This window comes from Barbus barbus, assembly GCF_936440315.1.
Source record: "Barbus barbus genome assembly, chromosome: 3".
Classification (NCBI taxonomy): Eukaryota; Metazoa; Chordata; class Actinopteri; order Cypriniformes; family Cyprinidae; genus Barbus; species Barbus barbus.
In genome coordinates, this window is record NC_136731.1 from 37,833,874 (window position 1) to 37,957,840 (window position 123,967).

At 38.1% G+C, this 123,967-nt stretch overlaps 4 protein-coding genes across 7 annotated transcripts; 3 read left to right on the plus strand and 1 right to left on the minus strand.

The window, feature by feature from the left end:
* Positions 1-1,434: 1,434 nt before the first annotated feature.
* LOC306853419 (integrin beta-3-like) lies at positions 1,435-11,470 on the plus strand. The gene is made up of 15 exons (XM_079390812.1): positions 1,435-1,670; positions 2,539-2,624; positions 2,737-2,938; positions 3,433-3,685; positions 3,787-3,949; positions 4,171-4,332; positions 4,671-4,766; positions 4,881-4,970; positions 5,153-5,287; positions 6,722-7,151; positions 8,428-8,650; positions 8,812-8,909; positions 9,557-9,676; positions 9,898-10,064; positions 10,392-11,470. The coding sequence occupies exons 1-15, from the start codon at positions 1,511-1,513 to the stop codon at positions 10,455-10,457; spliced, it is 2,451 nt and encodes an 816-aa protein (XP_079246938.1). The 5' UTR covers positions 1,435-1,510; the 3' UTR covers positions 10,458-11,470.
* A 3,915-nt stretch (positions 11,471-15,385) lies between these two features.
* Positions 15,386-39,171, plus strand: LOC306857915 (serine/threonine-protein kinase tousled-like 2). Of its 3 annotated transcripts, XM_079398189.1 has the most exons (28): positions 15,386-15,559; positions 16,126-16,214; positions 16,551-16,777; positions 17,143-17,192; positions 17,280-17,340; positions 17,443-17,582; positions 20,303-20,409; positions 20,992-21,057; positions 23,791-23,873; positions 26,356-26,427; positions 27,558-27,624; positions 27,781-27,824; positions 27,954-28,052; positions 29,698-29,805; positions 29,901-29,993; positions 30,402-30,512; positions 30,687-30,823; positions 32,385-32,537; positions 32,622-32,688; positions 32,776-32,873; positions 33,005-33,086; positions 33,359-33,450; positions 33,945-34,034; positions 34,256-34,425; positions 34,541-34,676; positions 34,836-34,947; positions 35,049-35,156; positions 37,679-39,167. In XM_079398189.1, the coding sequence occupies exons 1-28, from the start codon at positions 15,399-15,401 to the stop codon at positions 37,850-37,852; spliced, it is 2,997 nt and encodes a 998-aa protein (XP_079254315.1). In that variant the 5' UTR covers positions 15,386-15,398; the 3' UTR covers positions 37,853-39,167. The 3 variants fall into 3 exon arrangements, with proteins under 3 accessions (XP_079254315.1, XP_079254314.1, XP_079254313.1); XM_079398188.1 differs by lacking the exons at positions 15,386-15,559; positions 16,126-16,214; positions 16,551-16,777; ... (3 more) ...; positions 20,303-20,409; positions 20,992-21,057 and adding exons at positions 22,131-22,269; positions 22,468-22,907; XM_079398187.1 differs by lacking the exons at positions 15,386-15,559; positions 16,126-16,214; positions 16,551-16,777; ... (3 more) ...; positions 20,303-20,409; positions 20,992-21,057 and adding an exon at positions 22,301-22,907 and having other exon boundaries at positions 37,679-39,171.
* A 4,095-nt stretch (positions 39,172-43,266) lies between these two features.
* LOC306853532 (C-type mannose receptor 2-like) lies at positions 43,267-83,960 on the plus strand. 2 transcript variants are annotated; one of them, XM_079391022.1, is made up of 28 exons: positions 43,267-43,513; positions 56,280-56,714; positions 60,215-60,388; positions 60,548-60,712; positions 60,873-60,986; positions 62,242-62,385; positions 62,674-62,865; positions 63,129-63,283; positions 64,286-64,390; positions 66,984-67,099; positions 67,202-67,350; positions 67,496-67,710; positions 69,467-69,609; positions 69,828-69,915; positions 72,495-72,657; positions 72,771-72,934; positions 73,736-73,904; positions 74,097-74,239; positions 74,854-74,968; positions 75,231-75,388; positions 79,305-79,413; positions 79,508-79,746; positions 79,824-79,989; positions 80,411-80,560; positions 80,652-80,771; positions 80,879-81,058; positions 81,765-81,794; positions 81,914-83,960. In XM_079391022.1, exons 1-28 carry the CDS (start codon positions 43,393-43,395, stop codon positions 82,132-82,134), a joined length of 4,443 nt encoding a protein of 1,480 aa, XP_079247148.1. In that variant the 5' UTR covers positions 43,267-43,392; the 3' UTR covers positions 82,135-83,960. The 2 variants fall into 2 exon arrangements, with proteins under 2 accessions (XP_079247148.1, XP_079247149.1); XM_079391023.1 differs by having other exon boundaries at positions 81,768-81,794.
* A 19,150-nt stretch (positions 83,961-103,110) lies between these two features.
* On the minus strand, positions 103,111-117,702 carry LOC306845675 (rho-related GTP-binding protein RhoN-like). Its single transcript, XM_079378605.1, has 5 exons — positions 117,403-117,702; positions 116,211-116,298; positions 108,010-108,119; positions 104,734-104,868; positions 103,111-103,662 (listed from the first exon to the last, which is right to left on the minus strand). Exons 1-5 carry the CDS (start codon positions 117,505-117,507, stop codon positions 103,393-103,395), a joined length of 708 nt encoding a protein of 235 aa, XP_079234731.1. The 5' UTR covers positions 117,508-117,702; the 3' UTR covers positions 103,111-103,392.
* Between the last annotated feature and the right edge of the window lie 6,265 nt (positions 117,703-123,967).

Genomic DNA, 123,967 nt, shown 5'->3' on the forward strand with positions numbered 1-123,967 from the left:
TTGTGTAGTGATAATTTTACACATTTCCATTTTAAAGATTAGTCTGGTAACACTTTAGAATAGGGAACACTTATTAACTATTAACTATGACTTTTCACTCAATAAACTCCTAATTTGCTTCTTATTTTATAGTAAAATAATTATTTTATAGTATTGCTGCTTATTAATAGTAAGGTAGTTGTTAAGGTATTCGGTAGGATTAGGGATGTAGAATTAGGCATTAATATGTGCTTAATTACAACTAATAAATGGCTAATATTCTATTAATATGTATGCTAATTAGCAACTAAGAGACCCTAAAATAAAGTGTTACCATTAGTCTTAACTGCTCTCTTATTCATTTGGCTTAATATACACACACAGATACAGGTGAGGGCCACATAACGATTGATACACAACGTTACACATTGTAAATATAAAGCAATGTCTACAACTGTTTAACAAGGAAAGGTGAAGGATGGAAAACAGGAAGGGGGAAATGTGAGAAAGGCATATAGCATTATATTTCTGTAGAGGATATCTGAGTATGGTCTCAGACTTCTGTCTCCTGCTCAGCTCTGAGATGTGATTTTTACTGCCCTCTTATCCTTTCCTCCATTTCAACTTCTTTTAATGGACTGTAAAAATGGAGATAAGTAGAGAGATGGAAAGAGAGAGATGATTAGAGGGAGATTCACAGAGCTAACCTGTTTCATAAAATTGTACAAGCAGTGAATCAGCTTTGCAGTGTCAGCCCTGGATGCTTATTAAAAAAATTCAGGAGCATGCGCACATGAATTAGTGCACAAATTGAAAACATCTGTATGATTATTTTTTTGACTCTTTCTTTTACATATATTTTTGTCATTTTTGAAGTGTGAATTAGATTTTTGCACTGTGGCTTTATTTTTAAACACAGTATGCAGCTCTTTTACATATTTTATTATTTTTTTAATGCCTCCATTTACTGTTTTATTGGACAAGTTATGAGCTAAAATTATGCAAGGACTTGATTTTCAGTAAAATATTCATCTCATGCAGGAGTAAAATACAAAAAAATTGCTGCAGTAAGCATATACTTGATGGAGGTGAAATGCTTTTGCATTAATATGACCACTAGATGGTACCAAACACCTGGTTCAACTTCAATATAAATATAAGCTTAATAAATGGTTGAATAAATAAAACGAACAAATGGAATACACAGGGGAAAATAAACTATATGGCCTAAATAATAGTAAATACCCAATATTTAATAGGCCGTTTTGCTAAAAATTGTGATTTTTTCTGATGATTCTCTGTAAGACAGTGACTTGTGTGAAAACAGTGGAAGCTGTTGAATAAAAGAACTTATTGAATACAATACTGCGCCTTTATCTGCACGCGCACGTAAAATGTAGGCGCCCAAAGCTGTCATTCGGTGTTCATTTGTTGAGTTTTAACTTGCCCGTGGTTACACATTTCCTTGTGTCTTGATGAAACAGATTGCGCTTGCAAAAAAGGTGAAACACGTTAGGTGATCTGTCCTTACATGTCCCAGAATGGCAGTTTCCACTCCCAGTTTGTGCATCAGAGAATCAGAGTCAAAACAGAGCTTCTAAGGCAGGGGGCTACTGTTGGATCTATTAAAATGGGACTGAATTTGATAGAAGTTTGGGTGCCAGTTTTACTTCTAGTTTCCATAGCTGCAGGTAAGTTTGCCTTTTATTATTGTTTGTTTAGTTAATGACTCAAAAATGAGAAGAATGTGTGTCTGCTGCTGTTGCAAACATTTTTTTATTTCCTGCATTTGATCACTCTGTAGCTTGATTCAACACACTTGAGAGGCTGTAAAAATAGAACCTTAAAGAAATTTAGGTGTACTTAACTACTATGTACTTACATTTAAATTAATCATTTGATACAATGCACTTATTGTGTACTTACATTGTACTTAAATTTTGAAAAATCTGTTGACCTTATCCCACCTCAACAGCAGCAGGAGTGTTATGCAATACAATATGATTACAATAAGTACATTGTATTTATTTTTTGATGTAAGTACATCATAGTTAAAGCCACCTAATATGTGACCCTGGGCCACAAAACCAGTCTTGAGTCGCTGGGGTATATTTGTAGCAATAGCCATAAATGCATTGTATGGGTCAAAATTATCCATTTATCTTTTATGCCAAAAAATAGGATATTAAGTAAAGATCATGTTCCATTAAGATATTTTGTAAATTTCTTACCGTAAATATATGAAAATTTAATTTTTGATTAGTAATATGCATTGCTAAGAACTTCATTTGGACAACTTTAAAGGCGATTTTCTCAATATTTGGATTTTTTTGCACCCTCAGATTCCAGATTTTCAAATAGTTGTATCTCAGCCAAATATAGTCCGATCCTAACAAACCATACATCAATGGAAAGCTTATTTATGCATTTATTAACTCTCAATTTGGAAAATTGACACATAAGACTGGTTTTGTGGTCCAGGGTCACATATAAAGTGGGACCGAAATTTCTAGAGTAGAAAGAAACCACTTCTGAATTTAACGATGGTCTTGTTTCTAGGCTCTAACATTTGCACTTCCAGAGGAGTGAGTACCTGTAAAGAATGTTTGTCGATACATCCGACCTGTGCCTGGTGCTCTCAGGAGGTAAAAAACAAAATTACATCCACATATATGACTAAACATTCCTGCACAGACGCCCAAATGGCTGCTTGAAATGCTTCCCTCTGATTGTTATCAATGTATGTGTATCTGTCAGATCTTTGGAAAGGGAGGCTCGAGTTTGTCCCGTTGTGATCTCAGAGACAGTCTCATTCAGTCTGGTTGTGGCGTGAAGTTTATTGAGTTTCCATTAAGCAGCATGAGGATACTAGAGGACATACCCTTGAGCGACAAGGCAGGGGGTTCAGATGATATCACTCAGATCCAACCACAAAAAATCCACCTGACCCTCAGGCCAGGTATGTTATTAAAACAAACCATTATATTTCACAAACTATATTTACCAGTGCAATCCAATTACATATTTCTCATTGCACAGTTTAGGAAATATTCAATTTCTTTTCTTTTCTTTTCATTAATATATAATATATATTATATATTAACGAAAAGAAAAGAAAAAAAGGGGAAAATTTCTAGAGGTGAAATAATATTATATTAATATATAATATTATTTCACCTCTTCAAATTTTTCTCTTTTTTTGCAGCATGTTATTACTTGTTTCAAATCCCAAGGTCTGCTTATAAACTGTTTATGAACACATAAGAGTAGGAAAAGTCATGAAGTTTTAAACCTGAAGTTGAAATGTTAAGTGTTGCTTGAGCTAGTAAGTCTCTGACAGATCTTGTTCTCAAAAATCCCATGTTAATTTCTGCCAAAAGAAATCAAAAAGCTGAGTTTTGTCTTCAAATTTAAAAAGTTCTAACCCTTTCTTCTGTCACATTTCTCTTCAAGACGATTCAAAGAAATTCACTGTCACTGTGAAGCAAGTAGCTGATTACCCAGTTGATCTGTACTACCTGATGGACATGACCAATACCATGAAGGACGACCTGCAGAAGCTTTATACACTGGGCAATGGACTGGCCAGTGCTTTACGGGGCGTCACCAGCAATCTGCGCATGGGATTTGGAGCTTTTGTAGACAAACCACTCTCACCTTACATGTACATTTACTCTGAAGAAGTCATCCAGAATCCTTGTTATAAGTAAGCCCTGATTCATTTCACATTAGAAAAGCACATGACAAACAGAGTGAGTGACTAAGTTTAGTGGTTTCTGTCTCCCTGCTGTGCTCTGACTGCTGTAGGTTTCCTGAACCCTGCCCACCGCAGTTCGGCTATCGTAACGTGCTGTCTCTGACAGAGCAGGTAGAGCGCTTCACAGAGGAAGTGAAGAAGCAGAAAGTGTCCAGAAACAGAGATGCCCCTGAGGGTGGATTTGATGCTATCATGCAAGCAGTAGTATGCAAGGTGACACAAAATGCACAGACGAAGTGAAACTCACAAACAATCTGAGTAAAGCTGTTCTGTTAATAGTCCCAAATCCTGAAGAGAATTTTAATTTTTGAGCTAAATTTACATTATCTATTGGGGAAAAAAGTCATTAACCTTAGGATATTCTAGAGGGAACATTCGCCTTTTGTGTTTGTTCTCTTTACCTTTGTGTATGACATCCTTTCTCTTTCTTCCAGGACAAAATTGGATGGAGGCCTGATGCATCTCATTTGCTGATCTTCACAAGTGATGACAGAAGTCATTTGGCCTTGGATGCCAGGCTGGCTGGAATCGTTCAGCCCCATGATGGAGAGTGCCATATCAACGGCAACAATGAATATGACAAGTCCACTATCCTGGTCAGCCAAACCATCAAACCAAAAATCTCTCTCTCTTATGCAGCACTGTTGTTTTCCACATAGCTAATAATAGGAAATGTTTCTGGAGAAGAAAATTAACATATAATAATTACTTCTGAAGGTTAATGTGACAGATTGACCATCACAGAAATACATTTGAAATTTTAAAATATATTAAAATATATGAAACTAGAAATGTATTATTTTTATATTTCACAAAATAATGTTTTAGTCTATTTTTTTAATCATAAATGCAGCCTTGGAGAGCATTCTTTTGAAACATTAAAAAACACAGATGGCTAATTTGGCAATACATTAATTTTTAAGTGTATTTGTAGGACTATCCTTCACTTGGTATGATCACGGACAAATTATCTGAGAATAACATCAACCTCATCTTTGCTGTAACCAGTTCTATGGTGCAACTGTATCGTGTGAGTTTCTATGTTTTTGTCAAACACATACAGTATGTACAATATGTCTCTGTCTGTAATGCAGACATTCATATATGTTTATGGGGTGTTGTCATGTTTCCTGTATTCTTACAGAACTACAGCGAGCTGATTCCTGGCTCTGCGGTCGAAACGCTCTCTAGAGACTCTGGAAATGTTGTGCAACTCATTCTGGATGCATATACCGTAAGTCACTTTGCCAGGAATTAATACAGCCTCTGAGTTGTGAGAACTTGTTGGTTAGGATGGCTGTGTTTGCTTTTTTAATTTGAGATATTTTACCATTTCAGTCTAGTAGGGCTTAAATTCAAATAAAGAGAGAATTCAGAGAGGCTGACCTTTGATCTCTGCGCCATTTGTTTTTGTAGAAGATCAGGTCTAAGGTTGAGCTGGAGCTGCTGGGTCTGCCAGATGAGTTATCTCTGTTCATCAACGCAACATGTCTGGGTGGAGAGGTCATTGCTGGTGTCAAGTCCTGTGCTGGACTCAAAATTGGAGATATGGTCAGCACTTGGTGCACACACTAGAAAAATGAATTTTTGCTTATTGTTCAGTTTACTCAATTAAAATAAGCTACGGCTACACAATTGCTGAACATTTTATCACAATTTTATTGTGTTCAATCTACTTAGACGTAAAACTTGTATATGTAAAGCTTACTGAATTAATTTGTGTTGGGATTATTGTTTTTGTTGCACTGGATTTTAGTTCACTGCATGCTTTGCATAGGACTGAAATGATAGTGTTAATGCTGTAATTAAGTGTTATTTTCTGAATTCTTTTTTTAGCAAAGGCAAAGACCTTTTATGTTTAGTTATGTTGGATATTTAAAAGAGTTTGTGCTGAAGTGTAGCGCTTGTTTTACAGGGAATACTTTTACATTTGGAAGATGCTTTTATTCAAAGCTATGTACAGAGGTGGCCAATATTGTTAGAACACCTGACAGATCTGAAACTATTGATCTTTTTTTGCCTTTAAAACATGATTTCATTTTCATAATGTTCATGAAACATGCAGATGGTTGCTTTTAGCACAACAAATATCAGATGAAGTGAGTTGTACTGTTTTTATTCACTTTTAACTTTAATATTTGGTATGTCCACCTCTTTCAGCAATTACAGCAGCGCATCTCTCTGGCATAGGGTAAATATTTGTGACCATGGACCACAAGACATCCGAAAAATCATCCGAAAGCTGAATAAATAAGCTTTCCATTGATGTATGGTTTGTTAGGATCGGACAATATTTGGCCGAGATACAACTATTTAAAATCTGAAATCTGAGAGTGGAAAAAAATCTAAATATAGAGAAAATCACCTTTAAATTTGTCCAAATGAAGTCCTTAGCAATGCATATTACTGATCAAAAATGAAGTTTTGATATATTTACAGTAGGAAATTTACAAAATATCTTCATGGAACATGGAACATGATTTTTGGCATAAAAGAAAAATAGATCATTTTGACCCATACCTTGTATTTTTGGCTATTGCTACAAATATACCCTAGCGACTTAAGACTGGTTTTGTGGTCCAGGGTCACATATTTCCTAACAACGACAGCACTAATGTGATCCCATGCCTTCTGCAACTCAAGCCAAAGGCTTTCCTTTGAATGTACAACAGATCTGTCCAGTTTATTTTCCAACTCGCCCCAAATTTGCTCAATGGGGTTGAGGTCTGGACTTTGAGGGGCCAGTCCATCATTTTCAATGATCCAGCAGATTCCTTCTGTCACAGTTAGTTCCGGCAGTAGTTCGTTTTATGGATATTCTAATGGCCAATTCAACAAAAACAACTGAAACCTCTTAAATATGCCAAGTGTTCTAGTAATTTTGGCCTTCACTGTACATTGCATTCCATCTATTACATTTATATATCATGTATTCCCTGGGAATCGAACCCATAACCTCTTTTCCGTTACATTACTCTTCCATAGGTTTCATTTAACATTGAGGCAAAACTTCACGGCTGCCCCAAAGAGAAGAGCCGGACCTTCACGGTGAAGCCAATGGGCTTTAAAGACACCCTCCAGGTGACTGTGGACTTTGCTTGTGAATGCAACTGTCAGCAGTCCTCCGAGCCCACCAGCCCGTCATGTCACCACGGGAATGGTACCCTGGAGTGCGGCGTGTGCCTGTGTGACCCGGGCCGACTGGGCTCTCGCTGTGAGTGCTCCGAGGGTGAATATAATCCCACCCAACAAGATAGATGCAGCCCCAACCCAGAAGCGCCGGTTTGTAGTGGGCACGGAGACTGTGTGTGTGGCCAGTGTGCCTGTCGCTCCAGTGATTTTGGGAAGGTTTGGGGCCCGTACTGTGAATGTGACGACTTCAGCTGCCTCCGTTCCAAAGGACAAATATGTTCAGGTGAGGTTAGACATGCCTTGACTCATTGTATCAGAAAAAACGTTGTGTGTTTGTGAGGATTACACACAGCTTTTTGTTCTTGCCTCATAACATGGACAGTGTTTCACCTTATTAGGCAGTTTTATCCAGATTTAGAACCAAGCAGCAGTCTGACTCAGATGTGCTTGATTTAGTAGAGGATCTTCAGTTTTACGTGTCTGTGCACATTACCTGCTTAGCCTGAAACCTGAGTCCGGTTGCTCATGTCGTCTTCTCTCTTCAGTTAAACAGCAAATTAAATGCGTAAAATTATATATTAGTTTGAAAAGTGAAATTTCAGTAGACTGTTGGATAGGTATTGCTGTTTAACTGCCTTGTGAAAATTGTTTTCTTACACAATATCTTATTATCTTAGAGTTAGTGGGTGGGTGTTTCATCTAACAAGAATCAGCAAGTATAGCCCCTGGGTATAAATAACATAAAACATACGCACAGTAAAATACACACACACACACACACACACACAGTAGAAAAAACAGATTGAAATCCTCTGGTTATGCTGTATTCTGTGTCTTGAAATGAATGACTTTGCTTGGGAAATGTTGATGTTTAATTCTTGCTTTAGTAACAAACATTAAGTATTAACCATGTTGTATTTCATCAACCGTTTTTCATAATTCATCTGAATTGACACACTTACTATGGAAAAATTGTAAAGTATGTATTTTCATTCACTATTGTTGAAAATTTCAGGTAAGTTTTTTTTAAAGAAACAGATACTTTAATTAGCTTGGATGGACGCATTAAATTGACCAAAAGTAACAGTAAAAACATTTATTATATTACAAAAATTAAAATACTTTAATAACATTATATTTATCAGAGAATAATAAAAACGTATTTTCCACAGACATATTAAGCAGCATAACTGTTTTCAACAAGGATCATGTGATACTGAAGACTGTAATGGCTGCTAAAAGATTTTACGAATGTTTATAGCCTTCATTTTGTGCCAAATCTTTTCCTCCTCTAGCTGGCAGCTCTCAAATGTATTTTTCCATGATGCATATTTGCAAAGGTTAACAGTGAACTTAAATTCTGTTCACACAAAGCTATTGTATGAATGTAGAAGTTGTAGTAGTTTTGTATAGTTATTATAAACAGAGCTGTGTGGTAGTTCTTCGAAAGTTCCTCCTTCAATGAAATTTTTTAAATGCTAATTTTGTCAGAACTTCATGAACACCATATTTTCCCATAGCTCATCAACAGCTATACATTTGTTTGATGTCTCCGTCAGGTAATGGCGAGTGCAACTGTGGCACCTGTCACTGTAGCCCCGGATGGTCCGGCGAGAGCTGTGACTGTTCGACCCGCACGGACTCCTGCATGGGGAGCGGAGGAATGCTGTGTAGTGGCCGTGGCCACTGTGTGTGTGGCGTCTGTGAGTGCACACAGCTAGGAGCCTATGGATCAACCTGTGAGAAGTGTCCCACCTGCCCAGACGCCTGCACCATCAAAAAGTGAGTGTGTATCTATCGATAGATCTATCTATCTATCTATCTGTCTATCTGTCTGTCTGTCTGTCTGTCTGTCTGTCTGTCTATAGCGAGAGAGAATAAGCATGTTTAGGTGCTTTTTCATATCTTAAGTGTTTAAAGTGGATTTATGTGTGTTTCTGCAGGGAGTGTGTGGAGTGTAAACATTATAAGAGAGGGGATCTATATGAGAAGAACTGCAATCACGTCTGCAGAGATGAGATTATGCTGGTGGATGAGCTGGGTAATCTCTACCTCCAACCAATCCATAATACATATCTCCCATCTGCAGTAGCCTATATAAATCCTTTTTAGGGTATACAGTACCGTTTAGATTTTTGGGGTGGTAATTTTTTTATGTTTTTAAAAGATATCTCCTATGCATTTATTTGATCAAAAATACAGTAAAAACAGTAATAAACATTTCTGTTTGAATAGGTTTTTAATTAAAAATGAAAAAAGTGACCAGTCTTCAGTGTCACATGATCCTTCAGACGCCCAAGAAACGTTTCTTATTATCATCGATGCTGAAAACAGTTGTGATGAAATGTTTTAAGGATTATTTGATGAATAGAAAGTTTAAAAGAACAGCATTTATTTGAAATACAATCTTTTGTAACATTATTAATGTCACTATTAACACATAAAACATAAATCCAACCCCACACTTTTGAATGGAAGTATATATTTCTAATCTATACCATCTGTACATCTTCTAAATGCAGAATAATACATCTCCAGGCCACAGACACATCTTAAATCTAATCTACAGTACATATTTGCAGTATATCCATTATTTACCAAAGGTTCACTTATTTATGAATATACACTATTATGTGACTATAGTTCTTCATGCAGCGTATTGAGTTAATTGTCATCTGTTCTCTCCAGTCTTTCATGAGAAGAACTCAGTGAACTGCAGCTATAAGGATGAGGACGACTGTGTCCAGAACTTCCAGTATTATGAGGACACCAGTGGAAAATCCTTCCTCTATCTTGTTAAAGAACCAGGTGAGAGGAGAGATGGGGCACAGAGACAATGTGTGACATGTAGCTGTCAAACATGGCTCATGCTGATAAACTCTCTGCGTCTGTGTGAGAGACAGGTAGATACTGGCTGTACTTCTGTTACAGTTAGTAGATACTGAAGAGTTGATTCAAATGGAAACTGAATGTAGAATATGAACTTTTCTTTAAGAATCAGTCTTTTGTCACTGCTGATTTATGTTCAGAGTGTCCCAAGGGTCCTGATGTCTTGGTGGTCGCTCTTTCGGTCGCCGGTGCGATCCTGCTGCTGGGACTGGCTGCGCTCTTGGTGTGGAAGCTTCTGATCTCCATTCATGACCGTCATGAATTTGCCAAGTTTGAGGAGGAAAAAGCCAGGGCTAAGTGGGAAGCGGTAAGACTCACATTCAGACTACTTGTGTGGTGCTAAACCAACCACATCCTTTTATGTCTTATCAGCATTTTAGTATTAGTCTTACTTTCTCTCAAACTGTTCAGCATGCACAGTCTAACCATTTTAATCTCAAGCAAAATGACTTGTAGAACACAGAGGTCCTATGTGATATGATTTTGATCAACATTCAAGATACATAACATCATTCAACACAATCTTGACACCGAGTGGTCAAAGTGGGAATTACAGATGTGCTGGTGTTTTTATTACTAATATATATGAGGTTTGCAGCACTGGTCATTAATGGAAATCTCCCTCATCTTTTAGGCTAATAATCCGCTCTACAAAGGAGCCACCAGCACCTTCCAAAACGTAGCATATCGTGGCAGTTAAGAATGACACCACTGCTTCTCTGCTTCTGTCAAGCACAACTACTGATCATCTCAACAGCACACGACTGGTTCACCCAGGCATATGACTATCTAGAACTGTGGTGACTAATGCAGAATATACCAAAATATTTTTAGAAATGTTCAAATATTTGGGGTCAGTGTGTGTGTGTGTTTTTTTGGGTTTTTTTTTTTAAAGAAATTAATACACTTATATACTTTGATTTTAAATATCTAAATTAAAATTACAAAATGTTCATTTTTTGGATGCTTTGGTAAGCATATGCATAAGAGACTTCTTTCAAAAACATAAAAAATCTTTCTGACCCAGAACTTTTGAACAGCAGTGTATATTTTGGCCTCTATTGTTGTAATGTAAATATTGTAATAACAAGAATATTCTTTAATTTTATAAGATGAGAAATGCAGAGCAGGATTAATAGGAGAGACGATTATAGTTACAGTGTCAACATGTTCAATGAGTCTTCAGTTACAATTTTTAAGAAACAAATTTTTTAATAAGTAAAGTTTTCCACTTACAGCACTGTTATTTTTACATTTTAATTTTCCTGATGATAGAATTATTTAACAACATCAGCAGTAAATGTTCTTTTATATGTGTTACACATAAAGTTGTTTATTTTTATTTTATTCATTATGAAACTTGACGATGCTGTTATGCTTTTGTCGGACTGGTGTGACTTTAAAATTGCTCTGTTCTTACTGTACATTCCTTTGCACTGCTGGTATTCACTTGCTGTATTTTAAAGCATTTTAAAACATGCATTCATATGTTATCATTTTATTTAAGGTGATGTGTGTAACTTTTCCCAGTATTAAAATTCTTTCTTGTATCTGCTCATTAATATACAGAGACAAAAATGTCATATCACTCACTATGGATTGTTTTAGGGAAACCTTTCTGAAAACGGTAATTATTATTGCTATTCCATTTGGTGGCACTATTGGTGGATAAAGTCACCTCTAATGAAACCTTGACATAAATCTCCCAATGACAATTTTTGTATAAATCCCATCAGATATCTCTGTAGAAACAGGGACAGATTCTACTTCCAGTTTGTTTATCTGTCTAACTTTTGCACTTGCCAGAAGATTGAGTGACGGGTGAAGGTTAAGGTTGTCTGTCGATCCATCTGACCTGTGCCTGGTCCTTTCAGGAGGTGATAAACACAAACAAACATGCCTGTAAGTGACTCACAGGAAATCTGCTTGTGTAAGACACTGCTGTGGTTGGACATCAAATTTGCTTCAGACGTAAAGGTATTAATAAGCTTATTTGTGTGTGTCTGATCTTCAGCCCATCTGCCTCTGACAAGCAAATGCAAATCATGGTTCACCGCTATGACTGCTGAAGGCTTCAGGAGGAAGTTAGATTTGTTTTCCCATGCCTCTGTTAGGTTAGTGTGAAGGAAGTACTGAAGCTGAGTCATAAATAGGAAGTTGTGGCCTAATGGTTAGAGAGTCGGACTTGTAATCCAAAGGTTGCGGGTTCGAGTCTCCGGCCAGCAGGAATTGTAGGTGGGGGGAGTGAATGTCCAGCGCTCTCTCCACCCTCAATACCACGACTGAGGTGCCCTTGAGCAAGGCACCGAACCCCCAACTGCTCCCCGGGCGCCGCAGCATAAATGGCTGCCCACTGCTCCGGGTGTGTGTTCACGGTGTGTGTGTGTTCACTGCTGTGTGTGTGCACGTTGGATGGGTTAAATGCAGAGCACGAATTCCGAATATGGGTCACCATACTTGGCTGAATGTCACTTCACTTCACTTCACTAAATGTCTTGTCTCGGGTGTGACTTGGCCACATAACGGAATGCAATAGAATGGAATAGATCAAATTATATAGAATTGTAAGCAATTACCTCTAACTTAGATGTTATGTTTCTAGCCTGTTTTGGCTATTACAAAGTGTTATTACAAAATATCTGCACTGCATAACAACCAACAACCACAAAGCCTAAATAATAATGATGTGTCAATTTTTAACTACTCTTTGATAATTAAAAGTGTCTCTTTGGAGTTTACAGAGGATCTTCTAGATGGGAGTAACTGTGCATGAGGCAACAATACCACACACTTTATTTGTAACCCATACAAACAGGTGGTGAGAAAAAGCATTTCAAAACTAAGACACAAATGATATCTTGTGCAACTCAAACCAGCAGCTCCTAATTACAGGGAAGCTGGTTTCTTTGAGAAACCACAACTGTTCCTACACGCAGCTGTTCTTCTGTGAGAGTCTGGTCATAACCGGATGTCAAAACACCAACGAATCCTCTGCAGTGAATGGATGCCATCAGAACGAGAGTTCAAAACTCGAGAACTGCGAAAGTCCAAAAGACTCCAATCCAACAGTTAATGTCTAGTGAAGTGAAAAAGCTGCTCTGTTGAGAAAAAAAATCTGTATATGCTGGTTAGGTATGTTTTGAAGCATGCCAGCTTGTTTGACCTACTTTAAGCTGGCCATGTGCTGGTTCTAAGCAACTAGATCCTCGCGACCAGCTTAAACCAGTTCAAACCAGCTACCATGCTTCAAAACATACCTAACCACCATATGCTGGTTTTTCAACAGTGTGCATGTTTATAAGAAACAAATACTCAAACAAATAAAATATGAGTCCTCTGAAATATTGATTTCTCCAGTGAAAAAGTTGTGTCTGAATCAGGAGAGAAATATGCACGGATCAAGCACTGTTTACAGGTGAAAACAGTCCAGAACAGTTCTAAACAATGTCTGTCGATTTTAATGTGAGAGTACAACTGTAGATGGACATTTTCACTAGAGGAAGCGTTATTATGTACTGTATCATGATTTAAATTTTGACCAGAAGCGATAGTTGAATATTAAATCCCTTAATTATGAATTTGTTTCTTACAAGCATGCTGCTTTTCATTGCATATTAACTGGATTCGTGGGGATTACTTCTGGATTATTGTGATGTTTTTATCATCCGATTGGACTCTCATTCTGACGGCACCCATTCACTACAGAGGATCCATTGATGAGCAAGTATTTACTTTTATTTTTGGTGCAATAATCCAACAGGCCTTTACTTTTTAGGCTATCAAAGTTTTATACATTTAAGTAAGTTGAGAACAAAAAACTAATCAAAACAAAAAAACAGACTTGTTTTGGAACATAAAAAAGTCACTCATATATTGTACAAATTCACGTTATAATAAAGAGGAAGTAAATAATACCCTAAATGTTTTTAGTGATAATCCTTTCCCTACACTGTAAAAGAATCAGATGAGAGGAAAGAAGTGGGTGAGAGAGAATCCGGCGGCATGAAGTTGTCAGATATTATTTAGAGACACTCTGCTCATAATCCCTCATTGTCATCTGTCATTCCTGGTCTATTTTTTGTCCTAAGGGTCCTGATGTCATGGTGGTCTCTCTATGACTGGTGCTGTCCTGTTGCTGGGGCTGCTTTCACTCATGTGGAAACTGTTCATGACTGCTGTGAATATGCCAAGTTTGAAGAGGAGAAGTGGGGACTGTCATATTCCAGTCAGGCACAGATAATGATCAACTGCATTCCATGTCTCTATCAATCGAAAGTGGGTTCATTAATGCATAAAGTGTCAAAGCCCATAGAGCAAAGATTTTTTGAAAGAAAAGACGCTCTACGACTTGGCATGAATATGAAGAATGACCGCCTTGTAATGCATGAAGTGTCAGTAAACACTTTTATTGCTTGCAGGCTTAGTTTGACACATTCTTGCATATATACACTGCAGCTGCCACTGAAACTTTTGTTGCCATAGATACAAGACATGCACTTGCTTCTGGAGTTTCGCTGAACTCTTCTGGAAATGTTGTTTCCATGGCAGCAGGAGGTTCTCTGGTGCTGTGGTGATGTCTTAAAATCTATTAATAGCTCTGTTGGTTGTGTGTGTATATATATATATATATATATATATATATGCATGTGTGTATGTGATGCCATCTAGGAAACCCCAACATATGGTGGCAGCAGTTGATATACTGATGTTAATTTTCTGTGAATTAATAGCATTTAATTCTGTAAATTGTTACATGGGTTATTCCTGTTGAGCTCTGTTCTTTTATTTCTATAAAAGTATATAGGCCTACCAAACTTTCAGAAATATATTCTGATCAAACTCAGGCACTTATAAGTTTTCTTAGTTATAGTTTGATTATATGCACAATGGAAAATAAAAAGATACCCAACACGAAATGTAAACATCAAAAAATTATACATGAAATTATATATATATATATATATATATATATATGTGTGTGTGTGTGTGTGTGTGTGTGTGTGAAAAAAAAATGAATCTGTGAAATGGATGCCAGTTAAAACAATTTTCCCAAGAAAGCATGCTTTGTTTGAAAATGTTGATTAGAGTAAGAAAAATAAAGAGACATCTGAAATATATTAATAAATGACCAGAAGCCAGTTGTTAGATGCTAATGCCACCACTGAAACCAAAAATGGCAAAAATAATTTAAGTTTACCCCATAACTCAATTTAATTGTGGTATTGTGATAAAAGAAAAATAATATTATTATTAATAATAAATAATAATGTTTATTAGTTCATAATATCATATATGAGCTAATAAATAATTAGTTCATATATGATTCTGTATTTTAAATGTTATGAGTTTTGTGAGTGTCGCAAGTTATCCAATATATTATATCAGAGAATATTACAATTTTACTTCATTTTCATATGAAGATGATGCTTATGCTTATGTTTTATGCCATATATTTTGGTTTGTTTTTTAGTTCTCCCTGTGTGTCACCGGTAAAGTAAATAAAAGTTTAAAAAAAAAGAAAAAAAAAACCCTGTCGCAACGGAGTGAAAATGTCTGGAGAATGGTCGACAGGTGGCGTTATTTCCTGAACTGGGAGGAGACACTGGCACTGAACAGCCATGTGCATCCGGTTCGCGTGATCATGGCGGCGGCTGCTGCTATTGCTGCTGGACCTTCTTCCTCCGCAGAAAACATGCCAGAAACTGATGGAGCCACAGAGAGTGCCGCCGAGGCCCAGAAACGACCGCAGTTCGGCACTCGCTTCCTCACAGACCCGCGGCAGGTGTTTCAGCACAACGCGTGGTGTGTTATTAGACTGGCTGTCTGCCTCATTCACTCACTCCTGACACTTTCTGACCGTGCTGTCAGCTTGCCACTCACTCTGTCTGGACATTTCGAAAGGATTATCAAGGTTTTTAGAGCCTTATAAGGTGTTTCCAAGCTAAATTCACCAAGTAGCTATTTAGAGGAGTCTTTCTCCTAAGTAACACCAGAGGAGGAAATGCGTGTGTAGTACAGAAATAACTGCATAGTACCAACCTGGAAAACAGACTGTGTTAAAATTACGAGTGCGATTTTTATTTATTATTTATTTATTGAAAAGTAATAATGAAATTACGGGAATATACATTATTCTGTGTGTGTTCAATGAAATGTTTAATTAGCTATGAATTTGTTCAATGGGTATATACTGTGTGTAAATGTTCACCTAATAAAAAAAATATTATTATTATTATTGTTAATTAACTCACAGTGATCACAAACGATTGGAAAACTAAAAACTCCAAAAAGTGCCATAAAGCATTGATTAGCTGTAGCTTCTGTATGTGATGTAGAACAGAACTGTTAAATGATATTTCCTCCTGTAGGGATAATGTGGAGTGGTCAGCAGAACAGGAGGAGGCTGCACAGAAGAAGGTGCAGGAAAACAGTCAACCTCTCCCGGCAGAGAAACAAGGTTCATCCATCTACTGCCTACATTTGCTTTATAGTAAAAATGTAATGATATGTGTACATACAATTAAATTAAGCTATAAATAGACAGTTGTTCCTGATCAAACTCTGTATCCAGTGTTAGTTTATTATTATTTATGTACTGTTACTATTTTAAATTAGCTTTTATTTGTATACTTTCGCTATTAATTTAAATTGTTAAAATGTGCTTTTGACATTCTGTTTAGCTTTATTTTTGTTTTAGTTCAGTAGATCACCTACTTGCTTACAAAGGCATGCTGTTTGAATTCATCCTTTTTTGGGGGGTGCTAAATTTTCTCTTTGTTTGTATCTCCGTCAGAAGAGTTTGACAACAGGGCCAATGAGTACTGGAACGATTTCTACACCATTCATGAGAACCGCTTCTTCAAGGATCGCCATTGGCTGTTTACAGAGTTTCCTGAGCTGGCTCCTCAACAAAAGCCTCCACGAGACTCTGAGGAGAATCTATTAAATGGTGAAGATGTTCCCTCGACTCACACTGGCACTGAATTTCCTGGAGCCTCTGCATCCTATCGCATCCTGGAGGTGATTTTTTTTTTTTTAAATATGGTAGAAAACATTTAAAAGGATTGTTCACCCAAAAATCCTGTCATATTATTTACTTGCTCTCATTTTCATTCTGGCATCGACCACAAAAGGAGATATTTTTGAGAAACATGAAATACACTGAAAGTGAAAGGTGACCAGTGGCAGCTGTACTCACCATTCACTTTAATTATATGGAATAAGAGTAAGTAAAGGATGATGGTTTTAATTTTTGGGTCAACTGTTCTGTTATGGAAACCCTTGATGAAAATGAAAGCCTTGTCAGTAGCAAACCCCAGCCTCTGAATATGCTCATTCTCTCGTGTGTGTGTGTGTGTGTGTGTGTGTGTTTTGGGGGTCTTTAGGTGGGCTGTGGAGTAGGCAATACAGTATTTCCCATCTTAAAAACCAACAAGTGAGTCCAGATATAAACCAACCAGACCTGTCCACAGTGTTTGCCACTCACATAGGTGAAATAACTTATTTTATTTTTGCTTTACAGTGACCCAGGACTCTTTGTTTGCTGTTGTGATTTTTCTAGCACGGCTGTTGACCTTGTCAGAGTAAGTGACAGGAAGCTTCATTATCGTTTTTTTAACTAAGAAATCTGCGTTCTGTATTTATAGCTGATCTTTATGCATGTTTCAACATGTTTTTTTTGGCAGTCAAATCCTGAATATGACCCGTCACGCTGTCATGCGTTCGTCCATGATATGAGTGATGCATCTGCAGAGTATCCAATACCAGATCACAGCCTGGACGTCGTTGTGCTCATATTTGTGCTGTCCGCCCTGCATCCTCAGAAGTGAGTGTTAATGACACTGTGGGTGAGCAGTGACGAATAAAATCAAGCACAAAACCTTTAAAAGAGTGCTTCTTAACTAAAAGAACTTTCCCAGTAAGTCTTAAAATTATTAAATTAAGTTATACTAATTAAAAAAATCTGTTAAAAAGATAAACTGACATATTTTCTATGTATTTTTATTACAACACAAACACCAGAAGCAGTGGTCGACCGAAATATTGACACTACGGTCGACCGAAATATGACAATATTTCATGACTGCACAGTTCTATCTAATAGGGATAGAAGTCTGTCAAATAATTAGATAGAATGTTAAACAAGGGAATTTAAAGGTAGAAAGTATTGTAACGATTACTTTTAGATCATTAGTAATAGTAAAGCAAACATAATACTTTCTCGTTAATCATCAGCATCCAACAAATACGCATTCATTTAAACAGATCTTTGAATGTCTAATAATAACCATTTAATTTCACAAACCTTGCAGACTTGAATCTATCTGTGAGATCTTGTGAAGTGTGCGTTTGTATCCTGCATGATTGCGTGTTCTCTGCGTGACGGTCGGTCCATGTGAACTGAATGCAAAATGAGTGTCACCTCATTATTTAATTAAAAAAATAAAATTCTCAATGCACACAAACATCCCAGATTACTGAGATGCCTGTTGGTTACAGTGTTTACTTCTTTTTTTATTTATATATATTTTTAAATATTTCTTTATTTGTGAAAAATGCTGTAATAGGATTAGAGAATCAAGTAGTTGTCATCTAAAGTATAAGGCTATTTATTTTACAGATTTATCATTTTCAAATTATTTCAAATTTCTTAAATATTAGTTATAATAAATAAAAATGATATATATCGGCCATCGGACACCCTGCTATATATATATATATATATATATGTCTCATCTGTGATAATATCGTATTTGTTGTTTTAACGTTGTGCGATTTTGACACTATCGATTATTTAGCAAAAACCATTCAAAAGACCCCACAGAGTGCACGCATATATTATGTGAAGTCTAGACTAGTGTGTATATACATTTAGAGTGCGTTGCATTAATCAGTTTATTAAAATGCATTTAGAATGATCACAAATTCAAGACATGGAGGCAGAAAATGTATATATTTATACCACTTCATATAGCCTATAGTTAATCAATTTCACACAAAGAATGCTGTTTTTTTCCAAACTTTTTTTTTTTTACACCTGTTCAATAAACAAGAAGTTAATTAAGTGAAGTGAAGTGACATATACTGCCAAGTATGGTGACCCATACTCTGAATTCGTGCTCTGCATTTAACCCATCCAACGTGCACACACACAGCAGTGAACACACACACACCGTGAACACACACCCGGAGCAGTGGGCAGCCATTTACGCTGCGGCGCCCGGGGAGCAGTTGGGGGTTCGATGCCTTGCTCAAGGGCACCTCAGTCGTGGTATTGAGGGTATTGAGGGTGAAGAGAGCGCTGTACATTCACTCCCCCCACCTACAATCCCTTCTGGCCCGAGACTCGAACCCGCAACCTTTTGATTACGAGTCCAACTCTCTAACCATTAGGCCACGACTGCCCCTTAAGATAATTTTTTTACGGAGCCCCTTAGAGCTCATGGTGGTGGAAAAATTTCGGGGTGGGAGGAAAAAATATTTTTCAAATCTTTTGCGTTCCCTCGCAAAACTTTGCGTTCTCTCGCAAAGATGCTTTGCGTTCTCAAGATGCGAGAGAACGCTAAAGATTTGAAAAAATATTTTTTCCTCCCATCCCGAAATCTTTCCACCACCATGAGCTCTAAGGGGCTCCGTAGGTTTTAGACACCATATTTCTTAGAGCTCATGGTGGTGGAAAGATTTCGGGGTGGGTGAAAAAAATTCGGGGTGGGAGGAAAAAATATTTTCAAATCTTTTGCGTTCCCTCGCAAAACTTTGCGTTCTCTCGCAAATATGTTAGCGTTTTGCGAGGGAAAGCAAACATCTTTGCGAGGGAACGCAAACAGTTTTGCGAGGGAACGCAAAAGATTTAAAAAATATTTTTTTCATCCACCCCAAAATCTTTCCACCACCATGAGCTCTAAGGGGCTCCGCAGTTTTGCATCTATGAACAAATGACTGTTTAGTTCTTGAATGAATCAATGTTTAACAGTGACTTGCTGCCACCTACTGGCGGTTTAATTTCACTTTCAAAATATCTTTTATTATTTAAATAATTTCAAATATCAGCATTCAGCGTTTTATGTTTAATACATCAAAACATTATTTATGCATTTGTAACTGCAGGTTAAAAGCATTCATGTCCTGCATTAAACTGTGTGTAAACGCATCTAAATGCCACTTCAGATGTAGCTTCTGTGTTTCCTCTGCATTGCAAAGATGAATTATGCTGATACTGATTTCATTTGCTTGATAACAGCCCAAATGTCTTATTATTATAATTCACTGATTAAATGTAAGAATTTGACTCTAAAGATAATGGAGATTTTTAGAAAAAACCTTTATAAAGGTAAAAATGCCCATAAAATGTAAAAAAAAAAAAAAATCTTACTGGAAAAGATAAATTTCTATCAGTGTGAACTGACCACCACACAGCATATGAAGAATATCAAAAACTTTAATGCAGTAATCTGTCTGCATTATCCCTTGCATATTATTATCTGCTCTCTTGATGTTGACTACTAGTACTAACAATCTATGAACTACTTAATCCGTCTCTTTCAGGATGCAGAACTGTATTAATAGATTAGCACGACTGCTGAAACCTGGAGGAGTGTTGTTATTGAGAGACTATGGCCGCTATGACATGGCACAGCTTCGTTTCAAAAAAGGTAGATGATGCACCCATGTGAAAAGTCTGTCTTTCAAGATCATTTTTCAAAAGAAAATCTGTAGGTCATGTCTGGATTGCAGTTGGTTGTCTTGCATTGTGTTTGAAACACTTGGAAATGCACAAAGCAAAAGTGTCTGTTTACATATTTCGCTGACCAAAAAGTCAGTATGGCATTTTTAATCTCATAATACAATGATTTTTATTACGCCAAACTTTGGAGGAGTTAATTTTTAAGATGAACCCAAAGAAACTTTAACAATTGTTATCATAAGTACTTTAGGGCTGTTAAATGATTAATTCTATATAATTCACATTCTATATAAATATAAATATTTTATATCTAAAACATTTTTCTTAAGTATATACATGCATGTGTGTGTTCATATATACATATAATATGTACATATTTGATTACTCATGATTAATCATTTGACAGCCCTAAAAAAAAGTCTAATAATCAGTCTTTAATTTTTTTTCTTTAATTTATTGAAATGTTTGCATTTATTGTATTGTTTGCGTTTAGCTGATATGGCAATAACCTTAAATACAACAAAAACTTGCTTGCTCTTTTCTTTATCAGGCAGGTGCTTGTCTGAAAATTTCTACGTTAGAGGAGATGGAACACGCGTCTACTTTTTCACACAAGGTAAATGCACATTTAGACTTGCATTCTACACTTATGTAATAAAAACGCTATTTGATGAGTACACTTTGGTTGCACTATGTGCCATGAAAAAGTAATTATGAAATAATACTAAATTAAAAGGATGCCACACATTTACAGGGTTTCTTGTCTGAATTTTGTCATTTTCCTCTAGATGAGCTGCATGATCTGTTCTCCAATGCCGGCCTGGAGAAGGTGCAGAACATGGTGGACCGGCGCCTACAGGTGAACAGAGGAAAACAGCTGACTATGTACAGAGTCTGGGTACAGTGCAAGTATCGCAAGGTCCTGGCGCCCACATAGAATCAAGACTTCTTATTTGGAGAGATCGAGAACATCTGGGCTGAACCATAAGGATATTGTGATTTGGTTGTTTTAAAGATGATGGACAGGTCACAACACCATGGAGGATCGCAGTGCTGACACATGTGACCTGTATGAGACGCAATCTTACGCAGCGTACTTGGGAATGTTGACGGAGGACAAGTGTTCCCATGATGCACTTGAGGACTTGACACTTTCTGTGTATCACACTGAGTGATGGTTTTAAGGACTTTTTTTAAACTTATAAATAAACCACATGCTGTATTAAAACAAAGCCTCTCTGACTATCGTTTTATTTTTCCCTCTGTTTTCTCATTTATCAGCTACCAAGCTAATATATGGCTCTTTAATGAATTATTATTGTTCATTTTGGGATCACTAAATAAAGCTTAATTTCAGCATGTATGGAAAAGCTGAAAATATCAGGGATCGCTGCAAACTGGATAAATGTAAATTAATAAATCAAATGTGAACTTCCACTTTTAGTCATCAGGCTATTTTATTAAAAGTGACTCCTGCTTGATTGTAGTCAATACATTTTCATTATACCTTTATTTACATTTTGCGCATGCTTTGATATGTGGTACCAATAGAGATAATAATCATTTCTGTCCTTTCATCTAAACAATCACAATAATACAGGACAATCTGAGTCACTGTCCACTTTTTTTCCATTTCAGGTTTTATAGGCTTTATTTCATAATATTTGACTGGGCAAAAAACTTGCCCACAGTATAGTAGGCAATATTTTATTTAATAAAGCTGCATGTGCTCTGCTTTAAACCCTATAATAAAAACAGAGAAAAAATATTAATTGACTTTTCCTTTCATTGATAAGTGTTTGCTAGTGGATATGGGCGTGGTTGAAAGGTATGTCTTGCACAATCTCACGAGAAAATATGAGATTTACCGATTATTGTTTACATTGTAAAAAAAAATGAGAACCGAACCGAATCTGATTTCGCTAACCTGATTTGGAAAAGGATTTTTTCATCTACATCACCTAATCTTTGTAAAAGGAGATTTTTAGGGTGGAACGGAATTTAAAGAGCCGATTTATCATTCCAGGACTTGATCCCGGTTCGGTGCTGCTGACCCAGAGCTGCGAAGACAAACAAGAGAAACTAAATATCTCCACACGGGACAGCAGTTAACTAACTTCGAAGCGAATACCGTCATTTCGGATAGGAATTCGTTAGGTGCGGATCTGCAGCGAAGTACCACATGCCTCAGATCTGGTAGAACATAGATATCGCAGAAGGCCAGCGGAGAAAAGCGGGTTCGGGAGATCAAGGCCTCGGAGGTCTCGCAGTCCTCGGACTACGGTAGGACGCGGAGCTGGCGTCCTCTAGCGACACAGCAGGCACCGAGCGCAGGCGAGGGTCGGGGATTCGGCTGAGGCCTAGCGCTGAGATGTCAGGCTGAGACGGGAGACCAGAGGAGGAGAACGGTCGAAGAAAAGAGATCAGATAAAACGGCAAGAGGGAGAAAAGACCCCTATAAAACAGGTACAAAGACAAATGTGGCAGTTTAAGGAGGCTAGCAGAAGAATTTGCAGGGCAGTGTAGAAACGACAGACAATAGAAGCAAAACCCAGGGGTACGTTAAAGAGATACTGAGACGGTATTTAGTTTCTTTTGTTTTCTTTGTCCTTTAAAACGTTGTTTCTTCCGATTTTCTGTAAGTTATCCGTTATTTCAATCAATCGCATACATCTAATGATGGAGCCAGAATGATAACTTATTAACCCAGGCCAATTCATCATGTTATCCTGAAATTATATACAATATGCTGGAACAAGCGATTACAGATTCCATTGAATTAGGTGTTTAAATCATGTTGGACGTGCAACGGATGAGATTTAACTAACACATAAATCGGTGGTTGCTCTAACGTTGTGTAGTTTGGTTGGCTGGTTAGTTAGGAAGTGTATATAACGTTAGAGTTGTTCAGGTAACATTGTGCATGTTTTTTTTTCTTTCTCCTCAGCCACTTTCTCAGATCATATTAACCATAGTGTGTGATTTTGCACTGGTAGCAGTTGTTTTCTGGTCAAACACAAGTCTGATTGATTGAAAATCAATGTTTCTTTGTTAAATGCACTGCAGGTCACGTGTTGCATGTGGTTTGATATGAATTGATCTGTGAAGATCTTGCATGATCATGGTGATTTCTCTCAGGCTGTCTATAGGATATGGCTTCAGGTGGGAGTGAGTTAATGACTGAATGAGTGGTGGTAGGGAGGCTGAGTAATGAATCTATCTCAGAATGCGCTCGAAAACATGTATTGGGGACACATGACTCGACATGTCACACGCATTACTGTCCCATCAATCTGTCAGCATCACTATGGCTACATAATGTCATTCACACTCTTCCTCTCTCTTGCAGCCATGATGGAGGAATTGCACAGCTTGGATCCTCGCAGGCAGGAGCTTCTGGAGGCCCGTTTCACAGGAGTCGGAGTTGCCAAGGTCTGTCTGGTCTCTAAAGCCCCTTTCACACAGAGATTCCCGGAAAATACACGGGTAATGTGTTCCGGCAATTGTTCCCGGATCGTTCGATTTTGGATCATTCACACTGCCAGTGATTTTCCTGGAATCTGTGCGTGCGTTCACACACAACCCGTAAAGATCCCGTAAAGACACGTGCCATTTCATGTGACGTGTACAGGTGCTGGTCATAAAATTTGAATATCATGAAAAAGTTGATTTTATTTCAGTAATACCATTCAAAAAGTGAAACTTGTATATTAGATTCATTCATTACACACAGACTGATATATTTCAAATGTTTATTTCCTTTAATTTTTATGATTATAACTGACAACTAATGAATGTGGTTGCGTTCACACAGAAGGCACTCCGGCAATTTTCCGGGACCAACGTGCAGTGTGAAAGGGGCTTAACTGATATATTTCTGCCCCCATTTCTATTTGTTTATGATAATCAGTCTTTCCTGCACATACATTCTCACATTAGACCTCATCTATTGGTATGTCGTCTTCACTCATTCATGTGTTTGTCTAGTCCCTGGGCCTGTCTTTCATGCATTGTTACATGTCAAGTTCATTTTTTCCTCCTGCTTTTGCCCAGTTGTTACTGTCATTTTCTACGAAAGCTCATGCTTGTCATTTCAATTAGCTTTTTGGATAAAAAAAAAAAGAGGAGATTTTAGCTGCAGGGTTAGGGCAGTGTTCCATATAATGTTGCAACTAAATACATTTTTCATGGAAAGATTGCAAACGGAATTAAATTGGTCATTTATCCAAAAAAGCAAAAATAAAGTCTCGGTAGTTGTATTTATGTTGAATAATTAGGTTGGTAATTGAATTGGGTGTGCTTTTCTCAACTGATAAATTAATGACTAAAAAAAAAGTTATTTGGCAACAAGTGAAATACCTCTTGGTATTTCAGCCCAAAAAATACACAATATTTATTCACTGTAAATTGCATCCACACAGCTAACAAGTTTACCTGTTGTAGTTTATTCACATTGTCTGCACAAAATAGACACATGCAATTGTAGAAATGCTAATAAATGACGTTAGCTACATTCCCATGCACCCAAACAATCTGTTAGTAATCGGATTGATGGCTCAGTCAGATTGAAAAGCCTTAATCAATGTGATTGGGATTGATCTGAATGGAGTTACGATTGGATTGAAATGGGTGGTGTGGACCTGAAATAATCTTTGTTTACATACAAATACGCATGTGGGAAGTTGTGGCCTAATGGTTAGAGAGTCGGACTCGTAATCTAAAGGTTGTGGGTTCGAGTCTCGGGCCAGCAGGGATTGTAGGTGGGGGGAGTGAATGTCCAGCGCTCTCCACCCTCAATACCACGACTGAGGTGCCCCCTGTTGTGTGCAAGCATTATAGAAAACTCCAAAAAGACCCTAGATATCTATGTGCATTTGCTGTATGCGTCTTTGAGGAAACGTTTTGGATCAGTTCCGAGCACAAGGACAACGATTTGTCAGTTTTTCAGTGTTAGATGATGTTCATTGGTCACTGCCATGGCCAAGAGAGTCCACTCCACTGTCTGGGCAACGTGGGATGTTTTTAGAAGGACCTTCTACTCAGCATCTGTTTGGTTTGATCTGAGAAATTTTAACCACTGAATTGATTGAAAGAACTATCAGTAGGTGAGCAGCACGGGGGTGTTTATCGCTGTGTTATTGGATTGTGCAGGGTTTTAGCCTGACCTGACCAGCATCTGTCACTCTTTCTCTCTGAATCTCATTGCATGTTTAGCTCAGAGCAGGAAGGCTTTATTTACACAAGCGTTATTTGAGTTACCAAAGGCTTATTAATAACATGCTTATCAAACTGAGATAATGATTCAAAAACTGTTGTGCGCACACATGCAACTATTTCTCACAGAACTAGAGCTACATTTGTTGGTATTTTTTGTTAATTTCTTCAACCAAACCATGAAACCCTTTTTAGTTTTAGATAATTAGGGTAATTCACCTCTAGGTCAAGAGAGAGAGTTAGAGGCAGAATTAGGAAGGAATTAGTGTTTGAAATCGGAAAGAGAGACTGACATCACATTGATTGGGGAAATTTGCAATCTGTGACTTTTTTTTGTTGTTGTTGTTGTTGTGCTGATTAAATGTGAAAATCCATTAGCTTAAATATTAAATAATAAAAGGTTCTTTCTAAGGTGATTTTCAAAGTCAACAGATTTAATTGCATATCGAAACTTACTAAAAAAGCTAAATTAAAAAGAAATTATTTAGAATATGCACAAGTGAATATTTCATGATGTATTGCATGTTTATTGCATATTTTTATCCATTTTAATGCTTCATACACAATCGCCAATAACTGTAATAACAACAAAATGGCTTTTATGCATTTCAGTTTTATTTTCACAGAACTGAAGACTTCTAGCACCGATCTATCCTTCAGGAAATGCAAATCCTGTTATCTGTTGTCTTCCTCTCTGCAGGGTTCTGGACACAACGAGTCGTCTAACCAGAGCTTATGTAGCGTGGGCTCCCTCAGTGACAAAGAGCTGGAGGTTAGTACACATCTGAAGCTCAAACAGTTGTTCAGTCACTAAAGTGTTTCTCTTTCTGATGTGTTTCCCGTTGACAGTCAGGGAGGTCCAGCTCGGTGTTCTAATGTTGTAGTCGGCGTCATGTTTTATTTATTTCACCCAGGGTGTTTGGTTGGAAAGACTTGTTTTTTTTTGTTTTTCCACTTCTGGATTTAGTGGCTCCTCTCTTTAATATTTGGCATCTGGATGTTGTTAATCAGTGAAATGCACATCTGTAATTGTTTACTTGTGTTGCACTCAGACAAAGGTTAGGTTTGTAATTTCTGGCCAGATAGTTTCAACGAATGACATTTCAAGAATAATGACCCTGTCTGCCATTGGTCAGACGAACAGACAGTACGGCATTATGGTCAAACAGAAAGAAGCACAGCATTTACATATTTCTGAAAATGTATTTTTAACAAAGTAATAATCTGATTATTGTTGTCCACTTTAGAGTTGTAACATCATTAAGCCTGACTAAAGGCTTCTAGAACAATATATCTATAAAACAATAACTTTAATAAAGTCCACATCAGCAGCTGATAACATTCTGTTTATACTAACCACCTACTACAATTATGATATCTGATGGCTCTTAGATGAATTCTGATTGGCTGTCAGTGTTTTTTATTTATTGCTTATCAGCTGGGGGAAAAAAATCCTAAAATTATTCCTGCAATCTTGTTTCGATGTCTTAATCATTATAGCTGTGATGTGGACTTGTCTATTCTCATAGAATTCGATTATTAAAACAATTGCCAATTATAAGTCCTTTTATTTTTTTTAGACCCGATGCAATAAAAAAGAATATGAAGAACAAGAAACCATGTTGTTCAAAAACAGTATTACCAGACATCGCAAACTAAATCATGTGCGGTTTATTTAAAACGGGCAGACATGCAGAGTTTGTTGTCTCTGCAGTCTTTGGATGTTGTTGTCCAGTCCTTCAGGTTGTATGAGCTCGTATTCTCTAACATTTCAATGGAAACCTCTGGAATGAATGGGGTTGTGGAATGAGGGGAAGTCATGGATTCTTGCGTTTGCCTGGCAGCTTACAAACCCGCCCTCTCTCACTTTCTTTCAATCCCTCCCTCTCTCTTCCTACTCAGACCCCAGAGAAGAAATCTAATGACCAGAGAACACGTAAAAGGAAAGGAGACCCTTTTGACAACCAGGGTGAGTTTGAGCATCATTCATAACACTGTGTTGTGAATGATGCTGAATGCACTGGTTCTCAGCAGGTGTATGTTGCGTCTTTTGTTTATCACAATGACTATGAAATTTTTTTTTTGTTGTTTTTTTATTGTTGTTTGTTTTGTTTTTTTACCCTAGGCAAAGGAGGAGGGAGAGGACATAAAATTAGTGATTATTTTGAGGTAGGCCCATGTAGTTCGTTCATTCTGTTTTTAGTATCCATTTGATCCCCCATTCTGGGTTAAATTTTGTTTTCATACACATTTTTTTCTGATTTAACTTCAAAGTCATTTGAACATGTTTGTGTGTAGTTTGCGGGGGGTAGTGGTACTGGTACCAGTCCAGCTCGTGGCATTCCGCCAGTGGCACGGTCCTCTCCACAGCACTCTCTCTCAAACCCTCCTGCTGCCGTGAGTCTCTTTCTTACTGCCAAACCTCTCGTTACCTCTTGTTGCTATAACTATTAAAGGGATAGTTCACCCAAATATGTGAATTGTCAAATACTCACCATCATGTTGTTCCAAACTCATCAGACCTAGGTTAATCATCTATACACAAATTAAAATATTTTTAATGAAACCTGAGGTTTCTGTCCCTCCATTTTAAAGTCCAATTAATCAAAACTTAGAAGATCCAGAAGTGTCATAAAGGCATTGTTAAATTTATTCATATGTATCAAGTAGTTTCATGAATATTTAAGTTTGTGTTTTAAAGGTTAAGTCTCATGGGGGTGAGTAAATGATGACAGCATTTTCATTTTTGGGTGACCTATCTTTTGATCGATGTTATGTCAGTTTTGCTATATATATATACAGTGGAATGTTCAACTTGTTCTGTGCAACTTGCATTTGGGCAGTAAAAACAGCATTGTGAATGATGTTCCGCAGCAATAAAAACTAAAGATAATTGAAAAAATGAAACGATAGGGATACATGTTGTGCGCATTGCAAATTGTATACTGCTGTAGCTGATGCTTAGATGGCAAGTGATTGCTGTAGCTGTGTATAAGCAGTTCAATACAAGGATTATAATCATAGGAGTTACATTTGTTCATTTACTGTCGCAGTAGCTGTAATTATTATAATAAAACATGATTCTAGAGTAGCAGTGCAGAAGGCTGGCAGAAGTGCAAAGTGGCGCTCTTATTAAAGGGTTAGTTCACCCAAAAATGAAAATTCTGTCATTACTCACCCTCATGTCGTTTCAAACCTGTTCATATTCAGAACACAAATTAAGATATTTTTAATGGAATCTGAGAGCTTTCTGATCCTCCATAGACCGCAAGGGTCCTTACATGATCAAGGTCCAGAAACGTAGCAAGGAGATCGCTAAAATAATCCAAGTGACATCAGGGGTTCAACCGTAATTTTATGAAGCTACGAGAATACATTTTGTATGCAAAGAAAACGGTAGTGGGGGAACTATGACGTCACTCTGTAGGCGGATCGGCTTTTAGCATGAAACTGGTTCCCTCGACAAAAAACCAATAGGATTTTTCCATAGGCTTTTGGACAATCGCAAAAAACAAGCTCTGTGTTCAATCATAGTTCATGAAACTTACACGTTTTGTCCATCAAGATAATCTTCACAAAATAATATAACTTTGAATTTTGAAGCCTAAATAAAAGCGCCAGAACTAAAAAGCTAAACTTAATCTATAAACTAACTATTCAGCGTCACGACCGCACTCCTGACAACTTTTTCAAAAAGTAGTTTTTTTACGCACATAAAGTAGTCTCGTAGCTTCGTAGAATTACGGTTGAACCCCTGATGTCACATGGATTATTTTACTGGTCTCCTTGCTACGTTTCTGGACCTTGATCGTGTAAGGACCCTTGCTCTCTATGGAGGGTCTGAGAGCTCTCAGATTTCATAAAAAATATCTTAATTTGTGTTCCGAAGATGAACGGCGGTCTTACAGCTTTGGAACAACATGAGGGTGAGTAATTCATCACAGAATTTTCATTTTTGGGTGAACAATCCTTTTTAACAGTGACCTTTTTGGTTTCATTTTGCGTTCGTTGATGGAAATGTGTTTTTGGTTTTGATTGACAGGTGCAGCAAGGAAGCCCCTCCTCCATTAGCTCAGTAAACGCAGACCACTCGCACTCCTCCTGTTCCCACAAGCCAGCTTCTACACACACTCAGCACCGAGCCACACAGGTAACGCACCCTAAAAAACACACTCGCAGTCTCGCACCTTTGCAGACACTTACAGATCCGCACTTTGACATCCACTATTATTTGCTCCTTCGCAGTCTGAGTTGACAATGGAGAAGTTAGCAGCACTGGAGAGCAGTAAGAGCTCTGATCTGGAGAAGAAAGAAGGACGTATTGACGACCTGCTTAGGGTACGACTTTATTCAGATCAATATTGAAATCTTGAGATGTGGAAACCCTTTTTGTGAATAAAGCCTGTGAAATTTGCACTTCTGATCAAGTAAACACCATTCTTTTGAACTTTCTATTCAATAACGCATCCTAAAAAAATGTATTGCTGTTTCCATAAAAAATATGAAGTAGCACAGCTGTTTTCATATTTATAATAATTAGACCTGTTTCGTGAGCACCAAATCAACATATTAGAATGATTTCTGAAGGATCATGCGACACTGGAGACTGGTGATTATAAGAGACTTCTTTCATAAACAAGAAAAATGAATGACCCCTATTATTTAATGCCCAGAGTTGTGAATTTCACATCAAATGTTTTACTGTTGAGAATACAGTTTTATGTTGGTGTTTTTTGTGTGCCACAGGTAAACTGTGACCTGCGCAGACAGATCGATGAGCAGCAGAAGATGCTGGAACGATGTAAAGAACGACTCAATAAATGTGTGACCATGAGTAAGAAACTGCTAATTGAAAAGGTAAATGTATGTTCGGAGTATATGCAGTGGTAAATGTGTGGTGTTGTGTATGCACATTTAATCTTTTTATAATGATGATGATGATGGATGTGTAGTTTTAATCCAGTTTGAACGGTGTACTGCATGTCCATGGTATCGTTTTCTATAGTTGCTGAATTGTGGGTATGTTTTCAGTCCAAGCAGGAGAAGATTGCATGCAGAGAAAAGAGCATGCAGGACCGGTTACGCCTGGGCCATTTCACCACCGTACGGCACGGAGCCTCATTTACAGAGCAGTGGACAGATGGCTACGCCTTTCAGAATCTAGTCAAGTATGTGAGCTGCACATCCACACTCTCTCAAACTTAAAGGAACACTCCACTTTTTTTGGAAATAGGCTCATTTTAAAACTCGCCTAGAGATAAACAGTTGAGTTTTACCGTTTTTGAATCGATTCAGCCGATCTCCGTGTCTGGCGTTAGCACTTTTAGCTTAGCTTAGCATAGATCATTAAATCTGATTAGACCATTAGCAGTTGGTCATCAAAAATGACTAAAGAGTTCGATAATTGTCCTATTTAAAACTTGTTACATCGTACATTAAGACTGACGGAAAATGAAAAGTTGTGATTTTCTAGGACAGAGGTCCCCAACCACTGGGTCGCCACCCACTACCGGGCCGTGGAAGAATTCCTACCCGGTTGCGGGAACATTCTGGAGAAAATGTGTATAGATATGACGCTCTGACATTGTGCGTAAATGATTGCTCTAATTATTCTGTATTTTCGTTGTATGCGATTTTATATGGAGTAGCAATTTGATTTCATATTGAATTAGTAAATAAAATATTGCTCTGATCTGTCATATAGGCTATTAGGGCAGAAACGGATTGCAGTTGATCTGTGATATACGGACCAGGTCCAGACCCCACCGTTCAGCATGTGATTTGCAGATTAATTTGCCAATTTACACGTTCAAGCTATTTAAAACCACAAGAAGAAGAAACGAAACAGAACTCAATTCGTTACTTGTGCGCTGTACTCGCACACACCCGAAGCGCGCACAAGCATAGAGACATATTTCAGACAGCGCGGCATACCGAGTCATTCCTCTTTCATATTTCCCTGAATTTAAGATACATATGCATGGGGGTTTGCGGTTATGTCGCAATACTCAAAATATTTCTGTTTTAAACCATGAAGGTGAGCCAATGGATATCACACAAGCAACGTGCAAACTTTGCGCAATAGTTATGCCGGTGAACGTCTTAACTTCAGTCGTGCATAAAGTGAAAGTAAAAAAAAATGATAGAGTTTTCTAATGCTGCATTAACGGCGCATATTTTCTAAGAGACGAATCTACTTCAACATGTGCTGATAACACACAATCCTGTGGGAAACACTGGATACGGTACTTTAGTTGGTTTATGTACGCTGTTACAGTTATTATCATGTAGCTAATGCTAGCCTACGTTGTTGGCTTTTCATATTGCTCTGAGCAACTGCCATGCTTCGCTCGTTTACAAGCATGATGTCTCTCGAAGAAAAAAAAAATATTGCGCTCGCCTCGCACGGTCGTAGCTCATTTTCTCATGGGCGGGCAAAGCAGAGAAAGGGGGGGTAACCTCTCCCCGTATGACGACATAAAGGGAATATTCCAGATTGGATCATCTGAGCTTTCATTTTCTCAAAGGCGAAGCAGGATACCCAGGGCTCGGTTTACACCTATCGCCATTTCTAGCCACTGGGGGAACATAGGCAGGCTAGGGGAACTCATATTAATTTTAAAAAACCTCATAAAGTTAAATTTTCATGCCATGGGACCTTTAAGAACTTTTTGAATGACAGTACTTTGAAACAATACGGAAACATAAAATAAAAATGTCTTTGTATAGACAACAAGAGAGAGTCAATGGGCAGAGAGAGGACATAGAAAGGCAAAGGAAACTGCTGATAAAGAAGAAACCGCCCAACGCCAGTCAGACTCCTCCTCCCAACCTAGAACCCAACAAACGCAAGAGCAAGAGCAATGGCGCCGAGAATGAGATGTAAGTTCTTCTGTCATGTCAGGCTTTGAGTAGTTTAGGAATTCAACTTAATTGGATTTTGGCCTAATTTGTTTGTTCGCACAGGTTATCTTTAGCAGAATACCATGAGCAAGAAGAAATCTTCAAACTGAGACTCGGACACCTGAAGAAGGTATTGATATCACATTCGTGTGGTTAAATTTGTGTTGTCATGGAATCGGGTCTTAATGTTTTGGTGTTATCTGTGTGTTTGGGCCAGGAGGAAGCAGAGATTCAAGTGGAGCTGGAACGGTTGGAGCGTGTGCGTAATCTTCACATCCGAGAGCTCAAAAGAATCCACAATGAAGATAACTCCCAGTATGCACTTTCAAAGTTTATTTCCACACTTGTGCCTTTTTTGGTTTCAGTACGGAGTTTATTTTTAGAGGGCTTTTGAGAGTTTTTCAAATGTCTGTGGTAGATTTAAATTACTGTCTCTCCGATTTTAGGTTTAAAGATCATCCCACGCTAAATGACCGTTACTTGCTCTTGCATCTGCTGGGTAGAGGAGGCTTCAGTGAGGTCTATAAGGTAACAGATCTGTGATTGGAAAGAGCGTATGTTTTCATTTAGGGATGTACAAATCTTCATATTTTCATAATCAAGTAGTCTGTGGGTTGACTGGAAGACTTGTAAAATCATGGGACGTTCAAATGGGACGCATTCTTTGTTTCAAAAACAGCTGGCGGGAGTGAAATAAAATGAAAATAGAAGAAGAAAATGAGATAAATTAGTCATCTTCACTAATTGACTAGTCATCCATTCTGGCATATGGTTAGTTTAATTCTGATCTATTTCTCCAGGCCTTTGATTTGACTGAGCAGAGGTACGTGGCTGTGAAGATTCACCAGCTGAATAAGAACTGGAGAGATGAAAAGAAAGAGAACTATCACAAGTGAGCACAAACTCCTTTTCCAGCCTTTTCCATGCATTCCAGAATGCATTATTCTTCCTGAACCAGACTGTGGAAATTGTAAACGTACATCAGCTTTCAAAATATTACTATGAACAGTTTATCTAAATGATGTAATTATGACAGAGCACTTGCTCATTTGCGCATATAATAATGTTCACTCAAATTGGAATTTTCTGTTTACCTTTAAATTTCAAGAAAAAATGTTGGATTAATTTCTGGTATGCATGCGTGCAAAAAGTTTGTAGGCATGCTGTTCAGTTGGTGTACGCCTAATATTTTCACATCAGTTTTTGCTGTTATAAATCCTGATTTGTACCACACCTTTTATACATGAGGCCTCTGATTTGTGGGTTTGACTATAGATTGAAAGGAACTGGGGGGAAAGTTACATGACTGTCAATGCAAAGTTTCTTCAGTGCTATTTATTGGACTGTTTGTTGAATGAAGAATGTTGGTCATGAAATGTTTTATAGGCATGCCTGTCGAGAATATAGGATCCATAAAGAGCTGGACCATCCTAGAATAGTCAAACTGTATGACTACTTCTCCCTGGATACTGACTCGTGAGTATACTTGCTCTTATTGAAATGCGAACACTTTACAAATGATTGTCTCTCATTTGAAGTCCTGTTTCAAGCTTTCAGTCATTTTCCCTAATTTTGTGTTGTTAATTGGAAAGTTTTGCAATCGACATATTTGTTTGGTGCAGTTTTGTTTTCCATTACTTCACTCCTTAAAAGTGGAGGGACGAAAGAAGTCATGTTTTATGTGGGATTGTTTCTAGATTCTGCACTGTTCTGGAGTACTGTGAGGGGAACGATCTGGATTTCTACCTGAAGCAGCACAAGCTAATGTCAGAGAAAGAGGCCCGATCCATCATAATGCAGGTCGTCAATGCTCTCAAGTACTTAAATGAGATCCGCCCACCAATCATCCATTACGACCTCAAACCAGGTATGACATGCACAGACCACTAAACTCTTCTGTACCTAGCCAAGCATGAGAATTGGCACCATTTTAATGGAGTGCAAGACGGGACCGTTGAACACTGATTCTTTTGTTTGTCTAGGTAACATCCTGCTGGTGAATGGCACAGCATGTGGAGAAATAAAAATCACAGACTTTGGGCTGTCCAAGATCATGGACGACGACAACTACGGGGTGGACGGCATGGAGCTGACATCACAGGGGGCGGGGACATACTGGTGAGTGGTCTGTTACTGTTACAGGATTTGTATACTACTTGAATTTGATCAAATGAACTGTGATCTCCCTCAACACAAAATTTATGTAGTTTATGGTTTGAAAGTCTGAATATGCGATATGAGACCAAAATGCAAAACCCTTGCCTTATTGTGCTCCAGGTATCTTCCCCCAGAATGCTTTGTGGTTGGAAAAGAGCCACCTAAGATCTCCAACAAAGTGGACGTTTGGTCAGTTGGGGTCATCTTTTACCAGTGCCTCTATGGGAAGAAGGTAAACACACGTACATGTTCTAACACTAGCGGTGTTGTCACTGTCCGCTGAGATATTAATACTTTCTTTTCTCATCTTTTTATCCTTGCTTCACCTCACAGCCGTTCGGTCATAATCAATCCCAGCAGGACATCCTCCAGGAGAACACTATTCTCAAAGCCACAGAGGTGCAGTTTCCTCCCAAACCAGGAGTCTCACCTGAGGCTAAGGTACTTCTTCAGACAGTTCACTGTTTTCTTTCATGGTGTGATCCCAGAGCTGAGAGGTTTAGTCCCAGGATTGATGAAGTATCGTGAAACAAGGTTTACTGGGCTCCCATCACTCCTTTTTACAATCTTTAGAACTTTTTGGATATTTTTTTTTCCTCTCTTTTCCACATTTGACTATGAATTGTAAGTTCTTTTTTAAGTTCTTTAAATTAGGGGTGTCCCTGACTAAGGATTTATAAATCATGTGTTTGAGGGTGGGGCAAAATGCATTGCCAAGAGTCAAGTCAGACATTCTACAGTCATAATTACGGACGTTAACACACAGGGAAAATGGGTAACGGACACCTCGCAGATACAAAATAATGTTTTATGTTTTGATTAAAAGACTTCACATTAAACATCAATGAAACCCTAAGAATTCACAACATTTTGTTTACAATAGTGCTCTCATTATAACGTTATGTATATGACAGTAGTTGTTAATGTTCTGCATTTGAGCTGTGCGCACTGAAGATGACCAGTAGAATGAAGCATGTAGACCTCCGTGCAGTTGGCATCCCATATGCCATTCGTTTGTGCCGCAAAAACGAACGTTTGTGCTGGTTTGGTGTTTGAGATATTAAACATTCTTTTTTTTTGACCATGTGACATCACTCTCCCACCCCATGTTCCCCAAATCGCTTCAAACCAGCGCAGTTCAGCGCACAAACGCTGGTTTGTGCCGTTAAAACAAACACTGTATCTATTTTCCTTCCTTGGATATAACCAAAATATTTTCGGGAGCTGTTACGTCACTCTCCACCCCAGTTCGTCTAAATTGCACAAAACTGGTGTCGGTCACTGATTATGGAAAGTGAAACTTAAATCTATAGGGGTGGTTGGATTTATTCACGCACGTTAAAATATTTATTTAAAGCTTCTTTATTTTCAGATTCTTATTTACAGCATAATCTTATTAGGGTGTATATTAACTCATTGGGATAAAACCAGTAGTTCTATGTAAAATCAGAGCACCCCCATATAGCCAAAATGGCATGAGATGGTTAGAGAGTCGGACTTGTAATCCAAAGGTTGCGGGTTCGAGTCTCGGGCCAGAAGGGATTGTAGGTGGGGGGAGTGAATGTCCAGCGCTCTCTCCACCCTCAATACCACGACTGAGGTGCCCTTGAGCAAGGCACTGAACCCCCAACTGCTCCCCGGGCGCTGCAGCGTAAATGGCTGCCCACTGCTCCGGGTGTGTGTTCACGGTGTGTGTGTGTTCACTGCTGTGTGTGTGCACGCTGGATGGGTTAAATGCAGAGCACGAATTCCGAGTATGGGTCACCATACTTGGCCGTATGTCACTTCACTTCACTTCACTTCATGATCATAACACCCCACGAATATTCGACTGTAAGAATGGTAGTCAGGTGCATGCTATCGAAGCGTCGAATCATAGACTGTTCGGGGTCACCCCTACTTTAAATTGACATGTATTCATATTTATTGGAATAGTAACATTTTAGTTACACTACCATGCTTTTTAAAATATAAAATATAATTTGGGGTCAGTAAAAAAGTTGTAAAGAAATGAATGCTTTTATTCAGCAAGGACATAATAAACTGATCTAAAGCAGAGACATTTGTTACAAAAAATTCTGTTTCAGATAAATGCTGTTATATTGAACTTTTTCAGCAAATAATTGAAAATTAAAGAAAACTATTTATAATAAATGTTTCTTGAGCACCAAATCGGCATATTGGAAAGGTTTCTGAAGGATCATGTGACACTGAAGACTGGAGTAATGATGCTGAAAAAAATCAGCTTTGCCGTCAAATAAATAAATTACATTTTTATAAAATTTTGAAATTGAAATCAGTGATTTAAAATTGCAATAATATTTCACAATATTACTGTTTCTACTGTATTTTAAACAAATAAATGTAGGCTTGGTGTGCATAAGAGACTTATTTAAAACAAAACAATCTCTGCGTGGATAGTTTAGTAAAAACCTCCCAGTACTATGTTGTTTCACGTTTAATGCATTTGTTATTGTTTTATAATAAGGTTGTCATAAACTCTACTTGCTTTGACTTTTAAACCATTTTCAGGGAAAGAAAAAGTCCAAAACCAAACTTGTATTTCTGATCATTATAAAATGCATGTCTTGCTTGCTGTTTCCCTTCTGTTGCTCTCTTTGTCCCATATTAACCTTTTAGGAAGCAACTTGCTCAACACTAAATGCTGTGCTCACTTTAGTGGCACAGGAAAGGTTGTGGGATTCTGTCATTAATGTGGTTTTGTTGCTAGGAGACTTGTCATAATAATGACTTCGTTTAGTGAGTCAGATTGGCTAATATTTGCTCATGGAACAATAATGTTTATTGTCTGCCTCCTTTAATATAAAACCTGGGTTCTGTATGATTTTTAGATTAATCGCACAAACCCGTCTTCACCTAAAGAACTTCCACACAAGGCTATTGATGCTTTTCTACTGGAATGTAAACTGAACTCTTTCTAATGAGTTTCTTGTCCGCTTCAGGCCTTCATTCGCAGATGCTTGGTGTACCGTAAGGAGGATCGCATCGATGTTCACCAGCTGGCCAGTGATCCCTACCTCCTCCCGCACATTCGCAAGTCAGTGGCCGCCACCGGTAACTCCAGCATGGCCGTCGCCTCCACCTCCAGCTCCTCCAACAGCAGCGCATCAAATTGAGAGCCCCGCCCATCCTTGCTAGTTTTGACCGGAGCAGGCGGTGTGGGACATTCGCATTTTGCCCCGCCCCTCTCTGCAGTGCACTGGAAGGGGTCTCATAACCCTTACCTGCCGAGCAAGGGAGCAGGAGGAAAGGGTAAGAGAGGGGTGGAGACAAAACCACACCCCCTCCACCCTTCTTCCTCTCCCAGGCATCTGGAGGCTTGATTTGTTAGTTTTATTTTATTTTTGGATGGGAGGGGACTAAAAAGCGCCTCAATGAGCAAGCCAGAGCAAGAGGGTGCATTACCTGTGAGAAGGACCGAACTGCAACGGCACAGACCAGTGGAAGAGACTGGTATATGCCCTGCACCCCACAACGCGCACACACACACACACACACACACACACACACATTTATAACGAGGTCAGCTTGAATTTTCTTACATGACAACTCCGTTGATGGGACAAGCCCACTCATATTAATGTACATTCAAGTGTACAATATTCCTAAAGAATCTGGAGACGCTCCCTGCTGACACAAAGCCCGTCCCGGCCCGTCTCTCCTATCGTTTTTTTGCCTCTGGAACAGATCTATGAACTTTTGGAAGCAATACTGTCAGTGGGTTCATTTCAACAATAGTTAACCCTAGTTTAAACGCCTTTCTGAACTGCTGTCAGATCACATAATAATTGCTGAGGCCAAATCGGCATCAGGACCTCTAGGTTAGTTGATCTTCTATGCTGGGAATCAGATGTTTGTACTGTGTGAGAGATGTAATGGACAGGTCTAGCCCAGACGTTTGTCTCTGGAGGCGTTTGTCTGTATGTCCTGCTCACTTTCACCCCTATTCTATGACCAAAGCTGAGCTCTACCAGTAGGTGGTGCTGTTTGACTTGAGTGTTTTATTTTTTCTTTCTGTTTTTGTTCTTTTTGCTTTATGCTGTTATGGAAATGTGTTTTTAGGAAGCATATTCTTTTAGATTTAGCGACACTAACTGATTCCCCCCTCCCTCAGCGCCCCCCCCCCCCCCCCCCCCCAAGTATGTTCTTGCTTCTCATCGTGTCTTTGGATGGAATCTAACGTTGAAAAATGAGATGAAATTAGATTTTATTTTTCATTGATTAATTAAAAGTCTTGTGCCTCACATAGAAACCCACAGACACACATGCATTCAAAAAGGACACGCAGTCATATATGTTTAGGTCTGGTGATACGGCTGATTGCCTGATCCTGTTTTACTGTTTGTGGGAAAGAACTCACTCGAGGGGACGGAGCTAGTTCAGGGGTACAGGGCAGAACTTGGAGCGATCATTAAATACTATTGGTTATTAATACATTGTGTTGTCTGCTTTATTTGTCTTTATATATGGATTGATGTTTACAGATGCTTTCAAAAAAGGTTTGAATTGGCCATTTATAAAAATAGAAATATTTACTAATAACTAATAAAATGGAAAAAGCCCAAAGTTGAAACTTCCAAATTAAATATATATATATATATATATATATATATATATATATATATATATATATATATATATATATATATATATATATATATATATATATATAAAAAGCTAATTCAAAATATTAATAAATACTATAATTGTATAAAAAGAATACTGTACAATTAAAAACAGCTGAGGAACCTAACATTTAGAAATGTTTCATGTAAATTGAAGAATTATATATATATATATATATATATATATATATATATATATAAAAAAAAAGGCTAAAGGCTAAATAGAACTATTATGTATATAAAATATTTAAATGACAAAAGCATAAATTATAAATAATTTTCATAATAAAAATTGTATTCAAAATATTCCTAGCAGGTAGTTTGGCATTGGTAAATTCTTGTTTTTGAGTTAGAATGATCATTTTATCAAAATAAGTCATAGTTGTGTGTTTTAGTAAATTTAGTAATTCAATGTTCCAAATAAATGGTGTCCATTATTAAACATACATAAAGCATTTTGGGCTTTGTTTACTTGCACCTGGTCTGTATCAAAGACCTAACAATGCAAAACCGCAGTGTTTTCATGTCACAGTTCTTGCATGTGAACAAAACTGATTTTTCAAGTTGATTATCAGAGCTGATGAATTCCCAACAGACTTATTGATAACTCGCTGTTTTGAAATGCTCTCAAATGTGGGTTGAGCAGTGTTTCTTTCTGTTATTCGTCTCGCATTCGTTCAGTGGGTGGGATGTACCTGCTTCTGACTTATCCAGGTTGCATCTCACCTCAGGGTATCTGTGTCTGTGTTTTCCTTCCAGCTCCTCAGCAAAGCTGGATTTGCAGTATTTATCAGGTGTATGCCAAGATGTGCAACTGCACCCACTGCATGACCTTTGAAGTCAAATTCAATATGAAAGCTGCTGGAGTGATTTTGGAAAGGCAAGGCATTAGACTTGCAGTCTGTGGATTTCGATGTTCAAGAAAGTGTGGATTTGTTAGTATGCGGTGCTTGGGAATGGGTTGTGAAATCTCTGAAACCCTATAATTTTCTATTCAATTAGAAACAGATAGTTTGGATGGATGCTGGATGAATCATTGACCTATTCAGTCTGAAGCAGAGCCAAATGTTTTTGGACTGTTTAAAAATGTTCAACAGCTGTTTGACTTCATGGTCAAAATCCATTACAGTCCCCGACTAGTTACCCTCAGCCTGCAAAGATTTTAATAACATGCATCATAACTATTTATTCTTTTTCAATTAATTTTTACACAACTGTGTTACAAAAAAGATTTACATCTCATTTATATCTTAAGCGACTCGCCATTCGGGGATTGTTTTGGACAAACATGTAGACAAGCAGCAGCTAGAACCTGTGTTTGATTGCTTTACCAAACCAGGCCTCCACCCACTTGTTTACTCTGGCCTAGTGATCTCATGCACGATTACATTACAGAACCTGTCCTGGACTGCCAAGCATAGAAACATCCACAGCTTGAATTAAAGTATTCTCAGGCTGCCTCACATAAGTTTGTCCAACATAATTGTGTTTGTACTGGCAGTAAGCAAAGCTGTCTCTGGGGCATTATATTACTACCATATAGTACTTAAAGTGTAATTATTAATACCTAAATTGTATTTTAAGATGGTACTGTGACAGCTTGGAGCAAAGACAAATGACTGAATGAATGTGGTCACATGACTAATCCATTAGAGGAGCAAATCCTGAAAAATAATATTATTTTTTTTAATGATATCTTTGATAAATGTTTTTTTTGCATTAAAAGTAACGTTTTTCTTTTTTGTGTCATTTACATTTATTCATTTCGCTGATGCTTTTATCCAAAGCGACTTAAAAATGAGGAACACAAAAAATGATTCATCATAAAGACGCAAATAAATATGTGAAGTGGTTGTTACAGCATGAAGAGATTGAGGAATTGTGTAACCATAGAGAAGTGATTTTTTTGTTTTTTTCAGTAGAATGCAGTCAAACAAGATACGTTTTCAGTTGTCTCTTTAATGTTCTCAGGGATTCAGCTTTCTGGATGGGACTAAGAAGATCATTCCACCAGCAAGGAACATGTTACGAAAATGTTTTGGAAAAAGTGTGTATGTGTGTGTGTATACATACTGTTAGGTCCATATATTTGGACACTGACACAATTTTCATAATTTCGGCTCTGTATGCCACCAGAATAGAATTAAAATGAAACAATCAAGATGGAATTGAAATGCAGACTTTAAGATTTAATTTAAGAGGTTGAACAAAAATATGAAATTCTTAAATTCATGGACATCACCAGAGACTGGGTTTCCTCCTTTGTGATGCTTTGCCAGGCCTTTACTGCAGCTGACTTCAGTTGTTGTTTGTTTGTGGGTCTTTCTGCCTTTAGTTTTGTCTTCAGCAAGTGAAATGCATGCTCAATCGGGTTGAGATCAGGAGACTGGCTTGGCCATTGCAGAATATTCCACTTTTTTTTACCTTCAAAAACTCCTGGGTTGCTTTTGCTGTATGTTTTGGGTCATCGTCCATTTGTATTATGAAGCGCCGTCCTATCATATTTGCCCCATTTGCTTTGCTTCAGCTCATATTCATTATATAACTTTAACTTGAATATGTTTTGGTCAACACCTAAAATCATAAAATAAATTATTTAATTAATTAAAAAATATTAACAATAATAATAATACTTTAATTTTGGGGGCCAAATAAATAGATTTTTTTTTATTTTTATAAATATTTAGTTTGACCTCCTGAGGTTAAGTGCTTCCTTCCACTATCCTTTTGTTTGACCTTTTGAGTTTTAGGCCCTAGCCTAGATTGAAGGTATTTGTGGAGTGTCATATGTGACCCTGGACCCCAAAACCAAGTCACTGGGGTATATTTGTAGCAATAGCCAAAAATACATTGTATGGGTCAAAATGATCCGTTTTTCTTTTATGCCAAAAATCATTAGGATATTAAATAAAGATCATGTTCCATGAAGATATTTTGTAAATTTCCTGCCATAAATATATTAAAACTTAATTTTTGATTAGTAATAGGCTATGCATTGCTAAGAACTTCATTTGGACAACTTTAAAGGTGATTTTCTCATCATTTAGATTTTTTTGCACCCTCAGATTCCAGATTTTCAAATAGTTGTATCTCAGCCAAATATTGTAAAGTAAAGTAAAGTCGTGACGTATTGTCAAGTATGGTGACCCATACTCGAAATTGGTGCTCTGCGTTTAACCCATCCAAGTGCACACACACAGCAGTGAGTAGTGAACAAATGCACACACACACACACACCGTGAACACACACCCGGAGCAGTGGGCAGCCATGCTGCAGCGCCCGGGGAGCAGTTGGGGGTTTGGTGCCTTGCTCAAGGGCACCTCAGTCGTGGTATTGAGGGTGGAGAGAGCGCTGGACAGTCACTCCCCCCACCTACAATCCCTGTCGGCCGGGGACTCGAACCCGCAACATTTCGATTATGAGTCCGACTCTCTAACCATTAGGCCACGACTTCCCCACAAACATCCTAACAAACATAAATGGAAATCCTATTTATTCATTTATTAATATTTATTAATCTATTGATTAATAACAGGTTTTGTGGTCCATTGGTCACGTATGTGTATGAAAACTATTGGTCTGTAATGCATTTTTTGGTGTTATTAGTCTAACCTTACGTGCTAACTTCAGAAAACATGCAGGATATTTACTTGATATCGTCAGAGGAGACTTTTAAGTTCCCCAAATATAGCTGACTAGAGCTGAAATATACACAAAGAATGAACAATGTCGAGTTTCTCTTCCCTCAGAGCAAAGAGTTGCGAATTTCTGGTAAATTCTCAGCCCTGGACACTTCTCCCGGGTATCGGGTAGTCATTCAAACTTCGGCTATTTCTCCGCCTTCTTCTGCTTCACTTTCCTGGGACGTGTGCAGTGATGTGAGCTGTCTGCCCCTCTCATTCACTCTGAACTCATCACAGTCCACGCACACAGCGACACTGACTCTCTCAAAGCCTGTCTGTTCTTCACAGTTCCTGCTTCTCTCTCTGCGGGAAAGAGGGAAATCTCTCCGTTTTACCTTTCCGCGGGCATGCATCAGCACGGTGGCGGGCACCGGGAGGGCTGTTGGAGTCGCGCGTGGATAAATGTTTGCAGATGCACTTTATATTTATTTCTACTATTAAGCCTGGAGCGGAGCACCGTGCACTCAGGTAGGAAACATTTACGCTTCATTATCACTTTTTATCGTGATGCTTTTTTTCTGACTGCTTTGTTGTCATGATTATAGACGTGTTATGTGATTTAAAAATAATACTAATAATGTGAGGCTTGGTTTTATTTGGGGGGCTGTTGTGTTATGTTGGCTCCGGCAGCACTGATGTGAAGGAATGCCACGAAAGTCCAAACTCTGAGTGGAACCAGATGTGAGAAGAGCAAGAGAGACCGGGGGAGGGGAGTGCAAGCGCTGGTGCTGGGGCTATTGATTCGTTCCAGTAACTCAGATCATTTGAATCGACTCACTAGAACTCACTTTGTTGATACTTTGTGCAGGTTACGCAGTTACGCCAGTAGGTGGCGACCATTTGCGTGGTATTTTTGAGTCATTGAATAGTTTACTTGAATGATTCATTATAAACATGATGTTTTTAATGAATGAAAGCTTTGTTAACTTACCTGGCTTAACTATAAAAGGCGAAACTCTGGTAAAAATGGTGTTTAAACAAAAGCGCAACAAAGCAAAGCCATTTGAAAATTTTCCATCATTTTACCAGCTGTGTCAGCTGCATACGTTCTTTCAACAAACTATAGAAACAAGACACTTGGTTCATTTCTTGATTCATTTTCTTAACAAACAAGTGTCTTTAGCCTAAATGCTGCTTCGGTTTCCAACAAATGACATGCTTATTTATATTTATAGTTCGTATTCTAATGATATTTGCAGTGATGGGCAGTAGCGTTGCTACTAGTTTAACTACGTTTCTCAGTAGCATGGTGGTAGCATCGCTGCTTTCCGAATCAAATAGCTTTTCAGTAGCGAAGCTCGTTTTTTGATCAAGTAGCGCTGTAGCGTCAACAAAAGCTAACGTTACATTATACATAGCATTCTGAAGCTTAAGCTCAAATCCGAAATATAACTGCTACAGATCACTGATCCTGGATCAGTAAGTGACGCCACAGACTCCCCACTCTATATAAGGCAGTGCTTGTACATCATCCATTCAGAATCTTTTTATTCAGCCAACCTTCTATGAGAAGCAAGAAGCCTATCAAGAAAGAACTACTCACCGTGATCTACACGCTACAGCGGACACCAGTCGGGTGCATAATCCGGGATCCTCCCTCCTGTCTTCTGTGGACGGAGCTGACCAAGTGGGGTATGTCAAACTGCCCCCCGTGGAAGAAGCCGTCGCTGCCCATCTCTGTCCTTCAGCCGCGGCGAACTGGAGAGTGAGAAACAACGCGTCTCTCCCCTCGCTAGCAAGGCTTTCTTCGCGGCGGGCCAAGCAGCTTCAGCACTGCACGTGATGGCGATACTCCAGGTATATCAGGCCAAGTTGTTCAAGTCTCTGGATGAGGACGGGCCGGACCCTGAAGTGTTTAAAGAGCTCCGACACGCCACGGATCTGGCCCTCAGAGCGATGAAGGTGACATCTTTGTTGAAGCGCAGAAGCAGTCGAAAGCCATTAGCCACTTCCTACCAAAGCGCGCCGGAGCGAAACCTCCTGCGCGTTCCCGCTCCTCCTCAGCGCAGCGTGCGGGAAGACCTAACGCCTCTTCTGCTGCTGTTCGGCGCGAACAGGAGCCGGCGGTGAGGTCAAGACAACCGTGGCCGAAGTGCCATCAGGGCTCAAAGGGCCAGAGGCCCTGCCCTGACAGAAACGCCGGACCACCTGCACCGGAATCGAACCCACGTTCCTAATGCTGTCTCTCGGAGGAGGAAAGCTGCACCCAGCGCTGAAGACGAGCCACTGAAGAAGTCCGCTTGCTCCGCTGTATGTGCTCACCACGCCCCCCTGCCTTTTGCGGGAGGCGAGAGCAATTGTCATGTTTGTGTTTTGACTGTTCCAATATGCAGTGCAATAAAGTTGAAAAACATACAAAACTCATCTCAATACAAAACTCTCACACTCGTGTCGTATTAAACTCCCCATCCCCCAATGGCGAGTTATCCCTCACGGTATGCAGTCTGCCTCGCCCGCTGTCACAGTTCACAGAAGCATGGCAGGCACTGCCAGGGGTATCAGAGTGGGTTATGAAATCAATAAAGAACGGCTACATGCTTCAGTTCTTCCGCAAACCGCCCCGTTTCAACGGTGTGTTAATGTCCACTGTACGGGATCAGAATGCCTCAGTTCTGCGAGAGGAAATGTTATGTCTGGCCCCTCATACGTTTACGAAATGCATGGATGCTGCTCTCTCTCCTCTGAAGCAGAGCGGAATGCGCATGCTGAACTATCTCGACGACGGGCTAGTCTTAGCCCAATCAGAGAGCGCGCCGCTCAGCGACAAACTCAGACTCCTCGCTCATATTCAGAGCTTAGGGCTGACTGTAAATATGCAAAAGAGCATGCTGGTATCGAGCCAGAACATCTCCTTTTTAGGAGTGGAACTGAACTCAATCAATATGAGGAGCGCTCACAAAAACTGATCAGCTCTCTCGCAGTCTTCAAATTAGGTCGTTCTTCCCCACTAAAATGCTTTCAGAGGACGCTCGGCCAGATGGCTACTGCCTCGACAGTGTGCAATCTAGGGCTCCTACATATGCGACCACTTCAGCTCTGGCTAAAGAGCCGGGTGCCACAGAACGCATGGTGCACGGGCACCTTGCGCATCAAAGTGACGCGCGACGGTTTGCATATGCTGACCCCTTGGCGCAGTATGACTCTGTATCGCCGGGGTGTTCGTATTGGTCAAGTGATCAGGAGAAAGAATGTTACGACAGATGCATCGAGCACGGGCTGGGGAGCCATATGCGATGGCAGACCAGCCTTTGGGACATGGTCAGAAACGGAGAAGTCATGACACATAAACTGTCTGGAGCTCCATGCTGTACACCTAGCGCTCGAGTGCTTTCTCCCAGACATTCTTCAAAGTCACGTTCTCATCAGGACAGACAGCATGACAATGGTAGCGTTTATAAATCACCAATGCGGTGTGAACTCGCAGCCACTGCTGCGGCTGGCGAGAGACCTCCTTCTGTGGGCAGATCGACACCTCCTCTCCATCCGGGCAGTACATGTCCTCGGATGCCTGAACTACGGTGCGGATTTACTGTCGAGGGGCGGGGTAATCCACGGGGAGTGGAGATTACACTCTCTGACAGTCAAAATTATTTGGAGTGTATTCGGCAGGGCGGAGGTGGACCTCTTCGCATCAGCGGAGAACACTCACTGCCTGCTGTTTTATTCAATGACACACTCTCCCCTGGGAGTGGATGCACTATCTCACAGCTGGCCGAAAGTACGCAAGTATGCCTTTCCTCCAGTGAAACTTCTGCCTCACGTGCTTTGCAAAATCAGAGAGGAAAAGGAATCTGTTCTGTTAGTGGCAACGAAATGGCCCAATCAGCTGTGGTTCCAAGAACTGGTGGAGATGCTGGTAGCCCCCCCGTGGACTATCCCATGAAGAGAGATCTCCTCTCTCAAGCACAAGGAACGATATGGCAAATCCGGAGTCATGGAGCCTTCATGTCTGGCCGCTCGATGGATGGAAGTAACAGATGCACTTCCTCAGTGCGTGTTGAACACTATCTCTGAGGCTAGGGCTCCTTCCACGAGGCGTCTTTACACACATAAATGGAAAACTTTTTTAAGTTGGTGCATATTGCGGGGCGAAGACCCAATCAACTGCCCAATACCAATAATTCTTGCCTTCCTCCAAGAGCGATTTTTTGAAAGGAGAAAAAAGCCTGAACCCTCCTCGACCTTCTAGTCTACCCACTTGGGACTTGGCGCTTGTGCTTGATGCTCTCACAGGACCCCCGTTCGAGCCCATACAATCAGCGAGCTTACGAGCGCTCTCTCTCAAGACAGCACTCCTGCTCGCGCTGGCCTCTGTTAAGCGAGTTGGAGACATGCAGGTGCTTTCAATTGACCACTCGTGTATTGAATTCGGGCCAGGTGATTGCAGACTCACCTTGAAGCCTAAAAAAGGTTATGTGCCTAAAGTGCTTTCGACTCCATTTAAAGCGCAGGTCATAACACTATTTGCTTTCCGTCCCAAAACACCGACCGGGACGGAGCCGCTTAATACACTGCTGTGCCCTGTACGTGCGGTGCGCACTTATATCGAGCGCTCTAGACAGTTCAGACTCTCGGAGCAGCTATTTGTATGTTTTGGTGGATGCACATAAGGACTTCCTGTATCCAAGCAAAGGCTGTCACACTGGATCGTCAACGCAATTGCTTTGGCTTACAGCTCTAAGGGCACGGAATGTCCGATAGGGGTTCGGGCCCACTCAACCCGCGGACTCGCGTCCTTCTGGGCCTGGGCAAATGGCATGTCTATTCAGGACATTTGTATGGCGGCAGGCTGGTCGTCACCCAGCACTTTTGCAAGGTTTTATAACCTAGATGTGTCATCGCTTACCTTGCATGTGCTGTCAGTGCGAGCAGCACATGCGCCTACTCAGCCTCAGCTATGATCTGAGATGTGTATCAGTGGTTTCGACTAGGTCGTATACACCCTGTATTGACGCACCACCAATTCAATGCTGTCCCTAAGAGTTTATCACAATAGTTCACCACGTCTTTTAGGACTTGATCACCATCATACTCTGCTTATTGAGCACCGCTACGGCCGTGCATCATAACACATGATTTCATTGAAATTCTATATGTGAAAGCGCCGAAGCCGTCGCCAACGAGACATTGCTCTTATTGCTGTGTCACCGAGCTCAGGATCTTAGAATGCAAGTTGCTTCAGTCAAAGATTCTGAATGGATGACGTACAAGCACTGTCTTATAGAGTGGGATTCCCGCTCATATTTTGCGCGCTTGAACGCCATTGGCCAGTTTCACTGGCGTGATTCAATAAGGCTTCAGTAGTATTCAAGGAAAATGTATTTCCCCATAGCAATGTCTCGTTTCCTCATTTCGGGGAACCAAGGTTACGAAATTAACCGAGCGTTTTCATTACTCAAGAAATACTATTTATAAAGGCTAATGTTTTTTGTATTTGAGGAGCGGAGAAGAGTGTTTTAGTCTAGCATTTGTTGTTGTCACAGCTTGTGCGAAGCGCTGAATTTTTTATAATATGATACTCTGGCCAAATAACAGAAAAAAAAACTGAGTGCCCACATAGCGACAGAAAACTGTATGACCTGTAAGGTCATGAAAATGTAGATGGGATGCACGTACTGCCTTTGATATGGCGTTAAGGACGGGAAAAAACATTCGCTGGTCAAAAGCTTGAACTTGATTTTGGCGAAATCTTAATAATATGACACATGTAACGATGCAAATAAATGTAGCCAGGCCTATACATCTATATGGTAACATCATAGAATAAGATTTCATTAATGTTAGCTAGTATATTAACTAACACGAGCATACAATGAACAATACATTTATTACAGTAGGCCAGGCCTATTTATTCATCTTTTTTAATGTTAGTTAATGAAAATACAGTCGTTCATTGGTAGTTCATGTTAGTTCACAGTGCATTAACTAATGTTAACAAACACAACTTTTGATTTTACAGTTTTTCTTAGTCACTTATCCTTAATATTTGCAAAGTATGTGCATTTCTCAAAACAATTTATACAAACAGCACCACACAATGGATTACATGCAAAAGCCTGTAACTTATTCAAAATCTTTAGTTCATCTCTCAAAGTTAAGTATTTATGTCAATGAACAAATCAGTGGCATGAAAATGAAAAGTCCTTGTCATTGTTCACAAACAAGAAAGCCAAAGTGCTTAATTATGTTGTCAATATAACAGTGCACTCTCTTAGTATTACCTGATATAAACTAGGACAACAGTTTGGATGACAGTCACTGTACTGAAATGCAAAAGGCTGCACTTCTTATGAATGCCATATATCCATTTTAAAAGTACAAATTTACACATTACTGTATGTGGGATATTGATTGAAAGAGACTGGATAGAATTCACAGTTACACTTTTACTAGTGGTCTGATCAAAAAAAAAAAAAAGCATTACAACGTCATTGTGATATAGAAAAGAAAAAGAAATATGGGCACAAAGGCAAAAATACTAAATTAGAAAGGCAAACACAGGCAGAGCTTTGCTTTTTTTGCACGCAGCACTGTATGAGGAAATTCAGAGAACTGGTTTATCATTGGTTGATCTACATTCTCTTCATTAGTGAAAGTCACCTGCACAATCCATGGCAAATTTACAAAAAGACTAATAGAAATGTGTAGAAAATGTGCTTGACAGTTTATGGCAACTAGATCAACTAGATGTTTTGAGGGGTAAGAGTATTGCTCAGAGAACTAAATAATACATATTGAGCAACATGACATTAGCAACTGATAATGTAGGAAAATGCAGACAAATGTACATAATCATTTGCATGAATGTACCAAAGCAATTGCAACTTGTTCAAAAGAATGAGAAACTGCTTTTATCATATGCACAAGTGACTAAATGAATTTAATTTCTGATCTGAGAAATGCACCAAAGCGACTGAGAAAACCTGTAATGCAATAGTAAATGTTGAAATGAACAATAGATGCTGCAGAAGTATTGCTCATTCTTAGTTCACGTTAACTAATGTTAACTAATTAACTTTATTGTGAAGTGGTACCATTTATATAAATGCATCTGTATACAATAAAGCCACAATACCAACTACCAGGAGGTTTCCGGCTGACAGCAAACATTTCTTTTGCCTAGTATGTCACAATATAATGTAAATCTGGCCCTGTACATGATACTGATTTTTGTTGCCAAATTGGTTTGGAACAGTTGTTGAATAAACAATTAAACTGAACTATTATGCCTATCTATCTGCTTGACTGACAGTTTTATTGATCACTGAGAGAGCATTGACTTGGTATGATGTTGTTGTTGTTTTTTAAATAGCTTGGATGTAGTAAACTACTTTTGCCATGCTGCTGTAGCTTAGCTTGCTACATTTCCCACAACTGTAGCTTTAGCGTATGAAGCTTCATTTAATGAGGAGTAATTGTTAGATTAGCTCACTACATTTTCCAAGTAGCTTGCCCAGCACTGGATATTTGCTCATATTGTATATATTCAGAACAGACAAGAAGTACTTGCTTTAAAAGGGAGAGTTTGTGAACTAGTCAGTGTATGAACGGAAGGAGACTGATTCGTTCACTTTGCCTAAAAGATTTGTTCAGGAAATTCATTCACAGACAGCACCATCAGCACAGCTTTTATGTTTTATAGCACAACTTTAGTGGTCGAAGGGACATTTTTCATTATAAAGGGACAGTCATTGTGCTTGTTTGCAGAAGCATGTTCTAGGTTTCTCACTGCTCTGTTAACCTGTGTTCTCAAGCGCTTGACTCTTACCCCGTAAGCAGATGTGCCCTAAATATATCCGGTTACACAATAACGAGCCGCAGCTGAGGGCTGTCTACGTCTCGGTGGTCTTGTATAGTTTTTAGTGCTTCTCTCAACTTCACAGTCCAGCAGAGACCGGATAGGTTTTTGCACCTCTGTGTCAGGGACTGTCACAACCTTATTAAAAAGAAAAAAAGTTTAGAAGAACAGAGCAGTGTTGTTGAACAAGCTAAAAATACGTCACCAAAGACCTGATGCATAATGCTGTAGTTACCAGTGTCACCTCAGGTCTTTTAAGTGTTTTGTTTAATCACAACTACAATACTTCATCATCAAAATATTGTATTTCTATATTTAATATGTAATGCTCAGTTTAGAATCTGGTTACCCAGTCTGCTTTAATCATATATTTGCTTTTTGGCCCATTGACACTTTAAAGTAATTGTTTTAGTATTTGGAATTTATTGTTGTTGTAATATATTTTTTTTTTTGCATGCTTTTAGCTTTTTCTCTAGCTGTAGCTTTTTTTATTATTGATGATGCTTTTTTAAACTTTGTGTGTCAAAAACAGTAAAAAACTGGGAGCAGACACTTATATTATATCTGTTTCTGTCTCAGTTGGTGTTGGATCACAGGTCACAGCTCTGGCTTGGTTAAAGGCTCAGTAACGGGAGCCGAGAAACAAATACCGGCCGGAATTTTCTGTGTGTTGATCAGTCTCTGTGTTTACAGAATAAAAGGATCATCTATACAAAACCCTGACCTCTCTCTGCACCCTTCCTTTTGCTCCCTCACTCCTTCTTTTTTCCTCCCTGTCTCCCAGCTGGTTTGTTACCTTCCTCCTCCTAACTCCATTTCTCTCTCTCTCTCTCTCTCTCTCATATCCCTTACTCATTACCCTCCTACAAAAAGGGGAAGGGAGAAACAAAAATACATCTGTCATAATAATATACGTTTAGCTTTGGTAGCTAAGAATCAGGGTTCAGGAAAACCACATACCACCACATGACTAAGCTCACACACCCTTTCATGGAGTGGAGTCACCCCCACCGAGCGCCTGTTTCTTCTGCCTTTTCCATTTTCTGGTATCCTTTGTCTTTTTCATGGGGATTTACACCCCAAATTCCAAAGCCATCGAACAGTTTCTAATATGTACAGAAGTGCACTCTTAAAAATAAAAGTTCTAAAAGGGGGGTTTTGCAGTGATCCTATAGAAGAACCATTTTGGTTCTTTAAAGAGTCTTTCAGTGAACAGCTCTTGGAAGAACCTTTGAAGAATTTCTGCTATAAAAAACCTTTTGTGCTCTTGAAGTTCTTCAAGGAACCATATGTCAAAAAAGTTTTAAATCAAAGTTTTATCAAAATAAGTTTTGTCTGTAAAATAGACAAACTGACTAAGTCATTCATTTTGGTTAAATGAGTATATAAAATAAGTGTCCTCTGCATTCTCACAATTTTGTATACATTTTATTTGGCATCAGTGCATTGTATTGTATAAGTATATTAGCATTAAATCAGCCACTCTGAACATAGGCTGTTAGAAAACCAACTGTAAACAACACTAATCAGAACACTGCTAATTGCTAAGATAACAACAACTGGTTATTGCTTGTAGTGGAATATCATTATCGTAGCAATCTCTCCTGTGTTAGTTAGCCTGGAGCTCTGAGTTGGTGTTTGTGTGGTTAACTGTTTCAGATGACAAGTTTTGAATCAGGCATGTTTTAGGCCCACTTTAAACCTTAAGAAAACAATTAATTGGAGACATTCCACAGTCTCTGATGCAGAGACAAATTTCGTCCACACTAGTCATATCAATGTCGTCATCAGCATTATGTAACCAGTGATCGCAAAAACAATTTGTTTAGCTGCGCAGCCTCATCCGTGCCATGGTCTGCTCTCATCTCTACCATCTGGAAGAAGGTGGTTCAGGAGCATTCGTGCCAAAACCACAGGCTGAAAAAAGTTCATTCCTGTAAGCTGTCAGCCTACTCAATAACTGTCCGGCAAGCTTCTAATGGATGATATTTTACCTCTTCAGACAAATCACCTGTAGCCATTCATTTCTCTTTAATCACACAACCACTGATATGCAGACACTTTTCATTGCAATCTGTCTACTGTTTTTTATTTATCACAGCATGCTCTTTAATGCATTATTTATAGACATCCTACGGCAGTTGTCATGGGATTTGTTTCTGTTTTATGTTATTTATGTTATGCAGTAGTTCTGGAAGTAAATTGTCATTTAGCTGATGCTTTATTCAAAGCAATGAGTCCCTTGCAGCAACCTTGTTTTAAGTAACTTACCTTGCTCACGGGCACAATGATGATGATACCTCTTTGGGTTTTCTTTTTTATGAATATGTAGTTGTAAGTGTCCTTATTATTATAATTTTTTTTTTCAATTAATGAATTAATTAAATTAAATTAATTAATTTGGCCTATATATATATATTTATATATATATATATATATATATTTACACACACACACACATACATATATATACATATATGTGACACTGGACCACAAAACCAGTCATAATTTTTCGAAATTTGAAAATTGAGATTTATACATCATCTGACTCTTGAAGAATCAGCATCACATCCTCTTGTGCCACTGTTTAAGGAATTTATCTTCCAGAATCTGGCAGTAAGTTTTGGGAGCTCATTTTAGTTCATCTCCTATCCTGAAAAGTCTGTCTTGCAGGATTCATTAAAATACTGCCAGATTCTGGAAGATAAATTCTTCAAACAGTGGCACAAGAGGATGTGATGCTGGTCCTTCAAGAGTCACTCTCAGCTTATCTGTCCATAAAGCCAGGAAGGTTGCAGTTCTGGAAAATGATGGTGCTGGAGACTAAATGGTTCCTGATGGTTTCTCACCTAATTCTGCAGTTAACGTGTCTTTTCTTCTCCACCTGTTTTTTTCTGACCGTGCGGACCCAATGAGTGTTTCACTGCCCAGTGGTCATGCCTTAACTTTGCTAATTCTATTACTGCATTAGTATTGCATCCTTCTCATGGGCATTTAACTTTTTTTTTTTACTTTTATTCTTGATTTCAATCTCTTTTTTGGATCATTTTATCTCTAAAAGAAAACCTGCCTAATAATTCTGCACACCTGAAATAAGGAGTTTTTGACTTTCAGCCTTCATGGACAATTACATATCACTTATAAATGATTAAATACAAAATCAATAGTAGTTATCGAGATTGATGTGGTTTGGAATTGGTAAAATGATCTTGGGAAAAAAATTTGACCAGAATGTCATATATATATATTTTTTTTTTGGTCTGAAACTATATATATATATATATACATATATAGTTTCAGAAAAAATCTGAAAATGTATTCCTGACCTGATCAAATGAAAAACTGACCTCATCATCAGAAGGTGGATCATGAATTATTAGACTGAAACACTGTCATTCATCTTTTTGTTTATATTGAAACGCCCGTAATTAGTCATTTAAGTAAAGCCTCGATTTATAATGAAGGCATTAAGATGATGCTCATGAATTGCCTGAACATGCTTTGCCTTTTATCTGTCAGAAGTGGAAAGAAACTCTTTGATGTTTTTGTGAAGATGCATATCTGTACCTTCCTTCCTCCTGAAATATGACTCACTCAGATCACATGATGCCCTCAAATTCTTCTGCTGTTCTGCAGGAAGATGGAAAGACTTGTTTTAATCCCAGTTTGTCACGGATTGCGCGTCATTAATAAGTGGAATCAGGACCTCATGGAAAAAATTGTCACATTTGTTCACATTTTCAGCTCTTGTTATTTTACATCTCACTAGTTAAAAACTTGCTCTTGGATTTTCCATGTTCTGTTGCCAGATCCTGGTAAATAACTGTTCAAATGCTTTTCGGAGCCACTTCATATTTACTTTAACACTGATTTACTTTTTGATTTGTTCTTTTTGACAACATTCTTACTTATGGAAATATATGTTTGAGCATTGATGTTCAGAAAGTCTCCCAGGGTCTCAGTCAACTTTCTGTCTCTGTTTTGTTTTCAAAGTAGAGAAGGTCCTGTTTGTTTTTGGATTGATCCCATTTCCCATTTCCCTGCTTTAGGACTACTCTGTTTGGAAACACAGCTGTGTTTCTCTCTGGTCTTTCTTCAGGCTCTTTTTTCTGTCTCTTTCTTTTGCTCTGATTTTCTTTCTCTCTGACTTTGTGGTTGTAACCTTGCATTCCCCCCCGCAGGAACGAGAGGGTGCACGAGAGAGACTGATAAAGAGAGAGAAAAGCAGAATAGAAGTATAAAAAGAAACCAGACTGGTGTTTGGGAACGCTGCTGGGTTTGGCTCTTCTGCCTTCTGCTTAACTCTCCTCCTAGCCATGTCTTTTCCCTGTCCTTCTCTCACTAAACAACATATCCCTAGTCAAATACCAATATATGTATTTATTCTTACTGTACTGTGAGTATCTGGTAGCAGCTTTATAGTGTATGGCTCATTTTTTCTAAGAAAAGAAAAATAGGAAAATAATCAAAAGTACAAAAACAAAACAAATATTGCGAAATATGAGATTAAACTCAGTAAGGTGTCTCACAGTGGATTCGAACCCGGGTCTCTCACAACAAAGGCATGTGTCTTATCCACTGCGCCATCACCACCACCACCATCATGATAAATTGCAGCCTTGATGAGCATAAGAGAATTCATTCAAATAAATAAATAATGTGTATTTTTGTATATAGATGACATATATTCAGAAGACCACCACAAGCCACTGTTGAGTGCAGTTATGATGAAACCGGGATAAATGTGTGTGCTCACACAAAAAGAGGAATATTGCCAATGTCTGTATTCTCTCAGGGCAGTTTCTGTTGGGCTTTTCTGTTTTGTTTTTGTAAATTACTATCTATTTGCAGTCAGACATATAATGTGTTCCAAAACCAAAGCATGCTGAGATAAAAAAAAAAAAAAGAAAAGAAAAATGTCCAGTTGCAGGCCATATTATAACCCGCACATACAGAATATGATAACATGAAACTGCAGATTTCTCTCAAACAATTACTTCTCACCTGTAATTAAATCACTGTTTTACAATTGAGGCAAGTCAAAGCACATACAAACGTTTTGTGGGATTGTTTGAACAGGATTTGGGCTTTGCTGTTTGATAAGATCTGCTTGTTTTTGTTGAACATATGAGTGGGTGAAAGAGAATCAAAAGGGTTTTGCTTATTCTGCTGCAGTAATAATATACTATGAAAACAGCTGAGAGTCAAAAACAGTTTTGGTCACATGACATTGAGAGTTTGATGGAAATTGTCTCTGTAGGATCAGTCATTTGGTTTAATGGTGTGCAAAATCATTAAAAACCTTTGTAAATGTCTAGGCTGGAATCAAACGTTAATGATCTTTCCATATTTATGATTTTAGGGTTATCAGATTTCTCTTGTACAGTATATCAGTGTCAGGTAAATAACTTCTCTTTCTCTCTCTTTCTGCAACAGCACATACGGATGAATTGGACACTTTTGCGTTTTTCCACGAGGGAGCGCAGGGCTGCCTGGGGGTACGAGATCACATACTCTACCTCTCTTCTTCCTGCAAGGGTGACGCCCAGCTGTGGAAATGGGTGACCAGGGGCCGGCTCTTCAACATTGGCTCCTCCCTCTGCCTGGGCATCACCACGGGCAATGCGAGCACATTTGGCAACAAGTCACCATTGGGCGTGTTTCGGTGCGACTACGAGCCTCCGCGAGTGCGCTGGACCTGGAGCTGCAGCAAGTTCTTGGAGATACTTGAAAATAACTTGCCCTCCCCTAAATTACTCCTCAACACCGGCAATGTCTCGGCTGCCGGCTCCCCGCCTGCAAGATCCCTCTCCCAAAAGTCTCTGTGGCGAGTCTATGACAATCAAGACCTTTGCGCCAAGTCATACCGAGGTCAGAAATAGAAATATTTAATAGAAATAGAAATATTTTGTAACATCATTATGTCTCTTGTGATCAGTTCTTCAAAAAAAGAACAAAGAAAACAAAAGAACAACAAACTTTTGAAGGGTAGAGCACAGCTATGTGGACCAATAAGATAAGACCAAGAATAAGAAACCAAGCAATCAACAAAATGTCCTGCCACTTGTTTTTGTTTTGGTTGCTGTCATACATATTTATTCATTTACTCATTATTGAAAATAGAGAAATTAATAATCGTGGAAAGAAAAAATGATTAAAGAATCAAGAAAAGATTGATTTAAAAAAAAAAAAAAGAAACAAAGGGCAAGGAAGGTAGTCCGGACAGAGTAAAGGATGTTTAAACTAGGCCACATGTCTTTTGGACCTCAGTGATATTTAGACTAGGGTTTTCCACGAGTGGATGTTTTTTGCCAAGGGCAACTCTAAATTTGTCCTGATTGGCTACTCACCAAAAAAGAAGCCAATTAAAAAGTCTGGCCAGTGTTTGTATACAGTGCTGAGGCCCAGTCGTGTCTCCGTCTCAGTCCCATCAGACAAGCTGTCTACTCATAGTGACTAATTTAGCTCTGAAATCACAGCCATTCATTGCTCCGAAGTAGTTCATTTGTGGTTTAGTTAGTTCACAATGACTGAGGATTTTTGGTAATGCTCCGGAAGTTCTTTCAGAGAACTAGGTTTAATTTATTTTATGTCATAACATTAATGTTTGCATTCCTCTGCCCATGTTGATGGAGCAATGTACAAAAATACTGTTGAGAGTGTTTCCTGCACTGTTATTTAGCGGGTGTGCTTTGATGGGTTAAGGCTAGAAGGGATACCTATGGCGCTACTGGGCATGCGCACATCAATACAACGTAATTTTTGTCACACTGTACAACAATAATTACTATTTTTTTCATTATTGTAAGAGGTAGGTTTAGGGTTGGGGTAGGTGTAGACATTAATAAAACACAATCTAATAGGTAGAACATTTATTTCATTGTGCGGTCGGAGCTGCATCCTTTCTAGCCACAAGCGCTTTGATGCTACTGAATGCTAGATGCAAGATGCATGTTTCGGCTCGGTGGTGAGATTGCATTACATGTGATGGGATACTGGGTGCCACAAAATAATACAAAAAGACAATAATACACATTCAGCACAGAATGATTCTTTAAAAATACTATTATATTAAATCTATGTACAAATTCAGAACAGTATTTAGATGCATTAAAATCTTTCTTCATCACTGAATATAATGAATATTGTTATATTCAATATTTTACATTCAGAAGAGGATTTAGTTACACTAAAATCACATTTTATTTAAAAAATATTATTATATTAAATGAAGAGAACAATATTTAAAAATATTGTATTAAAATAGTTTACAGAAAATTATTTTTATGGCATTTTTGTTTAGTATACATAATTATTGGGGCCTTAAAAGAACTAGCAGAAATTGTCAATGGATTCGTTAAGGGACTGGAATCATTAAGTGGAATGGCAATTAAATTGAAACCAAAACTGTTAAACTCTTAACAGAAAAAGAGCTCCACAGCAAATATTCTTCCTCTCTCTTTCCTCTCACCTCTGTGTTTCGTGGTCTCAGTGAGAGTCGCTTCTGGAGAGTTCCTGACAGAAAGTTGCCACTGATATGTGCCAACACAGAGCTGTTTTTATGCTTTTGTGTGTGTGTGTGTGTGTGTGTGTGTGTGTGTTTGTGTGTGTGCGTGCATGCGTGTGTGTTTGCGTATACAAGAATGAAACTGCTTAAATTCTGAAGTTCAGCTGAGAGTGAAGTTTTTGGATGTGTGTATGTGTCCTACTTTTCCACAGCTCTGAACTACAGCAGCAGCAGCAGAACTGTAACACAGCTACACACCCTCTCTCCAGTCTGACATGTCCTCTCTGTTTTCCCTATATAGTTAACTCGCTTTTTGTCTTAGTATACACCTCACCAACCTCCCCCCCACCCCTACGTTTTTTTCTCTTTGTAGACTGAGAGCTAATCTGTACAGTGACACAGAATGCCCAGGGGTTTCTATAGTAACAGCTGCATTCCAACCGAGGGGCAATTGAGAGGAAGAAAGTGTGAAAATGCAAAGAGGGAAGGAGAGAGAGGAGGGGTAACAGAGTTCAGGAAGAAAGGCAGCAGTTTCACATAGACATGAACTGACTATCAATTATATATTTCTCTGCATCTATCTATCTATCTATCTATCTATCTATCTATCTATCTATCTATCTATCTATCTATCTATCTATCTATCTATCTATCTATCTATCTATCTATCTATCTATCTATCTATCTATCCGTCCGTCCGTCCGTCCGTCCGTCCGTCCGTCCGTCCGTACGTCCGTCTGTCTGTCTTTCTGTCTGTCTTTCTGCTTATCTATTGGTTGTTTGTTTGTTTGTTCTATTCATTGTTCTTACTGTCTGTCTATTTTTCTGTCTGTCTATCTACTGTTATTCATTCTGTTTATCCATTGCTCTATCTGTCTGTTTGTCTGTCTTTTCTGTCTTTCCGTCTGTCTGTAAAATTAAAAATCATTGTTTCTGTCTACTGACTATATCCATGTTTTTTCTTGGGTAGCATGACAATGCACAACTGAAATGGTTTTAGAAGCTATTTTAACACAGCTATGTGCTTATATCCAGCCACACAGTCTGACCAAATGAAAATAAGTTTTCACCCATAACTGCCAGGTTACCTCTGGAATAACTGCTTTATGGTGGAATGCAGTGGCGTGCACAGACCTCCAAAGGGGCAGGGGGGGAATGGAAAGTAAAAGTGACGTGACATACGGCCAAGTATGGTGACCCATACTCGGAATTTGTGCTCAGCATGGATGGTGACCCATCCAACATGCACACACACAGCAGTGAACACACACACACCGTGAACACACACCCGGAGCAGTGGGCAGCCATTTATGCTGCGGCGCCCGGGGAGCAGTTGGGGGTTCGGTGCCTTGCTCAAGGCTCTCACTCTCAGTCGTGGTATTGATGGTGGAGAGAGTGTTGGTTATTCACTCCCCCCATCTACAATTCCTGCCGGACCTGAGACTCGAACCCGCAACCTTTCGATTACGAATCTGAACGATTAGGCCACGACTTCCCCTGGGGTTACGAGGGCACAATCGCGGACCGGTGGAGTGGGGGGTTGTTTCCTCCTCGGCAGAAATCGCAGACCGGGACAAGTAGACCAAACACCCCCCCCCCCCCCCACCCCCACCCCCCGCACTGGTGGCATGGTCTGTTGATACTGATACTCGCATGAATGTAGTAGACCGCAAAAAATTATACATCTGTTATGTCCTTCATGGTAAAACGCTCCCTCTCCTACATTTACATTTATTAATTTGGCAGATGTTTGTATCCATGTTAAAAGTATGTATTTATCATTTACCATGTCATCCCTGGCAATCATGAATTCCTTCTAGAAGTTGGGGATCTTATATGTTTCTCTGTCTCTTCTTCTGCATAGAAATCTACACCATCCAAGGAAACTCTCACGGCAGCCCATGCTACTTCCCCTTCCTGTACGATGGCCAGTGGTTCCACAGCTGCACCATCGTGGGAAGGGAGGATGGCTTTCACTGGTGTGCCACTACTCATGATTACGGAAAGGACCAGCGCTGGGGCTTCTGCCCAGTGAAGAGTGAGTGAATCCAGCTGATGCTGCTCACGTTCACTCATAGATCTGACCTGTTAAATTCAGAACTTTCTTTCACTGTCTGGAAGCTGGAATGTGAGACTACTGTACATCTTAGAGCACATCTTCCTGCTCAGTAAACTGCATCTCTCTCTCTTTCCAAAGGTACTGACTGTGAGACGTTTTGGGACATAAACCCTTTGATGGATAACTGTTACCAGTTTAACTTTCAGGCCACTCTGTCCTGGAGTGAAGCACGGACCAGCTGCCAACAGCAGGGAGCGGACCTGCTCAGCATCACTAAAGTAGAGGAACAAACCTTTATCAACGGTGAGAGATGGAGAGATATTAACCTGGTTATTTTCATTACTTTAAAAATGATTTGTTTTGCAAAGGGATTCAAATGCAGAACAAATAAGGCAGAAATTGATGGTCTCATTTTTGTTTAAAACTCAGTGGAATGTGTTTATGAAGTGTGTGTGTACTGTAGGTTTGCTAACTGGGTACAGCGCCACCCTGTGGATGGGCCTGAATGATTTGGATCTCAATGGAGGCTGGCAGTGGGCTGACTCCGCCCCTCTCAAATATCTAAACTGGGAAACAGGTAAGGCCATACCCCTTACAGCCACACCCTCATATATCCGCGCTCACTTGGACATTGAATCAGTATATATTAGAAACATTTGAAAAACTTTAGCAATTTTATAAACTTTAGCTAACTTTACGCTTCAGCTATTAAAAGCTGAATAATTAATTCTGGACAATTGGAGCATTCAGTATTTTCCTATAATGACAGCTGTTTAAGTTTAATCTTCTTAACTCTGGTACTTTTATGTGTCTTTAGCTCTTCATAATTTCTTCTCACATACGGCGATTAAATTATTTAAACTGAATCAATGTCTTGCCTTTTTTGTCATTATTTCATGTCCATTTTAGTGCTGTCAAACCGATTAATCGCGATTAATCGCATCCAAAATAAAAGTTTTTGTTTACATAATGTATGTGTGTGTACTGTGTATATTTGTTATGTCTATATAAATACACACACATACATGTATATAGTTAAGAAAAATTTTATGTTTATATATTAAATATATTTATCTGTAATTAAATAATATAAATATGAATATACACATGTAAATATTTTCAAAATATATACTGTATGTGTGTGTATTTAGGTATACTTAATAAATATACACAGAACACACAAATATATTATGCTAACAAAAACTTTTATTTTGGATGCGATTAATCGCGATTAATCGTTTGACAGCACTAATGTATTTATTTTTTATTTTTTATTTTTTTACACTACTGTTCAAAAGTTTTGGGTCAGTAAGATTCTTTTTGCACAAAATTAATACTTTTAATCAGAAAAAATTAGTTAAATTGCTAAAAAGTCCCATTCATGTTACAAAAGATTTCTAAATGTTATTCTGAAATCATGATTTCAAAAAATATTAAGCAGCACAGCTGTTATCAACAGTGATAAAAGTAAGAAATCTTGAGCATGAAGTCAGTATATTAGAATAATTTCTGAAGGATCATGTGACACTGAAGACTGGAGTAATGATGCTGAAAATTCATCCAACACAGGCATAAATAGCATTTTTAAATATATTAAAAATAGAAAACAGTTATTTTAAATTGTATTAATATTTCAGCAGTATAATTTACTTGTGATCAAACAATAAACCATTAATGACTAGCTGACTGTATATTTTTTCTTACATATAAAACAGTATTTTACATTAAGACCTTTTTCTAAATTTTTCTGCTGTCAGTGTTCTTAGAGCTCATTTGCATTAGGAAGGATGCATTTTTATCTGATTTATCTCACGGATGTGTGTGTGTTGTAGAAATGCCAAGCTATGACGAGGAGGAAAACTGTGGAGTAATCAGTACCAATGCTCAGGCTCGCTGGCACAACCGGGACTGTTCAGTGGCTCTGCCGTACATTTGCAAGAAGCGACCCAATGCCACACTTGACCCCTTCACCACAGGTATGTGTGCAGTGTGTGTGTGTGCAAACATTTTTGGCTTGTGGTTCACATATAAATGTACAGAGCAATGTTACCGCTGCTTACACTTATACTTTAAATGATTAAATATGACTTGATTTATTTCAGAGGTAAACCTTGTCTGGCCCAGCCATGCAATTGGAGTATCTTGCCGCAAAATTGCATGTTTTTCAGCAAGCCGAGAAGTTTTTAGCTTTTAGATTCTGCTGATGTACCTGAAAGTCTGCTTCGGTCTTGAGGATCTCACCTGTTTCTGTGTGTGTTAAACAGACTCCTGGGCAGATGATGGACGCTACCATTGTGATGTAGGCTGGCAAAACTTCCAGGCGGGCTGCTATAGGTTGAACTCAGACAACCTGGACTGGAACTCCGCCCAAAAAATGTGTCAAAAGATGGAGGCTAACCTCGTTAGCATCCACACCCTCCCAGAGCTTGAATTCATCACTAAGCATATGAAGAAAGGTATACACATGCAAATAAATGCCTATTCATAAATGTACAGAAACACGCTTGCTTTATCAGTATTTTTGTCTTTCCAGTAAAAACAGAAACTCCTTTTTTCTTTTTCTTGAGCATAAACCTCATTCAGTTTTATAAATAACACAATTTGCCATTGGGGTGAAAGTAAACTTAATTCAAGATATATTCTCTGGCAACGAGTCTTAATATTTGATATCATTTGGCAAACTCTCTGCGATGTAGCTCTCTATCTTCCTGTCTTTTAGATATAGAGGAGTTATGGACTGGTCTCCATGATACAGCTATGCAGATGAACTTTGAATGGACGGATCGCACTCCAGTCATCTTCACTTACTGGCATCCATTTGAACCCAACAATTTTCGAAATGCAAATGAGGATTGTGTCACCATCTGTGGGCCTGTGAGTATATATAAATATATATGTATATAAATATATATATAGTTCAAAAGCTTTTTTCTTTTTTAATAGCACACATTTGATTTGCTATATCTTTCATTTACATTCATGCATTTAGTAGACACTTTAATTCTAAAGAAAGAACACAAGATGAAAAAAACTATTTGTTACAGAGCCAAAAAATACAGGTTTATTTGACAGCTAGTTTGGGAAACAAGCTATAGAAGAGGAGAAATGCAAAATAATTAAAAAAAATAAATTAATATATTTATTCACATTAAATTGATTGAAAATGATAGTAAAACATTTAGAATTTTACCAAAGATTTCTATTTGAAATCAATTCTGTTTTTTTCAACTTTCTATTCATCAAAGAATCCTGAAATGAATGTATCATGCTTTCAGCAAACATTTTAAGCAGCACAACTCTTTTCAACATTGAAAATAATAAATAAGACATGTTTCTTGAGTAGCAAAGCAGCATATCAGAATGATTTCTGAAGGATCATGCAACATTGAAGACTTTAGTAATGGCTGCTGAAAATTCAACTTTGCCATCACAGGAATAAATTGAATTCAAAAACCGATTAAAATAGAAAACGGTTGTTTTAAATTGTAATAATATTTTACATAAATGCAGACTTAAGATATGCATAGGTGACTTTAGCATAGTCGAACCCCAAACTTTTAAACAATAGTGTAAAATGAGCTTGTCAAGAAAACATCGCAAAAAATACATTTTAAAAAACAAATCATGACAAAAGTGTAATTTTAGGGTGAAATAGCCAGAACTGGTTTTGTGAGGATTGAGTTAAAGGTACAGTGAGTTAATGCCGAGTGTGTTTTGTAGCAAACCTTATCCCTTTTCAACTGTCAGAATGATGTTAATGGATATGAATCTGCTTTTCTTTATACTTGTAATTAAAACAGTGATCCTAAAAGTCTAAATTTATGGCAGCTTCATAATGATAACCCCTCATTATACAGTATGTGTGTGTGTTTGTAGGAGGGCCGCTGGAACGATAGGCCATGTAATTACTCGCTGCCCTCGATCTGTAAGAAACCAGCACAGAAGTCTGACGATCGGATAGAGGACCATGGCTGTAAACGGGTAAATCACTCTAGTTTTTCACTCTGTTGCCTTTTTCCTTATGCGTCTCATTCATCTTTGTCATTCTTCCTTTTTCATTAGTTTTAATCCTCTAATTACCCTTTCTTGTTTTGTTCTCTGCAGCTCCTGCAGTTTTCTGTTTGTTACTTCTGTTTAGCTGGATTTCTCCCCCCTACATACTTTCTGTTGCTCTCTTTCTCTCGGCATAAAGACTCTATTCACAGTCGCCGCTGTGTCATGCTGTTAAAACTCCAGATGTGGTCAGTAGACCCAGACCTGCCACAAGCATACAGTAAACAGAGAAGTCTGACTCATGCACGCTAGTCTTCATAACTCAGAACTGTTTGCTCACCGAGGACAAAATGTTTGAGGTCATAAACCAAGTTACTCTTGCAAGCACACAGAGACAAAATATGCATATATTGGATACATTTCGTCTGTCATCCCTCCACCCAATTCATCCAGATCTACAGCAGCTCTACATGAAACCGTCTTTGTTTTAAATGAGTGTTGCTGTTACCTTGCTGTGACCCTGGTAATAGGCATCTGTTAAATAAGAGCCGTGACCCTGGATGCCATCGTCAAGGTCAGAGTTCAGAGGTTACTAGTGGATATCCTAAAGCTTTAAAACAGTTTGTTTGAAGTTGCGGTTTTCCCCAAAAAGAAAACTCGTCTCACCTATGCAAAACCAGGGCGCTTTGGGTTTCCAGGACGTTTCTGTTTGGTTGTAAAGGTGTTCTGATTTCTGATTTTATGAGTTCTAATATTTTAGCTTGCTGCTTGGGTGGGTGGTTGCTATGTGGTGTTTTGCTTCAGAGATAAGGTTAATGTAGGTCTATGCTGTTTCTTCCCCCGTGTATTATCTACCACCAGGAAAAAAACTAAAAAATGAAGTCCTGCAACTTAAAGAAGTAATAGCACACGTTTCTTCCATAAGCCACACGATTTGATAAGTTATGTGTCCAAACTGAATATTTAGGGTTGGGGGGTTGTTTCAATCAAATGAGAGAGAGTAAAAATAGTAAAAGTAATACATGCCTCATCAACTTCTTTCAAATACTTTATATTACTTCTTTTCATTTTTCTTCTTCACAAATCCCTGTCTTAGCCCCATTCAAACTGTAGTTTGTTTCAGCAGTTTTTGACTGATAGACTGTTCAGTACTTAAGTGTCATCAAACTCATTAACATAATATTTGCATACTGAATTGTGATTGTATTTATTTATTTTATTTACACCACCATTCAAAGTTTGGGGTCAGTAAGATTTTTTAATACTTCTATTCAGCAAGTATGCATTAATTTCATCAATAGACACAGTATTTATAAATAAATACAGTGTTAAGTTATGAAAGATTTATTTAACATAAATTCTGTTCTTTCTATTCATCATAAAAATTCTGAACAACAATCACAGTTCCAACAAAGCTATTAATTAGCATAATACTGAAAAAAATCTTCAGCAGCAAATCAGCATATTAGCATGATTTCTGAAAGATCATGTGACACGTGAGTAATGATGCTGAAAATTTAGCTTTTACTATCACAGGAATAAACTACATTTTAAAATATATTCAAATAGTACTCAGTTATTTTAAATTGTAATACTATTTCAAAATATTACTGTTTTTACTGTAGTTTTGATCAAATAAATACAGACTTAGTGAGAATAAAATCTTCTTTCAAGAACATGAAAAAAATCTGATGTAGATAGAATGAGCTTAACTGTTAAGAAAATATTGCAAAAAAATAAATAAATAAATAAAATAATGACAAAAGTATAATTTTGTGAAATAGCCAGACATGTTCTTAAGAGGTTTTGTGGGATTCATGCAGAGTGGGATTCATACAATGCAGAGTGGATTTTTTTTATCCCTGTAGAAATGTCAGAATCATGTTAAAAACCTTTGAACGATACTGTATCCACACTGCATATTATTGTTAATCTCCCCCCTCTTTTTTCTGGCCTTTGGATTTGGAAATTACAATAATTTTGTAAGGCAGTAACACTATTCTTTTGCTGCATTGTAGCCCTTTCTGAAAATAAAAATCTAGTTTTAACAATTTAATTGAAATTTTTGAGACAGACTGCTAAATTTTGAGTCATAGTGAGTTTATCATTGTCAGAAAATGAGAGAACACATCTGTCTCTCTGTAATGTCTTAAACAGTAGAGCAGACAGCCAGCAGACAGGTCAAGTTACTGCCTCTTTCCAAGTGCTGACGTGTAATTTAGATACATTCCTTAAAATGTGGGTGTCCGTGTGTGAATGCATGCATGTGTGTGCATGTTTTGTGCCTGTGAATTTAATTGTTTTGCCTTTGGTCTAATTTATATAGGTTATGCATAAATTCACCTACTAACAGAACCAGTTTTTAGACCAGCATGAATTCACAGCTAGTCCAGATTGGTTTATGCTGATGTTCATGCATTTAACACATGAACAGTGCAGTTGTCACTGTACATTCAACATTTAGCAAAAAAATAACTAGTCTTAAAAAAATATGCTGAACTGTTCAGAAACATTTACCAATGCATTATTTTTCATGCATAACACAGCACACTTTCTGTCTCCCTCTGGTGAATCTCCTCAGGGTTGGAGATGGCACAGTCCTTCCTGCTTCAAGGTTGGAGAAGAATCTCTAACCTTTAATGATGCTAAAGGAATGTGCGCTAGCAACAATGCCACACTCGTCATTATTAATAACAGGTACTGGACACAAGCCTAGCAACATGGATTTGTATTCAGCTTGTAATGCTCTTTCCCAAAATCGATGAATTATGAAGTAACTTATGAGGTGCGTGTTTCTAGGTTTGAGCAGGCCTTTGTGAGCAGCCTGGTGTTTGGACGATCTGCCGATCACTTCTGGCTCGGCTTGTATAATGAGAACAGCAGCGGCACGTTTCGCTGGATAACGGGAGAGGAGCTCACATACACCAACTGGAACAGAGACCAGCCAGGTACAGAAACAAACACGAGCGTGTGTATGGCATGACCATGTGTGCACCTGAATAATTTGTTTGTGTCTATCATTCCTTTTATCATTTGGTGCTAATCCAGAAAAATGCTGAGGATGAACCTGCCTTTTGTCTTGTGGTGTTGCAGCACAGATAAAGGGAGGTTGTGCGGTGATGGTGGCGGGGCAGGCCATGGGTCTGTGGGAGGTGAAGGACTGTGCCAGTGTCCGCTCCAAATACATTTGCAAACAGAATCAGGACTCTCTCATCCCCAGCCCCCCTGTTCCTCAGCCCACGCCCTCTCTAACAGGATCATGCCCATCAGGATGGAAAAGCACCAATAAGTTCCGCTACTGCTACAAGGTGTGTTTGTCATTGTGCGCCATTCAAAACTGAAATGCTTTCTAAATTACAATTTGAGTTGAATTTGCATAACTGTAACCTTAAATGTAATAAATATCGTTGAAAAATATAAATCATATTATTAACCAGCTCTACGTATAAAGCTGAATATATATTATATACAGATTTGTACGCATACCTACAGTAACACCCAGCTCTTTAAAATTAAGTTAGGTATATAATATTTATCCACTTTATTCACAGTATACTCACATAGAGCAATAAATACTATGCTATATAGCAACTCTTAAGTGCTTGATTGCTTGTATCATTGCAAAATGTAAACTATATTATCACCCAGCTCTAATCTGCTAAATGTGACTATAAGACATGAAGATATTATAAAAATTCACAACATGACTTTCTGTAGATATGTAGATTCATATATTATATTTTTATTCATTTAACATTTATTTTTTTTAAAGTTGAACAGTGCTGCTCAAAAGTTTGCACACCCCTTGCAGAATCTATGAAAATGTTAATAATTTTAACAAAATAAGAAGGCATTTTATTTTTTATTTAGTACCGTCATGAATAAGCTACTTCACGTAACAGAAATTTACATAAAGTCCAAAAAAACTAAAGAATTGCTGAATTTATTCAAATATAATGGCATACCTTTGATTCTTAACACTCTGTGGTTACCTGGATGATCCATGACTGTTTTCAAGTTTTATGATGGTTGTTCATGAGAAAAATCCTCCAGGTCCTGCACATTCTTTGGTCATTCTTCTTAAAATCTACACTGTAAAAAAAATTAGTAAAATTTACGGTAAAAAACTGGCAGCTGTGGTTGCCAGAATTCTACCGTAAAAAATACGGTAGCAACGTTTTAGGTTTTACGGTTTTAACTTAAATTTACAGTTAAATACCGTAATTTCTTTAACTGATATGATCTTAATATACCAACCTATTAAAGTACTGAAATCTGCTTTGTTCCTTTGAAATACACTGATAACCACCAAATGCAGGAGGTGATGAGAAAGTCACATGATGAGCCAAAGCCCATCTCAAGCAACTTTTAAATAATAGAATATACAGAAGGTGCACAGTGTCATTCACACAAGCACTAAACACCATCATGGTGAGACTCATTAAACTGAAATATGCTATAAACATTAATTTAACAACATTAGATGTAACATACAACCCTAATAAACATAACTGATAAGAAAAAACTAAGAAGAAACATAGTTATTTCAAAGAAAAAACGTCAAATTCAAACAGAATTTGAAATGGAACGCAGGGAATTCTGGGAACGTCAGTTTACGTTTTTTCCCTGTAAATTTTACAGGAACTTTCCGTTAACCATGTAACAGGTTTTTACCGTAGCATTTTCACAGTTTTTTACCGTTAAAATCACGATTATTTTTTACAGTGTATTTTTTCTTTGATGGATGCATACAATTCTTTTTTGACAGTAATCCAATCAGTTTAATCGATTTTACATATCAGGGAATAAAACGTCATAATAAATGATTTCAAATTCATCACAAAATTAATAATCACAAAAGTTTTTACTTCTGAGTTACAATTCAGTAAATTCTTCTTCCTGTTATTTCATTACAAATCCAGTTAAGCATCCTGTGAGTGTGTCCATTCAATTCATGAAGTGAACAAATTCATACATTTTGAATTTTGGTCAGTCCTGGTGTGGCGTCTGTGTGTTTGTCTGTATTGGGGTGTGTGTGGTCTGCTCATCGCTGTGCTTTTGTAGGTCTTTCATGCAGGTGCACTGGAGAAGAGACTGACTTGGATTCAAGCTCACAAGTTCTGCCAGAAACATGGAGCTCAGCTTGCCAGCTTCAGCACGCCAGAGGAAGAGACCTATGTCTTCCAGATCCTCCATGAGGCCTTCGGGTAAGAATCTAAAATCCAGCCCTAAAGCAACACTGTGTGTGCTTGTAATGTTTGAAGGTGTGATTTGTGTGAGAATGAATCAAATTTCCTTTATTTATCCGTTTTTACACTCAGGTTATGTTTGTTCAGTGTAAGATAAGTTAGGACTGTATCATGGGATCTTGTTAAAAGTATAGTAGTGTCTAACCACTCTGCCTCCTGATTGGCTGTGTGAGCAGGGAGTCGGAGGATCATGAGCAGCACTGGCTGTGGATCGGAATTTCCCGCAGGAATAGTGACAGTTGGACATGGAGTGACGGATCGGCTGTGAGTTTCTTAAAATACTGTTCATTTTTATTGTATTTCATTGTACTAGACCAGTGTGTGTGGAAATAACACTGATGGCTATTTTAATAACCATTCATGAGTATTAATGATATCCAGTATAATTAAGTACCGAAACACTCCACTGCCTCGGTCCCTAACGACTTCCGTCCTGTTGCACTCACCCCCATCATTGCCAAGTGTTTTGAGAAACTGGTTGCATCCCACCTAAAATCCTGTCTCCCTGCTACACTAGACCCATTCCAATTTGCCTATCGCCACAATAGGTCAACAGAGGACGCCATCTCAACAGCGCTTCACTCTGCCCTCACCCACCTGGACAGTCAAAACACACATGTGAGAATGCTGTTCATGGACTTCAGTTCTGCATTTAATACAGTAGTCCCCTCCAAGCTGATCTCCAAGCTCAGCCAGCTTGGAATCAGCACACCCATCTGCAATTGGATCCTAGATTTTCTGACTAACAGACCTCAGTCCGTCAAGTTAGATAACCTCTCCTCCTCCATCATCACCCTGAACACCGGCGTGCCACAGGGCTGCGTACTGAGCCCTCTCCTGTACTCCCTCTTCACCCATGACTGTGTTCCTGTTTATGGCTCCAACACCATAATCAAATTTGCAGATGACACCACGGTGGTAGGTCTGATCAAGGATGACGATGAGTCAGCCTACAGGGATGAGGTGCAGCACCTGGCTGTGTGGTGTGCCACCAACAATCTACAGCTAAACACCCAGAAGACAAAGGAGATCATTGTGGACTTCAGGCGGACTAGGAGTCATGCACACACACCCATCTACATCAACGGAGCTGAAGTGGAGCGTGTGTCGAGTTTCAAGTTCCTTGGCATCCACATCTCTGATGACCTCACCTGGTCCCATAACACCTCTACTCTGGTCAAAAAGGCACAGCAGCGCCTTTACTTCTTAAGGAGTCTTAAGAAAGTTCACCTGAATCCCAGGATCCTTGTGGAATTCTACCGCTGTACCATTGAGAGCATACTCACGAACTGCATCTCAGTATGGTACAGTAATTGCTCCGCATCTGACCGCAAAGCACTCCAGCGGGTGGTGAAAACTGCTCAACGGATTACCGGCACCCAGTTAACTTCCATTGAGAACATTTATCATAAGCGCTGTCTGGGCAGGGCAAGAAACATCATCAAGGATGCCTCTCACCCTAACCATGGACTTTTCACCCTCCTTCCATCCGGCAGGCGTTACAGGTGCCTACGCTCTCGCACTAGTAGGCTCAGGAAGAGCTTCTTCCCCGAGGCTGTGACACTTCTGAACGCCACACCACCAATCTAACCTGCACCTGCTTATTACTGCACTGGTCACAGTACTTTACACACATGCATTTGCACTACTCATATTTTGCACAGACTGCACATTGTCAAAGTCATTACACTATAAACTGTCTAAAGTTGTTACTGTACAAGCACAGTAAACTATTTCTAAAATATTGCACTACTGCTATTTTGCATAGAATACATTGTTCTATCAATACTTTGCACACTCATCCAGCTGTATTTATTTATTACCACTGTTCTCACGTTTCTGCTGTTCATAATGTGTATATATAATCTGTAATCTATATAATCTACATTGCTCTGTTCATATGTACATACAATCCCTACATTGCATTCCTATTTTATATTCTGTATATACTCTGCTCAATACTGTATATAGCAATTCCACTGTACATTCTGTAAATCTTATCTTCATTTACTCTGCACTTATATGTATATAAAACACTATATTCTTGCACTTCTGGTTAGATGCTAACTGCATTTCATTAGCTCTGTACTTGTACTCTGCATAAATGACAATAAAGTTGAATCTAATCTAATCTAATCTAATCTAAGAGGAACACTTTTCTGAACGTTATCCATGGGGCTGTGGGCATATTTAAGACAAAAAAAGTTGGAAAACACTGCACTAGACATCTATGAGTAGATGTTGTCAATCTCTTTGACTCCAAGGCCCCCATATTAATATTTTTGAAGACGCAAAACATAATAAAATTCCAAGACTTGTAAGAGCTAAATGTTTTTGAAAAAATGTCATTCATTTATTAAAAATATAAAAATAAAAAAATACTTTGGATAACTGGTAAAATGTATATTCATTATAAAAATGCTTATTTTTATGACTTTTCCAGGTCTAGAACTATTAAAATAAGTATTTCTCATATATATCCAGGTTTTCCAAGACCATGAGAACCCTGGTTCTTCAAAGATAAAAACTGAGGTTTTTGGAGGGGTAAATCAAGATAAGAAAGATCATGACAACATTTTTTAATGATAAAGTTTTTAAGGTTTTAATGCTTGTTTTGTCTAATTTAAAATCATTTGAAGTAATCTTGAGGGCGCTTTGTAAGTATGCTGATGCCCCCTAGTGGTCCCTGGCCCCCAGGTAGAGAAACACTGCCATAAAAAAACTTCACTACTGGCGCAAATATCACAGTATTGTTTTCTGCTTCCATTTCTTCAACATTGTACCTACATAGTAGTTTTTTGTTAGTGATTCTAACATGGAAAGTCTATTTTGTTCTCTTTCAGGTGTCCTATCAGAACTTTGGCAGGGGGAATTATGGGTCTGCTGAGTGTGGAGCAGCTAACATGGCTGACACCAACTGGCTGGTATCACACTGTGAGTCTGAGCTAGACTGGATCTGCAAAATACCGAAAGGGAAGGTAGAAGAGGAACCTGAGAGCCATGAAGGTCTGTGGCAGTGCACTCTTAAGACTGTAATATTATCAAAAGAAAAAGCTTAACAACTTTGTTTATGAGCTGAGAATGATTTATGTGACATTATTATACATTTGTGTGTGTAGACACCGGTTTAGAGTGGGTGGATTTTGAGGAGGCCCAGTATAAAATGTTTGAACATCGCTCCACGTGGGACCAGGCTCAGAGGATCTGCTCCTGGTTAGACGCCTCTCTGGTCTCCATGCACTCTCCTAAGGAGAATCAGTTTTTGGTTAGCACTTTACGCAAGGTAAGCACACATAGCAGACACAACCACACACCGTCCTAGTCTTAGAGGTATGCTTATGACATTAAATTAACAGCGGTTAAAGGATCAGTTTACCCAAAAAGGTAAGATACTAAAGGTGTACGGTACAAAAGCTGTGGTGGTACCTCTTTCAAAGGCACACTTTTGTTCCTTATTTACCACTAAATTATGCATATTAGTACCTTAAAGGTACATATTAATACCTAAGGGGAAATATTAGTACCTAAAAGGTACAGGTTAGTCAATTTTGTAAGGGTTCAACACCAGTGACAAATTTTGTACCTTTTCCTCTGAGAGTTTATAAGTATCATAAAAGTATCATTTTGTGTGTTACTGAAGATAGAAGGTAATGGAAATTAAAAAGTAAACAGACAATTTAATTTTGGGATGAATATTTTGCATAAAGACGTTTATTTAATGAAGTTCCTAAATGTAAGTTAGGGAGGAGCGAGCCCATCTAATCTTTCAATCAACAGCCAGAGTATATAAGCAGCTGCTTACCTCTCTCCAGTCTCAGCTGTTCCAGCATCCCTCCACCTCCCCAATCTCCACCTTCATCTTAGGTACCTTGCCCTTCGTAATCGTCTTATATCAAGTCGCTGGGGGGTATATCAGAGCTCGAGTTGAAGCTGCTTCATCGAGCCCCTCATCAGTGGACAGCAAGCCAAATAAGTTTACTCTATTTCCTAATGATTATATGGGCAAACGAACTCGTTAAAGGCTTAATTCTATATGAAATGTATTTGCAATACTAACCAAGAATTGTGTGTTTACTGTGTCCAGATGTCCCGCAAAGAAAATGACCTGTGGTGGATTGGCTTGCACAGTTTTAAGCACGATGGAAGATTAAGGTGGTCTGATCATTCGGTGCTCAATTATGTGTCCTGGGGAATAGGACAGCCTCGACCAATCAGCAAAGAGCCCAAATGTGTCCAGATCTCCGCCTCAAAAGGTTTGGTCCCCTTTACACACATATAGAAACAGAAAGTATGTCATCTTCCCTTTGAATTGCACCGGTTTTGATTGCACATTTTATATAAACATAAGAAAGGAATGCACAGATGTTCCGACTTTTTGAAGTTATTTTGTGGAATATGTGATTCAACAGCAGTGAGTTCAGTCAATTACTTTAATGTTCTCTCAGGTGACTGGTCAGATCAGAGGTGTCATGTTGATCTTCCATATGTGTGTAAGAGGGTGAATGTGACAGGGACCACCCCTCCCACACCCGCTCCTCCTCTCATACCTGCCGGCTGCCCCCAGGCCTGGACTCCTTTTCTACACAAGGTGAAAATTCCCTCCCACAGACTGTCTGCTTTTATACATTACTACACTTGAAAGGTTGCACTGTAATGAAAAAAATGTTTGTTTGTTTTTTTCTCGTTCAGTTTGCATTCAAATTTATTTTTACTCATTATTTGAACGATTTTGGATCATCGCTTTTTTATATACTATATATAAACGTAATACTTTTTCTAAGAAATGAAAGATGACATTGGCTTAAATGCAATTGTTTGTCTTTCAAAACCTACCTAAAATAATTGTGAAACAGTCTCACATTTCATTTTACTTTTGTAATGTGAAATATTTCTATGTGAAATGGGATATTCATTGAGAAATATTAGGTGGAACTTGTTTCTGCCAGGAATTGATTAGATCATGAAAAGTTATCTATATTTGACAGATTTTGGAGGGGTTGTAAAAATCTGATTGCTTGGTAATGGCAGCCAAAAAGGATAATTATTCTTCTTGTGATGATGCAAGAAATTACATCTTGATTACATTGTTTTGTTTTTATTTGGAATGTAAGAGAATAAAGATCTAGCAAAATCGTAGGGAAAAATATTAATTTTCTTATATCAGTAATCTCTGCATTCTGTTTTTTCCCCTCATTCTAACAGTGTTATAAGGTGTTTGGAGAAGAGCCGTCGAGTCGTAGCACTTGGGAATCTGCCTCCAAGACGTGTCTGACACATAGAGCCACGCTAGTGACAGTGCCAAACCACAGAGTTCAGGGTAAATCAAACCCCCCCCCACACACACACACACACACCACAGAAGGGAAGCTAGGTTACATTAAATTGATAGTTCACTCACAAAAATTACAATTTTTTTTTTTTAAGTATAAGAATCATAGACACCTTTTATGAATATTGGGACTGACATGCTCCAATGTCTCTGGCGCTTACAGCCCTCAATTTGTTTTGTGTTGCATAAATTTGTGTGAATGGAAACAGACTAAGCTCTGCATTTGATCTATTTCTTTCTCTCTCTTCAGCGTTCCTTGTGACTCTGCTGCCCAACAGCAGTTTCCATGCGTGGGTGGGGCTCACTTCAGAATCACAGGCTCAGTTCAAGTGGTCTGAACGTGGGTTCCTTAGCTATACTAACTGGGCCCCTGGAGAACCAGTGGACAACAGACAAATGAAAAGCCCGGTATCTATCTATCTGTCTATCTGTCTGTCTGTCTGTCTGTCTGTCTGTCTGTCTGTCTGTCTGTCAAATTCAAATTCAAATTGAAATGAGCTTTATTGGCATGACTTGCACAGTATTGCCAAGCATTGTTCATTACATGAATAAGGAACACAATTATATAATACATAGATCAAGAATAGATCTGTAAAATAATTAAGTAAATATGTACATGTATACTTTCTCTTTTTACAAGAAAAATATTTGAGACATTGTTAAAAAAAAAAAAAACCTTTGTACAACATGTAAGAAATGATCTTGCTTCAGTTTTGTCCACTGGCTGACAGTCTTAGTTTGTGACAGGCTGATACACGTCTTGCTGCTGTTGTGATCATTTTGGAATTTTCCCCTAAAATGTGACTTAATTTTTCTGCATTTGTTAATGCCATAAAATTTGTTTTAATTTGTTGGAATTTGGGGAAATGTGCAGCTCTAATGTTGTGATAGTAATCACAGTGCAGTAAGAAATGTTCCTCTGTTTCCAGCTCTTTCTGTGAGCACAGTGAACACAGTTTCTGTTCTCGTGGATGCCATCTTTGTCTGTGTCGTCCTCTCTCTATAGCAGGACAGTGATCACTCAGTCTGTACTTCGTTGGTGTCTTTCTTAATTTGTGATCTTTTATACAGCTCAGGTATTCTGCTGGTTTGCAGTCTCTTTTCAGGTGTAAATACAACGCCATCTTCTTTTGTATTTTAGTGGCATCTTTCCAATAGGCGATGTAGTTTTGTTTTTGTAACTGTGTGATTCGGTTGGGCTGGATTGTGCTGTGCTGGTTTGGGTTTAGTGTGAGTACCAGCTGTAAAAGTGTGCTCTTCTGCAGGTTCTGCTCCTGCCACTGCAGGGCTTCAGCCTGGTAAGAGCTCGGATCACTGTATTTCAGGTGCTGGTGGAATTTCACAGCTCTCTTTTGAATATTAATTAATAGTGGGTATTGTCCTAATTCAGCTCTGCACGAGTTGTTTGGGGTCGCTTTCTTAACTTTTAAGATACTTTTACAAATTTGGGTATGCATAATTTCAATTTCTTCTTTTTTTCCCATTTAGAGAAATTTTGGGTTTTTAGAGGTCCCCATATCTCACTGCCATATAGTGCAATTGGTTCGATTATTGCTTTTAGGATTTTTAGCCGGGTTTGAATTGGAATTTCATACTGAATTGTATTTTTGATCATGTAGAAGACTCTCAGTGCCTTTGCTTTCAGTGCATTCACAGCCAGATTGAAGTTTCCCGTTGAGCTGAATTTTAGTCCCAAATAGGTGTATTCATGGGTGTGTTGGAGGACCTGGTTTTCTGCTCTGAAAGTGTATTTATTTTCCTTACACCTGGGTCTTTTTTGAAAAATCGTTATTTTTGTAAGAGCCCATGTTTGACTGAATGTCTCTATGATGTCGAGGAGCTGTTGTAGTCCCTCTTTTGTTTTTGACAGAATGATTAAATCATCTGCAAAGAGGAGACATTTGATTTCTGGTTCAGTTAGAGTTGGGCCGGGGGCAGTCCAATTGTTTAATTCTTTGAATTGCTAATTCATTTATATAAATGTTAAACAGAGTGGGGCTCAATGGACAACCTTGTCGAACTCCTCGTCGTTGAGAGAAAAATTCTGTTCGTTGGTTCCCTATTTTTACAGCACATGTATTGTTTTTATACATGGTACTGATTAAATCGAAAGTTTTCCCTCCAATCCCTTTTTCCAGTAGTTTTAGAAAGAGTCCTTCATGCCAGATTGAATCAAAAGCTTTCTCAAAGTCAATAAGGCAAGCAAAGATTTTGGTTTTGTTTTTGGTGTACATGCTTATGAATGATAGTGTGGAGGGTATAAATGTGGTCAGATGTTCTGTGTTTGGCCAGAAATCCAATTTGACTTTTCTCCAAGATTTTGTGGGTTTTGAGAAAGTTTTGTAATCGTATGTTAATAATCGAACAGAATATTTTCCCCAGGTTGCTATTGACACATATGCCTCTGTAATTGCTTGGCTCAAACTTGTCTCTTTGTTTAAAGATGGGTGTAATTAGGCCTTGATTCCAGGTGTCTGGGAAATATCCTACACTCAAAACAATATTGAATAATTTGGTTATTGCAGTTTTTAATTTGTCATTTGTGTATTTGATCATTTCATTTAATATTCCATCAATGCCACGTGCCTTGTTGGGTTTCAGTGCATGTAGTCTGGCTGTTAGCTCATTTACTGTGATTGGGAAATCCAGGGGATTCTGATTGTCTTTATTTTTTTCTTTCAGGATTTCTAATTTGGTTTTTATTTCATTTTGAGCAGGATTTGTTTCAATTGGTTTGTACAGATTTTCAAAGTGTGTCCTCCATATGTTCTCATTTTGAATGGCCAATTCTTCCTTTTGTGGTCTATAGAGAGTGTTCCAATTGTTCCAAAAGTTATTCTTGCTTCCTTTTTTGCTTTTAGAGTTTGTTTGTACACTTTAAGAACTTCGTGATATTGAAGGCGGAGTTCTTGGTTGTCAGGATCTCTGTTTTTTTATTTGATAGATTTCGTACTGTCGTTCTAATTCTTTTACACTCATCGTCAAACCACTTTTCATTGGTGTTTTTCGGTTTTCTTTTTGATGATTTTTTCAAATTGCACATGGATGCTGAATGGTGGAATATATCTATAATGTCCTTTAGTGCCAGATTTATGCCTACTTTATTTTGTGGATATGTGTTAATTATAAATTTGTCCAGTAATAATTTGATAGTTTGACTTTCCATTGCAGTTTTTCTTTGCTGTTTTTTAACCATTTGTAGGATTTATGTAGCCTTAGTAAATGAGAGGGCTGTCTGCATATTTCATTGTTTTGAGTTAGTTTTAGATAGAGTGTAATTTTACAGAGGTGTTTGAGAACTGACTGTGAATGCTCTGAGATGCACTTGATCAATGTCTGTGATGAAATAATCTACAGTACTGTCATCAAGAAAGTAATTAAAGGTATAACAACCAAAAGAGTCTCCTCGTATGCGACCGTTCACTATATAAAGGCCCAGTGATTGACAGAGCTGTAGTAGGCTTTTCTCACTTTTGTTTGTGAAGCTGTCATAATTCTTTCTGAGGTGATATGAGGGCAGAGAGTGGCAGGTGTTTGTAATATATTTGTCTCCTTGTGTGTTGACAAAGTCGGGTTCATTTCCAATTCTGGCATTTAAGTCGCTACATATTAAAACATTTCATTTTGTCTGATAGAAAAGGTTTCTTCATTGTAATAGGGAGATTCAGCCGGGGGTAAGTATGTGGCACACAAGAATATGTGACGTCTGTGGATACAATATCCTTTTGGATTTTTAGCCAAATGTACTATTTTCCGATTTTTATAGATTTGCTTGAGTCTATGAGTTCTGTTCTGTACCATATCAGCGTTCCCCCGGAGTCTCTGCCCTGTGTCACCCCTCTCAGTTTGGTTGATGGTAAAATGATTTCTCTAAACCCAATTGGGCAGCCAGTGGACAAATCTCTTACATTCCATGTTTCTTGTAGTATTATAATGTCAGAATAATGAATTTCTCTTTTGAAATCTGAATGTTGGCTCTTAACACCAAAAATGGAGGACCTAAGTCCTTGAATATTCCAACATGAGATTATAAAGGAATATGAGCCCATTAATCACCTTTGTTATTTCAAATACAAGACAAACGTCAGTATGCTGATATATATATGTATTTTTTACATTAATACATTAAATAATATGAGATCTCTAAGAGGTTCTTTTTAAAAAATAAATATATAAATAAAACACACACACATACATACATATGGGCTACGTTTAAATACACATGTATCTCTCTCTCTCTCTGTCTGTTTGTCTGTCGACATTATCTGTCATTTATAAATCCAGCCATCTACCCATCAATCTGAGTATATGTGTGTCCCATTAGGGTAACTGCATAGTGCTTCTCCATGGTAGTCCTCCCCGGATGATGGGCATGTGGGCATCTCGCAGGTGTGATGCAGAGAAACATGGCTTCATCTGTATGAAGGACAAAGGTACATGAATATCTTAAATTCAAATGCTCACACAAATATGCATTGTACTATATACCTTGAACCACTAAAATATCCTGTGCGCATGTGTTTCCAGACCCTGCCTTGCCTCCTGGTGTGGACCCTCTTCCTCCATTATTAGATGGCCCATTAGAATTTGATGGCGTGCAGTACCGGATCTTGCAGAAGCCTCTAGACTGGATCACAGCTGTGGATCTGTGTGAATCCATTAACGGAGCGCTGGCAGCGGTGCGGGATCCTCGGCAGCACGCCTACCTCACCCTCCTCCTCAGCACGCTCCGCAAACCCGCCTGGATCGGGCTACACAATGACGGGGTGAGACATTGTGTGCGACTTGTGTGTCTCTTCCTCTGACATCTCAGAGCTTCAGCAAAAGCTTCTTGTATTTCCAGGCTCGGAGCTACACGTGGTTGGGTGAAGAGGAGCTCACATTCACTGACTGGCGGGATGGAGAGCCTAATCAAATGTATGGATGTGGTCACATGACCATTGAAGGCCAGTGGACTGTGGCTGCTTGTAATACAAAATTAAATGCTGCCATCTGTGAAATTAACACAGGTAAGAAAGTGTTAAAGTATGCTTCTGAATACTTTCATACTACTAGTACTATTTATTTGCATTGAATTTCCAAATGAAGTTCGGTAAGCATCCAAGTTTGACTCATTATTTGACTGGGACATTAATTGCGATTAATCACATTAGATTAATCATTTGAATGTTAAAAAACATAAAAATTTGAAATGTCAAAAATCAAATGTTCATATTTACATTAACTTACCAAAAATGATTTTTAATAGTTTTAGTTTACAATAACAGCAATTGTGTATATTATACTGTATAATATACACTATTGCTGTTATTGTAAACTAAAACATACAGTGCAGTATGCTAGTTTTCCATTTTATATATAACCTGTGTGTAGTTGGATCCGTCTGTGGTGTTTTTTGCACAAATTTTGCTTGTTGTGTTTTTGTGTCAGAGAGAACGATAGAACACAGGTGGATGTATCCGGGTTTTTGCCCACATCCTGTAGGTAATTGGTCCTGGGTTCCTTTCAGAAATCAATGCTACTCATTCATCCTCCACGAGCTACAATTTAAACACGAGGCCATACGTATGTGTAACAGAGGTAATGTTTACACATGGGGAAAAAACAACAAAATCAGCACAAGAGCATATTACACACAATAATGTAACTAATCTTGTTTTTCCTTTCTCAGTGGGAGCTAAGCTGTTGTCAATATTAGATGAAAACGAGAACAGTTTTGTATGGGAGCACATGCAGAGTTTTCAACAACAGGCCCACGGCGCTTGGCTTGGAATGATCTTTAACTCCAAAGGCAAGTTCATTAATTATACTGTTAATTATAATTATACTGTTTCCTTTACTGACCTGCAGTTTGGATCTCCTTTATCTAGACCTGTGTGTATGTGTTCGATTCCACAGAAGGCAGTCTGGAGTGGTCAGACAGTCAAGTGGTGGACTACAGTAACTGGGAGCAGCAGGACGCTAATCTGAGCATGCTGTCCGTCAGCAGCTGCTTCTGGGTTCAGAGCAACACGGGCCTCTGGAGGCCTGGGTCTTGCAAAAACCGCACACATGGGGTCATCTGTAAACGACCACGAGGTATGGAGCGTCACATACATACAGAAACATATCATATATATTTCCATATACAACTGGGGTAAAAGCTACACACACAAATTAAAACATTCCTGTCTGTACTCACAATCTCATCCAGACTTTGCGAAGAGGTTGTTATTGAATGACCCATAGCTCATGTTTAAGCTCAGCAAACCACTGTTGCTCATTTTATGTTGAAACAAAAGTTAACATCAGTGTTGTTATTGTTAAAAATCAGAAATTGACATAAAGCTGACATAAAATTTAATATAAATATTAGATGAAAAACCTAATCTCAATCAATTTAAATAAAAATTAGAAATGTTGATTGGCAGATATATATATATATATATATATATATATATATATATATATATATATACACACACACACACTCACCAGCTAAAAAATACTAGTATTCTAATAATTTTGGCCACGACTATTCAAAAGGAATGAGTAAATAAAGTAAATAAATAAATAATATAAAAAAGTTTTGCATAGGAGTCTCAAAAGCACAGTATTGCTCTAAGTGTCAGTAAGCAGGTGAAAAATGACCATGGTCATGATGAGAAATGTACAAAAAACCTTGACTAAGTTGACCTCAGGGTAAAAAGAATGAGAATGTATGGCAGAAATCCTAATATAATTATAATATACAGTATAATAATTCACATTTTGAGCCCAATTTTCCTCTTTCTTTTCTTTTCAGTAGGAGCCACAGCAGAGCCTGTAGTTCATTGTAAGTTCTAATCATTTGTAACCTCAAATTTACCTAAAATATGTTGACAAAGTTCAGAAATGTATTAAATGAACACCCATGAATGTTTTGTTTGAATAGTTATTGTCTCTTTCTTCCAGCTGGTGTCGACCATCTCCATGTATTGATTCAGGTCCTGGTTGCAGCCCTAGTTCTGATTGCTCTGGTGGTGGGAGGGATTTATCTGTATCGTAGGCGGAGCTTCGGCTCCATGGGCACCTATGAGAGCGCTCGCTACAGCCGCACTAACTCCGCCCCCTTTGAGGAAGCTGAAAAAAACATTCTCGTTTCAGACATGGAGTTAAACGAACAGGGCGAATAATGCTGGATATGTTTACACTGATTCAAAAACACCTAGGAAAACAAATCTGCTATGGCAGCAACTGAATTTACGTTTAAAATGAGTTGTGGTTTTTTTGTGTTTATTTTTCCAGAGACATTGAGAGAGCTGTGTAGAGCACAGCAGATGATCAACCGAAATCAACAGACAGAACTCTTTCACATCCATCTAAAGCATGTCAACCAATCACATTCCACCATCTCAAATGAGCTGTTTGGATTGGCTAGTGTGGAAGATTATTTTTATCCGGTTATGGAAATCCAGTTTATATGCATATTTTTTCATGTCCCTTATGTCATAGTTATTCTTTAGTGCCAAAAGGGAACAAAGCCCCCCCCCCCCCCAAAAAAAAAGAAAATCACATTGAACTTCCAGACTATGAGAGCGCACAATCACACCAACTACAAGGGAACACCACAACAGTATTTTTCAGACTGTGACTTTTGAAGTTATTTGTTGTGACTTTTTTGTTGCTGTTTCTTAACATTTGTGCAGCTGAATTCGATGTTCTCTGGGTCAGAATTCAGGTCCCCCATGCATCAATCTGAGAATGATAATCATAATAATTACACATCAGATGAAACGATGGTATGTTTGAAGTTCAGTGGTGCGGAACCAAAAAAAAGAGCTGCGGACAGAAATAGACAGATGAAAGTGCATGAGAATGAGCCTGTCACAAGCACCGCAGTATCTCTCTCTCTAATCACATGCTGGACACAGTGCTGCCCAACAGGAAGTCTGACCTCACTGTAACGGTTTGCTTGATCTCAGCCAGTACAATGAGCTCATCCAAACAGTACAGGGAATGAAACTTAAACTTTGTTCTTTTATCTCTACTTTCTCTGTCTTTTCAGCTCTTAACTTTTTTTTCTTCGGCTCTTGGCAAGGCCTCGAGGTGAAACAGTGCTGTGGCCAGCTGTGAAATGTCGAGTCAGCGAGTGGAGCAGATCTGGAACCAATCAGGACACGAGGGCAAGGCAGGAGAGAGAGAGAGAGAATAGTGAAAGTTAAATGGGTTTTACAAAAAGGATTAAGGGAGGAGAAGATGGAGAGAAGGAGACAGTAAGAGGTGGGACTTGCAAGAGAAAGGGATGTTAGGTGAGCAGGAGTTACTGGAAGCGTTGGCATCTGAAAGGGGAGTTACGTTACTGTTCTCTGCTGGATATTTGCACAAATAGCTTATCTAAGAGCATTTGTAGTGCTGTAGATAGGTTGGCCAAAGAAATCAAGTCTAAATGTTGTTACAAATGGGTGCAGTTGTATTGATTGTTGCCGTTACATTCATTATACATTTATTTGTCAAGGATTTAAGGAATAATATGTGTTTTGTATATTGCCTTAAAGGGAAAGTTCACTCAAAAATTATTATTATTATTTTTTTTTATCTCCTCCTAAGGCCATCCGAGATGTAGATGAATATCAGAACAGATTTGGAGAAATGTAGTGAATGGGTGCCGTCTCTGCAGTGAATGGGTGCCGTCAGAATGAGAGTCCAAACCGATCGAAACATTACAATGATCCACACAACTCCTGTCCATCAGTTAACATCATGTGAACCGAAAAAGCTGTGTGTTTGTAAGAAACAAGGAATTTTTTTAAAGCAATATTATGGATAAGAGTACTCATATTTAAGTGGAAAGCAACATTTGAAGTTAAAACATCTTAATGATGAATTTGTTTCTTACAAACACAGTTTTTCGCTTCACAAGAGATAACTCGATGGACTGGAGTGGTGTGAATTACTAGTGAATTATGTTATCAGCTGTTTGGACTCTCATTCTGACGGCACCCATTCACTGCAGAGGATCTGTTGTTGAGCTAAATTGCTCAGTTAAAAGATAAATTTCTCCAAATCTGTTCTGACGATGAAACAATCTCATCTACATCTTGGATGGCCTGTGGATGAGTAGATTTTCAGCAAATTTTAATTTTTGGGTGAAAAGTAAGTAGTGCTTGCCAGTGCAAAACTCATCACAGTGATAACAGGGCGGTTGCTAGGATGTTGCTATGTGGTTGCTAAGGTTTTTTTTGTGCATTTCTATGCAGCTGCTTACTGAAAAGAGCTCAACTCCAAGTTCCTATGATAGTTTGATAGTTTATAAGCGTAATAACTAGGCTTGAGAGTTTGTTCATATCCCTAACCCTAAGTGTGAGGAATACAATTAATCATTCTTGTTTTAATAATCCGTAACCAGTGCTTCCATATATCCATACTAACTTTACTCGCAAGCCTTTGTTTTTAGAGAGCTAGGTGGCACCAGTTCAGCACTTAGCTATAGACTATTCTTCACTTTAAACTTTCTCGCTCAGTTAAAACATCGTGTTTGCTTAGCATTTCAGTTATATCTATGACAATAGATTTGTATGAAATGGCCTTTAATATCATTTTAAGAAATGACATTACTGTGCGGTTAATCTGAGCAGAAGTAAAGCGTATGCAGTACAACATCAGGCGGTTGTTTCTCAACTCTCAAATGAAATGTTTGACTTTATAGATTATAAAGAGCATCAGATTATGTGATTTCACCACATATATAGCCTATGATATCACACAGCCATCAGGACATTTCACATGGGCATGCGATTATGCAATAAACATTCTTAAGATTTGTGAAACAGTTTGTATGAGCGGTTCAGATTGATAGCTCTCAACAAATACAGAATGGGAAACACTTTTTATGACTGAATGATTGAAAGAAATTAATCATCTTCGGTCCCTGTGAAGACAATGAAAAATGTTCATTTTTATGTTTGTTTTGGATATTTTGTTTTATGAAGTTGCTTTAAAAAAATAATAAAGAATATGTTTGCTATGTGACTGCAAAAAAAAAAAAAAAAAAAAAAAAAAAAAAAAGTTTGTCTTGACAGTATCCAGAGATGCATTTCAGTGATTCTGAAAATCCTTAGAATGGTCTTTTGAAACTTTTTGCTTGTGGAATGTGAATCTCCAAATCCATTTGAGCAATTGCACTAAACAGAATGTGTCGCTAGGGGGCAGAGTTTGCTTTTAAATATTCTCATCAATAATGAAGGGGGTTTCGTCAGGGTTATTATTGAAGAAGGACTAAAGAAAATGTGTATATATACAGTACCTTTTAAAAGTTTGCAGGCAGTAAGTTTTTTTTTTTTTTTTAAAGAAATTAATACTTTTATTCAGGAAGGACATATTCAATTAATCAAAACTGATAGTAAAGACATAAGATCTGACAAAAGAGTTTCAATTCAAATAAATGCTGTTCTTTTGAACTTTGAATTCAATACGGAATCTATGTTTCACATCGATAATAATAATAAATATTTCCTGAGCATCAAACAGGCTAATGAAAGAATGATTTCTGAAGGATCATGTGATACTGAAGACTGGAGTAATGATGCTGAAAACTGATGCATATTTAATGTTCTAAAAAGTTGGTTTAAACACTTTTTTTCTTTTAAGATTAGAATTTGGAATAGTTTATAGCGATTAGTGATTTAGAAGCCTGAGTAAACATGCTTTGTGTGTGATAATAAGACACATCATCTTGCCCGAGTGACACTTAATCTCAATGTGTGTGTGTGTGTGTGTATCTGTGCTATATTCCCAAATCTGGAAACCAAACAGAAGTGCCTGTCTCAGCACTGTGTAGGTTCCCAGAAAGAGTGCTGAGCTTCCTTTATTCTCTTTCATTTGGAAGATGTTTTTCATCCAGAGAATCATACAATACCCAGAGTGCAGTGATAATATCAGTGCAGCTTTGCTCAAGGTCTGTCCTACCGTCAGAAAGAGAGCTCTTGCTTTATGGGTCATTCCTAAACCTGTACCTTTAAAAGAGCTGCCAAAATGTGTAGCAATTAGCCTCTATGGCATTTAGCAGCAAGGGTTATGCTAACCAGCCAAACTTTGACCATTTGGTGAATCTGCAAAGTCTGCAAGGTTTTTTGACTGACGCATTCAGATTAGCCAAATATTTAGTCTATCACTGCTATCACATCTAATTGCTGCTCTTCTGTCAGTTTAATGAGTTTCATGTCTGATTGTTGTTTGTGAAGCAGGGCTGTGTGTATGTGGGTGTTTTACAGTCATGGTGTCAAGGGTTAGAGTTCATTTACTGCAAACAAAGAGGAGAATGTGAGTGTGAATAGGATAGATTATGTTAATTTCACCCTTCCCATTGGCGGCCCCTTAGGCGCGTGTGTCCCAGCATACACTGTGTGTTGTCTGCTCCAATAAGCTCATTAGCAGTCTATATAGATATGATTACATACATATGCGCCAACACACATCCACAGAGACCTGGACAATGAATGGTGAACGAGAGGGAGAGAGAGGATGAGGAGAGAGAACTGTTGAACAGAAGTGAATAGAATTCATCAAGTGAAGTGGCGAACAACAGCCCAGCAGAGGGGTTACGAGTGTAAATAGAGACTTGTGTTGAGAGGGATAGAGAAAGAGGGTGCTTGATCAGCTCTTGTCTCTTTCTCTCAACAAACTGGTCTAATATAACAGTTGTTCACCCTTTTTGTTATATATATTTTTTTAACCTTAATTCTTTTAAAGTTGACGTGGAAGTTCAGCACTATTAGTGGCACCAAACAGACTTGGCTAGACATAACCATGTAAGCTCAAGTCAACCAAATTTCGATGTTTGGGCAAAAGGAACCAAGGGATCAATGTTATTATTATAATTATTGTTATTATTATTTATTTTTATGAAATGATACTCTAAATAAGAAACTAAATCTGCCAGCAGGTGGCGTAATGTCATCATTCGATTCGTTCAAACCATGATTCATTCAGGAAAAGTAAATGCGTCTCTTTTTGAAAGGTCTTTGAATCATTGATTCACACAATTCCTTCAAAATGCGGATTCATTCAGAAACTAAACTCAGAACTCAGAAACTGCTGTGTGTTGCTTGGAAACGCAACAATTGCTGTGGCTTTAAAGGTAATATGTTCTCTACAAAATTGAGCAAATACACATAATTTTGTGTTAAAATATAACACAATATCAACTTCTTATTTACTGAACTGTTGTATAAAATAATATTTAAACTTGTGATATTCGGGACAAAATCAGCACTCGTGTAATACTGCTCTCCCTGCTCATGTGATATTGTATGATATAAATATTATAAAAAAAAATCATACAGGGGCATTTTTTTGCACCAATATCTTGAATTTTAGTGCATAACTGCATTGCTGTCCTGCATCATATTTGTCAGCAGTCATCTGTATGAAATGTATGATGACCTGCATGTCTGGGGCGTTAACGGCATTAAAATATTTTAATTAATATAATAATTAATCAAGTTAATGCCTTAAACTGACAGCCCTAATATATATATATATATTTAAGAAAAATATGTTATGTTTATATATTAAATATATTTATAATATAAAATATAATAATATAAATATTAGGGATGCACGATATTGGATATGCCGATATTTTTCAACTCATTTTGGCCGATAGCTGATGTCCATACCGATGTATTTCCTTTTGTTTGGAAACAACAAGTCTCTCCTGTGCAGAAATATAAGCTAATTGTTTTTTAATTTTGGTTAGTTTTTAACAAGAACTTATTTGTTAGAATTAAATAAACATCAATGAAGTTCTTTTATAATGACAGTACTATAACTATAATAACTATAAATAAACTAAATTCAGTCGCTGCATTTTTTTTCAGAAAGATGCAGTGGTAAGCTTAGCATTTTATTTTAAGATTTAACATGGTCTAAAATGGTCTAAAACAAGAGTTCTTAATCTTTTAGTTAAAATCTTTTAGAGCTCATAATTTGTTTAAAAATATAACACATTACACATTAATCAGTATATATAAAATATATAAATGTATATACATGTAAATATTTTCAAAAAATATATACTGTATGTGTGAGCATTTATATATACATAATAAATAAACACAGTACACATACATATTATGTAAATAAAAACTTTTAGTTTAGATGCGATTAATCACGATTAATCATTTGGCAGCCCTAATATATATAGCTTATATATATATATATATATATATATATATATACACACACACACACACACACAGAAGTGAGTACACCCCTCACATTTTTGTAAATATTTGATTATATATTTTCAGGTGACAACACTGAAGAAATGACACTTTGCTACAATGTAAAGTAGTGAGTGTACAGCTTGTATAACAGTGTACATTTGCTGTCCCCTCAAAATAACTCAACACACAGCCATTAATGTTTAAACCGCTGACCACAAAAGTGAGTACACCCCTAAGTGAAAATGTCCAAATTGGGCCCAAAGTGTCAATATTTTATGTGGCCACCATTATTTTCCAGCACTGCCTTAACCCTGTTGGGCATGGAGTTTACCAGAGCTTCACAGGTTGCCTCTGGAGTCCTCTTCCACTCCCCTATGACGACATCACGGAGCTGGTGGATGTTAGAGACCTTGCGCTCCTCTACCTTCCATTTGAGGATGCCCCACAGATGCTCAACAGGGTTTAGGTCTGGAGACATGCTTGGCCAGTCCATCACCTTTACCCTCAGCTTCTTTAGCAAGGCAATGGTCGTCCTGGAGGTGTGTTTGGGGTCGTTATCATGTTGGAATATTGCCCTGTGGCCCAGTCTCTGCTTCACTATGCCACAGTACATGTTGGCATTCATGGTTCCCTCAATGAACTGTAGTTCCCCAGTGCCAGCAGCACTCATGCAGCCCCAGACCATGACACTCCCACCACCATGCTTGACTGCAGGCAAGACACACTTGTCTTTGTACTCCTCACCTGGTTGCCGCCACACATGCTTGACACCATCTGAACCAAATAAGTTTATCTTGGTCTCATCAGACCACAGGTCATGGTTCCAGTAATCCATGTCCTTAGTCTGCTTGTCTTCAGCAAACTGTTTGCGGGCTTCCTTGTGCATCATCTTTAGAAGAGGCTTCCTTCTGGGATGATAGCCATGCAGACCAATTTGATGCAGTGTGCGGTGTAAGGTCTGAGCACTGACAGGCTGACCCCCCACCGATTCAACCTCTGCAGCAATGCTGGCAGCACTCATACGTATATTTCCCAAACACAACCTCTGGATATGACTCTGAGCACGTGCACTCAACTTCTTTGGTCGACCATGGCGAGGCCTGTTCTGAGTGGAACCTGTCTTGTTAAACTGCTGTATGGTCTTGGCCACCGTGCTGCAGCTCAGTTTCAGGGTCTTGGCAATCTTCTTTGCCATGAGGTGCCATGTTGAACTTCCAGTGACCAATATGAGAGAGTGAGAGCAATAACACCAAATTTAACACACCTGCTCCCCAATCACACCTGATACCTTGTAACACTAACGAGTCTCATGACACCGGGGAGAGAAAATGTCCAAATTGGGCCCAATTTGGGCATTTTCACTTAGGGGTGTACTCATTTTTGTGGCCAGCGGTTTAAACATTAATGGCTGTGTGTTGAGTTATTTTGAGGGGACAACAAATGTACACTGTTATACAAGCTGTACACTCACTACTTTACATTGTAGCAAAGTGTCATTTCTTTAGTGTTGTCACATAAAAAGATAATAAAATATTTACAAAAATGTGAGGGGTGTACTCACTTCTGTGAGATACTGTATATACAGGTCCTTTTCAAAAAATTAGCATATTGTGATAAAGTTCATTATTTTCTGTAATATACTGATAAACATTAGACTTTCATATATTTTAGATTCATTACAACACAACTGAAGTAGTTCAAGCCTTTTATTGTTTTAATATTGATGATTTTGGCATACAGCTCCTGAAAACCCAAAATTCCTATCTCAAAAAATTAGCATATTTCATCCGACCAATAAAAGAAAAGTGTTTTTAATACAAAAAAAAGTCAACCTTCAAATAATTATGTTCAGTTATGCACTCAATACTTGGTCGGGAATCCTTTTGCAGAAATGACTGCTTCAATGCGGCGTGGCATGGAGGCAATCAGCCTGTGGCACTGCTGAGGTGTTATGGAGGCCCAGGATGCTTCGATAGCGGCCTTAAGCTCATCCAGAGTGTTGGGTCTTGCGTCTCTCAACTTTCTCTTCACAATATCCCACAGATTCTCTATGGGGTTCAGGTCAGGAGAGTTGGCAGGCCAATTGAGCACAGTAATACCATGGTCAGTAAACCATTTACCAGTGGTTTTGGCACTGTGAGCAGGTGCCAGGTCGTGCTGAAAAATGAAATCATCTCCATGCTTTTCAGCAGATGGAAGCATGAAGTGCTCCAAAATCTCCTGATAGCTAGCTGCATTGACCCTGCCCTTGATAAAACACAGTGGACCAACACCAGCAGCTGACATGGCACCCCAGACCATCACTGACTGTGGGTACTTGACACTGGACTTCAGGCATTTTGGCATTTTCCTCTCCCTAGTCTTCCTTCAGACTCTGGCACCTTGATTTCCGAATGACATGCAAAATTTGCTTTCATCCGAAAAAAGTACTTTGGACCACTGAGCAACAGTCCAGTGCTGCTTCTCTGTTCAAAAGTGGCTTGACCTGGGGAATGCGGCACCTGTAGCCCATTTCCTGCACACGCCTGTACACGGTGGCTCTGGATGTTTCTACTCCAGACTCAGTCCACTGCTTCCGCAGGTCCCCCAAGGTCTGGAATCGGTCCTTCTCCACAATCTTCCTCAGGGTCCGGTCACCTCTTCTCGTTGTGCTGCGTTTTCTGCCACACTTTTTCCTTCCCACAGACTTCCCACTGAGGTGCCTTGATACAGCACTCTGGGAACAGCCTATTCGTTCAGAAATGTCTTTCTGTGTCTTACCCTCTTGCTTGAGGGTGTCAATGATGGCCTTCTGGACAGCAGTCAGGTCGGCAGTCTTACCCATGATTGCGGTTTTGAGTAATGAACCAGGCTGGGAGTTTTTAAAAGCCTCAGGAATCTTTTGCAGGTGTTTAGAGTTAATTAGTTGATTCAGATGATTAGGTTAATAGCTCGTTTAGAGAACCTTTTCATGATATGCTAATTTTTTGAGATAGGAATTTTGGGTTTTCAGGAGCTGTATGCCAAAATCATCAATATTAAAACAATAAAAGGCTTGAACTACTTCAGTTGTGTTGTAATGAATCTAAAATATATGAAAGTCTAATGTTTATCAGTACATTACAGAAAATAATTAACTTTATCACAATATGCAAATTTTTTGAAAAGGACCTGTATATATATATATATATATATATATTTGTGGCTTTGTGTCTAATATAATATAATATAATATAATATAATATAATGATATAATATAATATAATATAATTAATATAATATAATATAATATAATATAATATAATATAATATAATATAATATAATTTAATTTAATATTGCATATAGAACTTTGCCATAATTATATAAATACAATACAAAATTTAAAAATATTATACTAATCATTTATTTATAATTATATATATACCTTTTGTTGCTTTGCATGTCTGATATAGTGATACATAGAACTAGAAGAAATGAAAGTGTATGAGAAAAGAGTAAAGTTAGATTAGATGCTCTGTCAACATAAGCTGCCTTACCAGACCACTGCATTTCACTGAGCACATCTTCCCCTGTGTACCAGCAAAGACTGAGGGGAAAAAAAGAAAAGAAAAAGCTTTTCGTAGAGTGATATAAATTTTTCTTGTCCCAAAGCAGATAACTGTACATTTGTATTATAGCAGCTGCTGCCCACTGACTGCAGTTGTATTTGTCAACTCAGCCCTAAAGCCCTGCTGCACAATACCGCACACTGTATGTGTCTCCTTCTGTTTGTCTCAAGGGTGTAATCGAAGGCATACAGAAATGAGGCAGACTGATTGAATTAGAGGCTTGCGCAGGGCAAATCTGATTGCGTGTGCAGGTTTGAAGGAGAATGTGTGCGTGTGTTTAGAAAGACGGTGAGATAGGTGATGATTTACTGAAGCTAAGCAGTACCTGGATGGGAGACCTCCGGTGAAAACTAGGTTGCTGCTGGAAGAGGTGTTAGTGAGGCCAGCAGGGGGTGCTCACCCTGTGGTCTGTGTGGGTCCTAACACCCCAGTATAGTGACGGGGACACTATACTGTAAAAAGCACCGTCTTTCGGATGAGACGTTAAACCGAGGTCCTGACTCTCTGTGGCCACTAAAAATCCCATGGCACTTCTCGTAAAGAGTAGGGGTGTAACCCTGGTGTCCTGGCCAAATTCCCTCCACTGGCCCTTATCAATCATGGCCTCCTAGTAATCCCCATACACTTGATTGGCTCTATCACACTCTCCTCTCCACCTGTAGCTGGTGTGTGGTGAGCGCACTGGCGCCGTTGTACTGTGGCTGCCGTCGCATCATCCAAGTGGATGCTGCACACTGGTGGTGGTTGAGGAGAGACCCCCACATGATTGTAAAGCGCTTTGGGTGTACGGCAATACACAATAAATGCACTATATAAATGCATCATTCATTCATTCATTTAGGCTGCTTTCAAGCATAGGTGTGAAGGCTGACTGATTTGCTTTAATTTCTCTGGTGTTTTGCCACTATGACAAGCAAATGTGTGTGTGCATATGCAGAGAGAGAGGCGGGAGGTGAGAAAACAGCGTAGAGTGAGCATAAAATGAGAGGAAGGTCTGAAGTGTGAATGAGTGTTGTTTTTCTTGTGCTCTCAGAGGAACAGGAAGACATATTGTAAAGCAGTAGGTGTCAGCGTCTGCACTCCTGCTGCATCAATCACCTAGAAGAGGAAATCTGATTGGCTGAAAGCCATGATGGGCGGGGCATTCTGCCCAATTACATTCAACCTGTCTCAGTCTCGGGCATAAACGATTTCACCCAAAATGACTTGTCGTGGTGCTGTTTGCACTATGGAACACAGGAACGCTTACATTAACATCTAACCCAAAATTGAAAATTTCGTTTTTGTTCCAAAATTAGATTAGCCTACCTTTTTGGACATTTTTGGAGCTTGAATGGTTCACTTTCACCTTTCACCTTTCATTCTCATTGTTCATAAAAGAGCAGCCACAATATTCTTCTCTTGTGTTTCATAAAGTCATACATAAATGATGATAGAATTTTCACTTCTGGGTGAACTATTGCTAACGTCAGCAAAAGCAAATGATAACAGCAATTAAATGCAAAATGTTAATTAGTACTAACATTAGCATCAGCCTCAAATAATTATTCAGTCAACAATGTGCGTAGTCATTTTTCACTGTAGTGTGTGTGTGTGTGTGTTTATCTTGCCTCGGATTCTGTACAATTAGCAGAGACAATATAAGGAGGAAAAGAGAGACCACTCATAGACAAATGAAAGGAAGCCTTCCAATTAAAATAGGTCTTTGTCTGTTTTTTGTGGGATTTTGTTCCTACACTGGACAAACTGGAATATATATATATATATATACATACATATACAGGTACATCCCAAAAAATTTGAATATCGTTAATTAGTTAATAAGTTAATTTTTTCTTGTAACTTATTTCAAAAAGTGAAACTTTCATATATTTTAGACTCATTACATGTAAATTAAAACATTTCAAAAGTTTTTTGTTTTAATTTTGATGATTAGAGCTTACAGCTCATGAAAGTAAAAAACTCAGTATCTCATTTGAGTTTCAATTAATAACCATCCCTACTGTATAAATTCAGGATATCTCTTGTTCTTTGAAACCACAATAATGGGGAAGACTGCTGACTTGGCAATGATCCAGAAGACGAACATTGAAGCCCTCCACAAAGAGGGTAAGTCACAGAGGGTCATTACTGATAGGTGTGGCTGTTCACAGAGTGCTGTATCAAAGCATATTAAATGCAAAGTTGACTGGAAGGAAGAAATTGGATAGGAAAAGGTGCACAAGCAACAGGTATGACCGCAAGCTTGAGAATACTGTCAAACAAAGCTGATTCAAACACTTGGGAGAGCTTCACAAGGAGTGGACTGAAGCTGGAGTGGACTGAAGCACTGTGTTTTCTGAAGTCCACAGTCAATGCAGCCATCTACCATGAAATTTTAGAGCACTTCATGCTTCCTTCAGCTGACAAGCTTTATGGTGATGCTGATTTAATTTTCCAGCAGGACTTGGTACCTGCCCACACTGGCAAAGGTACCAAAAGCTGGTTCAATGACCATGGTGTTACTGTGCTTTATTGGCCAGCAAATGTGCTGAGAATCTATGGGGTATTGTCAAGAGGAAGATGAGACACACCAGACCCAACAATGCAGATGACCTGAAGGCCGCTATCAAAACAACCTGGGCTTCCATTACACCTGAGCAGTGCCACAGGCTGATGGCCTCCATGCCACACCGCATTGATGCAGTAATTCATGCAATGAAAAGTATTGAGTGCATAGAAATTAACATACTTTTCAGAAGCCTGACATTTCCATTTAAAATATCCTTTTTTTATTGATCTTATGTAATATTCTAATTTTCTGAGACACTGAATTTTGGGTTTTCATTAACTGTAAACCATAATCAGTCATTTGAATTAAAGAAGCAAAACTTTTTAAACTGTTGTCAGTTTTTATTAGTAATATAATATATAAATAACATATTAAAACATAATATTGGTTAGCAGTTTTTGATGTTCTTTCTATAATTAAGTAGACTGGAGATGTTTGTAAGCCCTTTGGTTAAAAATATATGATTATATGAATGGAGATGTTGCAAAGATGACCGCAGAGTTAAGTGACTTACTTAAAGTCATCATGCAATGAAATCCATCAATTTTATAGATGCATCTTATTGAGGTCATTGTGATTGATTGATTGATTCATCCATGCATATGCTTCATTTTTTTATTTAATATCGTCCTCGTAATGTTTAATCAAATTGTAAGCTCAGTCTTTCAGTAAAACATCAAACTTCTCCAGTAATTCAAGTCCACCTAAACTCTGCCACTTTGACGGCAAAATCTACCTCCATCTCATCAACCAATGGAAGATGGTCCCCACCATACATTTTTTTTTCTTTTTCAATAATCCGTTTCACTCAGATACGGAAGAAAATATCTGTTTTCCTTTTCAACACAACTTGAAAAAGGGACAAGGACTGCATCCGAAATCACATACTTCTCTACTAGTAGGTGACAACCAGTATGTGACAAAAGAAGTCTGAATTCACAGTAGTCATAAAAGAGTAGACAGATTGACGTACTATTTCCGGTGTGATTCTGAAGTGTGCATACAATGGACACTTTACTATCCCATGAGGCAACGGGAGAGGATTTATGAATGGCAGTGATGCGACGCAACTGACACTGATAGGTCATGTGACAATGACAATATGGCAAATATAGTACATCCAGATTACATACATACTACACATTTATAATGTACTCTTTTTGTTGTCGTGAAGTAATTCGATTCGAAAGTATGCGATTTAGGACACAACTAAACTCAGATGGAAAAGATAGCATATTTGCACAAGTTGAGCAGCTGCTGTTGAGATGAATGGTAATGCTAACTGATCGCTTTACCCAGGTATTATAAACCTCTCTGTTACATCAGACCAAATCAAACAGAGCATTTTAACCCCTGACTCATTTCTGACCGGTCTCAGGAGTCATACAGACTAGTGACAGACTAGAAAGAATCTTACTGAGCCTTCACCTTTAACCACTCACTCGCGCCACAGAGATAGAGACAGCGAGAGCATCTGTGTGAACCAATTAGTGCCACGGCTAAGAGGGCGAGGACATCTAAATATTTGCTTGTGAATATTTGTGCATGTCAAGTGTGCATGTCACTCTTCAAAGACTTCATTTTCATCTCTCTCTCTCTCTCTCTCTCACGTGTCCCTTTTTCTCCTTTTGTTTTGTCTCTTTCTACACCAGGTTTGGCCTCTTGCCTGGGCGACACCAGTAAACCTTCTTTGCATACTTAAAAAGCAGAAGCAGCAAAACGCTTCTGGAAAACACATCAACATTCTTATCCATCATTCAGCTTCTGAACTCCAATGTCAAGGCATGAACAAACACACACACACACACACACACACACACACACACACACACACACAGACAGTACTACAGACAGAAACACCAAAGCAAGTGTTTCATCAGTATTTATTTACCGTGTAAGTGTGTTTGTGTGTATTTGTGGACACATGCTGAGAGCAAAGTGCATGTGTATCGGTTACATGTTAGGACAATAGGTGGCATGATATCTATAGGAGTGAATAATTTATTCATTTATCCTGTCATTTGATTCGTTCAAACACACTAAATGCTTCAGGGACCAAACAAGTGACCTTTATAAGCAAGCAAGTCATTAAATCATTCATGGAACAGATTCGTTTCACATTGATTCTTTCAAGAACGCTGCTACTGTGATTAGAGACCCATGGCTTGATTTATTTGTTGGCGGAGCACAAATATACAAATTGATTGACAATATTGTGTCTAAAATGTGAGTTACTCACTATTGTTTGTTGAACTGTTGTGTTAAACGCACACTACTGCTGGTCTGAAAATGAGCAAGTCTATAATTATCTGTGACCAAATCATAGTCCTGCTAATATCGAACAGTATTCTTTTTTGATGTTTCTTATTACAACCCAAATTCTGGAAATGTTGGGACGCTTTTTAAATTTGAATAAAATGAAAACTAAAAGAATTTAAAATCACATGAGCCAATATTTTATTCACAATAGAACATAGATAACATAAAAAATGTTTTTTTTTGCACAAAATGAGCTCATTTCAAATTTGATGCCTGCTGCAGGTCTCAAAATAGTTGGAACGGGGGCATGTTTACCATGGTGTACCATCTCCTCTTCTTTTCAAAACAGTTTGAAGACGTCTGGGCATCGAGGTTATGAGTTTCTGGAGTTTTGATGTTGGAATTTGGTCCCATTCTTGCCTGATATAGGTTTCCAGCTGCTGAAGAGTTCGTGGTCATCTTTGATTTTTCGTTTAATGATTCGGACTCTTCTACTACGAAGCCATGCTGTTGTTATAGCTGCAGTATGTGGTTTTGCATTGTCCTGCTGGATTACACAAGGCCTTCCCTGAAATAGACATTGTCTGGAGGGGAGCATATGTTGCTCTAAAACCTTTATATACCTTTCAGCATTCATGGTGCCTTCCAAAACATGCAAGCTGCCCATACCGTATGCATTTATGTAACCCCATACCATCAGAGATGCTGGCTTTTGAACTGAACGCTGATGACACGCTGGAAGGTCTCCCTCCTCTTTAGCCCGGAGGACATGGCGTCCGTGATTTCCAACAAGAATGTCAAATTTGGACTCATCTGACCATAGAACACTTTTCCACATTGAAACAGTCCATTTTAAATGAGCCTTGGCCCACAGGACACAATGGCGCTTATGGACCATGTTCACATATGGCTTCCTTTTTGCATGATAGAGCTTTAATTGGCATCTGCAGATGGCACGGCGGATTGTGTTTACTGATAGTGGTTTCTGGAAGCATTCCTGGGCCCATTTAGTAATGTCAATGACAGAATCATGCTGATGAGTGATGCAGTGTCGTCTGAGGGCCCGAACACCACGAGCATCCAACAAAGGTCTTCGGCCTTGTCCCTTACTCACAGAGATTTCTCCAGTTTCTCTGAATCTTTTGATGATGTTATGCACTGTAGATGATGAGATTTGCAAAGCCTTTGCAATTTGACATTGAGGAACGTTGTTTTTAAAGTATTCCACAATCTATTTACGCACTTTCTCAGATTGGAGAGTCTCTGCCCATCTTTACTTCTGAGAGACTCTGCCTCTCTAAGATATCCCTTTTATAGCTAATCATGCTACAGACCTGATGTCAATTAACTTAATTAGTTGCTAGATGTTCTCCCAGCTGAATCTTTTCAAAATTTCTTGCTTTTTCAGTCCTTTGTTGCCCCCATGTCAACTTTTTTTAGACCTGTAGCAGGCATCAAATTTGAAATGAGCTCATTTAGTGGATATAGGTGTAAAATTTCTCCGTTCACACATTTGTTATGTTCTCTATGTTCTATTGTGAATAAAATATTGGTCAGGCAGGAATTGTGTGCGCTCAGAACAAACAAAACAAAGGTTCTCAGGTGCGTAGAACAAAAAGATGAAAGGTCTTAGTCCAATAGGTAGCTGACTTTGTCCGCACACTGCAAAAAAACAAAGAAAAACAGACCAAAAAAGGTCTACCAAAAATGAGCACTGAAGAAAGCATGAGCACTGAAGAAAGCATGGGCTGAAATGTCTGCTCATGGAGTGGACTCACCGTCTCTCCTGAGGATGATTTCGCCAGATCCACTCCAGACCTAGAGCCCAGCCCACCATCTCCCTGCGGTACGGAGCATCAGCCCGAGCCCACCAATGACGGAGAGCCATTGCCTGCTACAATCAACGAGCCAACGCAAAGCCGAGCGACTGAGTGGAAGATCTTCCTGGAAGTTGAGCTCAACACGTCAGATAAGGTTCGAGAGCCGACGACAGTGCCCACCACGAGGGAGCCAGCCGTGGACGGTGTGAGTGCAGAGTGGAGCTCCACCTCCTGCACCGTGGCTGAGGGTGAGCTGATTATACATCTGGGACTGCTACACATGGAGGGGGATTTGATTGACTGGGAGACCCCTCTCCTCTCTCCATCGTCCCCGCTGGTTCCCTTGTCCAGCCCTGAGGGGATTCTTGATTCTCCAGTGCCCGCTCCTCTAAAGTACCCTCCAGTGCCTGCTTCTCGAAAGTGCCATCCAGTGCCCACTCCTCGAAATGCCGCCCTCCCATCCGCTCCTGCTTCCTCCACCGCTGTCATCTGGCAGCCCCTCTGCTCGCCCTCAGCCCACCATCATTACGGTGCGAGTCCTGTGGGACTGCAATCCTCCAGCGTCGCCGGGGCTGGAGTATCCCTCACCTCCGCCTCCAGCCTCCGAGGCCCGGACTCTGCCTCGGCCCATTGACCCAGCGGCTCCACCTCGGCTCCTAGATCCCTCGCCTCTACCGTCACCCGTCGATCCACCGGCTCCGTTGGGCTCCTTCCTCCCTCCAACTCCACCTTGGTCCTCAGTCGCTCCGGCTCTGCCGTGGATCTTCGGATCTCCATTTCCGCCTCAGAGCCCTCGGCTCCACCCTGGCCCCCCGGATCCTCGGCATCCCCCTGGCTCGTTGGCTCTCCGTCTCCACCTCGGGCTCCTCCTCCACCTGCTCCGCCGCCATTAGTTGGTCCCCTGGAGTTGGCGGCCATCCCTCCTCCATGGCTCCTCCCTCGGTCGGCTCCACCGTGGGCTGTCATCATGGCTGTGGCCTGGGTCCTGCTGTGCGCCTCCTGCTCCGGGTTCCTCCTGTCTCTTCCCTGGCTCCTCCCTCCTTCGTGGCCCCCCTGGTCTCTGTCTGCCAACCCTCAACCCTCTGTCTTGCGGACCACTCTATTGTAACTATTGCTTTACAAGAATGGTTGGAGTTAGCATAACTTAAATCATGTGGTGGCAAAACAATCGCTCATAAACAATCAGAGCATGGCGAATGAACAGAAACGTCACCTTGTCACACAGGATTTTATATTTAGTTCTGTGTTTGTTTTTGCCTTTCGTCGCACCTGTGAACCCTCAGTTGAAAGAGTGAATTTAAGTCTGGAATACTAATGCGAATGCCAATTCACTCCTGTTGTCTGTTCATTTGGTTACCCGCAGACAAAAGGGCATTTTGCCATTCAACAAGATCTGCCAGCCACACACACACTCACACTCACTTGATTTCTTATCATTATCTTTACACTGACTTCTACTGTTATATACCAAACTAATTATATTTTGCATTCCCTAAACCTGCAGCAAATCAATCAGCATTTTTATATTGTCATTAACAATTGTTTAATATGTTTATGAAGTGATTTTTCTTACAAGGACCATAGTGTGCCAAAATGGTTCCTGATTTGGGGTTTAAATATGCTCACAGGGACATTTTGTTCCCATAATACTGCCAAAACCTAATGGATACACTCATAAACACACTCTAGAGACACGCTTAATCATCTTCTTTGGCTTGTGAATCATTTTAGGATTGTATGTATTTACATGCTGCTTATTAGTTCATAATTTTTGTTTTGCTCAGCAAATGGGCAATTTTGCATTCCAGAGTCAAAACAGTTTTAGGACTTTTAAGGGAAGAATGTGTCTTTGAATATTCAGAGAGCACATGATGACTAACTGTCAGACACACACACACACACACACACGTTGACTAATCCTCTTAAACTCAGCTTGAGCTGTAGGGCTCGGCTGGTCATGACTGTTGCTGGCAGCCTCAGCTACCTGCTGCTGTCAGGAGCTCATCATGCCACATGTTTCTGTGTGTTTTGTGTGTCTCTGAGGCATAAGGTGGTAAGTGAACGTGATTGTGTCCAGTGTTCAATAACACAGAACATGTAAAATTAACCAAGCGCGACTAATTCTGACACTTCCATCATTCAGGGTTTGGAAGCATGACCTCAGTTTCTGTGTGTGTTTGAATGTATTTCTCTGTTTGTTCAAATAGATGGACTTCTTCATAGACCTTCCAGAAACCACGGCAACAGCATCCCCTCATGTTAGACTGTGTTGTGATGTCACAAAGGGATGTACACAGTTGCCTTGGCAATGACTGCATATTTCTGATATGAAGCCCGAGTGGTTTTTTGTGCATCTAACTGGCTCCAAGAGAATTTGCATTCAGAAATAACCACTGTTTGTTGTATCCAGAACATTGTAATGCTGCACAAAGCCGGATTTCTTGACTTGCTTCTCTTTGAGGTTGGATTATGGTTTTATTCCAAATTGGAATAGACATATAAAGCACAATATTCTCCTGGCCTCTACAATATAAATTAAGAGTAAAATACATTGAAACAAATCATAATTGTTTCCAGACACTTTAAATCCCACTAGGAGCAATAGTTTATTTTTGATAAATTCTGTGGGATCACACTTACAATGGAAATCTATGGGGCAAGGCATAGAGAGCAATGCCAACTCATATATTTGGTAAAGCATTAAGCACTTTTTTTTTTTTTCTTCTCATAAGAAGTCATATTAATTATTTTGTAGTACTATTTCTTTCTTTCTTTTTTATTAAAGTTGACCTATTATGCCCCTTTTTACAAAATTTAATAAAAGTCTCGGGTGTCCCCAGAATGTGTCTGTGACGTTTCAGCTCAATTTTTTTGGAAAAGGCCTATCTTGAGAGGAAGCAGAAACACTGTTTTCGTGCATGTCTCTTTAAATGCAAATGAGCTGCTGCGATTTTACAGCTCATACCTCGGATACTCTGCTAAAAAACATCTGTTTGGTTTTGATTATCATGTCTATTGGGCTGAAATCAGGCGTTTTAAAGCCATACCAGTTTAAATTTCTAATATATACGGTTTTCTGAGCGCACACATTCCAGACAGAGAGCGGCTGTCACATGGCACGTGAATACTAAACTATGTTCTCTTTCATGTCTTATTGCGCTTAAACTGTCAAATACACATGAGTTACAAAAACAGTCGGTTAAGTCTGTGAAGGTAAACAGCTGGGAAAGAAATCACACGTTTATATTAGATCTGTGAGGCAGCAGCGTAATAAACAGTAAATAAATCAATAAATCCACTGCTCTCTTGTGTCTTCTGAGGCTGGGACTCTAAACAGTGTTATGTGCTCATCAGTGCAGCTAAAGACAGAACAGTTAGCATGCTTTGCTCAAACTTTCGCCATGGTGTTTGAACTGGTACACCATTGTCACTTGTGAAAAACACAATGGCAGAGCTGTGGGTGGAAACGTGCAGATTAATGGGTGGTAATACTATAATAACATCCCCTTTCTACATCACAGGGGGAGCAAAATATTAGCGGCACATTTTTTTTCACAAGCTTGCAGAGAAAGGCTTACAAAAAAAAAAGTTGTCCTTGGGTTGTCTGTTTTTTGGGTTTGGTAGATGCACCAGGGACCCAATTATAGCACTTAAACACAGAAAAAGTCTGTTTTTCATTATATTTCTCCTTTAAAGAACAGTAAAAACATGAATATTGTGAAATATTATTGCTTCTTTTGTCAAAACTGACAATGCAAACACTTTCTTTCAGGATCCTTGTAGAAAGTTTAATAGAACAGCATTTATTTGAAATAGAAATGTAATGCTCCCTTAATGCCACCTTGCTGAATAAAAGTATTCATTTATGGTTCTGTATGAGTTGATATTGGACCACAATGCTGCACAGATAAGTGATTTTATCACACTAGTATTTTGAAACTGTATATTGTAATGTATATATGTTTTACCCCAGCGAACTGTCATTGTAAATGCATTGTTCAAAATGAGTAAACATTAGTGCAAAGAGCTTGTTTTTACAATTCAATGACATGTTGAATTCACTTTCTATTGCAATCAACAGAGTTCCAAAGGATTATTCACCCAACAATGAAATTGGTCAAATTTGCTCATTTACTCACCCCCATGACGCTCCAAACCTGTATGACTTCACTTTCTTTTGTGGATCACAGAAGTAAATATACTGAAAAATGTCCTTGTGCTCTTTAATCCATACACTGAAAGTCATACAGGTTTGGAATGACATGAGGGTGATTAAATAATGACAGAATTCTCATTTTTGGGCCAACTATCCCTTGTATGTAACCTAGAAAACTTCAACTTTCCACATTAACTCACAAAATATATACAACGTATATCCTTAGACAGCATTTGCGTTGGTGTTTCACTATAGTGTGAATGAAGTCTTTGTAATGTCACGGAGCATGACTGATGGTGCTGTCACACATGTAAAGGAGCGAACAGCAGAAGTCACAGATGTCTTTGTTCTGCTAACGCTAATGCTAATCATGGCTAAAGCTGGGGAAAGATTCTCAGAACTCCAGAATTCTGGGGATTTAGTTCCACACAAATGAGCTTGCTACAGATCTGCGATCTCTAGAGAAGTGTGACCCAAGAGAGAAAATTTAAGCTTGACACTGAAAAAAAAACTAAAAGCAAAAAGAAGTGTCGTTTTAGTAAAGGTAAATTGAAGCTGTCCACACAAAAAAATCCAAACCCTTTTTTTATTCTCTTTGCATCTGCTTTACACAGTTTGTGACACTTAGGTCAGCTAAGCAATACCACAATGATAAAAATAAAAGCAAACTTGAAGTTAATAAATAGAACTCCTCTATATAATGTATTCACACAGCTGTACAATCCCATGGGCCATATATGGGACAATAGGACTCTCCCATAAATACAGAGTATCTGTCTGTTTTTTTGTGCACGTCTTCATTCACACACACACACACACACACATGCCACTGTGACTGTGTGTACATTAGTCTACATGATTGTGCAGCTCTTGGCTCTGTCCTCCCTGAGGGTCGGGGTGGGTTCAAGGGGCGTGGCTTGTGAGCTGACTGGCAGTAGAGGCTGGTTAGATATGCGCTTGAGAGCGTGGCGCGAGGAGCTTCTCTTGAGGCTCGGGATGGCCTCACGTCTGACGGACACCAGCGTGGTGATGTGAAAGACGTCCCGGACGCTGTTCACGCACATTCGGGACGAGCATTCCACATACGCAACTGCACCCAGCTCGCGTGCTCGTGAGCTCCCCTGATAGACGGAAAGAAACAAGTCAGCTTAATTGTACTGTGTCAGACATATCCAAGAGAATTTACGTTCGCATTTCTCAATTTCCTTGTCATTCCTCTCTCTCGCGCTCTTTAATGGAAACTCTTTTTTGTTGTTCATATGAATTACAGCAAAAGCTGAACCAAATGTCAAAGCAAAAATAAACACGCCACTCAACTGTTTTTTCATCCCTCCCTTCTTGCGCTTTTTGTTCATGTCAGCTAATGTTATTTTCTCTTGAAAAGGGTGCAGAAATAATACCTGAAACTCTGCTAAATTGTCATTTTATTTTCTACAACAAAAGATCAGTGAAAGTACATGAACTTATCTGATAGGCCTCACAACAAAAATGAAAGTAATTTGTGCCTCTAATGGTGCCTCTAAAAGTAGCGGGACACATAATTGCACCATTTTCATGTGAAGTGACGTATATTCTTCTCATTAAAGAGCAGAATTATAGAGAGAACAAGGTGTTTTATAATGAAATGTTGCTACAGCGAGTAGACCCGCTCAGAGCATTGACGTAATAGAGGGAACATTTTCTACTGCTCTCTCTGTAGTTCGGTGTCTGTGTGTAATTATAGAGCTTTCTTTTAGTGTCTGTGCATGCTTAAGAAATGGTTTCAAACACAATATAAGAGCGGTTGACATGACATTTCAAACTGTGCCATAAGCCAACTGCAGTGTGAGATGCTATACTTTCATCTAAAAATATTTTAGACAGTATTTTCGAATAGTCACTGAGGAAGGCGGGGCTTAACCTTATTAAAACTGATTTTTGAAAACTTTTCAAGGAGACTTTTTTATTTACACACATGCTCCTAAATAACACATTACTATTTTTGACCTTGAATTGACAGCCTACAAGGTATATTTGTACTGTTAACTTGCTAGCAGACTTCCAGACTTTGTAAAAGCATGTTTGTGTAATACTATGTGTCTTTGTTCTCATGTTTGTGTAGCAGCAGTTGAATAAACACTAATGTCCTAACACAATCTCTCTTTTCTCTTTATGTTCCAGTCCCCTGTGTGTGTGAGTGTGTGTACACTCACCTGTTCATGAGTGACAGGTATGAGTCTCTGTTTGGACAGTTCTCGTAAGGTGCTGACATCTGTTCTCATATCCAACTTACAACCAACCAGCACCAACTTTGCATTAGGACAATACTCTTGAGCCTCCACCTGCCACTGAAAGAAGAAAAGAAAGAATCTGTCATATGTAAGTCATGTTAGATAAAATCTATGCATCTACACTACTGTTCAAAAGTTTGGGGTCACATTTTTTTTTATTAATTTTTTTTTATTCATCCAGAATGCATGCAATTGGCCAATCTGATTTGCGTTGTTACAAATAAGTTTCTATTTCAAATTAATTCTTTCTAATATTTCATGGTTTCCACAAAAATATTATGCAGCACAACATGAATAATCAGAAACATTTCTTGAGCAGCAAATCAGTATATTAGAACGATTTCTGAAGGATCATGGCAGTTAAATATTTGATTCTACTTTATAGTCAATACTTGCAATAGTTGTTTATGCTGTGATACAGTGAGCCTGTGGCACATTGCTTTTGCTCCTTGTAGTTTATGTGCACATAATGAGTGCATAATGTAGTTGTGCATACATCTGAGAGAGAATTAGGGAAGCAATTTGACCAGTAATTGTATGATTATTTAAAAACACTCACACTCATGCACATCCAAATCAAATTGCACAATATTTACACCAGTTTTAAGCAATTAACTATACAGCATAGTAAACAACAACAGCTTTAAATTTCCTTTCACATCAACATAGCTTAAAATGACCCCGACAAGAGCCTTTCAGGGACATTCCTGCTAATGCAGAACCATCCAAAGCCAGTTATACGTACAGCTTTTGTGTGTAAGAATGGTGTATTTGTGTGTGTGTTGTTCACCAGCCCCTGCAAAGGTTCAGCTATTTCAGCTATGGCACCATTTCACAGGTTCTGAATGTGTTCAACCATCCATCAAACAGTGCTGTGATCTTTAACCATATATGCCACCGTTAACTGGCCAATCGGAGGTCACCGCTTGCCTTTCAACATTCCACAACGGCCTTTAGCTCCGCCTCTGTGGCCTCAGAGGTGAGATGCTGAAGTCATTGGTGTAAAGATATTCAGTGTGTCTGCTGTAACAGGGTTAGCAGAAGAGCAGTGATGGTTTAGAGATGAAAGGCTTTTGGTCATAGTTTGGGATTATTACATAAAAATTAAACTACTCTATTATAATTTTTTTTTAAAGTTATATTGTTATAAGTTTAGGTTCTGTAAGACTTTTTAATGTTTTTGAAAAAAAGTCACTCACAAAGGCTACATTTATTTGATCAAAAACACAATTTAAACAGTAATATTTTGAAATATTTTTACTATTTAAAATAACTGTTTTCTATTTTAATGTATTTTAAAATGTAAATTATTCCTGTGATACAAAGCTAAATTTTCAGGATCATTACTCCAGTTTTAGTGTCACATTTCTTTTTGCTGCTTAATATTTGTGTGATACATTTAATATGCTATGATAAATGTTTTTTTGTGTTTTTGGAAAATAAAAAAATTGAAATAGAAATATTTTGTAAAATTGTAAAAAAAAAAAAAAAAAAAACTTTTGGTCAATATTATATTAGTATGCAATATTAGTACACTGTAAAAAAAAAAAAAAAAAAGTTGAGCCAACTTAAAATTTTAAGGCAACCAGCTTCAGCAGATTTTTGAGTTTCCTCAACTTCTTGTTTTAAGTTTATGCAACAAAAAAGTTGAGAAATTTCCTTAAAAAATAAGTTGCGAAAACTCAAAAATCTGCTGAAGCTGATTACCTTAAAATTTTAAGTTGGCACAACTTTTTTTCTTTTTTACAGTGTATTCTTACTGAATAAAATCATTAATTTCTTTAAAATAATAAAACTTGAGTGGGCGATATGACCTAATTCTTATATCATGATATGAGTAATTATATTTCACACTAAAGGTATATTTCACAATATAGTTATTTTTGTTCTTTATGATAAGAAAACTTTTGATACCATAGAAATTTCATAATTCTTGTCAGTTGTCACCAGTGTCAATATTACAAAAAAAGACTAATACTAGCCTAAATAAAAAAAACATAAAAAAAAGACAACACAAGCTCACTGAAGACAAGTAAATAGTCAGCGATTAAATAAGAATAAGAAACTAATTACAAGCAATAGGACAAAAAACTTCAGTAGAACAAATAAATAAGAAATGCTACATTGTATAAACTAAGTAATCAAATGTATAAAAACACTGCATATTCTTCATTGTGTAAATGAAATATATATTTCTTCTTATGAAACTTACAAAAGTGATTTAGTCAAGAGCAGTGATAGATTTTTTCTCATTTGTAGTTTGATTAATATGAACGACAGACAGCAGGAATATTAGACTACTGTCACTTTAAGAGCTGCCCACATGACCAATATACTGTTAGTCTGTTACACACGTTTTCTTTCTCAGCTGTTTGCTTTCACTTACAGTAAGACCTAAATTACCGTTTAAGAGGATACTTGCAAAAAAGGGCATTTTGACATAAACAAGTGTGTGTATTTAACCGTGGAAGGCCTATAAAGAGGTAAAAATAACTCCGTTCAATACTCCCACGCTCTATATGCACCATCTTTATGTGTGCGCGCCTCTCAAACAGTGCTTACAGCTAAACGAGTTCTCTTAAAATCACTTGTTTTCAACCGCAATGCTTAAAAATGTGTGCAAATGATCATTTTTCCTGACCACATATCACAGCAATGTCACGTGAGCATGTAACCGCGATAGAGATCATAGTGCAAAATTGGTTATTGACAAATTTCTTCCAGTTAATCATGTCTACCGGTTTATCGTCCACCCCTAAAACTTACTGTCCTCAAACTTCTAAATGGTAGTGTTAACCGTTTCTGTGATATAAATATGTGATATTTTATAATATTGCCTATATCATCTGAATATCTTTTTCTCACCAGACATATACTCAAAAAACTTCAAAACACATTGAAACCCTTCAGCGCTAGGCTCACACCCTCATCACCACATAATTGTTGGCATCTGTGTTTAGGTTGTGTTTTTGTGTAAATGCCGTCATCCTCTCACTGCTAAACAGCCACAAACAAAAACTTCTCTTAGTCGACAATTACATTGTGTTTTCACAGCGAGAGACTAATGCTGCAAGTATGTGCGTGTTTACAACTACAGCTTATAATGTCATTCCAACATGCACTGTTTCAAGTATATACTGATATTTCTCTTTTTTACGATAAGAGAAAAGAAAAAAGGAAATAAGAGGAGATTCTGACCTTCTTAGGGATGCTGTCCAGCGTCTCTGGTCTGCTGATATCAAAACAGATGAGCACAGCATCACAGTCTGGATACGCCAGGGGCCGTACATTATCATAATACGAGGACCCTGCAGAACACAAGCACAGTGAGGGGTCAGGATGAAAACGCTTCATTACGATAAAGCTGATGTTCAAATCAAAGAGGAAACACTGCTAATGGTGCTTGCGAATGCTGTGGCACGTACAAATCATGTACAGTGGGTCATACAGCAGGGCAGATGATATAAAAGACTGATGTTTCTACAGTGCTGAGTGCCTGAACAGGAAGGAGAGGTTAGTTTAATTCCAGCACAGTAAATTCTTTCTCTTTGGCTGTGTTCGGAATAGCATTTTTAACATTAGCATCCATACTATTTCTGCAGAATAAAGTATGCATACTGTATACTGTGCACATTGTGAATTTTCTAAGCCACTCTTGTCCCAGGGCTCAGTCAAGTGCAGTCACCTTTATTTCTATAGCACTTTATGCAGTAGAGATTGTTTCAAAGCAGCTTCACAGTAATAAACAGGAAAAAACAGGACTCGATGCAAAAGACAAATCCAAATTCAAGCTCTAAAAACACAACTAATTCATAACTCAGCTCAGTTCTGTGTTGGTCCAGAAATAGTTGTGTTTCCCACAATGCAATTTGCCCAACTTGATGCTTCCATTTCCAGTGTATGGAAATGAACCAAAAGTATACACCAGAGATTTTTAATGTCTCTATTTTTTTATTTATTGAACATTTTACACATTTTGCATTTGTAATTCAGTTTTAACTTGTTCTATTTCCTAGATAATAATTTGACACCATTAATGCAATGTGATGAGGTCATCACCAGTGTTATTTTAGTAACATTGAGATACTATTATATTTTTTATTAATATTTGGAATTCATTTTTATATTTTCCTTTTTAACTTTAATCTTAGTTAAACATTTAGTGATTTTATATATAGAGAACATTAAGTGAAAAAGTAACAATGAAAATGTATTTTAGTTAATATTTTCAGTTAACAAAAACATTTTTCTATGGTTATAGTTTTAGTTAAATATAGTATAATACTTTTTTGTTACAGTAGCATATTAGAACAGTATTATGCTATTGTTGTCACATGACCTCACTGAATTGCATGTTTAATTGTCCAGTCATTATCACAGAAATCAAAACCATTATTAATTTGATTTTGTGGAATACTGGCTAATTTGTTTGGTAGTGCGAAAAAAGATGTTTAAAAAATCAGTTTCCATTTAATTTGTGATGTTGAAAATAGAAGACGGTCAGGTTGAGCTCATAATATTTTGGTATACATATAGAAAATTCACATAATTTACACAGTACTTTGAATAGCGTTGTGAACTGCCACTGTCTGAAATTGGCATACTCTCTGTCTTTCCTGATCTCCTCTCTCGAACTTTGCATTCATCTCTCACCCTCCTGTCATTCCCTCGAGTGAGGACACAAATCCAGACATAGACAGAGAGGAAGTGTGAGAGTGACAATGAGTGTTTGAAGCACTGATCAAAGCTATCAGTTATTATGGGCTGGCCTCAAGAGCCACCCTATGAGCTGCATGTCCCACAATCCCCTCTGGCAGGTCTGTCAACCACAGCCAGGGAAAGATGGTCAAATCTAATTTCCTAGATGAGAGTGCAAATAAGGATGAGACAAAACTAATAAACGTGTTCAGAAAGTGAAAGACTGGAATGAAAAAAAGCTTTCTGTCGTCATATCGTTTGTTTGTTATTTGTTGCCAAGTTGAGTGTGCTAGTCCACAGGGACACAGAAGCACTTTATTCTGTTCTCCATACAACAGCTTCTAAAATAAACTTGTTTACTTAGCTATTTAAATGAGGACATACCATAGACTTCTGTTGTTTGTTTTTATATAAACCCCAAAATAATCACCAAAACCCTATCCATCCTCTAAACAAGTAAACCTTTACACCTTTACCCTTTCATAAAAATATGATTCACACATTCATATTATATATATATATATATATATATATATATATATATATATATATATATATAGAGAGAGAGAGAGAGAGAGAGAGAGAGAGAGAGAGAGAGAGAAAGTAGTAATAATAATAACAACAAAAGGGAAATTAATTTAATCATCTATCAAATAATAATAATAACAATAATTACTTTTATTAATTTATTTTATGTATGAATTATTTTCCTTTCATTCCTATAATAAAATTGTATTTTTACATATAAATTGTATTGACAATTATTACAAATAATAATTAATTCCATGTATTAATAATAATAATAAAAATAATAATGAATGACGGAGGTAAAATTCTTTTTATACATTGTAATAAAATTTATTGTAACAATGTATGAAATAATAATAATAATAGAGTATATTATTATTATTTCTTCATAAAAATGCCCCAAAGGGACATTGTCAAATTTGTTTCATACCAGATTTAGCTTACTTCTCGGGACAGATTTGCCCCCAAAGTATAGCTCGATAAACCCAAACACACACACACACACACACACACACACACACACACACACATGCACACACACACATGTTGGGTTTCCATGTTTTATGGGGACATCCCATAGGCGTAATGGTTTTTATACTGAACAAACTGTGTGTGCTATTGCCCTACACCAACCCTACACCTAAACTTAGCCCTCACAGGAAACATGCTGCATTTTTAGATTTTCAAAAAACTTTATGCTGTATGATTTATAAGCTTGTTTCCTCATGGGGACCAAAAAATGTCCCCACAAGATTAAGATTTACTGGTATTACTATCCTTGTGGGGACATTTGGTCCCCAGGACGTGATGAATACCAGGTGCACACACACACACACACACACACACATGCACACACACACACACACACACACACACACACACACACATGCACACACACACACACACACACAGAGAGAGAGAGAGAAACAGTGTTTACTCTACAGCTGCTCTGCATCTCAGCCTCTGTGTATTTGTATGTGTGTGTGCTCTTTTCTCAACACTCTTGTTTTCTTTTTTTTAATCCGATTTTCTATTTAATAATTTGAAATCCTTCTCATTTATGGTCATTCTCCACTGCCAATCCAAAAACATTCATGCCATGTTAAAAACAACAACAACAAAAAACATTCATTTCCTGTCTTGTTTGCTGTGGGTGTTACATGCCTCCACAGAATTCTCGACCGGTTGTTTTCTTTGTTATTTTCGAGCCATTATTACTGTGATTACGTCTGTAGTGCTAGACATGATTTGTGACTTGTTAAGAACAGTGTGTCTGTATGAAACGCTGACCTGAATGTTTGCCAGTAAACACTCTCCTCTTCCAGTCCCTAGATTCACCTCTCGCCAGCTGTGCAGCTGTGTGTGTGTGTGTGTGTGTGGATGAAGTAGGACTCTATGGGACGTCATTACAGATTGTTGAAGATGTAGCCGTAAGCACAAGAGTGTCAGTTAGCTCAGTAGCAGCACACATATGCTCACACAAACATTGACAGACACCTCATTAAGACCCATCAGAGACACAGCGTGATTACCTGTGTGAATGTGTGTTTACGTTTGCATTTTTCTAGATCTAAACAGGCCTAAGGGCAATGCATGAAAAAGGTTAAACTGAAAATAAGGATGCTATGCTGGCAGAAACAACGCCTGAAGGTTGTAAGACTGAAATGTTGCATTAAAATATGATTACCAGTGTGCAGGAGTTATCAATGGCCACATACACACTGTAGCATTTCAACCGCATTTAAATACGGGAGTGAAACTCTGAAATTACAGTCTCGTGTGTATTGGAACAGAACTCAAAACTAGGATGACTGACACAGTGGTAACCACAGCAGTATTTTGCCGTCTCATGCATTTGGTGGTCGCTATTTTTGACCTAAGCAATATTACAATGACTAAAGACTCATTATGTTCAGCAATTTTAACTAAAACTACTGTTGACAGAGCCACTGTGTTTTGTTTATGTTTGGAAAGTTGCTTTACAGGGTGTGCTCTTCAAGGGATGCCATGTCCACTTATTATAAGCCATGCTTATTTAGGGGTTAATAAAGTAGGCAGGTGCAGGTTGCTATATTTTGTTACGTGGCTTATTTCTAAAATAGCATGTTTGGATTTGTTTATTATGGACTTGTTCTTATTTGCTGTTTTTATAGCAAGATCTGGCAACACCGATGAGTCAAGATGGACCTCACTCAATGTGATTTCTTGCACCGTGCATACAGAAGAGAGACACAAATAATTCAATACATCAATAACCGCTACTGATTCAGTTGAGTACACAAAGCGTCAAATTTCTGAAAATCCGGTAGTCCCAACTGCATTTTCTAGGAGTCAATTTGGTTGTAAAACGCGAAAAATTTTGGTTGTACACAAATGTGTGTGTACAGAACAGGATTAAGCAGTAAAAGGTGAATTGACAGTGCAGTGCGTGGCTTATTTTTGTTCAAATGATCTAAATAAAAAAAAATTGAAATTCGAATAAATTTAAGGAAATGTAGCTAAAGGGATACAAGTCATCTGCATTTTTAAATTCTTTCATCATTTGCTGACTTATGTCATTCCAAACCTATGTGACTTGTTTGATATTTCGAAGAATGTTTGAACAGTTTTTGGCTGTACAGTAAAAGTCACTGTATGGACATTTTGGTTACACATTATTTCTTCCACTTTAGACATTACTAACTATAAGCAGCTTTGCAAGTACACGTCAACTAAGTCTCATTAGAGTATTAATAAACTGTTAGGTCAGGATTAGTAGAATAAGTTGACGTACTTGCAAAGTTACTTATAGTTAGAATGTTTATGGTGGACTACTAAAAAGTTTTAATGACAGTGTTAACGACATGTAAAAAGATATATACTGCATTCCACAGAAGACAGTAAGTCACACAGCTCTGGAATGACGTGAGTAAATTATCATTTTAATTTTGTCTTTAAGCTCTAACAACAACATATGTAGCATGCTGTCGGTTACCATTTTCAACTCAACTCTCAGTATCTCAAAACAAACAAAAACTGTACTGACAGATATGTGAATACAATGGACGTTGTATGATTATACACTTTCTTGTAAGTGGATTTCTGTCAGCATGTTGCTTGTTTGGTTCCACAAACTGAAGGACAGTTCAAAATGCTGCAGAAAGCATACACAACATAAACAAATCACATACAGTTAAACAAAGCGAGCTCTCATTACTATTCAACGTTCTCATTACTCATTAGTCATCAAATCATTAGTTGCCCTAGTTCTTCAGATGGCCGGGCCAAAAAAAAACACTCATCCAGCTCTCCAATTCACCTTTCACACACATTCATTACAAATCTTCACATTGTGACAAATTAAGATTTATCCACAGTTACATCATTTTGCAGCTTTCATGTCAAAAATATTTCCTTTTATCACACTTTTAGGATTTTTTTTACAAAAATATAGTTATGGTTATATAATTTTCTAGCACTTAAAGCTAATTATTTTATGCTTCCTTTTATCCTAGCTTAAGACAACAAGTTGTCAAAACCTACTAACATTTGTCAAGAAAAAGATTTCATAGCTGATTCTGCGTCTGGCTCGTTCATCACGCTAGATATGGAAGGTCAAGTCAAGTTCATTGCATTGTGGGATACAGTATTTCATGCAGTGAGCTCTGTTGTATACTGCACATTTTCTCAAATGTAGAAGGTCATCTGGGTATTCTATGCAGAGTATACATACTACAGAAATAGCAAGAGTAGTATGCTGGTATGTATTTCCAAACATAGCTAGCCGTTGTTTTTGAAATGCATTTGGCAGCACAACTTGATACAGAAATCACTTTATGACCCTGGACCACAAAACCAATCAATTTTTGGAAATTGAGATTTATACAAAATCTGAAAGCTGAATAAATAAGCTTTCCATTGGCGTATGGCTTATTAGGATAGGACAATATTTTGCCGAGAAAATCTGGAATCTGACGCTGCAAAAAAAAACAACAACAAAAAAAAACTAAATATTGAGAAAATCTCCTTTAAAGTTGTCCAAATGAAGTTCTTAGCAATTCATATTACCAATCAAAAAATAAGTTTTGATATATTTACGGTAGGAAATTTACTAAATATGTTAATGGAAAATTATCTTTTCTTAATAAAAGAAAAATTTATAATTTTGACCCATACAATGTATTGTTGGCTATTGCTATAAATATACCCTTGCTACTTATGACCGGTTTTGTGGTTCAGGGTCACATTTAATGTACTGTATGTGGCCATACATTGGGAAATGCTTAAGTTTAGCATTTAAATACTTTGGTTCTGTTTGCATTAAATTTCATCTTAAGTTGTTCCACCAATTTCCAGATTTAATAATTTTAGGTCACTTTGGTATAACAGTATCGGTCAATAAAATAGATGTAAATACACATATACTTTTTGCACACAAAGCTGCTGGGTGCCTGGCTGTTGTCAAGAGAGTTACTGGCAACGTTTCTAAACAGTGATAAAGTTCATTACCAGCTGAACTTTATTATCACACAGTCCACACTGAAACAGACTCTCGTGTCCCAGTCCGTGGTATGAGAGCGCTTACAGTAAAGTGAAGATTTACTCTCGACAGGGTTACAGTCTGACCCAGCACAACTCTACAGACCAACAACAACAGCAGGAGAGGAAAACATTCCCATCGGAACATAAAAATGGAGATGACAAGAAAAGAAATTCCCATAAAGGACTTTTTATAGCAGGGTGGGGAAACATGCAGAGGCCTAGAGCGGGGGATTTATGGGTCACGCTTGTTGAGAAACCCCTGAAGTGTGTGTCAGGATGAGTGTGTGTCAGCAGTGGTGTATCTTAACACTAAGTGTGCTAAAATCCACACTGACAGCACTGTCCAAACACGCATACACAGCCTTGAACATATTACTGGAGTTCTGGCTAACTTGTTGTTTTTTTTTATAGACGAGAAGCTTGAATCCACACAAAGCCATTTATATTAGAGATCTCACCCACAGATACAGTCCACAACTCAAGAGCAATATAACAGGATCATATTCTACTCTGTGTTCATAAACCCTGCATTGTCTATTGTGTATTATTAAATCAAAGCAGCGAGAGTTCTGCTTCTTGACTCTTTGTAGTTCAGACATCACATATTTGAGAAAATGTTGATGAAACAACATTCTCTTGTGAGTTAAAGCTACGTTCAATCTTTCTCATACAAATTCAGCCAGGTCAGCCAGGCCATGGGAGCGGTCAACAGCCAGGAGGGACAGGAATGAACCGTGTCCATGCATAGACGAGACTGGCACCAGGATTTGTTACAGTAGAACTTGTGCAATTGCATCTATCTGTTTATCTATCAATGCAGAGGTTTCAAAATTTACACTCCCAGACTGTCCGAATCAGTTTGACACCAAAGAGCGCAATGCTTGAGTACATTACTGGCTATGTTTGTACTTGCATTCTGCATGACTTTATATGGATTTTAACATAGCCTAATTAGCCTATATGTATATATATATATATATATATTGAGAGAGAGAGAGAGAGAGAGAGAGCGAGTACATTTGACTGCATTGCAAGCATGTTATTTAAAATGAATTAAAATGATCTTTTACTCACCCTCGTGTCATTCCAAACCTGTATGAGTTTCTTTCTTATATTGAATATAAAAGAAGATATTTTTAAGAATGCTGGTAATCAAACCGTTGATGGTCCCCACTGACATCCGTATTTCTTTCCCTACTATGGAAGTCAGTGGGGACCAACAATTATTTGGTTCTTCAGAATTCTTCAAAATATATTCTTTTGTGTTCAACATAAGAAAGAAACTTACACAGGTTTGGAACGACATGAGGGTGACTTGATGACAATTTTCATTTTGGGGTGAACTATTCCTTTAAATGAGTCATGCACATTTAAAGTTTCAATCCAAATTTGTGTTTTGACTGTGTGAATTGACTCAAAAGATAAAGCTTACAAATCACATTGACATTACTTTTTGTGAATGTCAAGTGATATAGTATACAACCATATGATTGTGGTATACCGCACCTTTGGGAAAGGTATGATTTTTCAAAAATAGGTAAACACAATTTTGCTTATTATGTACAGTATACAAACTGCAGAAATATTACGTGTAGTATGGTAGCATGATATTCCAAGCAACTGTTCAATTTTGAAGCCAAGCCGGATCTCACCTGATGTGTCCCACATGTTTAGCTCGATGCGGTGCTTGTCGATCTCAAAGCTCGCAGTGTAGTTCTCAAACACTGTGGGCACGTAATTCTGCAATGCAAAAAAATCATAATAGCCATTTAGTCCACGGTTGCTGTGATTTTGCCAAATAAGACATGTTCCTGGATCAACATTATTTTCCAGAACATAGATCTAAACCTAACCCTAACCCTACCCATAATTTATCCCTAAAATCAGACGGAAATTATAGTTGAATAACAACTATACTAACTCTGGTTGTAAGGCTAAAACTGACATTTCCTGCAAACTTGTCCCTCAATTCTGATTGGTTGCTTGGAATGTTGCTCTAGGATTAACAAGGATGTTGATCCAGGAACATTTTACACTTACTTAGTCCAGTATAACAACACCTCAACTATTTTGTGTGATCCCCTTTGCTATGAATGAATAATTAACCAACAGGCCTAAATAATGATGGTTTACGTTTTATTGTTGTAGCCTACCTTCGATACTAATTATCGCGTTAGTTGATTGTTACCCACTCCCAGAACGCAATTTATTTCAAAGAACTTGTCTTCTATACTCTTTAATAGTGCGCTGGTTATTATTAAAAAATTTTTTTATTTTACAAATTATTATTTTATTTTTTATTTTTTATCTTAAGACAGTTACCAAAAAAAACAAAAAAAAACCCTGGTCTAGTCTAATTTGAAACAATTTATAATTTGCATCTTGTAAAAGCCAATAACTTTTATAGTTTTGCAATGAAATTTTATTTGAAAACGCGGTTAAAATATTATGTGTTTTTCATTTTTTTGAGACCATCTTAATTCGCACCATGGTTACTAGCAGTCAGTCTCACTTCAGCGTCTCGTGCAGTGAACGCCTCCGTGCCAAGTTATAGAAACGCGAGGCTCCTGCTCATCTTTCTATGCATTTGCACTGTAGTGTGACCACCAGTCCCTTAAGACAAGCATGCAGTTTATTGAACTCGAACTTAAATTATTGAACTCGATCTTAAATTTATTAAACACAACTTTTAATGCAACCTACGTTCATTGGTTTAAAACAGTCATACTATTATTCTACTCTAACCAACAATATGACTCTTGTCACCACCACTCCGTTCATCATATTTAGTAACTTGTTTTCTGTTTGTAACAGTAAGAATGATAAATAGCATGATGCGTTCACCTCTGGGTAGCTGTCCTTGGCGAAGACGTGCAGCAGCGCCGTCTTTCCACACTGAGTGTCACCGACCACCACGATCTTACAGCGGCTGCACTGTCCCTCCATCATCACCGCAGTAAGCTCTGTCCTAGCGCTTAACGAGCACCATCCGCCGCCTGATAACGCTCCTTTATTACGCTGAATGAATGATTCAGAGTGCCTCTGAGTGAGTGGACGGGTATGGCAGGGAGAGAGTCCCCTCCCCTGTCCGCCTGTCAGTCTCCGGTTCCCACGGTGACTCCACGCGCCGAGGCTCTCCCCTCTGGACTCAGTAGCCTTGATTTCTAAAGACACGATGTGGTTGTGTTGCCTTCCTGCTGTGGTTTGGGCATGGTGTAAATTAAGCGACCCCTCTGGCTCGTGTATGGAAATTGTGTTTTAACGATGTGATTTAACACATCACTGAGTCGCCCATCCGGGGTTCCCAAGGTCATGAAAAATATCAAGAAAATGTCATTAAATTAAAAGCCATGCACTTGGAACATTAGAGCAATTTAATAAAATGTCAAAAAGTCACAATTTCGTTGGGAGGACATTTCATTGCTTGTTGTGAGTGCAATCTCTATTAATTGATTTTAAATTCGTATTTTACATTAAAAATTATATTTCTGTTTCTAAATGCTGATGTAAAAATGCTTTAATGTTTTGTGTTGAGAAAGTTCAGGCGAGGTTACCTTATAAACCAGGTTAGAGCCTATATTAGATTAGGCCTACCTGAATCTCTTTGAGTGGAAAATGATGATTTGTCAAAGAACAGCATGAGTCATCTGAAAACCTTTTTACCTATCTTTCATTCATTTAATTGCTTTTTGAGCACATTTTGGTGATAAATTTATCTTCATAAAACCATATGAACCATTTTCAAGAAAAAAAAAAAAAAAAAAAAAAAATATATATATATATATATATAAATATATATATAAAATAAAAAGATAAATTGATAAAAAAATGTAGGTTAGAGATGTGGTTTCATTTCGCGAGACATTGAACTGCTATATTTTTAGTTGATTTACCAGTTTACTTTATTATTGAGAATAATGATGTGAGCAGAATTTTTTATTTTTTTTTAGTTTTTTCTGTTTTGTTTTCTTTGAAATCGTTTTTTTTTCTTCTTTTTTTTCTTCAAATAATTGGAAAAGCAGTAGCCTACAAGAATAGTCTCATTAATGATTATTTAAAAAAATTTTTAATTATAAAATATTAATAACATCAATCATTTTTATTAATAATAATATTAACATTAACAGTTCTACCCCATCATGGCACTTGCACTATTATGGCCACGTATATATTTATACACTTTTACAATTTAGATTTCAATTATACAATTTATACACATTTTCTGTATAATGAACCTTCTATGTTTAGTTCTAATTAAAATATTTAAATTGTATTATTACCGTTTTGGTTCCATGGCTTTTAAACTTTTCAATAGTCTTAATTTGCATGTATGTTTCTGTCAAAGAAGTTGGCATCTGCAAGACTTTATTTATTTTATTTTTTTTCAATTATATAATGCCGCCATCTGCTGTTGAATGTCGGTACTGCAGATTTTTCACTGTTGAAAGGTGTTGGTCTTCCGATTTATTATTACATGCCATGGTCTCTTAATTTTTATTTATTTATTTATTTTTTGAATTTGGGTATAGAATAACAAGTTTAAGGACAGAATAACAAGTAGCTATTATTAAATCTGATCGAAGTGTTTTTTACACGAATGCAATAATTTTATTTATTATGTTATTTATCTTTTAATCGTCATTGTGAGTTCTCAGCTTCTTTAAATGGGCTATTATATTGTGTTTAAGCTGGTGATGTGGTCTTAAGCTTCCTTGTAAAATCGTATTTGGCCAGGAATTGAAATCGTACGTAGAGATTCTGAATACATCTGCATTCTGTATTTCTCTCAGGCATTCAGTTCATGCCCTAAACCCAACCATTATTGACAACCATCATCCACAGATGAGTTCCATCTACAGCCACACCCATCGTCCCGCTTTAACCTGCAGGGGGAGACAAATACCACCAGACCGAGCACGCCTGTCACGTTTAGCCTGGTAGTTTGTGTTGTTTTATTTAGCACCGAAAAACCACATAATTATATCATCTTGTAGTCACAAGAAATGTTTGAAACTAGAAAAAATGGTCCATTACTAACCACAGGAAGTTACCCCATTCCTGCTGTCCATGGATGTTTACTTTCACACTATGGGTTTATGACCTGAACTGCTTTAACTGTGCTCACAATTTCTTTCAGGGTTATTTCTTGTACAGTCTGTTTGGTTTGTTGTTTGCAAAGCCAGTTGCACCTTGTGGCATGTAGCATCGGTTCCTGGTATGTGAGAGTTGCATTATAAATCCCTGAAAACAAAGAAACACGCATAAATATGTTATTGAGTTTCTTACATGCAGATGTTGCATATTTTTGTGGATTAACAAAAATACCAAATACAAGAAAGAAAGAGAGAAAAATGTTAATCCTCTTAAATATGCTCTCATTACCATCTAGATTATTGTAATACTTCACTGTTTTGCACATAATCCCATGAAAAAAAATTGCGAAGAACCACAATAAAATGTATACTTTGTTATACATTATATATATATATATATATATATATATATATACATTATAAGTTGTTTACAACAACTTTGGATAATATGAACAATAATATGGATATTATATCAAAGTCACAGGTTACAATTTTGTATAATGTATAACAAAGTATACATTTTATTGTGGTTCTTCACAATTTTTTTTTTTTTTTTTTATATTTGTAGACATGATGGTACAGTTTTATGTTAGGGTGTCATCATGAGTGGTTGCTAGGGCATTGTTATGCAGTTGTTAAAGTGTTTTAAATGTATTTATTTTTTACTGTATTTCGATGTGGTTGGGTGTTTTGAGTGATTGTTAGGTGGATCTGAAGGAGCATTTGGTCCCAGAAACAGTGATGTGTGATGTATAATAATCCCCTTCACAAGCAGATTATTTTTAAAGGAATGGGTCACCCAAAAATTAAAATGTGCTTAAAGTTTACTCTCCTCCTTACTCTCATGAGAATGTTTGGTTCTTCACTGGAAACAATTTTGGAGAAATTTAGAATTAGAATCACTTGCTCACCAATGGATCCTCTGCAGTGAATGGGTGCCGTCAGAATGAGAGTGATAAAAGCTGATAAAAATATTAGAATTTATAGATTTGTTTTATACAAACACTCAGCTTTCGGCTTCACAAGATGCTAAAAGAAGGACTGGAGTCATGTGGATTACTTCTGGGTTATTGTGATGTTTTTATCAGCTGTTTGGACTCTCATTCTGACGGCACCCATTCACTGCAGAGGATCCATTGTTGGATGAACTATTCCTTTAACGTGCAGTATCACAGCATGTCACACTGAAGGAAACTCCTGTCAACACTTAAAATGTCATGTCAATTTCCTATGCTTTTTTTTTTCCAGTCAAGCACTTAATATGTGAGTGTGCAGTGGACCTGGTTACATAAAGGACTGTCTCCCTAAATATATTTCTGTTGGACACATGGTCATATTCAGGGTCAGTGGAAGAGCAGTCAGTGGGTATCTTGGAGTCTTAGCATCTTATAAACAGTAGCACCATCCTCTTTTTGTTGTGTATGTGAATCTGGCACAAGTCTGAGCAAGTTTAAACAAGCAGTCCACTTAATTTACAACTGAAGTGTATGTGTGTGCATGTACCTCGCGTCTGGATCTCAAGGGGCCAAAGAAAGCTAATTTTCATCCAGCACTCCAGCCTCATTCTCTCTGTCTTGCTTTGTGTGCGCAGCCTATATCAGGCCCAGAATGCATCAGATGCACACAGCCTAACCCACTTACAGCTTAACCAGACTGCAACGGGAGCCTATTCACACACAACTTTAGTCTAAGGTTAACTATGGTCAGGATAACTCTCTCTGTCTCTATTCCCATTCAATCTTCTCCATATCAAATGCCCTTGTAAACTTTTATTACCCCTTATATGTCACCCGGGAAAGAGCTAAAGCTTGATGTTTTAATTACCAGAAGGTTACATTGAGAAAATATTATTGCTCAGAGGATGCACTTTTATAGCTCAGACCATTGTGGCACACAAGTATAAAAGAAATTACGAATATATGATGAGTTCAGATGCAAAAGCCTCTAGTGCCATCGGACATTTCCTTCTAAAATTAGCATTTTTTTATGTTCAGTTATTTCAGATGAAGTGCATAGAAAAGGACCTATACATTGCCATTAGAATAAAATTACTGAACCTAAATACAGCAGCCTGATAAAAATGCTTTTTAGATGAACATTTCAGACAGCACTTAGAGGCTTTAGCGTTTAGAATTTTATTTATGATTATAACACAATTATTTTGCATAGATATTGATAAAATAAGAAAAATAATAATAATAATTAACAATTATATTTAGGATTGAAGATAAATATTGACAAGCATAAATAAATAAAATTATGATAATTTATTATTACATTTAGAATGAAAACAATTTTGCATACATGTATAGATATTAATAAAATAATCACAATTAAAATTATAATCATAATTTGTGATTATATTTGATTATTTTGCATAGACAAATATTAATAAAACAAGTATTATTAAATACAATTAATTTACGATTATATTTATAATTGAAACAATTATTTTGCATATTGTTAAAATAAGCATAATTTAAATTATAATAATCAATGACAATTATATGTATGATTAATAATTATTTTGCATAGTGTTAAAATAAGCATAATACAATTATCATAAATGATGATTAACAATTATTTTGCATTGATAGATAATAAATAAAATAAGCATAATAAAAATGATAATTTACGACTAAAACGATTATATTTATGATTAAATGTAGAGAGATATTGATAAAAGTTGGTTTAATAAAAAATCCCCGAAAAGAATGAAATCCAGTATGAGACATCCATTGAGGCAATTGTATTTCATATCATTTGGCAAGCAGGGTTTGCCTAGCAGCAGGACTTTGCCCGACTCCTTAGCCATTAGAGGATTTATGTCACCATTGGCGGGTACGGCAAGACTGGCACACAAACACCAGACATTATTTGCAAAGATTTAGGACCAGAGCTCAAGCAGCTAAGCTGCAGTTAGCAAGACATTGGGTGTTTTCCAAGATCACTAGTTTTCAGATTTCTAAAGCAATGTATTTTTTTTGTCAGCATTTCTAGAATGCCTGTGATGTGATAAAAGGAAATAGAATTCCACTTATTTAATATTTTTCTTATGATCTGCATAGCTTTTAAACTCATTCAGCCTGTGACCCACAGTTAACTTCCTGTTTCTCTTAAAGCACTTCCTTTTTCACTGACCTTTACTATTGCAGTGTTTGGCTGTGTGCATGTTTGTAATGGGGTGTGGAGGCTGATTTAGAGTGAAAAAGCATGCCTGCTTTGGACGGAGTTGTTCCAAGCACAGTTATTTTCTGTCAGAGCACTCACACACACATGAGTGCAAAGCATCACCTTCAAGTGTTAACAATGGTTTGTGAATTTACTGTGATTTCCAGATCGGTTTTGGAGAATAGAAGGAATAAATAGACATTTCCTCTTGGCCTTCTGGTTGAGGAAATGTCTATTTCTCAAACATGCTCATAAGCACGCCTCCACAGCCACACGAAGGACATACATGCCTCTAAACACATGCTCGCAGATGCACACATCCATTCTGCTACATTCACGCTAACAAAAACAACACTTGAAACTTAGACAGTGTAGCTGCTATGAGCTGTGCACATGCACACCTCATTTTTTTCACACAAGTAACACCCCAGCACCGTACACCATTTTGATTGCATAGGAAAGCAAATTTTTTCACTCCTCACACTGACATAAATATGAATATGTGACCCCCCTCCCCTCCCCAAACCAGCACAAAACCCGCCCCACATCTGATTCTAAGGATTTCATTGGTCAATCACAGTGCTGATTGCCTAAACCTATCCTGGACCTAGCCCTCCTCATCTAACACACCTGATTCCACTCATTAGCTGATTAGTAGAGACTGCAAGACCTGAATTGGGTTTGTCTGATAAGGGAGACATACAAAATGTGCAGTGCTGGGGGTACTTCACGGAGAGGTTTGAAAACCCCTGGCCTACACAACACTGAAACAAATACTAATCTCTAACTAAAAGATAATGATACCGTTTGTCACAGTCTGATCTGATTTGTTGGCAGGTGATTGAGTTAGCCAATAAAAATCTTTATTGGTTTGGGTTTACATTAAATTTGGTTTGAGTTTTAATGGTTTGGGAAAAGAAATTGGGAGGAATATCAGGTTTGCACTGGTGGTTTGGGGAAAAAAAGCATGCAATGTGAATACATCAAGACCTAAGTACCATATTTGTATTTTTTTAAATTGTCTTAAGCTTGTAACTGTAATGTTGTGTCGTGTATTGCCTTAAAATATAAAAACAAACATGATTATAAACTTCAATTTGGAGCTTTGTGTACATAAATTGTTCCAGTCCATGTGTAGCTATAGC

Coding starts and splice junctions, on each gene's coding strand:
- LOC306845675 (XM_079378605.1), bottom strand. CDS start 117,507: ATGATGGAGGGACAGTGCAGCCGCTGTAAGATCGTGGTGGTCGGTGAC. Junction 116,299..117,402: donor CCAAGGACAGCTACCCAGAG/GTGAACGCATCA, acceptor TTTGCATTGCAG/AATTACGTGCCCACAGTGTT. Junction 104,869..108,009: donor TGGACAGCATCCCTAAGAAG/GTCAGAATCTCC, acceptor TTCTTCTTTCAG/TGGCAGGTGGAGGCTCAAGA.
- LOC306853532 (XM_079391022.1), top strand. CDS start 43,393: ATGCATCAGCACGGTGGCGGGCACCGGGAGGGCTGTTGGAGTCGCGCG. Junction 62,866..63,128: donor CACTAAGCATATGAAGAAAG/GTATACACATGC, acceptor CCTGTCTTTTAG/ATATAGAGGAGTTATGGACT. Junction 80,561..80,651: donor CATACGTATGTGTAACAGAG/GTAATGTTTACA, acceptor TTCCTTTCTCAG/TGGGAGCTAAGCTGTTGTCA.
- LOC306853419 (XM_079390812.1), top strand. CDS start 1,511: ATGTCCCAGAATGGCAGTTTCCACTCCCAGTTTGTGCATCAGAGAATC. Junction 2,625..2,736: donor GTGCCTGGTGCTCTCAGGAG/GTAAAAAACAAA, acceptor TGTATCTGTCAG/ATCTTTGGAAAGGGAGGCTC. Junction 5,288..6,721: donor GACTCAAAATTGGAGATATG/GTCAGCACTTGG, acceptor ACTCTTCCATAG/GTTTCATTTAACATTGAGGC.
- LOC306857915 (XM_079398189.1), top strand. CDS start 15,399: ATGGCGGCGGCTGCTGCTATTGCTGCTGGACCTTCTTCCTCCGCAGAA. Junction 17,193..17,279: donor CCCATCTTAAAAACCAACAA/GTGAGTCCAGAT, acceptor TTTGCTTTACAG/TGACCCAGGACTCTTTGTTT. Junction 30,513..30,686: donor AGAAACTGCTAATTGAAAAG/GTAAATGTATGT, acceptor GTATGTTTTCAG/TCCAAGCAGGAGAAGATTGC.